Source organism: Cricetulus griseus, chromosome 2 (genome assembly GCF_003668045.3).
Source record: "Cricetulus griseus strain 17A/GY chromosome 2, alternate assembly CriGri-PICRH-1.0, whole genome shotgun sequence".
In the NCBI taxonomy this organism is placed as follows: Eukaryota; Metazoa; Chordata; class Mammalia; order Rodentia; family Cricetidae; genus Cricetulus; species Cricetulus griseus.
The window spans coordinates 83,279,076-83,408,269 of NC_048595.1; the positions used below are offsets into that span (position 1 = coordinate 83,279,076).

Sequence of the window (129,194 nt, forward strand, 5' to 3'; positions counted from 1 at the left end):
GCTAAGTTGTTTTTTTAATTTATTTCATGGAATTGTATAGCCAAGCTCTACATGTAGTGCATCATTTTTTAACACATTTCATGGGATTGTGTAGCAAAGTATCTACTTAGAACGTTTTCCCCTCCTGGGAGAAATTCCAAACTCATTACCAATCACTCTCAGTGGCCCTCTTCCCCCAGGCCCTGTCAAACAACTATTCTCTTTCTATTTCAGTGGATTTGCCTATTCTGACAATTCATATAAATGGAATCTCATAACATATGTGCTTTTGTGACTGGTTTCTTTTCACTTACCATAATGTTTCCAAGATTTATATATGCTGTAATATGTATCAATACTTTATTCCTTTTTGTGGCCCAATAATATTCCACTGCATAGATATACCACATTTTCTTTATCTTTTCATTTTATGACAAGTATTTGGATTATTTCCATTTTGAAGTTACTGTAAGTATTGTTACTGTGAGCATTTATACAGTAGTTGTTTTGTGCCCAACATATGTGCTCACACATATGTTTGTAAGCACTTTTTTTTATTCCTCTTAGATATATACCTTGGAGCGAAATTGCTAGGTCAAATGTTAACTCTGTCTTTAACTTTTTTAAAAAACTGCCATCCTCTCTTCCCAAGTGGCCGAGATGTTTACATTCCTACTAACCATATACAGATACTCAGATCTCCCTTCATTGTCTCAACACTTATTATTTCTCTCCTTATTTACCTCTCTCATTGTGAGGGATTGTTCATTTGTTTGTTCCTTGTTTTATTTTTGTCCTATTGCTTTTTGCTAGCTCATTTTGACTGGTTTGGCTTTAGGGTTGGGGAAAATTTATTTCATTTAATTTTTGGTGTTAGAGATCAAACCTGGGAACACATACATGCTAGGCAAATGCTTGCCACTAGGCTACATCCCAATTCCTTTCACTTTTTATTTGGGAACAAGGTCTCATTCAATTGCCCTTGCTAGGTTTGAATTCATTATGTAGCTCAGATGGGTCTTGAGCTTGAAACTCTCCCAACTTCGACTCCTCAGTAGCTGGACTGTACCACCAGATATAGCTCTCCTTGTGTTTGATTGGCACTTCTCATGCTATTCACTGTTAGTGTATCAGCTTTGGGGAAATGCCTATTCAAATCCTTTGTTCATGATAACCAATTATATCTAGAATATACAAAGAATTGAAAAAAATACCAAAAAAAAAGCCGGGCGTTGGTGGCACAAGCCTTTAATCCCAGCACTCGGGAGGCAGAGGCAGGCAGATCTCTGTGAGTTCGAGGACAGCCTGGTCTCCAGAGCGAGTGTCAGGATAGGCTCCAAAGCTACACAGAGAAACCCTGTCTCGAAAAACCAAAAAAAAAAAAACCAAAAAAAAAAAAAAAAAAAAAAAAAACCCTGCCAAGCAATCAATGGGCTAATGAAATAAACTGAGAGTTCTCAAAAGAAGAAACACAAATGGCCCATATACATTTTTCAAAGTGTACAACATCCTCAGCCATCAGAGAAATGCAAATTAAAACTACTTTGAGATTCTACTTCACCCCAGACACAAAGGTTATCCAGAAAACAAAGGACCAGCCTTGAACAAGACCATTTCTAAGGATCACAGAACACTCGGGGAAGAGGGCAGAAGGAAAATAAGAGCCAGAAGACAGGGAGGAGGGCTGTGAGATGCCATCCTCTGGGGCATCCATGATCATTACAATCCTGAACTCTCATATCTGCAGATGCCTGCACCAGATCCACACACATGGGCCCCTCAACAGTCAGACATGAATGGGAGTGAGGCTTAGGGGACTCTAGCCCTCACTGAAAAACTATTTGTTACTGACAGATTCAGGGAGAGGGGAAGTCATTGCCTTCAGTTGTGCCCATTGGTGACCCCACCAGGTTCCAATGGACAGTTCCAATCCAGTAGTCACACAGAAGGCCCTGGTTAAACTAGGTGAGTCACAAACCCAAAAGTTTTGGACCTGGGAGAAGAACAGGGGTGGTAGAGTGGGATTGATAGGTGGGAGGGAGATTTTTAAAAACAAAAGCTAGGTGTCAGTGGCACACACACGCCTTTAATACCAGAACTTGGGAGACAGAGGCAGGCAGATCTCTGTGAGTTCAAAGCCAGCCTGATCTACAAAGCAAGTTCCAGGAGAGCCAGGACTGTTCCACAGAGAAACCTTGTCTTGAAAAAAAAAGGTGGGGTGGAAGAAAGAGTAATCAGATCCATTCTATACATTTATGAAATTAGCCAATAAGAAAAGTAATCAATAAAAAGGTGAAAAAAACAAAATAAAAAAGAACACAAGGGACAGCAAATGCTGACAGAGATGTGAAGACAGAGGAACGTTTATTCACTGCTGGTGGGAGTGAGAAGTAGTACACCCATTGTGGAGACCAGCATGGAGGTTTCTGACGTTAAAAACAGACCTACCAGATGCCCAGAATACCACTTCTAGGCCTACACCCAGAGGACTCTACTTCCTACCACAGAGACACTTACGTATCTGTTTTTGTTGCTCAATTCACAATAGCAAGGAAATGCAATCAGCCTAGATGCCCACCAAGAAAGGAATAGATAATGAACACCTGGTATGTGTACCCAATACAATTGTACTCAAACAGAAAGAAAAATGAATTTATGAAAATTGCAAGAAAATGGATGGCTCAGAAAATCATTCTACAGAGCAGTGAAACTAAAATTCAGAGGGACTTGCTCCTTCTCATATGCAGATCCTGGCTTTCGGTGTGTGTGTGTGTGTGTGTGTGTGTGTGTGTGTGTGTGTGTGCGCGTGTGTGTGTTTGCAAATGTGTGCATGTATGTGAGTACATGAGAGCACATGCATGTATGTGAACATATATGTGAGCATGTGTATGGATATAGGTCATGAAACTAGAACAAGAGCCATGAGAAAGGAAAAAAGATGAGGGGCAGGCAGGTAATAGAATACATGTGACTAGGGACACAGGGAGATGGGGAGCAGAAGGGAGGAAGATCAACAAAATTGTCTTCAAAAGTGTCACTTTAGAAAAAACATACAAATAAATAGTAAATAAATAGTAAATATGCCTATAAGATGGCCGTAAGCATGGTAAGCATGGCTCAGTCAATTCAACGGCTGTAAGCATGGCTTGCCAAGCAGACTAACCGTTTGATTTCGATCCCAGAACCCACAGTGAAAGGAGAGAGCCTGCTCCTGAAAATGTCCTCTGACTTGTACATATGCACTGTGGCATACAAATTCTCCCTCTCTCTCTCTCTCTCTCTCTCTCTCTCTCTCTCTCTCTCTCTCTCTCTCTCTCACACACACACACACACACACACACACACACATACACACACACACACACACTTCACACAATAATAATAATAATAAACAAAAAATTTTTAAATGTTTAAACTATCAAAAAATCCCGTGTCCATTTTAAATTGGTTCTCCTTTCTAGGGTTCTTTCTCTCTTTCACATTAGCATGGCTCACTCAGTAAGAAGCCAGCTGCCAGTGGCCTGTGCAAAGCCAAACAGCTCTATGAAGAGGACAAAGTGATGAAAGACAGAAGTCTCCTAACAATGGGTAGCAGGGAATGGAGGCCTCCTGCCAGGAGTCACGTGAATAAACTCGTTCTGGGAGGGACCTCCAGCTGCTTAATACCTTTAGATAACAGAGTCCCTGGCTAACATCTTGGCTTCCCGCCCTTCGAGAAACCCTGAGAAAAACCATTCCTCTCAGCTACTTCCAAACTCCCAACTCATACAAACAGTGAGATTCAAGTTGTTCAGTTTAGCTAATAAACACTGGGATGAATTGCCTCCACAATTAGGGTAAGTAAGTCTGATCTCAATTCTGAGGCAATATTTTGGTTTTAAGAATTGAAGAAAAAATACAGTGTTAAAAGATACTATTACAACTAAAAATGGAAGACTTTTTGTATTTTAAAGTCTGTGATTTTCTTAATAAAAAGTGCTGATAAAGGGGCTGAGGAGACAGCTCTGAGGATAAAGCTCCAGTTGCCCAAGCATGAAAACCAGAGTGCAGATTCCCAGAGCCTACATAAAAAGCCAGGCAGGCTTGGTTGTGTTGCTGCCTGTCCCAGAACTTGGGAGGCAAAGACAGAAGATCCTCTGGCAAGACTAGCCAAGTTGTGTGAACATTCAGTTCAGCCAAAGACCCTGCTTCAATAAAGTGGAGAACAACAGAGGAAGACAACCAGTGTCAAATTTGGGCCTACAAACATGTACACACACTATACACATGCAAAAAGAAAAGTTGATCAATTGTAACTCTTCCTGCTTGAACTAGAATGCAGAACTGTCCACTCTAACCCGGAACAACACACATTTGCTCAATACTTCATCCTTGCAGCAAATGGTTTTCTACCAGGCTCATTTGTACACTCTGCTATTGTGTGTAGAAAAGTGTTATTTGCATTTTGTAATTTTTTCCTTTCATTTTTACTTTTTCTTTTTCATTTCCTTTCATAATTACTATAATTATTTCTTAATCATACACAAAAGTCATATAATTTTAGTCTGAAAATGTCTATTTACAACAGTTTGTGAACTACTCAGTACCCTTATCTGTCTCACACTCCAACCCTCCTGTCCATAGTTATTCTACAACAATAGGTATCTCTTCTATACATACTGACAGCTTTATGACACACAGGGAATTTATCATTTATTTTCATTCAGTTTCACACTTGCAGTATTTTTTTAAGTGATCGAATAACATTTTCCAGAAGAACGCATTTAGGGCAGAAAACACTAGCTAGGGAGCGTGGAACTAGGAACAAGCATGGATTTTGGAGTCTGTAAGGCCTGGAGTGACTCCTAGCTCCACCAGTCTACAGTGGGAATAATCATGGTAACACACTTCCAATTCATGTGTAAAGTACCCAGTATACAGTGACACCAGCACTGAAATGACAAAGGGGAGAGGGAAAAGAAAAAAGACAGAAAACATCTTGGGGGAGAGGACTGGAGGGACAGCTCGCAACTTCCTATAACTCTAATTCCAAGGGATCTCACGTGGTTATCTGGCCGCCACAAGCACCACGCATGCACATGGTACAAGTAAACACATGCAGGCACATACACATGCATAAAATAAACAAACAACACTTTAAAAAAAAAAATCTCTGAAGCCAGAAAGGTGGCTCAGTGGGTATGGCATTTGCTGCCAAGGCTGAGGACCTGAGTCTGACATGTGAGACCCTCACAGTAGGAGAGCTGACTCCCACAAGCTACCCTCTGACCTGTACACGCATGCCTGCATGCCATGGTACACAGCATGGGGTGGCAAACACGGGTCCGTGGAAGCCTGGTGTTTTCCCAGACTAACTTTCTACAGGGTGTCTCTGAATCCTGGTGATGAAGAGGTGTACAGGGTTTCTTAGGGCTCAGGGCTCAAGAAACAGGGTTGGAGATAAAAGATGAGGTTCTTTCGAACCCCTACTTATTTCACTGGGATCCCAAAGGGCTGCTCCTTTGGAACAGGATGAACTGCAACCAAGCACAGATCCTCAAAGAATGGCAGCCCAATTTCAAATAGCCACGAACCGGGCACGGGACATGCCCCTGTCATAAGTTCAAGCTCAGCCTGGGCTGAATAGCAAGTTGAGAGGCAACGTCGGCAACAGTGAGACACTGTCTATAAAAAGAAAGGCGGCCCTGGGCTGCCAGTGAGTCTAGCACCTGACAAGCAAAAGAAGAGACATTTTTGTAACCTCTGAATGATGAGGAAAGATAACACCTCCATGCCTGCCTTTTACAGTAGAACTCTGACACCTAAAGAATGAAGACACAGGATGGGAAGTCCAAGGATGGACAGGCCAGGCAAAGGCTGGGCCTGAGGAGCTATGTGAATGCCAAGAAATGTGAACTGTAGCTCTACTAGAAATAAAGAGAACATTTGTAACAACCAAAGGCTTCATAATAAAAGTTTCTACTCCCCAGAAAAGAAATAATTATAAACCTGTATGTTCTTAACATAACTTCAAAATGTATAAAGGAAAAGCTGACAATGATGATGACAAGAGACTGACAAGTTTATAACTACAGTAGGAATGCTAATATCCTTCTCTTGATAACTGACAGAATAAACAGCAAGAGAAAACAACAAAGATGCAGAATACTGGGACAACACAACAAGCAAGCCTGACCTGAGCTGACATACTAGGAGAATACTGCACCCACCAACTGCAAGATTCCCTTCGAGGACACCCAGGCTCTTATAATATAGGATGGTCTGCCGGCCAGCAAGCGAATCTCAGTGAATTGCAAAGAACTGAACGACTCAGAGGATGGTCTCTGAGCAGAACACAAAATAAACAATGAAAACATTGCCAAAGCTTGGCTCGGTGGCACCTGCCTGAAATCCCAGCAACTGGAAGGCAGGGACAGAATTGTAAATTTGAGACCTCTCTGAGATATATAATGTAGCAACAGCCTGTCTTAATAAAAACAGGACCTGGGATAGGTCTCAAGAAAGTAGCAGTGCTGGTCATGTGTGAGGACCAAAGATTGGTTTGGATCCCTGATACCCATGTGAAAGCTGTATGCTTCCTGAGTGTGTGTGTGTGTGTGTGTGTGTGTGTGTGTGTGTGTGTGTGTGTGTGTGTGTATGGAAGAACTGAAAAAGAACAAGGAGCTAGAAATGGACAACAATAACATTGAGGAATTTCTCAATATTCCCAAGCAGATGGACTACAAATGACGGGAAAACAAATGGCACTAAGGACTCTGCCCAGCAAATTATGAGCTCTGGAGAAACGGATGGGTTTCCTGAGCCAAGTGTAATGAGTCTGCCAGGCTCAGGGCAACAGGGCTAGAAACAAGGGCTGATGGCAGTTGGCAGAGATGCATCACTGGGCTCCAGTTCAGAGCCCTGACCTTGCTCTGCCCAACACAGGGAGCAGCTGGTGGGCATCTGTCCTGAGCATCATTCTCAGAACAAAAACAGATTCATTTTCTCTGTGGCTTCAAAGAGAGGAAGAACATGGGAAGGCAGGGCCCTAGTTAATACCACTACCACAACAAACATGGAAAAAGAGAGAACAGCCAGCAAATGTGTGCCATCCCCCAGTCCTTCGGAAGCATGCTTCCCTCTGCTGAGCAAGCCTACGTTGGGACTGTTCTCATAGCTGTCACCTTCCAGGTTCAGTGGGAATGACTTTTCTCAAGAGCGAGATGGGCAGTATCATCTATGCCCATAGCTTCCTTCAGCCTTCAGAACACATCTCCTGACTGCCCATCCTCTCCCAGCCCAGATACCCTGGAGAAGAGGTACTGTGTGCTCTCACCTGACTGCTTGCTATTTCTAGAATGCTAGAGACCCCAGGGAGGGCAATGATGTGGCTTATTGGACAAACTAAAAACTTAGTATCCTTTCAAGAAGACTTTCTGTAAGTTTCTACCAGTTTTATGAATTGGATTTTCCTATATAAAATAATTGTGCCTAAAAATCATACAGAAATCCCATGAACCCAGAACAACCAAAATAACACTGAAGAAGAAGAAAATTAAAGGATTTGTGCTTTGGGGTTTCAAAACTTACTACAAAGCAACTGTAATCAAGACAGTGTGGTATGTGGGTGGTGCCAAAGAAACAAATCAGAAGGTCCAAACTAAAACCACGAAGCTATGGTACTTGCAAACCAAACAAACAAACAAACAAAAACAAACAAACAAAAAAAACTAACCTTGCTTTAAAAAACATTTTTAAGCCGGGCGTTGGTGACACACGCCTTTAATCCCAGCACTTGGGAAGCAGAGGCAGGCAGATCTCTGTGAGTTCGAGGCCAGCCTGGTCTCCAGAGCGAGTGCCAGGATAGGCTCCAAAGCTACACAGAGAAACCTTGTCTCGAAAAACCAAAAAAAAAAAAAATTTTTTTTAAATGTTTATTATGAGTATGTGTGTAGTGTGTGTGTAGTGTGTGTGTGTGTGTGTGTGTGTGTGTGTGTGTGTGTGTGTGTGTGCCCTGTATGTGTATATATGCAAAGGCCAAAGGAGGATGTAAGCTGCTCTCCTTTATTGTTTCCTGTCTTGTTCCCTTGAGACAGAGTCTCTCTCACTGAACTGGAGCTTACAACTTTTGTTGTGGTTTTGTGTTGTGCTGTTGTGCTGTGTTTAAGATAGAGTCTTTCTGTATAGTCCTGGCTGTCTTGGAACTCAGTCTGTAGACCAGACTGGCCTCAAACTGACAGAGATCTGCCTGTCTCTGCCTCCAGAGTACTGGGACTAAAGATGTGCTGGCCATGTCAGTCTTGTTGGGGCTCTTTTTTGGCTAAGCTGACAACCAGCAAGGCCCAGTGATCTTCTTGCCTCCATGCCACACCCTCATCCCCCAATGCTGGGGTTATAGGTACACATAGTGTCGGGCCCAGGATGCACATGACGGAAAGAGGGAACCAACTTCTATAAGTTGTCCTCAGACCTCCACACTTGTGTTATGACACATGTGTACACATACAATAAATACATGAAGAAATATTTTTAAATGGAGTACTGCTATGTGCTACAACATGAGCATACCTCAAAAACACAAGTGAAAGGAGTCAGTCATAGAAAAAAACAGGATTCCTTTTACATAAAATCCCCCCAACACAGCATATCTATCAAGGCAGAAAATATAATAGTGATTGCTTGGGGTTGAAGATGAGGAAGATGTGGGGATTGGGAATAATAAGCTAAAGGGTACATGATTTCTAGGATAATGGGAATATTCAAAATTGATCACAGTAATAGCTGCATAACTCTGCAAATACACTCAAAACCATGAAGCTGTGTACATCCAATGAGTGAACTGTGTGCATATGAGTTATATCTCAGAAGAACTCTTACCAAAGAATTAATAAATACCCTAATCAAAATAAGAGGTATGATCCTGGAAGATACAACCACGACCACCTACAATGACTTCACACTACACCAAATTACAATAAAGAATTACTAGCTTCGTCCTGGCCTCAGCTTGGATATACCTTCCCTTGAAGTCAGTTAAATTCTCAGAAGCAATAAAGCAGTCAGTGAGTGTTACTTGACCTGCCCCTTCTTAGGGAACAGGGGTTGTACTCATGATACCTACTCTGTAGGGTGGGGAGGGGGAGAGACACTCTTCCTGTATGGAATTCTGACTGAAATATTTTTTCCCTTTGTGTTTCCAAAGATGCTTTCACCTCCTTTAAAATGTCTGCAGCAGCATCACCAGTTCCTCCAAGTAAAGCACACTGCTGAAGGCCAGTGGCTACCAGGTGCGTTGGGGAGAGGCCAAGAAACTAAGAAACTTAACAAAGAAACTTAACAAAGATATTTTGCTACCACATTAGCTACCAAAAGTGACCTGACATCCATAGCTTCCAAGTCTAGATCATGTTCAAAATACCCCTAGGATGTTTTTAAAGGTTAGATTCTCAGGATACAGGCATTGTTATTAAAGTCTACTCTCAGGGAGAGGATTCTGGGGATCTATGTGCTGAGGTGAGACATAGCCCAGTGGGGTAGAACATTTGCCTATTGTTGGAACCACCACAACCTTAAGTCCAAAAACTGTTTCTGGTCTTGTTTTGTAACCACTAACAGGAATCACCATGAACCCATCAGCAAAGATCATTCAGTGCTAGACAATTAGCAACCCAACAATAAGGTCACCATGGCAAATGGCACTCAGGAAACAGAACTATTACTGGAAACATTTTCCAAGCATTCAAATAAGTGTCCACTCGGGAGGCAGAGGCAGAGGCAGGTGGATCTCTGTGAGTTTGAGACCAGCCTGGTCTACAAGAGCTAGTTCCAGGACAGCCTCCAAAGCCACAGAGAAACCCTGTCTGGAAAAACCAAAAAAGAAAAAAAAAAAAAGAAAAAGAAAAAGAAAACAAATAAGTGTCCAAAAGACCGACCCAAGAAGAAACTGCATCAAAAAAGCAGGTGGCTCCCCTTTCTCCTGAGTTCCTGCCTGCCTCCTGCACACTCAGGTGACAGCCTCAGTTCCAAGCAGCCTATCCACTTGATAGCCATCATTCCTAACCCGGAAGCCAACCAAGCTGGAGGATCCACACCCTGCTGGAACTGGACCCTCCCCTGCCCCAGTCTGGAAGAGAGATTAGTTGAACAAAAGAACACAGAGTGAATACAGAGAAGTAGTCACAGCACACCAGCTGCGAAAGGGACTGTGTTTCAAAACTGTACACACAGAATGATGTCAATTTTGATAAAATTAGGAAGGAGCAGGTGGAGATACCTGGAGAATGTAAACTAAAGTGGTTATATTAACTTTTGAATGGGGACCTGGAAAGGGCTGTTGCTCCCTGACCCTCTGAGCTGGAACTCTCCCCTGGTCTTGGAGAGCTATATGTCCTATTGGAATCAATAGGGTTGGCTTGTAGGGTTTGGGAACATTAAATGAAACAATTCAGGTGACACACTGGGGACAAGCCATGCACCAAGTGAGTGCTCAACAAAGGCATGGCTAGTAAATTCCTCCAGCACCGGGACCAGTGAAGTGCAGGCAGCCAGACTGTAGCCCATCTCTAGGAGTTCAACCTGCTGCTTTTCCATTACCCTCTCTGTTCCCCTCCTGGGTTGTGGGGGGAGGGAGGAGAGAGGGGAGCAAACTGGAAGAGCCAAATGTGTTGTGCTGGAATAAGCTGGAGAGCAGGGAAGCCAAAAACCCTCTTGAGGGCCCAATTCCTTGTGTGCTCTGCCTCTCATCTTCGTAAAGTCTGCTTCTATTGCAGTAACCACTCCAGCTTCATAAAGACATTGTATACAAGTTAAAAGAGCATTGGTGGGAAGGCTTACACTCAGGTATCAAGCCCACCTTGGCTAGAGAAAGACCCTCCTCTCAGTTGTTCTGACTTTGCAGGGGAGGAACAAGCCCTCCCTAGCACGGAGGAAATGAAGAGTTCTGCAGGTCTGTGATCTAGGGAAGGCCAGGTTTGCACAGCTGCTGTCCAGCTGGGATTTGGAAGAACAGAAAGTCTGCAACTTTGGGACTTGTAGGGCCTACTGTTCCTATCTGTTCACCTCAGCACTGATGTGCTCCTAAGGTCTGCCTTGGAGAAGAGACGGCTCCTGTCTCCACCGACTGTGAGTTAGATATCCAATGGGGGAGAAGTTAGATTGCAGCCTCCAAAGTGGACCCACAGGACAGCAAGGCCACCTGAACTTAACTCTTCCCATCTAGTTCCTAAGCCAAAGGAAGCAGGTGATTGAGCCGACCAGACACAGTAACTAGACCCTGATTTAACCTGAGAGCTGGCTAAAGTGGAGATCCGTGGTTACAAGGCAGGCCTCTGAAAGATGAACTGGGGCATGATTATTCTAGCCAAGTGAGGCAGAACCAACTGCGGCTGGCAGCGGCGGCCTGCAGCAGGTGGTGTCCACTGACTTGCTGAGCCTGGAGGACGGGGCCAGAGAAGGTGTCCGAAGGGAAAGAGCACCTGCTCCTAGCCTCCCTGCCATGGTGGGCGCTTGCCTTTCTGGCTTGGATTGCCAAGAAACCAGTTCATTGGCAGCCCAGCCCAGAGGCACTTACCAAAGGTGGTGAGATAGAAGGACAAGTTCGGGTGGGCGCGCCGGCTCCCGAGGGAGACGCGGTGCAGGGAGCGCTCCATGGCGTCCCCGCTGCGGCCAGGGCAGGAGGGGCCTGTCCCCACGCGATGACTGTGCGGCTGCAGGTAACCCAGGCAGCAGTCTCAGCCGTCCCCCCTCGCGCCGGGCGGGATCCGGGGCCGGCTGCACGGCGCGTTGGAACGGCCGGGCGCGCCAGCCCCTGATTGGCCCGCGCTGGTTTGAATGGGGAGATTTCCACCTGACCTAGCTGACGCGGGCCAGCTCCGGGGAGGCGTGGGCTCTTGGAGAAGGGAGGACTGCCACTAGCTACCAAAGGTGGCTCCTTCCCGGGTGATCCCGCAGGAAACCTAGCTCCAGCACACGCATCTCAAACTGCAGGTGCCAATCCAAATATCGCCCCGCCGCCCTGCCGGCCCACTTGAGCAAGCTTGGCCTGCTCGCCCAGCTCCCCGAGGCTGCAATTAGTTAGGTTTGTAACCGGCTTTGAAGCCAGACCTGTAATCGCCAGACCAACCTAGAGCAAAGGAAGGAGTTCCTGCCCTCCAGAGTGGCCCGTAAGGGTATGGGATCAAGGAACATGAAACTGCACATAGACAGGCCGCCCGCACCAGGCTGCAGTCTGGATCACTCTCTTGAGCTTCTTTTTGCATGAGAGCAACATGGCACAGGTCCAGAGAGGAGCAGCTTGCTCCATCCAGCCTCGGGGCTTCCCATCTGCAGCCTGGCGACTTCAGACAGAAGAGCAAGCCTCGCCATCTGCAGACACAGTGCAGGGTAGGGCCTTTCAATCTTCCCAACCTAGCACAGGAAGGCAGATAGAAGGAAGGTCAACCCTTGCATGGATTTGTCTGCAAACATTTCATGAGACACCTCGAGGGATCAGTTTCACACCAAGACATCTGCTCTGCAAATCTCTGCTGCCACTGTGGGAAGAAAGCTGTTGGTCTCATGTAAACCTAAAAATGGGAAGTGTTAGAGTTTGTTGCTGGTCCCGACTTCATTGCCAGTGGATATTTGTAGTTCTGTGAGCTACTCAAGACAAGACGAGGGAAATGCAAGAAATAAATAAATACATACATACATATCTATATATCTATATATGTGTGTATATGTATGTATGTGTGTGTGTATATGTATGTATTGCCAGGAGCCAAACTGAGCAGTTCACATACATGTCATTTAGACTTCACAGTAAGCCTAAAAAGTATTAGCTCCAGTTTGCCAGGGAGAAATCTGAGCCTCAGGCAGAAAGGGGAGGCAGCTTGCCCAAGATTTGCAGAGCCAGAAACAGGCAGAGCTGAAATTTGAACTCAAGCCTGTCTGCCTCGAAAGACCATTAACCTTTGTTCTTCCATGGGCTCCACACGTGCTGTATGGTCAAGAGCAGGTATGGGCAACAGACCTGCATTTATGACAACAAGAAATTGGATGTCATAAGTTCAGCTGTCCATGGGGGTTGGGTGGGGTGAGGAGAGCAGAGCAGAAACTAGAGAAGCCTACCTGAGATTAGCAAATACATGGTCAAGTGCAAATGAGTCACATGCCATAAAGGCCAGTGGATTATTTGACCCCCTGGTATTTTCTGAAGCCCTGTCCTATTCTTCACCTCCACCCAATCTCCCTGAGCCATGAACACTACTACCTTTAGCAGGAACAGTCCACCCACCTAGTCCTAACCCACTGGCAGACAGATTTACCTGCACCCTGGACCTGGGCACGCCGGATCCTCCTCCTAGGTGGGTAGGTCTGGGTGCAGGCATCTTTTCTGGACAGGAAAGCATCCTGCTGTGGCCACTCCATCCAGCCAGAGAAAATGGACAGCTCTAGATTCAAACAATGGTTGTAAACAGGGAACTGAGTTCCAAAGTGCTGCAGACCTGCAGGATCGAGAGCAAAACAGAAGTTAAATGTGCCCCCTGCAAGGAGTGTTCTGTCCCAGTGAGAGCTATATATGATACATCATGTACACACATAAGTCATACAAATATGCGCACTCCATATGTGTGAACACACATGCACACATATATGCACACATACACCATACATGTTCCTTATGCACAGACACAAGAACACATATAAATACCATACAAGTACACGCAAAACACACTTCAATATACCACCTACATATACTGTATCCATAGAAACAGATTGATTATAGCCTGGCTTCATAAGAATCAGAAATGTTTGAGTTTAAAAAGGAGGGGCTAAAAAGACTAATTTGGTATTTGCTCAATACCAAAATATTTTTGAAAAATAATGGGATAAGATGCTTGGAATGCCATGATGGTTAATTTTAGCTGTAAACTTGACCATATTGGGATCACCTGGGAGAGGAGTCTCCATGAGAGGCTGTCTAGATTGGATTGTCCTAGGAGGGGTTTTCTTGGCAGGGTTCACTGAGGTGGGGAGCCCCACCCTGACAGTGAGCAGCACTGTTCTGTTGACCAGGTCCTAGACTGAGTGACAGGAGTGGGACCAAACACCAGTGAGCATTGATTTCTGCTTCCTGACTGTGAGAGTGATGTGGCCCACTGTCTCTGCACCTGCCAGCCACACTGTGACATCCTGCAATGATGGGCTGTCACCTGGAACTTGTGAGTAAAAGAAACCCTTTCTCCCCCACTTGACCTTGTCAGAGTATTCTATCACAGTAAGCGGGGGGGGGGGGGACTAAAATGGACTACCCAACATTAAATAGTATTTTAATAATGCCATTCCAAGAAGAAAAGACAAATCACCAAAATTCCAAGACAAAACACTTTAGAAAACAACAAAGGAGATTCATCCAAACAATTAGAAGGGTAAGTCTAAATTGGATGAAATTTTTAAAAGGAAGTAACAGATGAAGTTCAAAGGAAAAAAAATAGACTCAAACAATAAAACCAAAGTCTGTTTTTTTGTTGTTGTTGTTGCTTTTTAAGGATCAATAAAGCAGAAAACCCCTGCAGAACTACAAATAAACAAGAAAAAGATCCTAAGATATGACAGTAACTTTATATTTAAAAAACTGTCAGTCTAGGGATGTAGCTCAGTTAGTAGAGTACTCGCCTAACATGCACAAAGCCCTGAGCTCAGCCCTCATCATCATAGAACCTGGATGCCAAGATGACCATCTGTAATTCTAGCATCTGGAAGATGGAAGTAAGATAATGAGAAGTTCAAAGCTAGCTATCCCTAGCTACATAGTCATTTCAAGGCCAGCCTAGCCATGAGACCCTATCTCTTAAAAACAAAACAGTGAAACCCTTTTTTAAAAGATTTATTCATTTTTATTTTATGTGGATATGTGTTTGCCTGTGTGTGTGTATATGCTCCGTGAATATGCCTCATGCCCACAGAAGTCAGAGAAGGTACTGGATCCCCTAGAGTTAGTGTGACTGATGGTTGTGGTCCACCCAAACCCAGGTCCTCTAAGAGCAGTAAGAGCTCTTAATCACTGAACCATCTCTCCAACCCCGAGCATAACCTTTGTGTATAAATTTATACATTCAAAAGTCTGGGGAAATGGGTGGCTTTTAGGAAAGACAGAGTTTTTCTGTGTAGCTTTCTAGATCAGGCTGGCCTCGAACTCACAGAGATCTTCTGCCTCTGCCTCCCGAGTGCTGGGATTAAAGGCGTGTGCCACCAATGCCCAATGATGCTAATGCGATTTAAACTGTTTCAGAATCAAAAACAAAACAAAAAATGGAAGAAAAAAAACAAAACCACAAACAAACAAAAAGCTGGAAGGTTCCTCAGTGCCAAGTAAGACTCTAGACAAAGACAAAAGACAAATAATCTTAGCAGCAGAAAGCTATCAACCAAAGGTAAAGATAAAAATAGGGCCCGGATAGAGCAGCCGGCTCAGCAATGGCTGCTCTAAAATCCATAAAAGGGGGTAAAACTGAACCAAAATGCTCCCAGTTTTGATATATTCCTTAGAAAAAAAGGTCCATTTTAATGTATTATTTCCCACTTTATTTTTTTCCCCACTTTCTTAATATCAGCAACTCATAGAAAGAGGTTATCAGCCAAGTAGACTACATCTGTGCCACACCACTGGTTCAAATCTTTGCACAGACCAACATGATTTACAAATATGTAAATACAAAAATTCTAAATATTCACAAGCCAAAGCCAACAGTTTATTCATAGTCAAGCAGCATTTCTTCCAGGAATCCAAAGATGGTTTGAACTTAGTGAACATATTATTCAGGCTTTGGCAAACTATAGCCTAAGAAGCCAAATCTGGCAGGTAACCAGTCTGTGCACAACAGGTAAAGTCAGAATGGATTATACATTTGCAAATGTCTGGGTAAGAATAAAAGCAAATAAATAGCTTTTCTGGGTTGGTGGTACAAGCCTGGGATCTCTAACCTCAGGAGCCTGAGGCGGGAGGACTGCATATTTGAGACCTACCTGGGGCTACAGAGTGAGATGCAATATCTCAAGCAAATCAACAAATACTTTTCTCTCACCACCTAACTGAAAAAAAATAAATGAGTGAAGAACTAGGGTTGCTGCTCAGTGGCAGACCCCTTGCCTGGCATGTGTAGGCACAGGGCTCAATCCTAAATGAAAAAGAAAAAGTTAAAAAAAAATATGAAATGTATGGCAACTATTAACAACAACAAAAACTTACAAAGCAATAAAGACAAATGAGGCAAGGGCACCAAAGAATGTGAAATACCATTTTTATAAGAAATATAACTAATACATAAATACTAGGTTCTAAAAGAACGAAAGAAATCTCTGACCCTGCTATTTGCCTTTAAGAAGCCCAGGCATTTGTATTGGTATGGGCAGCAACTAAGGTGCAGAGTTGTTCCCTGAATCAGGTTGCTAAAGTGAACAGTGGAGTAAGTGAACAGTGGAGAAATAAGTCAGCTGCCAGTGAAAGATCTACTCAAAAAAGCCACTTTTTACACCAAGCTCTGTTGCTCAGCCAGAATAGACTAGTATGTTTGCAACCTCCACAGCTGCTAGCACAGTAGAATTCAATTCAAGGAGGTGGGAGCAGAAAGATTAGGAATTCAAAGCCATCCTCAGCCACATAGTTCAAGGCCCGCCTGGGCTACAGAAGGCTGTCTCAACAAACAATTTTTGAATGCCAGCAGCTGGGTGTGGTAGCTGTAATCCCTGTAATTCCAGCACTCAGGAGGCTAAGGCAGGAAGATCGCAAGGTCAAAAGCAGCCTGGCCTACATAGTGAAAATATATCTCAAAAAACAAAAACAAAAACAAACAAGCAAATAATTACTTAAAGACTTAATGCAACCAATGTTTGCTGCTCATCTTCAGGATTGAGCCTTACACTGGACATTTGGAATATAGAAAGTATAGGGTATCAAATGGGTGTTACCATAGAGAAAACAAGAGTGACATTTGGAAACACAGAATAATACCTTGCTTATTATTGTCTTTTAAAAAAGATTTATTTATTATGTATACAGTGTTCTGCCTGCATGTATGCCTGCATGCCAGAAGAGGGCACGAGATCTCATTACAGATGGTTGTGAGCCACTATGTGTTGGGGGGGGGGGGCAGAGACGACGTTGGAGGGATTAAACTCAGGACCTCTGGAAGAACAGCCAGTGCTCTCTTAACCACTGAGCCATCTCTCCAGCCCAGATACCTCACTTGTTCTTGGCAGACCACACTGATAAAAAATCAGAGAAGAATCCCAAAGGAAGTGACCTGCAAGGTGATTAATTCAAGCAAAAGTGGTGACAAAGGGGTTACAGGCAAAAAAGAACAAAACTTGTAAAGGCCATGAAATAACAGAAGCATCATAGATTAAGGGAGTAAACAATGGCAATAGGAGGCATAGAAGGGACTTTAGAATGGGAGGGAGGGGTGACACATACCAGGCTAAAACAGGGACCAGATCATATGGGTCTTCACACTTTACTATCACGAACACAGAGGGCTGGGGCTGTAGCCCTTACCTAGCATACATGCTGTGCTTTCCAGCTCCAAGAAATGAAACAAAAGGAGTAAGCACTTTATACCCTAAGAGCATAGGGTGGTCACTGAAAGATTTGAACAGGACCCTGCAAGCTTTTGTTCATCTTTCATAAAGGCTCGTCTGGCTGAAGTTGGCAGAAGGGAGCCATGAGAAGAGATGGCATAGGGAATAGAAACAGAAGGTGCTCTAAGGAAGCTTCTACCAGACTAACACAGCAGTGCTCCCCAAAAAAATGGAGGGAGTATCGTTGGCAGGGCTTGGCAACCAGAGGGAAGACTGATCACAAGGAATTCTGGCTCTAGAAACAAAATGGGCAGGTATATCCTTCACAGAGATGTAGAGCGTGGCAAGGAGACCTGAACCAAGGGGAATGGGCTTCCATGAGGCTTGTCCCTGTGGGGGTTTCTTTTGCTGTCATAAACACAAATGAACAAAAGCAATTGGGGAGGAAAGGGTTAACTTGGCTTACATGGCTTACACTTCCACATCAAAGTCCATCACTGCAGACCTGGAGGCAGAAGCTGTTGCAGAGGCCATGGAGAGGTGCTGCTCACTGGCCTACTCATGTCTTGCTCAACCTGCTTTCTTACAGAACCCAGGGCCACCAGCCTAGGGATGGCACCACCCATAATGGGCTGGGCTCTCCCCCATCAGTCAGTAACTGAGAAAATGTCCTGTAGGATCTTAGGGAAGCATGTTTTCAGTTGAGGTTCCCTCCTTTCACGTGACTCTAGATTACGCCAAGTTGACATAAAACTATCTAGGACGAGGCTGCTAAGGGTGGGTTAGCTCTGTAGGATCTAAGTGAAGACGGCACGTGAGCAACTGGACATTCCAGGGTGACGCTCAGAAGAAATATTTAGGCTAGAAATGTTAGTTTAAGAGTTCTCAGGAAAGCCACAGGCATGGATAAGAAAGCCCAAAGATAATGTTCCATGTGAGAGGAAGGCTCAAGATCTAACCAGGCAATGTACCAACTGAAAGGACAAAAATAGAAAGCCCAGGGAAAGGAGAGAAAAAGCCAGGGAATGTGCTAAAGAGAACTGTCCACATCAAATGCTGCTGAGAGGTCAAGTAGGTTAATAACTGAGAAGTGCCCGTTGGACTTAGCAACAAAGCAACCATTGTTGACCTCCTATCCCAGCATATAAAGCCGAGAGGCAACAGGTCCACATGAATGAAAATGTGCCCAAGTCACTCTAAAAGGAAAAATACCCCAGGCGCAATGCCAGAGAATATTCTGAACTCTTTTTTTTTTTTTCCCTCGTCCTAAATTTAACCAGCCGGAATGCTCGGTTAAGTGGCATTTTGTTTGCCCTTGAAATGGAGGACCTGCATTTTAAGAGTGTGTCTGCACTTCATCTTCAAAGTGGAACACAGTGTCTTTGGGGTACTGGCTCTCTACAAGAGCAGATGCTAGGTACTGTAAGTGCAATGGAGGAACTTTTGTTTGTTTCTAGTGGAGAATTTTTTGGTGACCTAAATACTTAAACAGCATCTAAGTGGAAACCAAGGCCACTCCCCACCCAAAAAAAAAAAAAAAAAAAAAAAAAAGATGATTCAAAAGTGAGCTAAGGAGGTACAGCTTCAATGTAAAAAAGACTAGACCTCTACCAATGGTTAGTGAAACAGCTAAACTGAAGTCAAAGTCTTGATACGATCCAGGAAGAAAGTAGAGTGTTCTATAGCTCCTCAAACTGCTGCATCCTTGTACTTGAGTTGGAAGCCCTTTTAGCCCTTGGAGAAGTACCCTTTTCCTGGCCTGATTAAAGAGCACTTGGCTTGCTATAGTCTTGCATTCCTGTGTGTTCCAAACTTAAAGAACAGTGTAGGCATCTGCTTCTAGCCAAAGTGGAATATCAGGGACTGGATTTTCCCTTTCATCTGAAGCAACTAAATGGCCAGGAAAAAAATATGAAACAATAGTTTTCAAGATACGAGATACTATAGTTTTCAAGATACAAGGCTTTTATGAGCCCTGAGAAACAGGATAGGGCGAGACCTTTGATCATCATCAGATCAGCCTGCTGCCACAGCAGGTTTTCCAAAAGGGAGAGAGGGCTAAGGGCAACTCTAAGTCCTAAGTTAAGACATTAGGAAGGCCACAGTAGCTAGAGTTTATGAGACAGTAACAGAGAGATGGCCACACAAAGAGAGAGAACACCAGAGAGAGATCTGTCAAGGGTCCTACCCCAACCTCTAATACTGATAACTCTTGGATGTGAAGAAAATACCCCAAAGATGACAAAGAACTACCTTGAGCTGGGATTGTGGCACATGCCTTTAATCCCAGCACTTGGGAGGAAAAGGCAGGTGGATCTTCATGAGTCTGAGGCCAGAATGGCCTACAAAGTGAATTTCAGGACATCCAGGGCTATTACACAGAGAAACCCTGTCTCAAAAATAAATGAATAAAGAGAAAGAAAGAAAGAAAGAAAGAAAGAAAGAAAGAAAGAAAGAAAGAAAGAAAGAGAAAGAAAAGGAAAGAAAGGAAAAGAAGAAAAGAAAAAAGAAAAGAAAAGGAAAGGAAAGGAAAGGAAAAGAACTATCTAAAAGGATTAGAGAAAGAACAGGCTTTGAAGCTTGCACAGAGCCAAAAACAGCCTTTCCTTACCTCAGGTAAAATGGGAAGGCTCCCCTCCCCCAGTCCATGAGGCATTGGATAACATACCCGGAAGGGTCTTGCTGTATTTGTGCCCTAGATTCAATGCAATTCTGTCCCCATCTAAAAATGCTCAACAGCAAGACCCAAAAAGATCAAACTGTTTCTTTGTAATTTAACAGCATCCCAGAACAGGCTCAAGATTATTTATAGGAATACAAAAATATCCAGGACCCAGCAAGGTACAAGTCATGTCTGAAGTCTAATAAAAAGCCTCCAGGCATGCAAAGAAGCGGGAAATATGACCCACAATAAGAAGGAACATCAATCAATAGAAATGAACCTGAGGAAGAACACAACTGATAGACTTTGTAGACAAAGACAATAAATAGTCCATATAGCTTCATTTGATTTGCTAGAGAAGCACTTTAACAGGGTAGGTGGATATAGAATGGCCCCAAAGGCTTATGTGTTGAAGGCATGGTGCTCAGATAGTGCTGCTATTGGAGGAGACTCGATCATGAAGGCTCAAACTCCAACAGTGGGTTGATCCATTGATGAGTGCATGATAAATGAGCTACTGAGAGGTGGGGCCTTGGTGGAAGAAACAGGCCACTGAGGAGGGCATACCTTTGAAGGGTATCTCTTGTTTTTGGCTTCTCTCTCCCTCTCTCTCTCTCTCTCTCTCTCTCTCTCTCTCTCTCTCTCTCTGTAAAATGATCACCTTTCCTCTGCCACTCCCTTCCACCATGACATACATTACTTCATCACACAAGCCCAGAAACACAGACCAAACAACCACAGACAGAAACTCTAAACATATGAGCCAAATAAATCTTTATTCCTTACAAGTTATTTCCTCAGGTATTTTGTGTCATCAACAAAAGACACAGGTAAGTGAAATATTGACTATCTAAAGGGGGAAAATGCTGTGTGATATTTTAATCGAATTTTGACAATAAAATTTGCTTTGAATCAGAGGGCAGAGCTAGCTGACCAAAATTAACCATAGAGGTTTTGGAGGACTGAGGATAGAGAGACAGGAAGTAGTAGGGTGGGGCTTCAAGGGGTCTCAGCCCCTTTTGGATGGAGGAACCAAAGAGATAGGTGGTCACTGGTTCGTTTTCTGCTGCTTCTCTGATCATTCAAGTTCTTATCTCGCTATCTGACTCCTGAGTTTTTATTGATAAAGAATAATTAGATAAACACTTTGGGAAAATATGATGTCTTCGATGAAAAAGAATCGCACAGTGCATTAGGCACTGAGGTTAGTGAACTTAAAAATTAAAACATAAACTCAAGGGCTGGGGAAATGGCTCAGTCAGTAATGTGCTTGCTGCAAGCATGAGGATTGAGTTCCATCCCAGGACCCCATATAAAACCAGACATGGTACCGTGCACTTGTAATCACTGTATGGGAGATGACTGGTGAATGCTGGAGCTCCAGGGTAACAGCCACTATAGCCTTCTGGGTAAATTCCCAGCCAACTGAGAGAGCCTGCCTTAAAATCAAAGGTGTCAGCCCCTGAGAAACTACACTAGAGGTGACCCCTGGCCTCCATATGAAGGCCTCCATATGTAAATGTACAGTTACACACACACACACACACACACACACACACACAAAGACTCAAAGACTTTAAAAAAAAAAAAAAAGGATGGATCATCAGGCAGCTTCAGGGAAATTTCATACAACCCCACAATTGTCATTGGAACCCTGAAGAAAGTTGGCAGCAGTGGATCTTATTTTTCCAAATTTGAAGGAACTGTAAGACACCACAAATCTAAGAATCTCAATGAACCCTAAACAAATATGAAGAGGCTTATGACACTGCATCATGCTGAGATTGCCTGAAGCCAGTGAGATGGGGGCATCTCAGAGCAGCCCTCTCGAGATATTGGCATCAGACAGACCAGAAGCGTGTGCCAAAGACAGGTAGGAACCTCCGAGTTTTGTTATTGTTCTTTGGGTTTTTTTGTTTTGTTTTGTTTTTTGTTTTGTTTTGAGACAGGGTCTTACTATATAGCCCTGGCTAGCCTAGAACTCACTATGTAGACCAGGCTGAGCTTGACCTCACAAACATCTACATGCTCCTGCCTCCCAAGAGCTGGGATTAAAGGCCTGTGCCACTACATCTTGGCTCTGGAGAGAACTTCTTTCAAGGCCTGAAAGAAATAAAATGTAAATCAGAATTCCCTGCACAGCAAAAATACCTTTCAAATAAATGAAGATGAAGTATTTTCTCAGATTTGCAAAAGCTGAGTGAATGCAACTTCTACATACACACTAAGGAGATATTAAGGGTCTTTTAGGCCAAGAGAAAATGACATACTGCCATCTGTATCTGCTCAAAAGAATGGAGAAAACACCGGAAATGCTAAGTGGGTGTGTATAAAAGAGGGTTTTCTTATTATTGGAATCGTTTTTTTTGTTTGTTTGTTTTTTTTTTTTAAAGAACACTGAAGCCAGGAAAAGGAACACTTTGCTGAAAACACCCAGGGCTCCCTGCATCCAGGAACAAGCTGCTGTATGCTGCCTTGTCTAGATTCTGATGAGGTCACCACAAGAGGCAAATTCACTGGAAGCTCTTAGCAGGTTAGTGTTTACAGCCATGTGGGAATCTGGCTGTATGTATGATAGGAAATACTGCAGATTTGATTAATAGAGAGTACAACCACCACTGCTTACATCTGTGGCTCAGCTGGACCCCACGCAAACTGGACCACAAGACTGAAGTAGAGCACAACTTCTGCCTCAGTGCAAGGAGATGGCGAGGTGCAGTTCCATGGGTGGCAGCAGGTCACAAAGGGAAGAGGCCGTGGCACCCAAGGAGCCCATTCTTCAAGGAAGCTGGTTTTACTGGCGCTGTAACAGAGAAGTGACATGTATTCCCTTTGCTCCTAGATGTTCATCAGCCACTTCTCTTGCTACCATCTCTCAGCTGAAGCTGTCCATCAGTTTGGCGGTCACCAGTAATTTCCTTATGAGAGCTGCTTTTTTCTATTCTTGGCTGCCTCCACCTTGCCTGAGTTTTCCCACTTCTCTAACACTTGCTTTCTGTTATGACTGACTCTTCTACCTTTTCAGGGAAAATGTGCTGCTCACTCTGCCCTCTCCCTCCCTCCTCCAGTTTCTTCTCCCCCCGAGATATTGAACACTCCTGCTATTCTACTGTCCTGATGACCCCACACTCCTCTCCAATCCCAGCACCCAGGCCACCTTGGCCTTGACATGCCTGTCACCAGTCTTCCTCTGTGTGCCCAGCTTTCTGACTGTTCACCGACACCAGAGCCCTACTTGTCTGCTTCCCCATCTTTCCATTCAAGAGTGTGAACTATGCCACAGTGTGATAACTGAGATGGTTTTCATAGCTGCTTACTGCCCGTTTAGCACCTGCCGGGTGCTGGGTGGGGGTGAGGTCTACATCTTGCCTGGAATTTCAATTCTATAATCAACATATAAGACATAGGTTGTGAATAGCCACAATTGCCCTCAAATAATCGCTTATGTCACTCATAAAATCACGTGGCTTTACAAATGAAAGGAGGAACAGTGACATTCCCTTCCCCATCTTGGCCTCCCTTTGGAAGTATCGTGTGGGGTGGGAAAGCTGGGACAGCTTCCATTAGCTAGTTTATCTCTGTTGCTGCCTCCTCCCACTTTGCTTTTTTTTTTTTTAACCCCACACATTGATTGAATTTCCACAAGTGAAATGCAGCCTTTACACCACCACATATAGGTTAGATGAATGAATTCTTTCCTTCAACTGGCTCTTCCGCTTTACTCTTACTTTCTGCCAGGGACAGCACCTTGGCAGAGGTGGAATGAGGCTGAAAACAGTGACCCTCCCGTCTCCTTCCCCATTTCTTTCCATGTTGTTGTTCACTCTTCTTCCCTTTGTACTCCCTACAGTCTGCCACCCACTACTCCAGGCCTTAACCCCCTCCCATCTTGACTTCTAGGAAAGCCTCCTAACCAGTCTCACTGGTCCTCAGCAGTTCATGTTTCACATGGGCACTGGGTCAACACTGTCTGAAACAGTCATTTAGTCTTATCATTGTCTACCTCGAGAGCCATCAGTGGTTCTCCATTGGTTAGCTACTAGCATCCAGGTCCTGCACAGTCTAGTCCCAGCCTCCCAGAATTCTACTCCTTGCCCAAATTTGTCCCATTTATATCACTACCTCAAATACCACCTACCACAAAATTGGAAACCCGGTTTCAAATGATAGCATCCCAACGGGCCCTTTCTTCTCACCACTGTGGCTCCACTTTTGTATGATATATCGCACACTGCTAGATCAAGCATATACTAAGGAAAAGAATCTATTAGGGGCTGGAGAGATGGCTCAGTAGTTAAGAGCACTTGCTGCTCCTTCCAGAGACCCAGCACCCACCTGGTAACTCAGAACCACACTTTGTCACTCCAGTCCCAGTGCTTCTTCTGGCCTCCTTGATCACCAGGAATGCATGTGGTACACAGATATACATGCAGGCAAAGCACCCAATTATATTAAATGCTGGGCATGGTGTCACATGCCTTTAATCCCAGCACTCAGGAGTCAGAGGCTGGCAGATTTCGGTGAGTACAAGACCAGCCTGGTCTACAGAATGAGTTCCAGGACAGCCATAGCTACATAGTGAGACTCTGTTTCAATAAAATCATTAATAATAATAATAGGAAGAATTGAAGGAAGAACAAAAGAAGGAATGAAGGAAGGAACAAAGGAAGGGTACATGTTACACATGCGTTTCATTCATTCACTCCTTCAGCAATTATTGGGCACTCACAATGTGGAGACATGCAGTGACACTCTCAGAACTCAGTCTGGCAGTAGAGGGTGGCAACAGACAAGTTCTCTCTCTCTCTCTCTCTCTCTCTCTCTCTCTCTCTCTCTCTCTCTCTCTCACACACACACACACACACACACACACACACACACACACACACACACACACACACACCAAGACCGTGGAAAGAGAAATAAAAGGGTAATCTTATCTTTACAGTGTTCAGGTGGGGACAGGGCTTGTTTCCAGACTGAGGAACATGTAAGCCAAGACCCAAAGAATGAATAGAAAATAGCCAAACAAGAAGGAAAAGAAAAAGAATGTTCCAGGTTGAATGGAAAGTACCAAAAAATTTTAAGACTGAAAATAGCACAGGACGTGGCTCATTAGAAGAACTCAAAATAAAAGCAATCATGGTAAGAGCACACAGGATAAAGTAGGAGCAGGCAAAGAGGGTAAGGCCAAGCCAAGTTATGGGCCTGCCCTGTGAGGTTTTCAAGCCCAGTGAAAGAGACCACATTAATTGCCTGTGGGGTTTTAGGGGAAGGTGTGATACAGAGAATATTGGCATCAAGCAGGGGGTGAGGCACTAACCAGGAGACACAGGTTAAGGATGATGAGACCAGAGATGCTCACACAGCCTGAACCACTGCTTTACCAATAGCAGCTGCTCAACTAATACTTGTGCCATTGGGGCTGGGAGGGCACTTGCTGTACAATTGTGAACACTCGAGTTCAGAGCACCCACAGAAAAAGCCAGGCTTCTTGCAGGTGCCTATAACTCCAGCTCCTGGGGATCCTACACCCTCTTCCAGCTTCCACATGTGCAATGGTATACACAAATGTGCATACACTCATCCACGCATGCGTGCACACACAGAGTAAATCTTTAAAAAAAGTATTTCTGTCATGAATGACTTTACAACAAACCAATGAATGAGAGGCAGAGAAAATTAATAGGTAACTTTTAGCAATCCCCTCCAAGTACTGTGTACTTTATACACAGCACAAACTCAAGAAAAAAGTCAGAATGTTTGTTTGTTTGTTTGGGGTTTATTGTTTTGTTTTGGGGGTGTTTTTTGTTTGTTTGGATTTTTGAGGCAGGGGTTTCTCTGTGTAGCTCTGGCTGTCCTGGAACTCACTCTGGAGACCAGGCTGACCTTGAACTCAGAGATCCACCTGCCTCTACTTCCCAAGTGCTGGGACTAAAGGCATGGAGCACTACTGCCAGGATGAAGAAAAATCAGAATGTTTTAAGATAGGATCTTGTTATGTAGCTCAGTCTGGCCTCAAACTAGCAATTGTCCTGTTTTCAACTTCTGGGTGCTGGGATTAAAGGTGTGCACCACACTACACTCTGTATTTATGTGTTAGATTTTTATTTTATGTGTATGAGTGTTTGGCCTGCAAGTGTGTGGACACACGCAGTGCATGGAGTCCAGAAGAGTGTGTCAGATCCCCTGAGACTGCAGTTACAGACAGTTGTGAGCACCATATAGGTGCCAGGTCCTCTGGAAGAGCAGCAAGTGCTTTTAACTCCTGTTCCATCTCTCCAACACACTCTCTCTGTATCTGTATTTCTATTTTGTCTCTATATAAGTAGACATCTCTCTCTCTCTCTCTCTCTCTCTCTCTCTCTCTCTCTCTCTCTCTCTGTGTGTGTGTGTGTGTGTGTGTGTGTGTGTGTGTGTGTGTGTGTGTGTGTGTGTAGGTCAGAAGATAATCCACAGAAATAAAGAAATAAATTCTCTGTTTCCATCATGTGGATGTGGATCCTGGGGATCAAACTCAAGCTATCAAGCTGACAGCATGTGCCTTTACCCACTGAGCCACCTCACCAGCCCGTTCCCTATATTTAAGCAAGTAAGACCTAGTCAAGATATACACGCCCCTGATAGAATTGCACACCTACAATCCTAGCCCTTGAGAAAAAGAGGCAAGAAGGATCTCAAATTAGAGACTGGGCTAAGCTATATGCAAAACAGTTTCAAGGGTTTCACACATTCACGTGGACTTGGTTCTTTCTTTTCCTTTCTTCTTTGTGGTGCTAGGACTTAACCCTGAACTTCATAAGTTTTAGGCAAACAACAACCCCAGACCATACACTCACACTGGGGTGGGGTGAGGTAGGGATGCAAAACAGTGTTAGTGCCTAGGTTGCCTTTGGTATTTTCATCTCCCTGAGTCTATCAAGCTGATGATGTCAGGTCATCAATAGCTCCCAACTTTCCCAAACCCAAGGCCTCTGGATTCCAGAATTCCACAACTCTTAAAACAGTGCTTTCAGTGATAATCTAAACTATTGAGACAAGTCCATTCATTTGTCAGCTATTTATCCACTGCCTCCTATTTGTCATTTGTAACCTGGGGTTATAACCATGACAACAGGCACAGCCTCAATGAGCTACCAGTCCCTCAAGCAATTAAATCAGACCCCATTTGTAAATTAGAAAACATATCTTTTCCTTGATTTGCTCCTGAAGAAATGTCTTTATTGTATAGACACTGGTTGCAAAGAGTATCATTTTCATAATATAATACTACCACCTAGTGGGCCCAACCAGTGACACAGAGCGATCAAGAGATTCTCCCTGTAGAGCTCTATTTTCCAGGAAATAACTTTCTACCACTTGAACCCTTCCTTTCTTTTTCTAGACAGTAAGAAAGCTGGGTCAGTTGTGTTTGTTGTTTTTTTTTTAACTTGACATAGCTAAAGTTATTTAGGAAGAGGCATTTCAGTTGAGAAAATGCCTTCATCAGACTGCCTGTAGACATTTTCTTGATGGATGATTGATGCGGAAGGGCCCAGCCTAGCCCACAGAGGAGTGGTCCTGAGTTGCATAAGAAAGTCAGCTGAGTAAGCCACCAGTAACCTACTGCATCCCCCGCCCCCCACAAGCCTTTGCTTCAGTTCCAGTCTCCAGGTTCCTGCCGACTTCCCTCAGTGATGGACTGCTACCTGCCAGTGTCTGTAATCCCAACAGTTGAGAGGCTGAGGCAGGAGAACTGTCATGATTTTGAAGCCATCCAGGGCTACAGAGGGAGACCCTGCTTCACAACAACAAACCATAATCTAGGAGTTAATTCTCTAACACAGTGGTTCTCAGCCTTCCTGAAGCTTCAACCCTTGTGTTGCGGTGACCACCAGCCATAAAATTATTTTCATTACTACTTCATAACTGTCATATGAATGTCTGTTTTCCAGTGGTCTTAGGCAACCCCTGTGGGCTTTTGACCACCCACCTCAAGGGGTCATGACCCACAGGTTGAAAACCACTGCTCTAACACATAACAGGTAAAAAAGCAATTGTTAATGCATAACAAAAGGACACATTAGTTTCATAATCTGGTACTTTATGGCAACAGAAAGAAAAAATAAACAAATTCTTTCAGATTCCTCTTGGCTCCAATGGGCCTCTAATCATTTCCATCTAAAGGCCAGAGATATTCCTGTCCCTAACCTAGCAAGAAATTCTTTTAGGCATATTTGAATAAACTGATTTTTTAAGGGTCACTGGTGAAACCCTGATCCTGTCCCACCAAACTCAGGGACTCTTCTATAATCCAAAAATGAAGAACAGATTCTGTGGCCCCTGCAGCCAGGACAACACCCAACCCAGACTCTGGCTCCGAGAGACAATGTGGACCTAGGATTCCAAGGGTACTTACAATGACTGCTTCTACACATAGATAAGCCTGGGCCACGTGTCCCAGGAAGCATGCTCAAGAAACAAAGTGAACCAAAGCAAGTGGCCTGTTGCCAGCAGGGATCATAAAGTGACACAGGACAAAAGAAGAGGACTGATGACTACTTTCTGGAAAATATTAGCCTCCCACGACAATATTTCAACAGACTAAACTTTAAGTTCCCCTGTCAAATTATGGAAAGCTAATCTCCAAGTCCGAGTCTTACTTCTGCTTCCCAAGGCCCCTGTGATGGCAAGTGGCAGTTAGCAACAGTTACCTGGGTGGTGCTTGGTCAGAACACTGCCAGGCTGAGGCAGAGGATCAAGGAGGGCTCATCCCCCTTGTCGTTTCTTATATAGATAGCCTTATCCTTCCTTTCTGCTTTACATTAAAGGGCCAGAGAGATGTCACTGGCACTATGGGGGGATCTACCAGTGATGTTTTGTAGAATAGACATTAAATCAGTTGCCTTCCACATAGAAATGTTTATACCCATGGACTAGTGAAGGTCTCAGCCTTGGTCAGAGAAGCCCCTTTTATCAGTGGGTGATGGTCAAAGTATGGCCCATAACTAGCCAAAGCTCTGCGAACAAGAGACTGCCAATGCTTGTCCCAAACAGGACATTTCTGGCACTCCCTCCAAGGTCCAGGGAACATGGAAGAAAGGATGAATGGACTGTGGGAACAAATAATAGAGGAGAGCGAGGGGGCCACTGCCTTCTTGATAAGATGTGGTCATCGCAATCATGATCACACAGCGGCTGTGACTGCCTGCATGGAACACAAGTCGTGCAATGTTGATGGGAAGAAAGGGGAGGTGGCAGGTTTGGCTTTCAACTTTAGTCTGTTTTGAGGCCATGTTTAATCTGCCCTTCCAATCAAACTATACTTAAGGAAATAATCAACAAGGAAGTTTCTCTTCAAAGATTTCTCAGGCCTAGTCCAGAGTTCTGCTATGACATTGATGAGAGGAAGTAAGGGGAAAGGTAGGAAGAAATCCAGTTTGTCACAGTGTCTTATACACAGATATGAAATTGTCAGTTTTTGAAAAAAGTTGAAAGGGAGTCCAGAACTGGAGAGATGGCTCAATGGTTAAGGACACTTGCTGCTCTTGCAGAGGGCCTGGGCTCAGTTCCCAGGACTCGCATGGTGATTCACAACCATGTCTGACTCCAGTTCCAGGAAATAGATGTGCTCTTCTGGCCTCTATAGGTGCCAAGCATGCACGTGATATACATACATGCAGGCAAACATCCATACTTAAAATAGTAGGTCTTTTAAAATATATATTTTTATAGAAGAGGGAGTCCAAGAAGGGCCCAGATATAGAGGACAAGGACACAGAGTTCAGAGCTAAACCCCACTCTCCTTTTCTTATTGGCCTTTGATTTTAAGCAGCTTCCTTCACCTCTCACCGACCTCTCACCAGCCCTGCATTCTGAGTCTTATCTATAAAATGAAGACAACCCACATCTATTTATTGGCCATAGAACCACCCAAAACAGAGTATAGGGTGTTAACCCACCATTAAAGCAAGCAGGCTACATGGGTTATATTTCCCAAGATCCTCTTTGTGATTATCCAACTTTGAGGACTTGATATGAAAGGAGAGGAACAAGTTGCAGCCTGCAAACACATTTTCCCTGTTGAAAAGAAAAGGCCAGTGCTCAGACAATGAGCTTCTCCTCACTCAAATGTCACGATTCCAAAGGTAACTTTGCACTCATCAACAGGACTGAAAGGAACATTCTAGAGCCAGGACATGGCTCAGCAGATAAAAAGCACTCGCTGTACAGCGTGATGATCTGAGTCCATTCCCTAGAACTCCTGGGATAAGCACATGGTAGCAATTGTCTATGCTCCAGGCACTCTGACTGGGAGGCAGGAAGACACAGAATCTGGAGGGTCAGCTAGTCTGAAGTTCTCAAAAGTGAGAGAAACAAGAGAGACCTTGACTCCACAGGGTGAAGGGCAAGAACCAACTCCCACAGGCTGATCTCTGAACTCCAGATGTCCACAGTGGCATTCAGATGTCTGAATTCTAACACACACACACACACATACACACACACACATACACACACATACACACACACACACACACATACACACACACAGTAAAAGAATATAAAGACTATTGTAGTTTCTGAGAGTTGTTTCACTAAGTAGTTGGGTTAATTGAAAAATAATTAGACATTCTTAGCCAAGCATGGTGGTGCACATCTTTAACCCCAGCACTTGGGAGTCAGAGGCCGGGGAATCTCTGTGAATTTGAGGCCAGCTAGGAGTTCCAGGTTAGCTAGGAGTACACAGAGAAACCCTTTCTCAAAAAAAATTTTTTACCTCTTCTGGGTCTGAATCTTACGTAAAATAAAGTCAAAATGGGCCCCATCCCACTCCATCCCCCGCTTCTCACCCTCTGGAAAGTGGGTTGCAGCTGATAATAGGTCTTGCGGTAGGCTATGTGGAAACAGTTATAAATTTTAAAGTCAAACCACAAAAGTCATCCTACAATATACATTCAAAAACTAACTATTTTCAGGAAAGCAGTCCATGTAACACCTCTTTGATTTCTCTTGCTGTGCAAGTTCAGCTAAATATAGCTCAGGCTAGTACCACAAGTGACGTCATGCACTGTGGATGGGAAGAGTGGGGAAGCAGCAGGCCTGCCTTTCTACTTTGGTCCATTTTGAGACCATGTTTAATCTGCTCTTCCAATCAAACCATACTTAGGATAATGAATAACTGATGAGGGAAACTCTCTCTTCAAAAGTCTCAGACTCGGCCAAAGGAGCTCCATTGTTCTCCAGTCAGTCTGATGAAAAATACTTAAAACAAGAAAGCACTTAGACTTGGCTCTATAGGAGCAGTCATAAAGGTATACAGCCAAGAAACATTTATTCAACAGGCTAGAGAGATGGCTCAATGATTAAGGACACTTGTTTCTCTTATTTAAAAAAAAAAAGCAAAAAAATTCAGTTTTGGCACCCACATGGTGGATCCTTTTCCACAGGAACTGATTCCCACGTGGTACACATACACACTTGTAGGCAAAACAGTCATAGTCATGAAATTAAGTAAATCTTTTAGAAAAAGATGGGGTGAAAACTTTTTTTCTAAGAAAATATACAAAAACAGGCAGGCAAGATGGCTCAGTGGGTAGAGGCACTTGCTACCAAGTCTGACATCCAAGTTTGATCCCAGGGACACTCATGGTGAAAGAAGAGAACCAAATCCCACAAAATGTCCACACACACACCCACACACACACACACACACACCCACACACACACACACACACACACACAAATACACACAACATATTTTAAAGTTAATTCTTTTTAAAAATAATTTGTTTTGCTGGGTGTGGCACATGCCTTTAATCCCTGCACTCGGGAGGCAGAGGCAGGTGGATCTCTGTGAGTTCGAGGCCAGCCTGGTCTCCAGAGGGAGTGCCAGGATAGGCTCCAAAGCTACACAGAGAAACCCTGTCTTGAAAAACAAAAGAAAAATTATTTTTATTTTATATGTTTAGTGTTTTGCCTGCATATATGTCTGTATGAGGGTGTTGGATCTCCTGAACTAGAGTTACGACAGTACTGAGCTTCCACGTAGGTGCTGGGAATTGAACCCAGATCCTCTGGAAGATCAGCATATTTATGCTCTTAGCCACTGAGCCATCTCTACAGCCCTATTTCCAGAGAGAGGGGGGGGGAGAAAGAAAGGAGGGAGGGAGGGAGGGAGGGAGGGAGGAGGGAGGGAGGGAGGAAAAAGAAAAAGAAAAAGAAAAAAATTTTACAAAAACTTGGAACTCTCAGGTTTTATGGTATGTATGCACTTTCTGAGAGACAGAAACTCTGGTCTACTAAAAACAAAAATGCATGGCTGCCTCACCTCCAGCAACGAATCAGGGGGCTATTTCCCAGGAGCGACCAGCTATCAACCCCCTACTCCTGTTTCCCAGACTAAGTTCCAGCTTAGCACATTAGCTAATTTAGGTGAGGACTCTCTTCTTCAACCAGGCCCATTATGGAAGGGGGCTCTACTCAGGGCATGGTACCGCTAAGAACACTGGGGCCCTGGGTGACCTTGTTATGGCTATGAAGCAGGGTTCCATACTGACAGAGGTAGACAAAGTCTCATGACCTGCAACTAGTGTGCTCCATCATGTCTACCAATCACTCTGCTCTTAACACAGAGAGCACACAGCACTGTCGTTATCCTACCATCAGAAACATCCCCAAACACATGCATATATAGGTAGGAAAATGAAAATCTGGGAAAGTCACACATATGTAGAAATCAAGTAACATGTACCCTTAAATAACTGAGAAGTAAAAGAAATTATCAGAAATATAAGCAATATGCTTGAGATCAATGAAAATTAAGATAGATAATAATATATAGGTTATTTCTAAAATAGTACTTGGAAACTTACAGCCCTCTACCTTTTAAAAGAAGCCCACCAGGCCAGGGGGGCTATAATCCCAGATACCACACTTGCAAGTTCAACAACAACCTTGGCTACAAGAATATGAGTTCTAGGCCAACACGGGAAAGTTTTTTGTTTGTTTGTTTGGTTTTGTTGTTGTTATTTGGGGGTTTTTGTTGTTTTGGTTTGGTATGTTTTTTTTTTTTCATTTTGGGTTTGTTTGGGGTTTTTTGTTTGTTTTTTTGTTTTTGATTTGTTTTGTTTTTTGGTTTGGTTTGGCCTGGTTTGGGTTTTTGAGACAGTGTTTCTCTGTGTATCCCTGGCTGTCTTGGAACTTACTCTGCAGACCAGGCAGGCCTTGGACTCAGAGATCCACCTGCCTCTACCTCCCAAATTCTGGGATTAAAGGCATGTGCCCACCACCACCCAGCTCCAACATGGGAAACTGAATGAGACTATCTCAACAAATGAGACCCAGGCCCCGCCCCTGACCAATCTGGCAGTGGCCTGGGCTGACTAACTCAGCTACCACCCAGGTTCAGATCCACCACAAACAGCATCTACTCCACTTATGAGCTACTGGAGCACGTGAAGATGCTGGTCCTGAAGTACCAGAGGCATAGGATCTCCAAGACTCTGGAAAACAGCAGAATATTCAAGAGGAGTCTCAGCGAGGGTCCAGAATTGATGGTGTGGCAGAAGCCAGAGACCTTGAACTAGACCAATGACTCACTGCAATGAACATTTGCATGCAAAGCTTTTAGACAAAAGTGTATATATTGTGTGACACACTGCAGCTTCCAGTACCACCACAAGGAACAAATATATGATGGCAAGGCAGGAAAAATGGAGGAGCAAAGCCGTGCATGGGAGTTGGAACTGGAGACAGCTGTGACAGGTGTGAGAAGGCTGTAGTTGATGAAGGAACAAGTCGTTACCCAGTAGGGTCAGCAGAGTGGTGTGCAGCAGCCTGGAGTTTGGGCAGACTCAACCACAAAACAAGCAGCCCAGCCCCAAGATCACCCTGGCTCTGAACAGTAACAGGATGCTCAAGATTACAATTGGCCCATTCACTGGATTGGACCTCCTGAAAGTCCGTACTTCTCCCTGAGGCAATGCTGGTCAGTGGCCCATGTTTGGGCAGAGGGCCATGTTGATGTCCTCAGGCTGTACTACCACTGGAGAACAAGTGGAGGTCCTTGGCAAGTGAAACCATATAGATGTTCGGGGTCCATGCTGTTGCCAAAAACCATATAGAAGCCCAGGATCCAAGTTCCCAATGACCCCAAAAGGCAAGGAAGCTGCTCTTGCAGTGGTGCTGACAACTGCAGATATGCAGTTGAGAAAGAGACAAGCCCCATCCACCCCAAAAGTATCAGCCTAAAAAGGAAGCTGTCAAAGAGAACTCTTAAAAAGTATCATAGGGATACTGAAGTGCAGTTCTCCACAGGTGATGGCTTCTGGTGGGGTGCAGATGGAGAAGAACTCAGCTGGCCACTGGGAGTTTGAACATGATCCACTAAGTACATGGGCAACACAAAGTGGATTTTTCTCCCTTCCTTCCTTTGTTTTCCTTTTGCAGGGAGGTCACAAGGGACGGGAAATGGACATGGGAGAACTGGGAAGTGAGCATGATCAGGATGCGTGATGTAAAATTCCCAAATAATCAAAAAAATATGTTTTTAAAAAGGAATAGAAAAAAACTAGGATGAAAATCATTAGTTCTATTAAAATGGAAATGTCTATTTTAAGAGAATTGTAACCAAATAAAATTTAAAATTTAAGGTAAAAAAATGAGACCCGGGGCTGGAGATATGACTCAGGAGTTAAGAGCACTGACTGTTTTTCCAGAGGTTCTGAGTTCAATTCCCAACAACCACATGGTGGCTCACAACCATCTGTAATGTGATCTGGTGCCCTCTTCTGGCACACATTGTATACATGATAAATAAATAAATAAATCGAAGAAGAAGAAGAAGAAGAAGAAGAAGAAGAAGAAGAAGAAGAAGAAGAAGAAGAAGAAGAAGAACTGCCTGTTTTGGAAACTCGGGGCTGTTCTCGTCTTTGGGAACGACCGTCGGAATAAAATTCTTAAAAAAAAAAAAAATGAGACCCATGTTCAAAAGGTAAAGAGAGAAGTGGAGATATATAGGTCAGTGGTAGAGCATTTGCCCAGTAGATACAATTCCCACTACTGAAAAACAAACATATTAAATAAACAACTTATCTTAAGTATTTATCTTACCTTAAGACACTGGGGAAAGAACAGCCAAAGCAAACAGAAAGAAGAAAAAAAAAACAAAGAAAATCAACAAGATGAACAAACAAAAAACCAAAAACAAAAAAGGGAGACTCAATTCTGATTCTACTAATCAGGAATAATAGGGGAATGAGAGCCAGGAAGCAAATGACTATACTCTGAGCACACAGGAGGGACAGGCAGAGGATCAGGACTTCAAGGTTATCTTCAGCTCACAGTTAAGTTACAAGTCAGTTAACGCACACAGGGAGGGGCAGGCATAAGAACATGGAGACCTTACTGCCAACCTTACAGAAATAAACGGGATCATTATAACACACACACACACACACACACACACACACACACACACACACACACACACACACACATCCAGGCAGTGGCGGTGCATGCCTTTAATCCCAACACTTGGGGCAGGGGCAGGTGGATTTCTTTGAGTTCAGACCAGCCTGGTCTACAGAATGAGTTCCAGGACAGCTAGGACTACACAGAGAAACCTTGTCTCAACACCCCAACTCTCCCCCCAAAAAAAGTGGTTACAAAGAAATAACATATGTAACTGTATACTAAGAAATGACAATTTAGATGTAACAGACAGATTTTTAGAAACTACAGAAACAGACTAAAAAACAAACAGGGCTGGAAAGATGGCTCCGCAGTTAAGAGCACTGGATGTTCTTTCAGAGGGCCTGGATTCAATTCCCATCACTCACGATGGCAGCTCATAACCAGGGCCTCCAGAGGCACCAGGCATGAACATGGTGCATAGACATACATGCAGATAAAACTCACAAACACATAAAAATAAATAAATAAATAAATAAATAAATAAATAAATAGGTATTCTAAAGATTTACAACAATGGGTTGAGCTCATAGTTAAAAAAAAAAAAAAAAAGCACTGAGCCAAACTCCTGGAATCCAGCTGAAGAGGAGGAATGATGAGCAAAGGGGTCAAGACCACGCTGGGGAAACCACAGAAACAACTGATCTGAGCAAGTGGAAGTTCAAGTTCAAGGACCCCAGTCTGACAACTGGGGAACCAGCATAGGACCAAACCAGGCCCCCTGAACATGGGCGTCAGTTGGGAGGCCTGGGCAGTGTTATTGTTTTGTTGAAAAAGAAGAAAAGAGAAATTCTGAGACATGAGACATAAGACTATAAGTTTATTATAAGGCCCGGCAGAATGGGGAGACTAAGAGGAGGAACAGGGTAAATGGCTGACCGCCACGGCCGGTCGCCATAGAGAGACAGAGCGGGGAACATAGGTGGGAGAGTAGAGCGGGGGAACAGAGAGAGGGGACAGAGGAAGGGAACCGAGAGCACAGAGGAAACAGAGAAACAGAGAGCGTAAGTGGGCAGGGGCCTATCTTTTAAAGGGGTCCTCTGCACCTGCGTGCACACTTCTTTCCCATGGAACCTTGGGCTGACCAGGGTATTGCCTGAGTGGATTCCACCAGGTAACAGGGGCAGGCCAGCATAATGCCTGAACCTTTCAGGCAGTCTACGGGGCCTCTGGCAGTGGAACCAGTATTTATCCCTAGTGCACAAATGTACTTTGGTAACCCATTCCCCATGGAGGGATACTCTCTCAGCCTAGATACACGGGGAAGGGCTTAGGACCTGCCCTAAATGATGTGACGGATTTTGATGATTCCTCATGGGAGGCCTCACCCTCCCTGGGGAGTGGTTGTGGGGTGGGATGGGGGATTGGTATTGTAAAATAAGGATGTTTTTAATTCAAATAAAAATGTATTTAAAAAATAAAAATAGCCGGGCCGTGGTGGTGCACACCTTTAATCCCAGCACTTGGGAGGCAGGGACAGGCAGATCTCTGTGAGTTCGAGACCAGCCTGATCTACAAGAGCTAGTTCCAGGACAGCCTCCAAAGCCACAGAGAAACCCTGCCTCAAAAAACCCAAAATAAAATACAATAAAAAATAAAAAAAATTACCCTCAAAAGCCCAGCTCCATTGCTTCATTGGCACATTCTACCAAAAGTTAAAGAATTAAACATCTTCACCAACTCTCCCCCAAAAAAACAAAGAATACATCAGATAAATATATAAACTTCCCAAGTTATTATGAATCTTTGATATCAAAACTAGGAACATCACAAGAAAGTTACAGCCAATAGGACTATAGAGCATGGTGGTGCAAGCCTTTAATCCAACTGCTCAGGAGGCTGAGGCAGGAGGATTGTAGGTTTGAGGGCCAGCCTTAGCTACATAATAACTAGCCCAAGCTACACAGTAAAGTCAGCAAGTTGAATCCAGAGATATATAATCACCAAAGGAACTAGGAAACAAGAAGGACTCTAAGAGAAAAATGCATGGTCCCCGGAGAATGGGAAGGGCCAGGATCTCCTAAGCTAATTTGGAGCATGAGGGTAGGGGAGAGGGAGCTGGCAGAATGTGAGGAGGAGAAGAGGAGGGGAGAGGAGGAAATGGAGGAGCAGAAAGGTTGAGTTGGGGGAAGAATAGAGGAGAGCAGGATGAGAGATATCATAACAGAGGGAGCCATTATACGTCCGAGGAGAAATCTGGCACTAGGGAGATTTCTACAAGGATGATACCAACTGACAATCTAGGCAATGGTGGAGAGGCTACCCTAAATGCCCTTTCCCCATAATGAGACTGATGACTACTTTATATGCCATCCTAGAGCCCTCATCCAGTGGCTGATGGAAGCAGAGGCAGACGCCCACAGCTATACACTGAACGGAACTCTGGAACCCAGTTGCAGAGAGGGAGAAATGAAGATCAAGAGGGTCGGGACCATATTGGTGAATCCCACAGAAACAGCTGACCTGAACAAGGGGGAGCACATGGACCCAGGACTGCAGCTGGGAGGCCATCACGGGACTGATCCAGACCCCTGAAAGTGGATGTCAACAAGGAGGCCTCTGCACCCTATGGGGCCTCTGGTAGTGGATCAGTATTTTTCCCTGGTGTAAGAAGGGACTTCAAGAGCCCATCCCACGTGAAGGGATGCTCTCTTGGCCTGGACACATTCAGGAGGGCCTAGGCCTGGCCCAGGATGATGTTGTGGAATTTGAGGAGCCCCCACAGAGGGCCCTACCCTCCATGGGGAGCGGAGGGGGAAGGGAGAGGGGGCTGGTGGGAGGTTGGGGGGAGGGGGAGAGGGAGAAGGGATTGACATGTGAAATTATAATTTTGTAAAAATTAAATTAAAAAAGCAGAAAAAAGTAATATGCCACAATCAAGTAAAATTTATCCAGGAATGCAGGTTGGTTTAATAGCTAAATAAATAAATGTGATATACTAATAGAATAACAACCAAAAATATATACCCATTACAATAGGAAAAAAATTTACAAACCCTAATGTCTTTTCACAGCTAAAGAACAAAACAATTCTCAACAAGCTAAGGATAGAAGAAAAATTAACCTAATGAAGACTTCTACGAAAAGATCCTTAGCTAAGAACAGACTTTGTGGTAAAAGACTGCATTTTCATTCTCCTAAGATCAACAATAAGACAAGGATATCTGCTTTCACCACTTCTGTTAACACTCTACTAGAGGGTACAGTTAGACAAAGAAAACCAAGGGGCTGGCAAGGTGGCTCAGTGGTTAAGGGTGCATACTGTTCTCTTGTGGAGGAGCCAAGTTCAGTTCCGAGCACCCATGTCAGACAGCTCATGACTTCACAGCCACTGAGGTAGCTGCACAAGACATGCACAATGCTACCCCAACTTTTTCTTAAATTTTATTTAATTTATTGTGTTATTTGTGGCTTGTAGATATGAGTGCAGGCAGACATGAGCCCTGTCATATTAATGAAAGCCAAAGGACAACCTTCAGAAATTAGAACTGCTTCCACTGTGGGATTGAAGGGCCAAGCTTGGGTCTTCAGTCTTACACAGCAAGTGCTTTCACACACTGAGCCATCTCACCTGCCCCAAATCCTAACAGGATCCAGAAGAAGAGTATAAAACCAGTTCTACTAAGCATGTTTGAGCATGTAAGAACTGTAAATCAAGATACCACATACTCTCCTCCTACTTGATCAGTTGTGGTGTCTTGAATGAGAAGGGTCCCCATAGGCTCATACAGTTGAATATTTGGTCCCCAATTGGTGGAACTATTTGGGAACGAGTAGGAGGTGAGTCTTGATGGAGGAGATGTGTCACTGGGGACTGGCTTCAAAGGACTTGCACAATACCCAGTGCTCTCTCCCTCTCTGCCTCATACTCTCAGATCAAGATATAAGCTCTCAGTGGTTCTTGCTGCCCAGACTTCATTCCATCATCATGGACTCCAAGCCCGTGAAACTGTGAGAGTGAACTAAACACTTTGTTTTATGAATTGCCTTGGTCACTGTGCCTTATCACAGCAATAGAAACATAGCTAAGAATCAGTCTATTCTCATGAACTAGAAGCCCATCATCATAGATGCCACACCTGACATCCAATGCAATATAAGAACCAGCCTAAGTCTGAGACCCATTCTTCGTGTCTCTATCTCCCATTCTGATCAGCTACACCTGCAGATGCCCCAGGCCCCATGCCCCATGCCAAAGCTCTGACTGCATGCCCTCTAACCAGCCATCTTGTAACCACCTCAAACCCAGCAGCACCATAGATGACAGGCTCAGGAGAGAACCTTGCAGAGGCCAAGGAAGCAAATGTGAGACCATTTAGTTAGGGAATTCTGGGGGTCCAGACACCAGTGGCCAAAAACAAAAGAAACAAGACTTCAAGAATGTATGCTTGGGAGACGCAGGGGTCAATACAATCAAAATACATGGTATGCATTATGATGTCATCAAACAATGTTAAGAGTTGCATTTTAAAAAGAAGATATGCTTGTCATTGGCCTTACAGACTCCTCCTTCCATGACAAACAACATTAGGTAGAAAATCAAAACAAAGCAACAGCAGGTCTTTCTAAAGTATGTAGTCCAACCCAACCAAGGGTTTTTCTTTCTTTCTTTCTTTCTTTCTTTCTTTCTTTCTTTCCTTTCTTTCTTTCTTTCTTTCTTTCTTATTAATTTTTATTTACCAAGAGCCTTTTTTAACAATGCCCTAGGTACTGAACTTAGAGTTTTGCTATATTATAGTCCCTTTACTTTTATGCAATTTTCAAATTTTACAGGTTAAAAGACTTTGGGGATTTTTTTTTAATAGTAAAAGTTTTTTTTTTTTTAAGGACTAAACACAATGAAAAATACATACAAAAACCAAGTTAGAAGGCTCCTGAGACTTTGGAATTCTGGGTCTTTGTGAACACTGACATTTCTCTGAAGACTAGATTTCTTAGAAACTAGAAAGCTAAGCTCTTCAAAGATGGAATGAATTCTAGGAAAAGAGAAAGAAAAAAGGAGGGGGATGTCCAAATTACAAGAGACTAATCCATACTAAGAAAATGCAACTTATGGACTTTGTTTGAATTCTAATATAAGTCAACTGTAAAAAATAAAAATAAAAATAAATAAAAAACCTTAATAAGACATGGAAATTTGAATGTGCTTGGATATGTGAAAACGAGCAATCAATAATAATTCTGTGAAATAAGATAATTTTTAGGTTTTAGTGCTTTTTTTTTAGAGACACACTGAATTATTTGTAGGTAAGATCAACTCTAAGGTGGGAGTACCACTCAGTGACTACCACCTGATAATGGTGCAGACCCCATCACCAAAGGAAGCCACCTCCAGGGAACGGGAGGAGCAGTTAGGTATAATGTAGATGTTCCCATAGCTGAATCCAACTTCCTACCACTACAAAGTAGATTTCAGAAGAGAGATAAAGGGGACCAAGAAAATAGACACAAAGAACCGCTACCTCCTGATAGAAGGAATTGTGTTTAATCGTGGAAATACTCGGCCCTGGAAAACTTTCCTATATTTGGTGGGATTGGGGGTTTTTTCTCACTCATTTTGGAGGTAAGAAGCAAATGAAAGCAGGGCCTTTAATCCCTGGTCCTGCTGGAGGAATCCAGGGAACAAAAGTCTCTCTTTTCTATCCAACATCCGAGGTCATTGTCCTCCAAATACCAAGAACAGCTCTGGCTAAGGCCGCCCCATGTGACATCTCCAGCCTAATCATCCAGAGACACCTCACTCTGTGCCCTGGAAAGACGGTTCTCCTCATCTTCCTCAACACTGGCCTGAAGAATCCTCAGCAGTTTGAGCTCAGGGTTCCAGCCAGTTGTATCAAAATTTCCGGACCGGCTACTGCCTTTGCTGGAAGTCATTTCCACCATTCTCTCGTCCAAGTCACTGTAAATGGACTCATATATTTCAGGACCTAAAAGAAGATCCAACCATTAATACCATGGCATATTTCTCCCAAATAACTGTGACAAGAGGCATTTTAGAAAAGAGCAGCTCTCTTTAGGACCTCTCCAAAGCATAGGGCTGTGCTCACACACATACCCCTCCACCCCCGGGCCCCTCCCCAGAAAGTCAGCCATGCACAGGGTCAGCTCTCCCCATTTGCACGCACTTAGTAAAATTCCTCCACTTACTCTCTTCATAGATGTAGTCTGTGTAGTAGCTGTCGTAGTCATATAGGTCTGAGTAGTCGTCTATGGAAACCTAAAACTCATCAAGGTAAGCAGAAGAAACATGAGTCTGCACCTTAGCAAACTAAAAGAACCTTCTAAAAGACACTCTTCTTGGGAAAATTAACATCCAAGACAAAATAAAAGAAAGAAAGCCTATATCACACATTCTTTGCTTTCAGGCCACCCAGATAAAGCTAGAACCCACTTCTCCCCATTTCCAGAAATCAACCAAGGGAAGCCTGCCTCCAGAGATGGATGCCCACTGCTCTCATCAAGAGATGTGGTCTATTTTCACTCCTGGAAATTTGAGTAAAATCATGACTTTTTTAGCCAATCAATGGTGCAAGAAGTAACACTGTTTTAGCTCTAAGTTCATAACTTAAGGAGTGAATAGAAAAAATAATAATTAAAAAAGGAAAAAAAAAAAAACCCTGAGAGATGGCTCAGCAGTTAAAAGCAACTGTTGCTCTTGCAGAAATGTTTAGTTCCCAGCCTCCATATCAGGAAGCAAGTAACTACCCACAATTCCAATTCCAGTTCCCAGTGATCTGATGCCCTCTTGTGGCCCCTGCAAGGCACTGCACATACATAATAAACTCCCTCTGTCAAGTAATAACATACACGTAAAATAAATGTATTTCTTAAAAGATAGAAAGTGACTAGTCTGTCAATAAGCACCAATAAATCACATACAGAGAAATCATAGACAAGAACACAGCCAACTTAGCTAATAGCTCCCTCCCAGTGGAACTCAAGTAAGAGAAGAATGACTGTCCAGTCAAACAAGACTTATTAGAAACAACACATCATGGGCTAGGCATGGTAGCGTGAGCTTGTGTTCATAATCCTCTTGAGGTTGAAGGAGGAAGATCAAGTCTGATAACATCCTGGGCTACATAACAAGTTCTAGGCTAGCCTGGGTTACATAACAAGATCCTGTCTCAAGGGGGAAAAAAAAAACTAACTAAATAGCTAGATCATCTCAGCTTGTACTTTGGGATAGTTTGCTACACAGTAAGAGATTATGGAGACTGCCCCAGCAGATACCTCGGTGCACACTCACATGTTTCACAGAGGTTTTTTCCTCCTCCTCTTCCTGCTGCTTCTCCTTTGTCTCACTTTGCTCTTCTGATGGGATTCTTTGACCTGGTAACACAAAGTAGGTTCAATCCTCTTCTTACTGGCATTTCAGGTCCCATTGTTGGGCTTCCAGTTTATCCCTAGAGGAACCCCCTATTCAGAACAAGATAAGGCCTTGGGGGCAGGTGAATTCCATTTTTGTCAAGGAGTATCTTTTTTGTTTTTATAACTGATGAATAAAAATATTGTACCTATTTATGAGTTTCCATGTGATGTTTCAAAATATGCATACCCCATGTAAAGCCTTCTGAGATGTTTGTGAGCTGTTTTCCTAGGTTGTAACCATGTCTGCTAGAGACTAAAAGTGAGAGTAGAGCACATGCTAAGAGACCCAATGCCAGCAGTGGTGGGGCACACAGCACTCAGAGGCAGAGGCAGGTGGATCCCTGTGCGTTCCAGGCCAGCCTGATCTACAAATCGAGTTCCAACACAGCTGGGACAACACAGTGAGACCCTGCCTCAAAAAAAGCGGGAAGAGGGCTGGAGAGATGGCTCAGTGGTTAAGAGGACCGGCTGCTCTTCCAGAGGACCCAGGTTCACATCCCAGAATACACAATGAAGCTCACAACCATCAAAAACTCTAGTCCCAGGGGATCAGAAGTCTTCTTCTGGCTTCCTTGGGCACCAAATGCATATGGTCCACAGATACACATGCAAAACACCCATAAACATAAAACAAAATTCAAATATAAAAAGAGAACCCCAGGCCTCTTTGTGGTCATTGCTGGAGAGGCAGGCACCAAATGAAGCCCAGTCCCTTATGACTTCTGACTGAAGAAGGAACCATAAAAGGCATTTCAATGCACCTTTGCATACTCAGGGGAATGTCACGTCTTCCCCTCTTTCCAAAGAGCTATCTGGACAATATGCCCATTAAAGGACAATAAAGTTCATGTTGTAGGAGAGCATCTCAAACGTCATCAAAGTGGCAAAGCAGTCCAGGTTTTCAAGAAGAATTGTGTCCTCTATGTTGAATAAGTAGAGCAGATAAAAGCTAATGGCACAATTGTTCATGTGGACACTTGTCCCAGCAAGGTATCATTACCAGGCTAAAGCTGATCAAAGAAACATCTAAAACAAAAAACCAAGTCTCACCACATAGGAAAGGAAAGAGCAAACACCAGTGATGGGGAATGTACTGTGTATGTTTATCTTATTGATTGTTGAATAAAATACTTTTGGCCAATGAGACAGGAAGTTAGCAAGGACTAAGAGTCAAAGAGGATTCTGGGAAATGTAGTAGAGAAGTGATGATCCAGGCAGGAAGTGACATGACAAGGAGACTCATATCTAAGCGAGGAAACAGGAAGTGTGTCTCTTTTCCCCTCCGCTCTTGCTCCAGCGGCACAATGTGATCCACCGGCAAGGAGGGACGCCAATAAGGCGTCTGATAAGATAAGTCTTATAAAATATATAGGTTTATGATAGTTAAGACTGAGCTAGCAGATGAGAAGTCCTAGTCATTGGCCAAGCAGCTTTGAACCTAATACAAGTTTTTGTGTATTCATTTGGGCCCTAACTCAGGCAGGCAACTGGCGTAAAGCTCACACGTGGCGGTGGGGCTCAGTTGGCTTTTGGTGGAAAGATTTATCGTAACACACCAGGGAGGAACAATTGAAAAATGCAGGAAGAAAGCAATAGTATATGTAACTTGCATTCAAAACTGGTCACTGAAAGAGACAGACAGAAAGACAGACAGAAAGACAGACAGACAGACAGACAGACAGACAGACACAGAGCAACGCAGGATTCCTCAAAGAGGTACAAAGTGGATCCCTGAAATTATCAGCAGCAAAAGAAACTGGATCTCTAAGATGGGCATGGCAGTGCACTCCTGTCATCCCAGTACACAAAAGTAAAGAAAGAAGGATCAAGAGTCTGAGGTCAACCTGAGTTCCAGGCCAGCTTGGGCTACACAGTGAGAACTTGTCTCAAAAAGGAATCAGGAAGCTGCTAACTTTGTCTCCATCCATTACTACCCCTGTTTGAGAATGTCACTTGTCCTCCTCTGGTGATACCTCCAACAGACCCATGGTAGTTTCTGAATACAGGCCCTAGGGTGTGTCTTTTACACACGATGTTTTCCCACCCACATCCTTAATGCACCCATCCTCTCTTTCTCAGCCCTCTCTAGTCAAACAGCTTCCAAGTACTCTGCTAAAATAGAGCACTTCTGTTGTTTTCATGAGCACTGCTTCTCTCACCCAAGCTTCACACTAGCAACACTAGACAGTTTTAACAGACATTGGTCCCTGATTCCAGAAATACTGATCTAAAACATGCGGGGTTCAGGCTGGGTGTTAAGTTTTAAAAGCTTCTCAGTTGGCTTCAGTGTGCAGTCAGGATGGACCTACTGACCTGGGACATAAAGGGCAAACAAACATAGGTTTAGAGAGTCTATGTAGGCCCCTCTCTCCATGCTCTCCCTTAAACCCTCTCAGCCACACTAAGCTGTTACACTAAGCAAGATGCCTTTTCACAGGCCACTCCCAATTCCAGAAACTCTATTCCCACATCAGGAACCCCACACATGTTTGAGATCCAATTCACCAATCATCTTTTCTGTAAAGCCCATCTCAACTCAGGGAGGACAGGCCACTGCTCTGAGACCATAACTCAGAGAGGCATTCCAGTCACCCAAGCAAAGAAGCTCTTGTTGGGAGAGCATCAGGAAGAAGCACAGAAGGTACCAGAGATACTTGTGGGAGTGATCATCCTGGATATGAACTCACCTGGGACAAATCTCCTCCTACCCTGGGCCTCAGCCTCCTCTACTACCTACATAAAGTCGAGACCCTTTGTAGACCTTCAGGCTAATGGATAATGCCGATACCAGAGAACAGTGGGATGTGAAGCAAAGCAAGAGGACAGCATCCTTCTCAGGGACATCTCACCTGAGCCCTCTCAGGACCCCAGATTGCAAAATGAATTCTCAGAATTTGTTGTTTACAGAGTAAAACCAGCAATACACAGTCTGAGCAATGCAGCACACACAATCTTGCAAGATTCTGGAAGAGTCTTCCTTGGACTTTCCTACTTTGCATTCAGCTGACAAATGTCAGCCAGGAAGCGTTCCATGTTTCCCTCAATCGTATGAGATCAGAGCTCCAAAAAGAGAGGTACTGTTCTGCATTTCAACATGAATACCAGTCAAAAAAGGCTGCCTGTTGAGTACTGGCTACTGTTGATACAATGTGTGACTGCCCGCTGAGCCCAGATTTTGGTGGGGAAACCAGAGGACTCTTGAGAGACAGGATCTGTCTATGAAACCCTCAAACTTCCAACCATCCCACCTCAGCCTGTGATGTACTGGTAGAGGCATGTATCACTACACCTGCTTCTCACTCTAAGCTTTTTAAAGGAAGACCTGAAGAAAATACAGCTATGAATCAGTTGTCTCTCAAATGCCTGTGGGCAGCAGACATGTAGCCTAACCTGCTTGGTCAGTAACTATTTAGTTCAAGAATGACTTCAGGGTAGACCAGCCAGCCAGACTGAGCATTTCCAGAACAATTCTAAATGCTTGACAAAGGCACGTTCTAAAATGACAAGAGCAAGTTTGACTACTGCCCTTAGCTACATCCTGGGATGCCATCACTTGACTAATCGTGTGTGTGTGTGTGTGTGTGTGTGTGTGTGTGTGTGTGTGTGTGTGTGTGTGTGTGTGATAAATGTCGACTTATACATACTTAACTGGCCCTGCACATAACTCTGCACATAAATCTTCTCTTTCTTCTGCACCTCCTGAAACTACATAAGAAGGAACTGAATTAGGACTTATGGAAACAAAGAAAACTTTTACAAAAAGAAAGAACTTAAAATGGCAGCCAGATAGTAATGTCATAACCACAACCAACAGACATGGGGAACCCATCTTCTCAGCTACCCCTTCCCAGCCCTCACTGTACCCATACCCAAGAGGCTGCCCTCACTACCTGTTTCGGAATAGAGGTTTTCACCTTCCTCTGCTGCTCCTGCTGCTCCTGCTGCTCCTGCTGCTGCTGCTTCCTGAAACCTGGTAACCAGAGAGGCCAGCTCAGTTCTCTCCCCCACCAGGAGTCCATACCTTCTGCTAGGCTACCTACTGTGACCTGCCCCACTATGGTGACTCTCCTTCCCTGGACAGGACTAAGCAAGAAGCTGCTCTGAAACTGGAGTCTCCTAAGTTCTCCATGTGACTGTGGCAAGAAATACACCTGAACAGGGACCATGAGAGAACTATGTGGTGGCAGAGGGGAGGATGGTACCTAAAGGTCCAGGCCCAGCTCCTTCGCCTCTCTTCAGGTCGCGCCTGGTACGTAAAGGTCCAGGCCCAGATCCTTCACCTCTCTTCAGGTCGTGCCTGGTACGTAAAGGTCCAGGCCCAGATCCTTCACCTCTCTTCAGGTCGTGCCTGGTACGTAAAGGTCCAGGCCCAGATCCTTCGTCTCTCTTCAGGTCGTGCTGCAGCTTCCTCAGATGTTCAGGGAACCGCAATGATGGTCTCTGCCAGAAAAAAAAAATTAACAAAAAGCTCATGTGTGGGTCTTTCTTTACCCCAAGCACATGTATTCACCTAGTCTATAAACACTATAAACACATTTTGAGAAGCACATTTGTCAGTGGCTTGTACCAAGGTCCAAGGAAGAAGGGAAAGGAGTTGCAACCAGAGTCCAGAAAACCCAGAGGTGTTCCTCCCCTTGCCCCTTCCCCTATACTGGCTTTTACATCCATACAATCCAGCCCTCGGCTTGCAAGGCCTGGATTCAGAGTGTCAGGCAGAATAAAGAATGGACAAATAACTAATTCTTCCTGTCTGGATGACAGATGGGGTTGACCTCCTTGTAGGCCTTCTCTGAGGCACCATGGTTCTTACTTGCAGGGTGAGGCGGTGTACAGTTAGATACATCTTAGAAGAAAGAGCGCTGTCGGGTCGGGTCTTTCTCAGGGGACGATTCTGTGTCAACTCTATCTTCACCTTAGGATAAGTCATGGCTTTCTCATGTGCCAAAATGCTAACAGGGACAGAGACACCCAAATAGTCAGCAAACTTTCCAGTCAGCTCCCCCCAGAGAGTGGGACTCAAAAGAAAGAAGAAAGGGGCTCAAATCTAGAGAAATTTCCACTTTAGCTCTGGAAAGGCTTGCTTGAGCCTTTCCCACCCAACTATAATGACCACAACTGAGTCTATTAAGGGCTAACTCTATGCCAGACTCCTATGCTTTAGACCACTAAAATTTACAGCACCCCAAGGTGAGATATTATCATCCTCCTCATTTTTGCAGATGAGAAAAACTAGGCAGAAATGAGCTATGTAAGTTACCAATAATTCACAAAGCCAGTTTCAATATGCAATTCAAAGGTGGTCACACTGCAAACCACATGCACTGTTCTGCCTCCCAAATAGACAAATGTCCATAATTAATCTATGGGGGAGAAAAAGGAGAACAGGAGTTCAAATGAGAGTCTACACAATATGCTTAACCGGGAGCCTAGTAGCAGGTCAGTGCTTGATGAATGATGGTGATGATGACTGTCACCCTGCCTGTTAGTAATCCAAACAAGTGGGGTCTCAGCTTGCTCCCTGTCACCTTTTTCAATTCCAGTAAAAAGCAGGGCTCTGGCTGTCCCCACTGACTTCATGATACTCACCACTCCTTCAAGAGATCCTGGGGAAGCATGCTGAATTGGGCCCATAAAGGTATGGCGTCAGAACCTAACTGGTCAAGTAAGTGCACCGGGGAAGGAGGAGGTACAATCACCCCTGGACTTCTCGAGTGTGTCACTGCATACTGTCTTCCAGAGAAATATAGAGATGGCTTGGTTTTCTGGAAGAAAAACAGTGCAAGGGACTCTCTGAAGCATTCTCATCAAGTCTGCTTCTTCCCACCAATATTCCACCCCGATGAGTGAAGCCCCTTGTTTCCAGACTGTGAGTGTCAATTTGATTGAATTAAAAACAAAAACAAAAAAACCACTGAGGTGAGGTAGGAGAGATGGCTCAGGGGTTATGACCATTGGCTGCTCTTCCAGATGTCCTAAGCTCAATTTCCAGCAAGCACATGGTGGCTCACAACCATCTATAATAAGATCTTATGCCCTCTTCAGGAATGCAGTTATACATGCAGAGAACTCATCCATAAAATATAAGTAAATAAAATTAAAAAAAAAAAAACCACTAGTGCAGCAGGTGACAGGGCTCAGTGGGTAAAGACACTTGCTGCACAATCTGGAACCCATGATAGAAGGAGGGAATCAACTCTCAAGCATTATCCTCTGATCACTAAATCCATACCATGATACATATGTTTACACACATGTGCACGCAGGCACACAGAAACACACACACACACACACACACACACACACACACACACACACACACACACACACACACACACAGTAACAACTGGTGGTTTGAAAGACAATGGCCCCCAAAAGAATGGCACTATTAGGAGGTATGGCCTTGTTGGAGGAAGTGTATCACTGTGGGGGCGGGCTTTGAGGTCTCTTTTGATCAAGCTTCCCTCAGTGTGACTGTCAGTCGACTTCCTCTTGCCTGCAAGATCTAGGTGTTAGTATTCAGGCATCTGTACTGGCCTGCCCTTAGGGTTGACAGGGTATGTCCTCAGCTGTAGTCACTAAGAGCACCACCTGTGCACATTTACTACATTCCCTTTTAAAAGAGCCCTGCCCCCATCTCTGTCTGTCTGTCTGTCTGTCTCTCTCTCTCTCTCTCTCTCTCTCTCTCTCTCTCTCTCTCCCTCTCTCTCTCCCCCTCTTCCTCTCTCCCTCCCTCCCCCCTCTCTCTCCTTCTCTGCCTGTCTCTCTGCCTCCCCTTGCTACCTCTCTTTTCTCTTCAGCTGCTACTGTCACCAGAGGTGGGTCTCCTCTCCTCCTCCCCTTTTTCCAATTCCCTTTCCCTAGTAAAAAAAACTCCTCCACGTGAGCTCTGTCATATGAAGTCTTTCTCTCTGGTGCTGCTTTTTACATTATAACAGTAGGACTCTCAGGTACTCCAGTATCACGTCTGCCTGCATGCCATCATTCTCCCTGCCATGATGATAATGGACTGAACCTCTAAAACTGTAAGCAGGCCACCTCAATTAAATGTTTCCTTTATAAGAGTTGTCGTGGTCATGGTGTCTCTTCACAGCAATAAAAGCCCCAACTAAGACAGTGGCACAATCTGGAACCCATGATGGAAGAAGAGAATCAACTCTCAAGAGTTATCCTCTGCTCACTACATCTATACCATGGTACATATGTTTACACACACACACACACACACACACACACACACACCACCACCACCACCAACAACAACAACAACAACAACTAATAAAAATGTTAAAGAGATTAGCAAAGCACCCTCTGGGTGTGTCTGTAGGGACTCCAGAAATAATCAGACCATGAGGCCACTAGATGTAATGAATGGATTAATCCCTTGATGGGTTCCTAATATGATGGCTTAATTGGGACACAGTAAAGGGGAGGTGGAGCCTGACTGGCAGCAGTAGGCAACTGGAAACATGGTCCTAGAGACTACATCTTTCCCTAGCCTCTTCCTGCACTCCTTCTCCTTGCATCCAGTCTGCCAAGAATAGAACATGCCACATGCTCCTACCATCCCAATATTCTGCCAAGCAACTACGTCGTGTGAACCCTTTAAAACTTGAGCCAGCATAAATCTTTCCACCTGTGAAGTTGCTCTCTCAGATATTTTGGTGACAGCAATAACAACAAAGAATAACACATAGACCCACTTCAACTTTTCCCACCTTCTCCTCCATGAAGGACACCCAGTTTCTCCCTTGTTGGGCTTCTAATATGCTGTTCCAATGAGATCAAGTCAGGATCAATTTGCTTTTCTGGAGAAGCCATTCACTTATCCCCTGAACAAACTAACAATTACCATCCAATTAGGTGCCAGACAGAAAGTGAGAGTTGGTCAAGGAAGGAAATGGAGCAGGAACTACTTCCAGAAACACAAGATCACATTTACCAGAAAGGCAGGCTTGGGGTTGGGAGCCCAGATCTTAATAACTCCTGGTCCACTGGAAAACTATCCCATCACACTGGGGATTTGCTTTTAACTGACAGAAGTCCCCCGTGATAGCCACTACTTCCTTCTGTCCTCTCTTCAAAGAGTTTCTTACCTTCCCACAGAACATAGACAGGGAAGGGGTCTGAAGATGTCTGTAGCTATTACTAAAGAAAGGGTTTTGTGGGCTGGAGAGATGGCTCAGAGGTTAAGAGCACCAACTGTTCTTCCAGAGGTCCTGAGTTCAATTCCCAGCAACCACATGGTGGCTCACAACCATCTGTGATGGGATCTGATGCCCTCTTCTGGTGTGCAGATATGCATGGAAGCAGAGTGTTGTATACATAGTGAATGAAATCTTTAAAAAAAAAAAAAGAAAGAAAGAAAAGAAAGGGTTTCGTTCACAGATTTTGTTCATAGATGAAAAGGGGTGAGACAGGGTGGGGAAAACCTAAAAGAAAAAACCATCAACCCTACAGAATCATTTCATAAGGGACAGAGCATAGAACTCACCTCTCCCAGTTTCTTTCTCTTCTCAGGCGATCTGGAAAAAGCAGACTTCTTTCCAACTGAGCTTGAAATAAGAAAAACTAGAACTCATTCCCAGACATTTTAAATAGAAGCACTAAGGATATTTGTGAAAGATGGTGGGAAGCTGCACATTTCATTTCTTTCATACAACCACCATTCTATCCCTGGCCCACCTACCTCCATGATTTCTTTACATAAAAGAAAATGAACTTCTATAGCTCTTGTTGGTGACAGCACACACACACACACACACACACACACACACAAAGACGGACAATTTGGGCACAAAGAGAAAGTGGAAAAGAAATAAGATTGATATAAATGAGAAGGCTGTTTTATTGTTGTTATAATTCAGTCACTTAACAAGAATTGAAAAGCCAAACACCTTTCCTACAGTTGTCAATGTTAGCAAGCTTTGGGCTTTCTCTCTGCTTATGCACAAGGTGCCCTAGGCCTCAGTAATGAGATCAAAATTTCATATGTTTCACTGAGGGCTCTTCTACTCATTTTTGAAGAAAAACAAAATTTAAAAAAAAAAGCCCAAAATGTGTTTCTTTTAAGTGAAAGGGTTTTGTTTTGTTTTGTTTATGTATTTCAGGGGCTGGGGCTACACATGCCACAGTGCTCTTGTGGTGATCAGAGGACAACTTGTAGGACACAATTTTCACCTAACATGTGGGTACCAGGGATCAAACTCAGGTCATTGGGCTTGGTGGAAAGTGTCCTTACCTGCTAAGTAATCTCATGGACCCAGCACTTATTTCTGAAACCTTACAAACAAATTTAGCTTTGGGAGGAGGACTGCAAGATGGCTCAGCAGGTAAAGATTCCTGTCACCAAGCCAGATGACCTGAGTTTGATCCCTGGGACCCAAAAGGTGAAAGGAAAGGAGAGAACCAATTACTACAAGTTGTCCTCTGATTTTTGTAAGTCATCCTCTGACTTCTACAAGGGCACCTTGGCATGCTGCCCCCACCCCCAATTAATAAATCATTTTTAAAAAATGGAAAGTCATGCCCCCAAGCCCAACTACTACAGCAAGTTGTCTTCTGACCCCTACACCTGTGCTGTGGCACACACATGCACACAAGTACAAATACAACAAATGTAAATAAGCTGGACTCTGTCTTATATGCTCTTTACGTCCCTGTAGAATCTGAAGTACAGAATTCCCACAGCAGGCATCTCACAGTAACATTACAATAGAGCTCCGGGGCCTTAAGAGGCAGAAGCAAGCCTGGACCACCTTCTGTGTTTGGCCTGTGGCTGCTCACAGTGAGGGAGTGAAAAAGGAGACCACAAAAGGGGTCTGCGGAAGACCACAGGGAATTTAAAGAGGATGGGTATCAAAGCCTCTAAGTTCTAGACAGGATGCTCACCTCACAATCTTCTCCGAATCTTCTGGAACCCAGGTTACAACCATGTTTCTGACATCTTCTGGGAAAGGAAGTTTTGCCTCATTCAAATTCAACACTGAAAGCTAGAAAAGGTGTCAATGGTCTGGTACTGAGCACCAGCAGGAGGTTGGGGCCTCAGACCTAATACAGTGTTGTTATAGCCACCAAAAACCATTTGGTGATTCAGAAAAGTATTTATTTAAAGATTTATTTATTATGTATACAGTGTTCTGTCTGCATATTTTGCCTACAGGCCAGAAGAGGGCACCAGATCTCATTACAGATGGTTGTGAGCTACCATGTGGTTACTGGGAATTGAACTCAGGACCTCTGGAAGAACAGTCACTGTTCTTAACTGCTGAGCCATCTCTCCAGCCCGAAAATTATTTAAAAACAAACAAACAAACAAACAAAAAAACCTTCCAGCTGGGCATTTCTTTAGTTTCACCCTGTCTGTAATTATAGAAATCCATATGTGCTAACATGTTAATTTCCCCCACCCCTGAGATCAATCACACAGCACGAGGGCTCAAGGAAATCCTATGAATCATCTAGTTCATATTCTGTTTAAGATTTTTTCAAACTTATTTTTTCAAAGTTATCAAAAATACAGTCTTGCCCACTGATCAGACTTGGGAATGTAGAGGCAGGGGGATTTCTGTGAGTTCCAGGACAGCCTAATATACATAACAAGTTCCAAGTCATGTCTCAAAAAAGCAAGAAAGGGGAGAGGAGAAAAGAAAAAGACATAGAGAAACAGGACAGAAAATATCAGAATACTTCCCCTAGGATGAAGGTAAAGATTATTTTATGCTCTTTGTATGTTCTTTTTGACTACAAAATCTAACATTGTTAGCTGGCATATAAAGTAATGGGTTCCATTATAACAGTTTCATACATGTATATAAAATCCATGTCTAACCATGGATCACAGTTTTTAGTTGGAGTCATCAGACTAATGTAATGACCTTAAGACCCATTTTAAGCCTGTCATTTCGGCAATCTAAGTTCTCTGTTTATGAAATGAGAATTTTTACTTTAAAACTGAATATGTTCTATATAAGAACAGAAAGAAATCCTTACCTATTCCAAACATTCACAAATCACTCCCATGTGTCTAAAGACAATTTGTGGAGCTATTAGCACAGAGACAGTCTAGCATACAGAAAGGACGGCTATTATCTTCCTCATTTGATGATGCTGGGGCTGGAGAGATGGCTCAAAGAAAAAGACCCAGATCCAATTCCCAGCACTCAGATGGTGGTGGCTCACAACCATCTGTAACTCCAGCTCCAGGGGATCCAATGCCCTCTTCTGGCTTTGGAGTACCAGGCACACACATGGTACATAGACATACATACAGGCAAAACAACCATACACAGAGAATAAAAATTTTTAAGAAAGAATAATGTCAAAGGCAAAACATTCCCACTAACAAAAAGAAAAAGGTAGAGGAAGCAATTTTTAAAACTGTGACTTACTTTGGGAGGTCTAGAATGGCTGGTCACATCTTTGTCAAGTAAAGCCTTCTGAGACCTGGAAATAAGTTCCAAGCATGAAACAGAGTTAAAGGAAAAAACAAACGAATGGAATAACAAAGCTCATGCTCTGAAAACCTAAATACTTACTCTGAAAACCCATATACTAATCAAATAAACACAGGTACTCCTACACAGACATTGTACACTGCACTTCATACCTAGGTATCTCAACCAATTTAATCCATAGCCTATGCTTCTGTTTCTAACTATAGAGAAAGAAGTACAGCACCTTAAACAACAGTGGATTAAGGGCCAGTGAGATGGCTCAAGGGTAAAAGCACTTACTGTGCAAACCTGGCAACCTAACCTTGATCCCTGACACCCACACTGGAAAGACAGAACTGACTCCCCACAGTGTGTCTGTGCTGTTTTTTTGAGACAGAATCTTACTATGCAGCCCTGACCTCTACACATGCAGTGTCACGCTCACATGCTTGTACACATACACACACACACACACACACACACACACACACACACACACACACGGGGTGGGGGGAGGGGGATCAAGTAAATACAATTTTTTTAGGTTTGTTAAGGCTGGGCACAGAAGTCCATGCCTTTTATCTTACCACTTGGGAGGCAGAAGCAGGCAGATCTCTGTGATTCAAGGCTATTCAGGGCTGCATAGTAAGACCCTGTCTCAAAAAAACAGCACACACACACACACACACACACACACACACACACACACACAGGAGAGAGAGAGAGAGAGAACCTGAGAGAGAACCTGTAATGTTTTCATATCATTTGTTCCTCATTTTAAGACATCTTAGGCCGGGCGTTGGTGGCGCACGCCTTTAAACCCAGCACTCGGGAGCAGAGGCAGGCGGATCAAGACCAGCCTAGTCTACAAGAGCTAGTTCAGGACAGCCTCCAAAGCCACAGAGAAACCCTATCTCGAAAAACCAAAACAAAATAAAAAGAGTAATACAGAGGTATGCAAACAAAGAGTCCACTCATCCTGACTTATGAAGGCTCATGTGATGGAGACATTACTTTCACTGGTATTTTCTACAGCTCAGCCTTACCTCTGAGCACACATCATTTCTGCTCTGTGTTCCAAACTCTTGAAGAATGAATGTCCTCTCACTTGCAGACCCCTGCATATGTTAGTCCTATAGTTTGGAATTTCCTCCCTGCCAGCTTCCCACATGCAAGCCTCCCCCTTCAATATGCTGCTACAATTTCAGGGCTGGGTATCAATGCTCCCTGTGCAGATGACAGTGTCCTAGATTAGGAAATCTTTCCTGTGCTCCCATAACCCCAGGCAGCAGTCCTTTTAGGACACTCCACACTGGATATGCACCCCCCAACCCTGACCCTGAGGTGTCTTTACCTCCCCAGCTAGGATGAAAGACTTTGTGGATAGACACTGTCTTATTTCTGTGAGATAAACAAAACCCTGTTGTATCCCCAACACCCAGTCTGGTGACCCCCACTAAAAACATATCTGTGAGCTTCATATGTGACTAACTGTGTTGATCTATTGTTTGTACAAATAAAGCCTGTCTGAAGATCAGAGGGTGGAGCTTGCCACTAGCTAACCATAGAAGTCTGGAGGTCCGTACAGACAGACAGGAAGTGAGATGACTGGGCGGAGAAAGGAATGTAGGCAGGAGGAAACAGGAACTCAGTCTCTTTTCTGATGGGAAACTAGTGAGGTAAAGGTGGCTTTGGCTTGCTCCTCCTTTTCTCTGATCTCTCAGCATTTCCCCCTATATCTAACTCGGGGCTTTTATTATTAAGCCCTATTAGAACTCGTGTTACAGCTAACAAATGATGCTATGACTCCTGCTATCAAAAGGGCTTACATCCAGGGGAGCAAAGAGGATATAGGGTGGGAACACATTCATAAACATGGCAGGAACCATCACTGCTGGAAGAACCAGCACTCAGGGAGAAAGGTAAGAGGTAAAACTCAACCTTGACAGTGGAGGAGGTCATATTCACTCATTCATCAGAAACCTGAGCTTCCACTCTGTGCCACACACTGATGGAGACACAGGAAGAATTGGAACACTAGGCATCTATCCTGGGCCCTCTGGAAGGGCGGCACCATTAAGCCCATCTCTCCAGCCCCAGCACTGACATTTTAATGCAGGGAGACTGTGAACTGATGTCCCCACTCTCACTCCCAAAGTCATATCAATATTAAAGAGTCTGTAAAGCTGAGTGACTGACTGTGATCGTGGAGAGTTAAGATGTTACAGATCCAGAACCAAATTCTCTCAGCTGTCTTTCATTCCTTGTATAACCATTTGTTGTCCAACTCTGTGTCTGACCTAACATGCTGTAATGTTCAGGTGAAACCTTTTGAGATGTATTAGCATATCATTCATTAGCTGTCAGCCACCTAACAGCTAAGTAAGAATGTCATCATGTAGCATCTGAGACCTATAATAGAGATCTCTCCTGCTTTGTAGCAAGTAACCTCTGTGTTTCAGGCCATGATCATTCCTATTTGGCTAAAGAATGAATGATCTTATATTCCTTTTTGCTATTGTTTTTTTTTTCAGGATTTCTCTGTGTAACCCTGGCTGTCCTGGAACTCACTCTATAGACCAGGCTGGCTTCAAACTCACAGAGATCTACCTGCCTCTGCCTCCTTAGTGCTGGGATTAAAACATGGTCCACCATGCCCAGCTTGCATTCCCTTTTACCTGAGAGCTGTGTTTTGTGGCAATAAGGCAAACAAATCAATAAAAGGCTTCTCAGATCAGGATTCAAAGCAAAAGAGGACAAATCAAATGATGGTCAAGGTGTATATTTTAAATAACGTGCTCACCTCTGTGAAGAAGAGATTCTTAAGTTCAAACTAGATGACAAGGAAGAATTAGCTGCAGGAAGATCTGAGGCAATTTTCTCAAATGGGCAACTCTGCCCCCAAGGGACATCTGGCAACATATGGTATATTTTAGGTTGTCACAGTATCAGATGAGGTAGTGTCGGCTTGCAATGGGTACAGACAGGAATGAAGCTCAATGACCAATGACACACAGCACAGACCCCAGTAATAACTATCTGACCCAAAGTGTCAGTAATGGTGGGTTGCAAAACACCAGTCTAGGGAGCAAACTGTAGGTGCATGAACTGTGGGTGGGAAGTGTGGAATATGTGACAGACAGAAAGGACAATATGGTTGGAACCTACTGAACAAGGAAAACTGACATTTAAGGTAAGGTCCATCAGGAATGCAGGACCTCTTGTGGCAGCATAAGCCTACAGGGATTTAATGAAGAAGAGCAGAGGGAAGAGAAACTATAAAGGTTGAGAAAATTGCATGGGTAAAGTGTTAGAGACAGCAAGTCACCAACAGAAAAGCCAACTGGGCTCCAAGAAAAAGTTGACATCAGAGAGCAAGGACCATGACTAGGGAGGAGTACAGCAGTATGAAGTCTATAACTCTAGAATGAGCAGATTGGAAGGAATGAATGTGTGATGAGATGGGCAAAGCATTATTACTAGACGCTTAATCTGTTGTCCCTAATGGAAAACTGTTAGTGAAGAGGCAGGAGAGCACACTGGAGGTCATTCAGGAATAGTCTGGGACAGAGAACACAGAAGGGACAGATGGAACAGGAGCTGGCTAGTGAGGGGGCTCTCTGCAGCACTGGCACATAGGACCTGGCAGAGCAGAAGTGTGCCTATGTGCAAATGTGGGGCCCAGCCCAGGTACCTGGCTGGATGTTGATGCTGTTTTCTCAGGGCTCAGGTCCTAGAGAATCAGAGAGTAGTCCTAGTCTCTCCTATACTACCTTCAGCCTAAGAAAAAGAACCAGATTGCTTACATGGACTGGAGAAAAGAAACCACTTCAAGGGCAGTGCTTGGACTCTGGGCAGCAAGGTCTTTGAATTTTAAAAGCTGAGGTTTCCACAGAACTGCAATTTCATGTTTCAGTAAAACTGGGTGGCCAGGCTTTGCAAGGGATTAAAGAAAAAAAGCCACTAGGAGCTTACAAGTAGTTTCATATCTAAAAATAAAAAATAAAAAGACAGCATGAGCCAGGCATTTGGGAAGCAGAGACAGATAAATCTCTGTGAGCCCAAGGCTAGCCTGGTTTATTTAGTGAGTTCCAGGACAGCCGAGATTATGAAGAGACATTGTCAAAAAAAAAAAGAAAAAAAGAAAAGAAAAGAAGAAAGAAAGAAAGAAGAAAAGGTGAATAAGGAAAGAAGGAAGAAAGAAAAGAAAGAGAAAATGAAGGAAGAAAGGAAAGAAGGAAGGCAGACTGCATGTGTTCTCTGATGATCCTCAGAAACTGATAAGGTCACCCCATTATTGGCTAAGTTGTGCCCCAACACCTAAAATTTACTCGCTGAGTTCCTAATCCCAGTACTTGAGAATGTGACTATATTTAGAGACAGACTCCTTAAAGAGATAACTAAAATGAGATGAAGTCCTGTGGGTGTGTCCTTATCCAGTAGGGCTAGTATGTTTATGAGATTAGGGTAAGACACATAAGAAGACTGAAGAACAGAATGTCATTCTCTAGGAGAGGGGCCTAGGGAAAAATAACTAACTCCTTGATCTCAGACTTCTCACCTCCAGGATTCTGTGACAATGAATTTTGTTAGTTCTACTACCCAGGCAATGGTACTTCACATGGGCAAACCAATACCGACCTAAATTACCCTGCTTCTGGAATACACATGTGGCTGTTTCCTTCAGACTCTCCTCTCCCTGTTTAATACTTAACTTTGAGTATGTTCCACTTTGCTGTTTTGTTTTTGGTAACACTGGGGGTCAAACTCAAAGCCTCTTAGGTACTGAGCAAAGGTGTCTTATCACTGAGCTACATCCCCAGCCTCAGTATTTCCTTTTAAATCCATCCTTCTCAGAGTCATTATATGAATAAGAGAAACGCACACCTGGGACTTTGAGACAGTTTGCTAAGGAAAGATTCCATGATCACTTACCTGCGGTGACACCTGGTGGCTGGTTTCGACAATAAAGACCTCTCCTTAGGGAAATGTGATGGTTGTGGCTGAACCACCCTCTTCGGGGTCCACAAGCAGGTATCCATGATATTTACAATGGTGAGTCTCGGGAGTTTATCTGAAGAAGCGGACCAGAACAAACCGTTTAACCTACTGCCTGGAGAAGGGAATCAAACGAAAACATTATAAGGACTTTGTGAAGAAGACAACAGAGGCTAGCCAACGCACCTTCCACTTCCCGGGGAAATTTGCTGGATGAGTCCAGAATCCTAGGGTGGCCCCTCTCAATCCGTCGGAGAGTTGACCAGCATTGTGGATGCTGACAAACTGCCGAGTTGCAGATGGTTTCATCCCACTGATCCTCATTTGGCAAGTTCATGTCTATAAATGGTTTAAGACAAAACCCAATCTTACCATGTTTTAGCCCTCTGGAAAATTAGCAGACACACACTTTAGGGTTATTTTTTTAATGATTTATTTTTATTTAATGTTCATTGGTATTTTGCGTGCATGTATGTCTGTGTAAGGATGCCAGAAGCCCTGAACCTGGAGTTAGAGACAAGTGTGAGCTGCCATGTGGGTGCTGGGAACTGAACCCAGGTCCTTCAGAAGTGCTCTTAACCGCTGAGCCATCTCTCAGCCCCAGGGGTAATTATTTTTATACATTATACAGCCATGCAGTCCAGATCTCAATTTGAAACAAAACAATAAACTGCCTATTGAACCCATATAAGTAAATGTTGGTCACACCCAAAAATAGAGTATTGAAAAACAAGCAAGTATGAAGACAGTATGAGGTCAAAAGGCAAGTTTGGGAGACTATCTTCAAAAGCTTTTTTAATTGGCCATTTACAGCTGAGTGACTTGAGACTTTCCCATTCTGCCTCACTCTCCTCGTCTGTAAAATGACAAGTCTATTTCAGGAACTACCATTAATTTACAGACATCAAAAAACTTGCTTAAGACTGACCATGGTGTTGCACACCTTAAATCCTAGTGCTCAGTAAGCAAAAGAAGGCAAATCTTTGGGAGTTTGGGGTCAGCCTGGTCTACATAGTGAGACCCTGTCATCTCAAAGAACAAAAAACAAAAACAAAAAAATTGCTCAAATAATTCAAAAATAAATATCAGAGCCAAATGCCCATGCATGTAATCCCAGCAGTTTAGGAGGCTGAGGTAGGAGGATTAATAGGAATTTGAAGTCAGCCTAGGCTACATAATGCATTATGAGTCATCCTCAGCTAGTGTGGGAACTTTGTCTCAAAAAACAAAAGTAGGGTCTCTTTCCCAATGTTCCTCTGAAGAGACAGGCAGGTCTTTGTCCCCCATCTCTTTTTCTCTCCCTGTCTGCCTCTCTTTCTCTCTCCCTTCCCTTCCCCTACTACTTTTCCTTTCCCCAAAACTTCCCACATTAAAAAAAAAAAATGTAGGGCCAGGGAAATGGCTCAGTGAGTAAAAGTATTTGACAACAAACCTAACAATATGAGTTTGATGATCCCCAAAACCCACGTGGAAGGAGAGAACTGACTCCTGCAAGTTGTCCTCTGGCCTCTCTCTATACACACACAGATTATGCATGCAATAGAAAGCCTGGGAAAAACCAGGACTGGGAGCTGACTTGATGGCTGTGGAAGTGCAAGCCTGAGGACCTGAGTTCAGCTCAGCAGCAGCCACACAACATCCAGTCATGGCACTGTACTTCTATAACCTCAGTTCTGGGAAAGCATAGGACTTGTTGGTCAGTTAATCTAACTGCCCTGGCCATCTCCAAGTTCAGTGAGAGACCCTGTTTCAAGAAATAAGGTGGAGAAGGAAGACACTGGGTGTCAACTTTTGGCATATATATATATATATATATATATATATATATATATATATGTATATGTATTCTGTATGTTCAATACATACCTGCACACACACATGAATTACACATACACACACACTGAAAAATATATTATCAACATCTTTTCCTTTCCCTCTTCATTTATCATTACAAAAATTCCACCATCTTTGAAAATTACAACCAGTTGAGACAGGAATACAGCTTTAATCCCAGCATTCTAGCAGGAAGAGGCAGGTGCAGCTATGAATTCAAGGCCAGCATAATCGACATAGCAAGTTTCAGGCCAGGCAAGGCTATACAGTGAGACTCCCATCTCAAAAAGAAACCAACAATAAAAATTCAAAGCAATGAGGTCACAGAAGTGCTATTTATCTGGCTCAAGCCTTTAGAAGGCATTCTTCACTTTTCAAAATGCTATAATAAAAACAAAACAAACAAACAAAAAGCTGGGTGGTGGTAGTGCACGCCTTTAATCCCAGCACTTGGGAGGCAGAGGCAGGCAGATCTCTGTGAGTTCGAGGTCAGCCTGGTCTACAGTTAGTTCCAGGACAGCCAGGGCTATTCAAACCCTGTCTTGAAAAAACAAATGCTATAATAATCACTACTGGTGAATGGCTTTGCTCAGACTGCAAATTACATGGCCTGTTGTCAATTCAGAGACCACTAACTTTTCATCTACTGCCTGTGTGGTCTTGACCAAGTAACTTTACCTGTCTCAGGCCATTTCCTCCTAAAGATAGTGGGGGTCCTACATAAGATTGTAAGAGGGCTGGAGGCCTGGCTCAGCAGTTAAGAGAACTGGCTGCTCTTTCAGGAAACTTGGGTTTAATTCCTAGCACCCACACGATGGCTCACAACCTTCTGTAAAACCAGTTCCAAAGGATTACATACTCCACAGATACTATAATGCATGTACGTGGTACACACATTCAAACTAGCATCACTACACATAAAATAAATTTTAAAAATTTCATCGTAGGAACATACATACCCACACACATACCAAGAATTAAAGAAAAGGAGAGGGGACTAACAGGGCACAAGAGATCTGAATGAAGAAATGGGGAAAATGAGGGGCTCTGACTAGGAAAGGGGGAGATAAATAGAAGGAGGAAGGATGATAAAATAACAGTAGAATGTCTGAAAAAGTCAAAAGGAATCATTCCTTTTTCCAGACAAGGTTTCTCTGTGTATCTCTAGCTTTCCTGGATCTCACTCTGTAGACCACGCTGGTCTTGAACTCACAGAGATCTGTCTGCCTTTGCCTCCTGAGTGCTGGGATTAAAGGTGCACGCCACCATGCCCAGAAGGAATACTTTTAACTATCTACCTAAAAATAGCTATATTTCATGTAAGTCAGTATATAAATAGACAAAGAATTTAAGTGAAATTTACCCATCTGGGCTAAGAGTACTCCCTCTAAGATCCATAGACCATCAACCAAAAAACCACACTAGGTATGAGAATCCCTCTTTTTAGTTGTTGGTCAGGGTTGTCCACGCGACTCCCAAAGCATTATAGGCTATTGCTATTGTCCTTGGTTGCCCCCAAAGGTGGAAGGTAAGTCTCTATTACTGAAGACATAATACACTTCAAACACATGGCTCAGATTAACCTGAAAACTTCCTCCCTAAGGATTATCAGAGAAACCATCAGTGATGCCCATGAGCACATCCATGATCATCATGGCACCACGACTCTAAGGGTGAAATAGAGGCATGCAGACCTTGGTGGTAACCAACAGCTCTCTAATGAGACTTAAGACCTGCTTAGCAAGTGGGAAAACATGCCTGGTACTGGAAGCCTTGTCAAGTCCTTAGGTCTAGGAAAGTTATGAATCGTGGAGGAAAACCTACAACTACCAATTTACTAAACCAGCATAATCCCTAATTTATACTCTAAATATATGTCCTTATACCCACAGGTAAGTGTGGTTCTCACCCCCTCATTAAGGAAACTTCTCTTTGCATTACTGAAAACCAAATCCAATCAAAATGAGGAGTTATAGAGCCCTGGTACATCTACAACACAATCCCTATACAACAAAGTGAGTTCTAGGACAGCCAGAGCTGTTACACAGAGAAACCCTGTCTCCAAAACAAACAAACAAGAAGAAATGTCAGAAGTGTTGTGAAATATTATTTTAACTGGGCAAAGATGTGTTACATGTGTTTATTCTACAGAATATTACTTTAACTGTGTAAAGGTGTGTTACACTTGTTTGTGCTGCCTTTGTTTAATTATGTAAAGATGTATTGCATTTATTTCACCTTGCCTGCCTAAAGCACCTGATTGGTAATAAAAAACTGAATGGCCGATAGTTAGACAGTAGAGGAATAGGTGGGGCTGGTGGGCAGAGAGAATAAATAGAAAGAGAAATCTAAAGAGGAGAAGAAGAATGAGGGAGAAAGAGAGGGACATGCCCAGGGCCAAAAGCCAGGCAGCCACCAGATAGGAGAAGCAGTGAAAGTAAGATATACAGAAGGAAGAAAGGTTAAAAAAAAAAAAAAGCCCCAAGGCAAAAGGTAAAAGAAACAGGTTAAGTTAAAAGAGCTAGCTAGAGGACAGGACAGGCAGTGGTGGTACAAGCCTTTAATCCCAGAACTTGGGAGGCAGAGGCAGACTGGTCTTTGTGAGTTCAAGACCAGCCTGATCTACAAGAGCTAGTTCCAGGACAGGCTCCAAAGCTATACAGAGAAACCCTGTCTCGAAATGAGCCTAAGGAGGCCAAGCATAACTAATAAGGAGTCTCTGTGTCATGACTTGGGAGTTGGTTGGTGGCCCAAAAAAGAAAACCTGATACACAGAAGCTATACTCATGAAGTCCCACCAACATGACTGCCTAAACATGAGCTGAACAAGAACACCACCAATAGGCATGCTAACAGAGAAGAAGGAAAACTCATGAGGCCTCAGCCCTTGACAGTGAACCACAGGCAACTAAGGAATGATGAAATCTGAAGAAATAGTCTACCCAGGGAAGATCATACCAATTGGTTATTCAATACCAAATGGTTAGCCCTGAAAACATACAAATAAATTATTCAGACTGAGCAGATGGTATTTATGTGTGTATAAGGGGTTGTGTGTATGCATATATATATATATATATATTATATATATATATATATATATACACACACACACACACACACAAACACACACATGTGTGTAGCAACAAAGAAAAAGAGAAGGGGAACTTGCATGAAAGGGTATGGAGAAAGGAAAAGGAAGGAGAAAATGATTTTATGATTTTATGATCTCAAAAAATAAAATTATTTTTTACATTGTAAAAGCATACATACACATATTTGTATAGACATAAAACAAAGGAAAGAAGGTCATGAATTTAAAACAGAAAGGGGGCTACATGGGAAGTTTTGAGAGAGGAAACGGAAGGGGGAATGATGTAATTATATTATGATTTCAGAACTTTTTTATTTTTGTAAAAATTGTAGAAGCATCGCCAGGCATGGTGGCACACGCCTTTAATCCCAAAACCGGAAGACAGAGACAGGTGGATCTCTGTGAGTTTGAAGACAGAATGGTCTACAGAGCGAGTTCCAGGACAGCCAGAGATACACAGAGAAACCCTGTCTTAAATAAAGCCGGGCGGTGGTGGCACACACCTTTAAGGCAGGCGGATCTCTATGAGTTGGAGGCCAGCCTGTTCTACAGATCGAGTGTCAGGATAGGCTCCAAAGCCATAGAAAGTCTTGAAAAACCGAAAAGAAAGAAAGAAAAGAAAAATGGTAAAAGCATCAAATAAGGCATAAGTTTTTGACATATAACAAGTCATTGATGAATGTTATCAGGCTAGGGAGATGCCTCAGTAGCTAAAACTCTTGAAGGACAAAGCATGAGGACCTGAGTTCCTGAGTTCAAATGCCCAGAACCCATACAGAGCCAGGCACAGTAGCACATCTGTAATCCCATTGCTCCTACTGTAAAATAGAAAGCAGAGACTAGGGCTGGAGAGATGGCTCAGAGGTTAAGAGTACTGGCTGCTCTTCCAGAGGACCTGAGTTCAATTCCAGCATCCATATGGTGGCTCACAACCATCCCTTACGAGATCTGGTGCCCTCTTCTGGTGTACAGATAAACATGGAAGCAGAATGTTATATACATAATAAATAAAATCTTTAAAAAAAAAAAAAGAAAGAAAGCAGAGACTAGAGAATCCCTTGAAGCTTATATGCTAACTAGCCTGGCATATGATGGTGTAAACAGCAAAAAAGAGATCCTGTCTTAAGGTAGAAAGCAAAGACCAACACTCAAGGTAGTCTTCTGACCTCCATTCCAGCAGAGCATGTGAATATCCATTATATGCACATATAAGTACATACATTATGCACACACAAATAAAATTATCCCCAAAATAAATATTATCAATCCGCCTTTTAAAAATGTTACATAGTCCCTACAACTACCTTATTCCTTTTAACATATAATTGCATTTTAGTCGTCTATTTTGTGGCCACAGGTGCCATGGTACACATGTGAGGGTCAACAGGAGCTCATTCTTTCCTAAGTCCAAAGACTGCTCAGGTCCTCAGTCTTGGTACAAAGTGTCTTTTCCCACTGAGCCATCTCTGATCCCTGTTCTAAACAGCTTATAGTTTAAATCAGAAATAGGAAACTATTGGCCTGGGTTGCACCTGGCCTATGACTTATTTAGCTTGGCAGGCATTTTGAACATCTTGAAAATGAAATGGTCCATAATGTTCAGATTTTTGGCTTTTCTCCTACATCAAAATTTCTGACAGCACCAGTTCCAGCTAAGTAGTGGCTGGAACTAAGGCTTATGACTTCTTTAAACCAGGCCTGTTTTAAGTGTAGAGTTCTTTCCACCAAGACCATTCATCATTCTACCTGCCTTGGTAGGTTGAGGTTTTTGTTTGTTTGGTTTTTTTTTTTTCTCCCAATAGAGAAATATGTCTTTGTAATTACGTCTCCATGAAAAGTAGGAAAACAAGTCTTGGAACATGTTGTAAGAAAAAAGAGAGGAAGACACACATACACACACACACACACTCACAGAGGGGGGGGCGAGAGAAAACATTAGTTTCTCATGAAGAATTTTTTCTGTACTTGATATGAAAATTATATACCTTAAAACACTATTGAAAATGTAAAATCCTGTAATGACTTTAATGGGGAATATGTACGAAGAATCACTTAATGAATTAAAAAATACAACTTTAACATGGGTTGTTTTTTTTTTAATGAGAACGAGAATATGATGCATTCTTACAATCCGATGCTTCTCGCCCTTTCAGTACCGGAGCATTCCAAACTGAGCCCCGAAGTTTCATCAGGCGTCTCTCGATATCGGCAGCATTGCAGCTGTCCTAATAAAATAGTTGGCATTAAAAAAAAAGATTTAGATAAAGTTTATCTTTAATACGATTATCTCAAGTTGTGAGGGGAATAAGATTAAAGATGGACATCGGTAAATTTACATGCAGCAAAACTGGAAGAAAATCTCCACTGAGTTCCGAGCCAAAAAGAAAAAAAAAAAAAAAAGTGAAGGATTCAAGTGTCAGTCCGAGATTCCGCGGGATACAAGCAGATTCCAAATAGTGCTCTGTTCTGCACCTCTAGGGACAATGCAGAGAGAGAGAAAATGCTCCGAGGCTTTGGCCACGCCCACCTTTGCCCAAGGGGTCACGCCCACCTAGCCCAAGGGGTCACGCCCACCTAGCCCAAGGGTCACGCCCACCTCCTCCGGCGAGGCCACGCCCATCTCGGCCGTCGGAGTGTGGTCCCACAGGCTCAGTCTATGCCTTCACCTTCCATGCTAGGCACCATGCCCCCCCGTTGCCTAGCAGCGGCGCAGGGCACGATGGGAGAATAGACGGAAACCTCAGAGAGCCAAATTTAGTTTCGAAGGAAAGCTCCAGCGATACTGACAGTGCGTGGTAAAGAAACGAGCCTGGAGAGGAATGTCGAGGATACCGTGGAGGCTAACGGAAACCTCAGTGAGCCGAAACCATTGCGACTTGGAAAACTTGGCTACGCCGGCGACTTGAGGCGGGGTCTTGTGCAGAAGGGAAGCTGTGGTGCGCAAAGCACTGTGGGACACCCGGCAACGTGGGGTGGGAAGGAAGCCTCCGAGGGTCAGATCTTAGCGACGCGGGAAGTCCAGACACCAGAACTGTCTGAAGAGGAGGCCTGAGGCGGAGAAGGCTCGGGCTCCAGCGGAGGCAATGGCGGAGAGGCCCGAGGACCTAAATCTGCCCAACGCCGTCATTACTAGGATCATCAAGGAAGCGGTGAGCTGCTCGGGCTGGCGAATGGGTCGAGGGCGGACGAGTGGGCAGAAGGTTAACTAGATCCGCGTGTGTGTTTATCTCCACTCTCGCAGCTCCCGGACGGCGTCAACATCTCCAAGGAGGCCCGGAGCGCCATCTCCCGCGCCGCCAGCGTCTTCGTTCTGTATGCCACATCCTGGTGAGCCGAGCAGGGAGGGAGGCCCTGCGAGATCCTGACCCCGAGTTCATGGCCCCATTAATTGTTCCCCGACTCAGTAGATAGAGCGACTCACAGCTCCCCTCCAGTCCTCGCAAATTCTGAAGCAGGTGAAACAAGAAGGTTGCCGTATCCCTTTGTACGGAGAAGGAATGGACTGAGTCGTGTTACAAAAACCTATGACTCTAAGATAGATGTGGGTTTTCCCACCCCGCCTCTTTGGTGTCTCTTTTCCCCACCCACTCTGACAGCTCCTGAAGGGCTTTGCTTTTTCTTCCAGTGCGAACAACTTCGCAATGAAAGGGAAGCGAAAGACTCTGAATGCCAGTGATGTGCTGTCAGCCATGGAAGAGATGGAGTTCCAGCGGTTCATTTCACCATTGAAAGAAGCCCTAGAAGGTATTCACTCGCTCTTCAGTTTCTTAAGCCACACGGAAGCTGGTCATCCTTCGTTCCCTGATCACCTGATCTTAGTAATCCAATATTGGTCATGATTCAGCTCTGTTTAGTTGGTACCATCTCAGATACATGATGTGGGCCTGGTTGTTCTTCCTGTGGCTCAGTTTGTCTAATTAAACAATAATCTCCTTCTTTACAGCTTACAGGCGGGAGCAGAAAGGCAAGAAGGAAGCTTCCGAGCAAAAGAAGAAGGACAAAGACAAAAAGACAGATTCCGAAGAGCAGGACAAGAGCAGGGAGGAAGATGATGAAGATGAAGAAAGACTAGAAGAGGAAGAGCAGAATGAAGAGGAGGAAGTAGACAACTGAGTCGAGAGAATGGGCACTCTGCGGCACCATGGGAGTGACCAACCTCCCTGAGATGTTTTTATGCGAAGCCTTTCCCTGCAAGGCAGAGCCATCTTCGGCACAGGTGCCTAAGATCAGAATAAAAACTGACCAGAATGATCAAAACCAGCTCTTGCCAGGCTGAGGGCATCAGAGTAACAGAAACCTGTTTTGCTGAATCAGTCTGGAGGTTGTGACTTTTTAGTATAAGGGATTCTGACTGACTAAATAGTTTGATGTCATTTGTTTACTTAAGTATGTGGCTAGCTAGTTTTTGATCCCATTTCCCTGACCCTCCAAAAAAGTAATAACTTCCATGTTGCTTGCCTGCTGTGTTCTGGATCACAGAAGCACTCAAGGCTCAGGGGGAGGAAATGGGGCTTTGATCATGGTCACCCTGTTTGATTGTACAGTATCTGGCAATAGGTATTAATGGTCAGAATGGTTGCGCTTTAGGAAATGACTAAAAGGCTGTGAGAGAATAAGGTAATCTCTTCACTGGATGGTAGCATTACTTGTTTGTTTTGTTTTCTAGACTTAATTAGCCTGTAGCCCTTCTTTGTTGACTATAGATGTTCAGTCTTCTGGGGTGGCTGCACTCCTACACATACACTCTTAAATTCTCAGTGTTGATTAAATTCTGTCCAAAAAGGGTGTCAATTCTTAAAAACAGGTGACTTAATCTTAGGGTAACTCAGTGCCTGCCACTGTAGGATTTAGTGCTACCTCCTGGAAGGTATAAAATCCCAGGTTTTCTCTTGCTTAGTCCATCTCCCTGACTTGCAGCTGCTGCTTTTCATTCCTTGAACTCTTGACAAGTTCCAGATGTTATTTCCTCTAGGCATAGCCTTTTCCCTCTCCATCTCCTGCCTCTGCTTCCCAGCCCCTCTTTCTCCTTTTCTTAATTCATCTTCCAGTCTAGGAACTTTGGTAACCCATGTAGTGTCGCACAGTGCCAGTTCCTCAGATTCCTTAGTCCTACTCTCCTGAAACGCCTCTGAACCTTAAGGTAAATGTAACGGTGCTCAGGAATCTAGCAGCACAGCCACCACTGCTGTGGCTTTTGAAGTGTCTGTTGGCCTTTCCTTTCTCCCCATTTAGTGCTCCAAGCACCCTTTTTTTTTTTTTTTTTTTTTTTTTTTTTTTTGGTCTTAGTTGAGCACTTGAGGTTGAAAAGTAATGTAATATAGTTGGATACTGTTAGCTAGTTGAGTGAATACAATGAAGAGTTTATTGAAAGTGATGAGACTGTTGAGAAGATTTTAATGCTTTTTACAAATAAAGAACATTCTTGTTTAAAATGGTGACTCATAACAGTGTACTTTCAGAAAGAACCTCTCTCTCTCTCTCTCTCTCTCTCTCTCTCTCTCTCTCTCACACACACACACACACACACACACACACACTCAATCTGCATCTCCTTGGCTCACCAGCAGGTGAGTGAGCATTCACAACTAACGACACTGCTCTTAACCACAGCCAACATTTTCTGAAATTCTCTTGGTTACTGTGTATATCTCACTGGCTCTCACTTCTTAAGCTCTTCCTGTGTCTAGCATTGTTCTAAGTGCTTTCAGGTGTTATTCTTAACTCCTATCAAGCAGCATTGCTGTTACCTCGGTTAGCTCCTAACCACAGCTCTATATTTACTCTCTAAAAGACATTGTTAAGTCATAAGTCAAATTTATAAATCAGATTTCACAAAGAACCCCAATGGTCATTTGATATCCTTTCTTAATTCGCATGAGCACCATGCTAGACCTAGCCTTCAAGTACCATTTGGACTCCCATGACTTCCTTTGAGCTCAGTATCACATGTACACTACTTAGCAAATAGATCTTCCTGGAACATAGCTTTGTTTTCTGAGATCAAATCCATAGTTAAACCTGTTATTCAAGGTCTGAGTAAGGGGCTCAGTAACAGTGTACTTGGCTAGCATGTTCAAACAAAACAAACACTCTTCCTTATGCCTTTAGTTCATCCTGCCCAAACCCTTAACTGAACTTTAACTGTCTAGGAGAAACCTTTTCTAAGAGTGGAGATTTGGATTTAAAAGTAAAGAATTCAACATCTGGAAAGAATCTTGAGTTCATCCTTAAGCTTTTTCTCAGTCATATGTACACCATCTCATAATGGCATCTGGATTTTGAAGGTTTCTCAAAGCAGGCTAAGGTAAGTTTCTCCTCTCTTAAAGCAGAGTGTTTCATGCACAGAGACTGAGCTGAATCTGGGCAGTGGAAGAGTTCTTGTTCTAATTCATTTAAAACTACTTTGAGGGTTTGAAGAGCTGTCTCAGCAGTTAATAGCCACTATGCTTTTCCAGAAGACCAGGGTTCAGTTCCCAGGACCCACATGGCAGCTAACAACTTCTGTAGCTACGGTTCAAGGGGATCCTATGCCCTTTTCTGGCCTCCTGTCACTACAGACGTGTGGTACGTAGCCATGTATGCAGGCAAGACATTCACACATAAAAATCCTTTAAAAAATGGTTTGGTGCCCTAGACCCCTATTTTTATTTATGGGAAGTTGAAGCTCTTTTGAGAGAAATTATTTAGGGTCTTATAGTTAATTTATGATTACTGAGATTATGAGCCAGTGGCCTTTGACCTTACTTCTGTTTTTATTTTAGTAAACTTTGTAATTGGTTAGGATAATTTTAAACTTATAGGAAAATTACCAAGGAGTGCAGTTCTCATATACCCATTATCCAACTTCTCATATTACAACTTTAAGTCCAAATTTTCTAATGAACTTTTAATAACCAAAATGAGACTCACAGTCATAAAATTAACCATTTTTAAATGAAGATTTGGTGGTGCTTAGGACATTTACAGTATTACACAACTACCCATTTCTACTATCAAAATAATTTCATTACCTCCTCCCTAATAAGCAGTCACTCCCTCCACTCAGGTCCTTACCACCAACCACCAGTCTTTGTCAAGTTTCTAGCCCCATCAACCTCCCAAAACCCCATGCTCTCATCCTCCACAGACCTTTGGTTAATTTTTTGTTGTTTTTTTGTTTGTTTGTTTGTGTTATTTTGTTTTTCTGAGATGGGTTTCTCTATTTAACACCCCTGGCTGTCCTGGAACTCGCTTTTGTAGACCATGCTGGCCTTGAACTCACAGAGATCCACCTGCATCTGACTCCCAAATGCTGGGATTCGTGCACCACCAGACCGCCCAGCTAAATTTTTTTTTAATTAATTGTGCTGTTTGGTTTGTTTTTGTTTGTCAAGACAACATATCACTATGTGATAGCTGGCCTGGAACTCTACCTCCAATTCATGGGATTAAAGGTGTATACCACCAAGTTCGCTTTGGTCAGATTTTAATGTACTCGTTGTAGATAAACTTGATGCCCCTATCACATTTGGTTAGTTTTCTTTTTTGCTTTTTTTTTTTTTTCAGTGTCCACATCTTTCACATCTCTCAACCCATAACAGATCATGGGCTGGATAATTAATTACACTGGAATAAATTTGTCTGAAATGGGCAGTCAGTCCGCTGCTGAACTCAACAACTTTAAAGCGCTCAGTCCGCCAAAACGGATTTATCCGCTGTGTTAGGCATTATGTGGTGTTTTAATGTTCTTGACATCCAATTGTTCTTTTTTTTTTTTTTTTTTTTTAAACCAATGAGCAACTGACAGTGGGTTTTGCTCCAGGCTGAGAAAAGACCTTCAAGTGAACTCCCGGGATGAGTTCGGAATCTCAAACCAGGGCCCCGCCCAGAGGCTCAGGACTCCCCACATGGAACCTCTAGGGCCTTCCCCACCTCAAGTGAGGCCCGAAGGACGGAAGGGGGTGGGCGGGCTCTCGGGCTCCCAGATTGGCCAAGGTTCCAATCCTCCAAGCGCGGGCCAGGCCGAGCGAGCAGACCCGGCATCCTGGGGCTGCCCCGCTGGGAGCTCCGGCTGCACTCCCATGGGGGCGGGCAATAGGAGAGCCGCTTCCGGGTGAGCCGCCCCGCCCCCACGTAGGCTTGCGCTTTTAGAGCGGGAGACCGCAGAGTCGGGAGCAGCGGTTCGGGGCGGCGGGGAGCAGCATCCTTGGTAGGTGAGCGGGCCCCGGCCTCTGGGAAGTGGCGGTTTGGGAGGATAACTCCAGTACGAGGCTAGGTGCATTCCCCGATGGTACTGTGCTCCCGAAGCTTCAGCGGAGACGCGGCCCCTGTGCACCCTCTAGAGTGGGCAGAATCTTGCCGCTACATAGCTGCGTCCAGGCTTGGGGATTCAAAGCTGGGCTCCATTCGCCTCCTTTTCCGAGGCCGCAGGGGTAGTGTCTGGCAGGCTGGAGAACTGGGGCGGGAAACAATGAGAGTCGCTTGTCCTGGGTGTCGACAGCTTCTGCTCCTTCAGTAATTACAACAACCCATTGAGCTCAGTTCAAGCCCTAATTTACCACATGAGAAGACAAGAGGTAAAGCATTTGAAAACAAGAGTTTGTCTCCAAAGTCACACACACAACCCTCCTGCTACCAGCAGTAGCCAGGTCTATGTCTCTTCTCTCCCCTACTCTCTCACCTGGAGCTCTCAGTAGGCTCATCTCTGCTGGGAATATAATGTGTGAACTCTGTTCTTCTAGTGTCAAAGGTCGTGGTGAGAATTGAGGGCAGTTGGACCCCCGAATTTTAGACCAGATTTACAGCTGACCTGCTGCATGACCTGTCCTTCTCAGAGTTCAGTTTTACCATTGTTTGATGTAGAAGCTCTCAGCCAGAATTTTCTAGCAATCTGGGAAAGGCAACTCCTAGCTTGAAATGGCTAAACCAAGGCAGGGGAGATTAAGCCAGCAGACTGGATAAGGTCTAGCTACTTCTTTGTCTAATTCTTCCTTCTAACACTGTGGCAGGTGGTAGCAAGAGTATTCAGGAAATGCAAATGGGCCTCTGGGCAATTCCGTTTCAGAACTGCCCATAGCTGCCTTTCCTGGGCCTTTTTGAAAATTGCTTCAGATATCCCAGCCTTGGACCTTCCACCTAGCTGGCCCCTCCTGATGGGTCTCCTCCCCAGCCTGCCAGAGTTGGCACCAGCTCGCCACTATCTGTGCCAAGAGAACAGCCTCTGGAATCCTCCATGAGGCACAGCCTGGGAGCCCAGGCCCTGAAGCTCTTTCTCAGTCACTCCTGGTTGGTGGCAGTGTCACTCCTAGGTTAGGGGATCTGCCTCTTAACAAAGGTGAGACCTTTGTAGTCTTTCAAAAAAGCTATCCAGCAATGTCTCCATGAAACTACCCTTGACTCTTTTCAGTGGTCATTTTCCTTCTTGTCTAGTAATATATTACTGGAGGGCTCATGTGTTCTCTTACCTCATGCACTGGGTAGAATGTATGTCCTTCCTCAGGTACAGTGCAGGGTCACAAAGTACTGTTTACTCATCCCAGCTCAGCATTAGCCACGTATTTAGCATTACTGTGCTGCTGGTGTGGTGGCTACACACCTCACCATTATCTGATCTTCTCCACAGTTTACTGGCTTGATAATATCAGCACATTTTAGATTTTGAAAAAAGGGATCTAAGAGGCCTTGCCCAAAGTTATAGAGACAACTCTGGGGCTGTTTGACACAGAAACATTATTTCCTGTACCACTTTGTCCAGCTTGCTAGCAAAGTGAAGCTGTTTTGAAATGGAGAAGCTGAGCTGAGCTGAGCCTCTGTGGTCATGTATTCCTGTTAGTATGAGACATGGAATTTAAGCGAAGTTTGCAAACTCCCTTAATATGGGAAAAGTGCCTGCCCTTGTTTGAGAATCTTCCAGACGATGAAGGATTTCTCTCAAGGCAAAACCCTGAACTAGAATTAGTTCTATAAAGTAGAAGCAGGCAGCCTTCCACTCTGGACTTTTCCTTGAGTACCTGCTGCAATAAACTGTGTGGTATAGGAAATCAGGACCTCACCCACTGTGAACTCAAGTCCTGTGACCTTCCTTTAATCCCTTTTTCCTATCAAAATGTGAAGGATTGACTAGAACTTTCTTTTATTATTACTTGCACTGACCTCTCTCAGTTTTGTTTGGTGAACAAAATGAAAACCTAAACCTGGGCAAGAGATGTCTCAGTGATTAAGAGCCACTTGGGTTCAGTTCCTTGCCCTCATGTAGTGGCTCAACAACCATAAGTAATTCTAGTTCCAGGGGATCCCACAACTCCTTCTGTTAGGAGATACTTGATTATACTGTGTAAAGATATGTCACTGTAATTGGTTTAATAAAAAGCTAAATAGCCGGTAGCTAGGCAGGGGGTGTAATGGAGACTTATGGGAAGAGATAAAGCGTAGTCACCAGCCAGACACAGAGGGAGCAAGACATGAAGGAGGAGAGGTAAAAGCCACTAGTCACATGGCAATACATAGATGAATAGAAATGTTATAGGCTATAAGCCAAGCTTTTATAATTAATAATAAGTCTCCATTTCATTTTTTTTTTTTTTGTGCGTGAGGTAAGAGAACACATGAACCCTCCAGAAAAATCCATCTACACCCTTCTGAACTCTGTGGGCACTGCAGACATGTGATGGGTATACATGCACATATGCAAAATACTCCTACGCATAAGATCTTCAACTGTTTCAAAAAAATCTATAAAAATATCTACATCAAAACTGAACTGTTCTGGCTGGGGATGTAGCTCAGTGGTGGAGCACAGGGGTCCATGAGTTCAGTCCCACAAGAAGAAAACAAGAGCTGCTATAGTGCCCCCTCACCCAAACACACACACACACACACACACACACACACACTTCCACTGTTCCCCTCCCATCTCTCCCAGCTACCAGCTACCTTGACACAGAATTTGGATGTCCTCCAGGTTTTACTTTTAGGCAGATGGCCTATCATTTGGCTTATAAGCTTTTAAAGAGGTGAGTGAAAGCCAGGGAATGCAGGTGTGGATTCCAGAAGCCAGGTCCTGCTTCTTGAGCAGGTAAATATGCACCTGGTTTCAAAATTTGATTCCAGTCCAAAATGGCATTGAGTGAGTTCCCTAATTTCCCTGAGCCTCCCTGTTTCCTAGCTAAAAGTTATGCCATGTTTTGCAATTAAATGAGCTAAAGTACTACCTTCTGTGCTCTGTACCTGATAGACTCAGTATATCAGAAAAAGTATCAGTAGGGGAGGACCAACTGGAGTCCAGAACAAGGTCAGATTCTGGTTTTATCACTAACTAGCTATATGGTTTTAAGCAAATAATTTTACATCTCTGGGGTAATTCTGGCAGATGTGAGAGTCAAATTTCGCACAAAGTGGGTTGATAAACCCTTACATGTGCTGAGTGTGTTCTATCTCTCAAGAGGCCTGGCCTCCCCCGTGTCCTGTGATGAGGCTGGCCCACCCAGGGGTGTGGTGGTAGGGTTGGTCCTTGTGTGGTTCCTGATAACCTCAACTCTACCAAGGAGGAAAGTGGGATAAGATGGGCCCCTGAGCTGGTTGGGAGGAAACTGAAGGGGACTGAGAAACAGAAACACAGAAGGGCACACTGAAGGATCCTAGTGTTCTGGACGTGTTTCCATTTTTAATTTGCTGTAGGACTTTGGGTAAGTACCTGCTCCTCTGGTCCTCAACATCCCCTTTGTTTGCAGAGCAGAGATTCAAGCCTACCAGCCTCCACTTTCTGTGGTTTTTGTTTTTGTTTTTTAACTTGGCTGCTTAGTAGCCAAAAGGTATCTCCAGAAGGAAATGTCTAAAATGGAGCTAGCTGTCCAACCCTTCATCCCACCACCCTCTTCCTGGCTTGTCCCTGTCTCTCTTGTCCCCTGGGTCAGAGCATCCGCCCTAAGAGACAGCCTCTTGGCTGCCTCAAGATGGCCTTTCCTTCTCCGCCTCCTGGCCTCTGACTGCTTCTCTGCTTCCTGTCTGCTCTCCTCAGCCACAAGAGTTCTCTTAAAGCCAGGCTCAGGCCAGGCCAGGCCAGTGCCCTGCTTGCTGCTCAGAACTCGACCCAGTCTCTATTCCTCCATCTCTTTCACATGGCTTCTGATACATCCTCGAGGCTTCAGAACAGTCCACAGTCATCGTCTCTCACCACCTTGAGGGAACACTGTCTCTTTCCCCCTGCCAGATTCACACACTACAGGAGAGCTCTTCTTCCCTCCTCTGTGGGTCCATGGATCGTGTAGACATGGTCTGCCTGGCTCTGCAGTGCACTCATCAGCCCTGCCTCCCAGGACTAGTCTGTGACTTCCAGAAGGCACCTGTGAGGGTGCTGCTGTGGGCTAGCACACAGTAGGTGCTCCTGAAACAATGTGGCAGCCAGGCTTCCTTCAGTCATACATCACTTTTTTGGCATGCAGTTTTGTCTAGTGCTCAGTGTGATGACATATTTGCTCTGTGCTAGAGCCCGTGTGAGGAGAGAGCGTGGTGTGGGAGGCAGAAGTGAATTCATCACAGCCCCTGCCCTGTAGAAGCTAGCACAAGATAAGCCAGTGCCACAAAGAACTGTTGTATATAAGAGGCATTGTGAAGTGGGCAAGAAGGAAGCCATGGCAGGAGAGGGAGAAGCTGGTGGCATGCTTACTTGGGGGGCAGGGGTTGGGGGGGAGCTGTGCAGAGTGTAGGCCTAGAGAAGGAGAACAGCGTGCCATGACAAAACAAGCAGTTGGGCTGGTAGAATGCTTGCCTAGCAAGCACAAAAGCCTAGGGTTTCTGTCTGAGTATCACATAATCCTAACCCTTGGGTGATAGATGCGGGAGGATCAGGCATCCATGGTTGGCTGGCACAGAGGGCTCCCTGGTTGCAAGAGCTCTTGAGAGCTGTACAGGGAAAGTACATGTGTGTGTTCCTGTCAGCCAAGCTGGCAGTACTTGATCTTGGTATACATTGTGCCTAGTGCCACAGCCCACATACCAAGCAAGGTATTAGCAATGCTTTGCACTAGCAGCAGAATTCCAGGGCATTTTTCTTTCTGCTTATCTAAAATACTTGCCAAACAAGTTTGAGGCCAGCCTGAATTACAGAGTCCCTGGGTTTGATCCATGGCACCACATACACACACACAAAAAAGTAACCTCTCAATCTGCCATAATCATGGGCATTTTTCATGGAATAAATGAAGTTTAAATGTTGCAAAGATCAGTGCTTCTCAAAATACACACAAGGAAGAATTGTTTCTGTTTCTCTTTAATTTCTAATTTTCTGATTCTTTGGTAAGATATGATTTAAAGTTACCAGTAAACTACTTTTTATTTAAATTTTTTTATGTGCATTGGTGTTTTGTCTGAATTCATGTCTACGTGAAGGTATCAGATCCCCTGGAACTGGAGCAAAAAGACAGTTGTGAGCTGCCACATGGGTGCTGGGAATTGAACTGAACCCCAGGTTCTCTATGCAGCCAGTGCTCTCCACCATTGAGCCATCTCTCCAGCCCCGGAAAACTGTTTGTTTGTTTTTAAGTAGCAGTCCTGTGAACTACAGCCTAAGTGCTGTCATTAGAATGAAATTGCTCTGAAGCTTCTACAGGTGTCCCTGCCTTAGCTTGTCCAGGAGGGGCAGAGGTTGGTAAAACCACACCATGAATTGCAGAGGCTGGAGAGAGGGGGGCGGGAACCTGAAAGAGCTGTCTTCTGGATGGCACCATGGGCACAGCCATGTCTTATGCTTCCTGTTGATCCCCTACAGAGCTGAGTCTACAGCAGACACCCCTGGAGCCTGGATTCCATCTAGCAGACAGCCCTGCTAGCCCACACCATGCATCACCAGTCCATTCTGCACAGTGGCTACTTCCACCCACTGCTTCGGACCTGGCAAACCTCTGCCTCCACCATCAGTGCCTCCAACCTCATCTATCCCATCTTTGTCACGTGAGTCCCCAAAAATGTGCCTGCCTAGGGTTGGAGGACATAAGTGACTGGAGCAGGCAGTATTGTTGGGAGGAGGGAGACTTAAAGTGGGCCATCAGCTGAAACAAAAGGTTTTGCAAGTGACCTATAAGGTAAAGGAGCCATACAAGCCCTGAAAAGAACTAAGTCACTCCATTTGTAAAGTCAAGATTACCCTTGCCATTCAGAGCTTTGGTGGTTAAAATGAGGAGGAAGTAGCTAGGTCAAATGCTGTGTCTGCATAAGAGGTGATTGTTACAAACAGTCGAGCAGTTCTGATTGTTAGCAACCACAGAAGGTATTTGTGGAGTGCTTATTGTGTAGCAGGTGCTATGATAGGCACCTGCATCCACTATCCCATTCAGTCCTGGCCTCTACACAAGGAATAGACATCCTCATGGGTCTCAACTCTGGGTGGCAGGGATTATTGCGTTTGGCTCACTGTTCTTATCAGTGCCTAGAACACTACCTAGCATGTAAGAACTATTCGACAAATCTTCAGTGAGTAAAGAAAATAATCCAGACAGGATCTGGGTGAAGAGCCTGAGGCTGAAGAAGGTGCTACATCTTGGCCAAGGTCAAGAACATAGTCAAAATAAGAACACTTAGTCAGAGCATACCTAGGCTTAGACACAAGGACCCTCTGACCTCAGAGTTCAAGTCCTTCCTGTGACTGTTGTTCTTTTGGTACAGTTGCTCTTACTGTCATGCTGTTGTTGTTCCTGTTATTTCAGGCCCTGGGCTTGGCCAGGAAGGGGAGCCAGACATAGGATCCCACCTCCTCCCTCCATCTCTACTCCCTTGTCCTAGCCCAGCTTCCCATCCATCCTTTCCAGTCACACTCACTACTGGCCCTTCCCACAGCCACCAGTCCATAGCCCTCCTCCACTCTTTTTTTTTTTTTCCCCTCAAGACAGGGTTTCTCTGTATTGTTTTGGAGGCTGTCCTGGAACTTGCTCTGTAGACCAGGCTGGCCTTGAACTCACACAGATCCGCCTGCCTCTGCCTCCCGAGTGCTGGGATTAAAGACGTGCGCCACCAACACCCAGCTCTCCCTCCTCCACTCTTGCAGGGATGTTCCTGATGACATCCAGCCCATTGCCAGCCTCCCAGGAATAGCCAGGTAGGAGTCATGATGGGTAGCAGTGGGGTGGTGGAAGGAGAGATTTCATAGGTGCAAGTGTCAAGAAATAGAAGCATATCCAGCAGGTAGCAGAGCTGGAAAGACACCATGGAAAGAAGGATTTCTTGGAGACTAAACTGTTAGCTAGTATGGGCGGCAGCCTCATAAAGTGACAAGCATCCCACCATGGGGGACATTGTGGCAGAGGCTGCTGCAGGCAGGAACTGAGCTTGAGTTGGGACTTGAGTAAAGCCATGGAGAAGTCTTCTACAGCTAACCCCATAGCTCTGCTGTTTGTGGCCCAGTTCGCCTCCTCCATGGTGGGTGTGTGACTACTGGGTCCTGGACTGTGGGGCTTGCACCCTCCTGGCACCTATATAGCTTGGCTCTTCACACATGTGCTAGCATGTGTGTTAACACCGAGCTGCATCCCCAGCCTGCAGCTTGGCTTGCTTTTAACAGAAGCACTATTCAAAGGGATGGAGGCCTGGGCCCGGGATCTGTTCTCTCAGCACTTCCTGCCTCCTTGACCTCCCCCAGGTATGGCGTAAACCAGCTAGAGGACATGCTGAGACCTCTGGTAGAAGCAGGCCTGCGCTGTGTCCTGATTTTTGGTGTCCCCAGCAGAATTCCCAAGGTAAAAAATGGAAGAGTTGAGAAGGGAAGATGAGGGCTGGCTGGGCAGGTTGCTCAACCGGTTAAAAAGCTTTGTTGCTCCAGCTTGAGGACCTAAGTTCAATCTGAAGGCCCATGTTGAAAAGCTGAGCAGGCAATGCATGAATAGTCCCAGTGCTGAGGAGGCAGAAACACAAGGATCCCTGGGGTTTGCTAGCCAGGCAGTCTGCCTGAATTGGGGAGCTCCGGGTTCAGTGAGGACCTGTGGCATGGTGGTGCACACCTTTAATCCCAGCATAAGACTAGTGGGACAGACAGCCTCTCTTGAGTTCAAAGCCAGCATGGTCTATATAGCTAGTTCTAGGCCAGCCAGAGCTACACAGTGAGACCCTGTTTCCAAAACAAAAAAATTAAAATAAGGTGGAGCGTGATTGAGAAAGACACCAGTTTTTACCTATCATCTCCACATGCATGTACACAGACATACACACACACACACTCTCCACATGCATGTACACAGACACACACACACACACACACACAAACACACACACAAGAAGGAAGGAAAATTAAAGAATACAGAGTGAGGAAGGATTGAAGTGCCACACTCATTATGTCCTTGCTCTGTTCTGTCCAGGCTTTGTGGGTCATAATTGCTTTGCTGTATTCTTTGCCTTTGACTCCAGTTCAGGGAGCTCATAAATAGGACTGTGACACCCAAACTGGGTGATTCGAGCCCCCTCTAATCCAGGCTTCTGCTGTACCCTGTGCAAATGGAGCCCTGTGCAAATGGAGCCAGGCTAGTGTGAGGACACAGTCTTCGATGGCATAGAAGGAGAGGACTGGGTTTGTGTTCTTCAGTGGCAACCACATGCCTTCTGAAAAACATCTGTAATAAACACACCTCCTGTACTTCCCCTGCCTCTAGGATGAACAGGGTTCTGCAGCTGACTCTGAGGACTCTCCAGCTATTGAGGCTATCCGTCTGTTGAGAAAGACCTTCCCTGACCTTCTGGTCGCCTGTGATGTCTGCTTGTGCCCCTACACCTCCCATGGGCACTGTGGTGAGCTCCTGCATACCCTGTTATCCAAGCCCAGCTTCCACCACCCCCTTCTCTAGGGTGGGCACAAGCAAGGACCCAAGGTGTAATCCCATATCCATCTTTGTCTCCCAGGCCTCTTGAGTGAGAATGGAGCATTTCTAGCTGAGGAAAGCCGGCAGCGGTTGGCAGAGGTGGCACTGGCCTATGCCAAGGCAGGTGAGTGAGCCTCCTAATAGCAGGGACAGGGAGGTAGCATATGGGCAAGAGAGATCCAGAATTCTGAAGGCCACCCTCTATCCCTCAGGATGTCAGGTTGTAGCACCATCAGACATGATGGATGGACGTGTTGAGGCCATCAAGACTGCCCTGCTAAAACATGGACTTGGCAACAGGGTATGAACTGAGGGCAGGGATGGGTATGAGGATGGATGGAAGGAGAGGGCCTGGGCCAGCCCTAGGAATATGGCTTACTCAGTAAAGCACTTGCTTGCAACTGTGAGGACCTGAGTTTGGATCTCCCAACCCATGTAAAAAGCAGGAATGGTGGTGTATGCTTGTAATCCCAGTGATGGTGAGGTGGAGCTTGCTGGCCAGTTAGCCCACCCTTGATAAAGTTCTAGGGTGGAACCTAAGGAATAATGCTGAAGTTGTTCTCTGAGCTCACACGTGCACCCACACATGAACCCACATAGACACAGTGAATCACACAATTGAGAGCAATGCTGGAAGAGACCTCTGAGTTTCCATCTCAGCCTCAGAGAAATTAAGGCCTAGTGTTTAGCAATACAAGATTATAGGTCCTTTAATTCTTGTTTGGGGACCTTTCCTTGTCACTTCACCCCTGGGGTTTGGGAAGAGCTGACTCAGCCTAGATCCCATTGTCTTCTCTGTAGGTCTCTGTGATGAGCTATAGTGCCAAATTTGCCTCATGTTTCTATGGCCCTTTCCGGTGAGTGGCACCAGCAATGGTCTGTTAAATTTCTGGCCCAGTCGCCTGAAGCTGGAACCCAGCATTGTGATACTCTTTTGCAGGGATGCAGCTCAGTCAAGCCCAGCTTTTGGAGACCGCCGCTGTTACCAGCTGCCTCCTGGTGCCCGTGGCCTGGCCCTCCGTGCAGTGGTGAGTGGTCAGAACTTAAGCCCCAAACCCACCTGCCCTGTCCTGTCCTTTCCTGTCCCTGTCTCAGGCACTGCCCACACTTAACCCTTATCCCTAGGCCCGGGACATTCGGGAAGGAGCTGACATGCTCATGGTGAAGCCAGGATTACCCTACCTGGATGTGGTTCGGGAGGTGAAGGACAAGGTGAGCACAGAATGCAGGGCAGGGTCCCCTATGGTGGACCCTAAGTGGAGGGGCTCTAGAATCAGTCTCTGAGCCGAAACAGTATGCCCCTAAACAGGAGCTCTCTCCCACCCCTGCTTAGGTATTGGCTTGTTTCATCTGCCATGGCTCATGGGTACCTTTAGGCCACCCTGGCTGGATAGTTTCTGAATGAGCTGGGCCCTCAGCAGCAGTGATTCAGACGGGGCAGGGAGGAAGGGACAGTCACTTTAATACTTTTGCTGTTCTCCACAGCACCCTGAGCTCCCCCTCGCAGTATACCAGGTATCAGGAGAGTTTGCCATGTTGTGGCATGGAGCCAAGGCTGGGGCCTTTGATCTCAGGACTGCTGTACTGGAGACCATGACGGCCTTCCGCAGAGCCGGTAAGCAGGGGTGGGGTTTGTGACCTGTGCCACTGGGCTGGATGGGCATTTTGCCCAAGTAGGAAAGCAAAGGTCTGAGAAGCTTGGATTCTTTGCCCAGAAACTGATTACTAGGTGCAAGTAGAAAAGAATATGAGGAAGGGCAGAGCAAATGTGTGGTGGTGACAGAAATAGGACCCCTGTATAGCTTTTTAGTTATGAGAACTTGGGCAAGCCACTTTTGTCGATCTTAGGGACCTTGTCCCTAGACTGGAATAAGATACCTGGTACATATTTGCCCTAAGGAGTGCCTGAGATAGTATGCAGTGTGTGCTTATTCCCCTATAAATGGGAGCAGGTTTGTTAATATCATACACCATCCTGGTTATCGGGGTGGGTTCAGATGTGTCCAGGGGTTTAACAGCAGATGCCTGTTATCCTCACTCACTAGGAAGGTCCATAGAAACAAGAAAATTGAGCACTGTAGCTCATCACTGACCCCATGGGGAGACAGTGGGATCTAATTTAAGTCAGCCTTGGCTTGATCTCAGAGAGACATGGCAGGAGGAGAAATGACCTCATCAAGTAATGTATATAGTCTGGTCTCTGTGCTGCACTGGCCTTGGTTTCCCCAGACCATCAGGCCATTCAGGCTTGTGCTTGCCTGCTTCTTCTGCATACATCACACATCAGCAAACTGAGGCCCAGAACAAGAGAATGACTTGTTTAGAGCTGACTGCAGCCAGTCTCCTTCTTAGGCTAAGACACCAGGCTGTGCCTCTCCATAGTGACCTTTCCCTGCCTGGCTTTCCTTCCCCAAGTGTGCAGGGAGCTGATGTCACATCCCTCTCATTTTTGTTTCCCACGTAGGTGCCGATGTTATCATCACCTACTTTACACCCCAGCTGTTGAAGTGGCTGAAGGAAGAGTGATGGGAGAGTGTGCAGGACTTGATCTTGACAAAGCTCCCTTGGGCCTTGAGAAGTGAAAACCAAAGTAAATGCTGCTGTTAGAACTGTGCCCTGTGCCCTCTTTCTGCCCATGTTTCTGGCAGGGTGCAGCACCATGGGTGGTTTCTGCCAGCATGCTAAACTCCCACTCGCAGCTGTGTCTTCAGGCCCTCCAAGTGCTCAGGCCAGAGACCCACCTCCCTGCTCTTCTGAGGTGTGGCTGCAACTTGGCAGGAGCCAAGAGCCCTAGGCACAGGCTTGGGGCTTTGGGAGGAGAGGAGAGCAGCTGGTTCTTGAACCCCAAAGAAGACTTATTAATGAAGATCAAAACCCAGAAGCAGCAGAAATTCTTGGGTTCTGGAGATGCCAGCCAGCATCAAAAAGTCTTTATACAGAATTCCTGAGAACCTCTGCCCAAGGCAATTTGGACACTGCAGGACAGGCAGCAGCTTGTCTCTCTAGAATTTGACAGAGAAAGGGGAGTCAGATAAGATGTAACAAAGCAGCTGAATTGATAACACGCTTAGAAGGAAAGGTCCAAGACAGAAAATCTGCCCGAATTGAGACATCAGAAGGACAAAGAAGAGACATGGTCAGAGACCCCTTTAGTAGGAGGAGTGTGGCAGGACTGGAGGGCAGTCCAGAAGGAAGGTGGATAACAGCCTGGAACTTAGAATGGTTACTTGTACACCTGGCGGGGACCTTAGGTTTTATTTGGCATCTGATGGCAGCCATCTTAAAGATGTTAGCATGGTTTGGTTTGATTTGCTCCACTAAGGACTGAATCCTGACCTCACCTATCTAAGCAAGCACTCTGCCACTAACCTATGCCTCTAACCCTTCAAGAGACTACCTGGAAACTAGAGATTTTGCTAGAGGGGAATAAGGGACAAGAGGGAGTAAGGGTGTCTATGGATTTCTGAAGCTGCCCAGCTGGTTTCAGTTCACATGACATTTGACACACATAGCTGCCACTAATGAAAGTTAGGGTCAGTCTGAAGTGCGCCTGGCTTCAGAGTCCCTACTCTAGCACCAAAGCAAGTTCAGTTCAGACTTAAAAGCAAAATCCTCCATTTTTAAAATGTAGAATTAATTACTTTCAAACTGGCAGCTCCTGTAGTCAGACTGGTCCCAAGTCTGGGTGGCTTTCATTTAGAACTGTGACTAACTCACCTTAAGAGCTGATCTTCCTGTTTCTGGTCTTCTGGAAGGTAGTCTCCAAAGTCAGATCTTAGAACCCTAAACATTCCATTCCTAGGAGCCTGAGCCTAGAGCCCAGATCCCTAATTTGAGACACATTAGCATTAGGCCAGAGGTATACCAGGCTAGAAATGAACTGTCTTAGCTTCTAGACCTGTTCAACTGCCTCTGAGCTCTTCTCTGGTTAAAATGGTTCATATGTTAGGTTTGGCTTCTTGGCCTTCCCAGAGCTGTCATCACCAAGTCAGTGTAGAGAGCCAGATGTGTTGCCCTGCAGGTACAACAGTCCTAAGGATGTAAACATGTATCCAGGAACATATGATAGACACTGAGCAGATACAGTGGCAAATATGAACCTCACCTGGTCCTGACCTTTGTAGGATTGATGTTTGGGTAAGCATCTAAGCGGAGACTTAATTGTGCAAGAGTGTTCCAGGGAAAGAACCACTGTGTGAAGTTCCTGGAACCAAAAAGGAGCTAAATGAACACAGGACTGTTAATAGCTGACATAACCAGGAAAGGTACAAGAACATCCTGAAGAGTGGAATTATAGGCCAAATCATACAGGGCTTTGATATCACATTTCCCTAACATTATTCCAAGAGCAAAGGGCATTTCAAGGATGTCAGCAGGAAAATGACCATATTGTATTTTCGCTTAGTAACACGATGGCATGGTGTAGATAATGATGTTTGAATCATGTGGATTGTAGTGTCCATAGGGATATGGAAAAGGAGATGTAATTAGGATATAATTAGGGGTATGTTAGACATGAGAGATGAACTTGCTTGTCTGGGTAGCAAATGGACCATTTAGTAGAGAAAGCAGGTTCAAGGAAAGTTTAGCTTGGGGTCCTTGGCAATGAGGAAGGTCTGTCTAGAGATTTGGTTGCACTCCACCAAGGCTGCTTACATTTGTGTCAAAACTGGGTTAGGCCACAGCTACAAAGAAAATCGCAAGTGGCAGTGACCCATCTCTAAAGCCTCTGCCTTTAAGCACTTCATAGTACCCCCTAGTAAGCAGCAGTAAAAGTGTGATCAATTTTGGCATGGTGGGAAGACCCAGAAGCCCCTTTTTCTTCAGGTGTCAGTCTGAGTGGTGTTCCCTAGAGTCAGGCCATGTCACCTAAAGTGTCCACCTGGTGGCAGCTACCAACAACTTTGCAAAGCAGTCACAGACAGACATGGGTTGTACCTAGGTGGTTAAAGGAGGATTGCCAGGACTTCAAGATGAACCTGAGCTGCTGAGTGAGGTCTTTTTGTTTGTTTGTTTGTTTGTTTTTTTAAGCAGGAAGGGCCTGAGAATCATCCAGAAAGGTTGGAATTGGCCTGTGGATATACACTCCATCCCTGGGTAGAGAATCAGATTTTCATAGTCTGGCGAGAGACATATTATCAGCCTTCCAGAAGTTGCTGGGTGGTAGGTATCCATAGCCTTCCCAATGAGATTTGGTTTTTCTCAAATGCGCCAGTTTAGGCTGTAGGTCGTTCCTTCTACACAGGAAGGACCTTTGATTTGTGGTGGGCCTTATTCTGGGTGCTCTTGGTTGCAGGGGCTAAAACCCAGTTAAGTAGAAAAAGCAGTTCAACTGGTTTTCATGCCAAGATCTTGATAAGGTCAGATGTGTCCCTGGGTCAAAGACTTACCTCTTGGCCTTACTTATTGCTAGGTAAGCCTTCCTAGTAAACAACATGGTCCTCATAACTGCTGAAACAACCCCCAAGGTTTGTAATCTCATAGAAAGACCCTTTCCGTCACACCCCTGACATAAGAGATCTGTGGTGGTTCTACTTGGGTCACATGCCTGCCATTTGGCTGACTATAAACTAAGAGATGGTGCAACTGAAGAATAAAGAAAATGTGGAACATTTACACATTGGAGTGCTACTCAGCAGAAAAAACAAAACAAAACAATGGAATCTTGAAATTCGCAGGAAAATGGATGGAACTAGAAGAAACCATCCTGAGTGAGGCAACCCAGTCACAAACATGATATGTACTCACTCATATATGGATTTTTGACACAGAGCATAGGATTACCAGCCTACAATCCACACTGCCAGAGAAACTAGAAAACAAGGACCCTAAGAGAGAGATACATGGTCCCCTGGAGAAGGGGAAAGGAACAAGATCTCTTGAGCTAATTGGGAGCATGGGGGGAGGGGAGAGGGAGTTAGGAGAAAGAGAAGGGGAGAAGAGGAGGAGAGAGGAGGACACGAGGGAGCAGGAAGATTGAGTAGGGAAGAATAGAGGAGAACAAGAAAAGAGATACCATAATAGAGGGAGCCATTATAGGTTTAAAGAGAATTCTGGCACTAGGGAAATGTTCAGAGTTCTACAAGAATAATCCCAACTAACAACTAAGCAATAGTGAAGAGGCTACCTTAAATGCCCTTCTCTGATAATGAGATTGGTGACTACCTTATATGCCATCCTAGAGCCTTCATCCAGTAGCTGATGGAAGCAGAAGCAGACACCTGCAGCTAAACACTGAGCCAAACTCCTGGAATCCAGTTGTAGAGAGGGATGAGTGATGAGCAAAGGGGTCAAGACCAGACTGGAGAAACCCACAGAAACAGCTGACCTGAACTAGGGATTGCCCCAGACTGATAGGTGGTAAACCAGCATAGGACTGACCCAGACCCCCTGAATGTGGGTGTCAGGAGGACTAGACAGTATATGGGGCCTCTGGCAGTGGATCAGTATTTATCCCTAGTACTTGAATGGATTTTGGGAGCCTGCTCCACATAGAGGGATACTCTGTCAGCCTAGACACACAGGGGAGGTTCTAGACCCTGTTCCAAATGGTATGACAGACTTTTGAAGATCCCCATAGGAGGCCTCACCCTCCCTGGGGAGCAGAAGGGGATGGGATAGGGGGTTGAGGGGAGGAGGGGAGGGAGAGGGAACTGGGATTGACATTGAAAAACAAGCTTGTTTCTAATTTAAATTTAAAAAAAAATTCCTGGAAGCACTAAGAAGAGAAAGGAACAAAACAAACAAACAAACAAAAAAAAACTAAGAGATGGATGACATGGTTGAGTGCCCCTGTTACGATAAATCTTTCTGCCAAATGTCGCCTGAGCCCCACCGCCACGTGCGTGCTTTACGCCAGCCGCCTGCCCGAGTTTGGCCCAAATGAATACACAGAAACTTGTATTAGGTTCAAAGCTGCTTGGCCAATGACTAGGATTCTCATCTGTTAGCTCAGTCTCAATTATTATAAATCTATATATTTTATAAGACTTATCGGACGCCTTATTGGCGTCCCTCCTTGCCGGTGGATTACATCCTGCCACTGGAGGAGGCGAACGGGAAAAAGGGGCCCTTCCTGTTTCTCCTTCGCTTAAATATGAGTCTCCTTGCTATGTCACTTCCTGCCTGGACCAGCACTTCTGTACTACATTTCCCAGAATCCTCTTTAACTCTTAGTTCCGGCTAACTTGCTGTCTCATTGGCCAAACAGTATTTTATGTAACAATCAATAAGATAAACATACACAGTAGTACATTCCCCATCATGCCCCCAATGGGCCTGACAGCTGGCATAGAGTATGTGCAGTAGATATCTCCTGACAGCCAGCCTGGGTCTGCTAGAGGGCCTTGACAACAGCAGCTGAGTCTGACAAGAGAGGATGACCTATGGACAGTGACCATGTCACCTCAGCAGATGCCGGCTCAGGGGATCTCCCCTGGGGCAGGGTTGAAAAGTATATAAGGCTTACCCCTTCCTGGAATAAACTGAGTTTGCTATTTCAACGTGTTCCCGATGCCTGTGTCTTTGGTGTTGTGTTTACTTCCCCTCACCCCCAAGGGAAAACCGTTGGGACCCAGCAAAATCTGGCAGCGTACAATGTGGGGTTCAACATGGGTAGTGAACCTGCATGGATTGTCATTGCCTCAGTATATTTTGGGCTACATATTTTGCTCTTTTCTGTCACTGATGAATAAGCTTGACTGACCCAATCTTGCATTCATTTTTGATGTCTCGGCCTGACAGATCCCTTCTCCTTGTTCTTGGTGCTGGATAGTGCCCCTTGATGGGTGTTTTTCATTAAGTAGTCCCCTCTGTGTTGAGTGTTACTTTGGTCCTGCTGTGGGACCCCGTCTCTTCTTCTCAGTGTTTTTCTTTGTCTTGTGAAAGTAATAGGCATATATCATTGGTCCTGGTTCACCTGGCACCTCTGAATGAGGATTGACCCCCATGAGGTGGAACCAAGGAGTAGCTCCCAAGAGCTGCTCCAGTCCAGAGACACTGCACACATTCCTTCACTCTGCTTGTTGCTTGCCTGCATTTTCACTATGGGAAATCTCCTTTCTCGTTGTAAGGAGGCTCATATTGGGCCCTCAAGTCCCTTTTAACCGGGCAAGGGTGTTGGGCAAGAACTGTGGACCTAGAAAAATTTTGGACAGAGGCCACTGTTTTAGCACCTTGTATCTCCCCATAGAATATATGGAACCCTGATCTCTGGATGCGGGTTTTGTTTCTGGCTACGAAGAAAGAGGTAGCCTCAGAAATGGCCCCTGTGTTATCCTTAACCCTATTTTGTTGACAATGATCACTAGTTTAAGATCCTCCTTGGCAGAGGTGATTAAGGCCCACAGTGAACACTGTCAGGAACTATCACCTCCATCCCACAGATGTCTGATATTCCTTCTAACTCTAATGATGAGGAAGAGGCCACAGGGAAAGAGAAAGGAAAGGAAAGGGGAAAAACGAGGAAAAATGAGGCAGAGGGAACAAAACAGAGAAAACAACACCCCCCAGGTCCATGTCAGTTTCCCCCTCTGCCCACCCTGCACCACAGGAGGCTACACCTCCCCTGTAGTACCCATGGGGGACCTCCCATGCTGTTTGCCCACTGCAGCAAACACTTTGCCAATCTTTCAACCTATCTCAACTGTGCTACCACAGGGTTTAAAACCATGGCCTTTCTGGTGAACATAGGCCCTAACACAGCCATTCAGCCATAGATACCCACTCTTTGGCGGCTCTCTCCCTCATTTGCAAAGCAGCCAATGTGTCTGGTCCCAATTCACCATACTTTACAGCAATGGGTGGTGCATTTACAAACCCATTATGATTGGTAGCCTCTAATGAAGGCTGTCTTAGAGCCTGTAGCCTTTCTGAACTGGCACTCTGCCTATGATGATCAGGCTGAATCACAGGCTCATATTAATACACAATATAACCTTCCGGGTAACTCATGACATGCTCACGGGTCATGGGCAGTATGTCAACTCCGTTACTCAGGCCCAAATTGGACTGTAAGCTTACTTTCAACAGGTCTCCAACCTGTCCTTTAAAGCCCTAAAGACATGCATCCCCGGGACCCATCTGCATATTTTCATAACCTCATCCAGCAGCCAGGGTAGCTGTTTACTGACTTTCTGGCCCGAGTTACTGAGGCAGTGGAGCAGAGGTACCAGTAATGCAGTGACAGCTGTTCGAAGTGAAGACATTCATAAATAGGTAATAACAACCAGAGACCTTGATCCCAGCAATGGCCCCATAGCTGCTCTGACAGCTTCCCTTAGTGCACTTCTCACTGGCAGACAAACGGAAAATGTTCTAGCAACACCAACTGAAAGAACGTGCTGGGGCTGTGGCAGGCCCAGCCACTTACAAAGGAATTGCCCACAGGCCAAACCAAAAACTAGGTGCCCAAGATGCCATAAGGGTTTCCATTGGGCCAATGACTGCTGTTCCCAGCCTGAGGAGGCTAAGGTTCCTTTAAGCTCCAGACATAGCACTCCTCAGCCCTGCAAGTAAAAGGAGGCCCTGCAAACCCAAAGATGTTTTTTAATACAGCCCACCTTCCCTCACTCCCCTGTGAAGACCAATTTCCTGGACGGGCAGCCTTTCAAGGGACTGGTGAGCATGGGTGTGGTTGACACTATACTGAGACTGAGAAACTCTGCTTCCCACATTGGAAGTTTAAACCTGGCTCTCCAGTTAGTGGAGTAGGGGGCCAGCAGGACTCTTAAGCTTTTATGTTCTGAGCTGGGCTGACCTGTCTCTTCAAACCTGACCCAACAATTTCTCTAAATTCACCATCCATATTTGGATTAGTAAATGTAACAAACACCAAAATAACACTAGTTTTTAAAGATTTACTTCTTGGAAATGGCAAGATGATGCAACAGGTCTGAATGTTTGCCTTACAAGCCTGACCTGACTGAATTCAACCTGTCCAACCCACTGTGAAAAAAGAATTAACATCCAAATCATGTCTCCTGACCACTACAAGCCCACTTTAGTACTGTGTGTGTGTGTGTGTGTGTGTGTGTGTGTGTGTGTGTGTGTGTGTGTGTTTCATGTAATTTACTTCCATAAGCAACCTGGGGCTGGTTTGTCAGTTTGTGCAGGCAGTGGGATTGATCTCGGCTCCTGTCTTGTTCTGTTTAATTCCATTTTTCATCTCATAATCAAAGATGGTAGCCTTAGTGGAGTGTGGTAACACTTTCTTTTTTTATTTTTTTATTTGAATTACAAACAAGATTGAATTACATGACAATCCCAGTTCCCTTCTCCCTCCCTTCCTCCCCTACCAACCCCCCCAACTAAAACCCTACCTGTCACATATCCTTTCTTCTAATCTACAGTGGTAACACATTCTTATAATTCCAGCACTGGATAGCTGGGGCAGGAGGATCATGAGTTCAAGGCCATCCTATGCAACAAAGCAACAATTCATAAAATAAATCACATGCATGAGCACCAGTGGGGTGGGGAACATTGAGATGTCATAATCCATGTTTTCTAATATTGAAAGGTAGGTACCTGTGGAGAATGGGGAACATGAGAACTCTAGTTACTAATACAGCCATTCAGAAAACTGGCTCTATCTACTGAAATAACGCATACTTAATGATGGTATCCTGATTGCCACATCTAGGCATCAAAAGTGTATACTGGAGGCTGGAGAGATGGTTCTGACATTAAGAGCACTGACTGCTCTTCCAAAGGACCTGGGTTCATTTCCCAGCACCCACATGGCAGCTCACTACTGTGTAACTTTAGTTCCAGGGGACCCGACATCCTCACACATACATACATGCAGACAAAACACTAATGTTCATAAAATTAAAAATTTTAAGTGTATACTGATGTTCTCTGAAATACATTTAAAAGGGTCACATGTGCCTGCTGTTCTCAGCTATTAAATAGGAGTATCGAAAGCCGAGGCTGGAGACCAACCCAAGAGAAAATTGGTTATAACAACACTTTCTGATATGTGTGTCCATCCCAAACTGGAACTAACCCAAATGTCCATCAACAGTGAGATGTGCTCTATTCAGATTATGGAATGTTACAGTTCTGAAAATGAACAAGGCAGCCACACAATGTGATGAGGATTAATAAAACTTAGAAGCAAAGGAATATACAAGAACATGCCTGCTGTATTGCTCATTTGCACAGCTCACAAACAAGTGAAATTACAATGAAAAACCAGGAGAAGGCCAGGGTATAGATCAGTGGTAGAAAGAATACTTGCCTGGCTCTGGTTCAATTCCACCACCACACACATAAAGAAGTAGGTCATGGTGGCTGAGGCTTGTATCTCAGCACTTAAGAGGCTGAGGCAGGAAGATTGCTGTCAATGAAATAGAGTAACCGCATAGTTCTGGGCTACCATATGAGATCCTATTTCAAAATGGGGCAAGATGGAGATTTTTGTTACCATTTGGGGGATAATCAATTGAAAGCAGACATGCTCTAGGCATCTAGATGGGAGGGGGTTCCGGGTAGCAGTTGCAAGGGTATACATACTGAGAAAATTCAAAAATATACCTTTAAAAATGTGGTCTTACTCTTGTTGTGCCCAAAGTCTGGGCCTGAAAACCACCAAGGGACCAGACCTGATGCAAAAGCAAAGAGTCTTTTTAATTTATAAGTTAACTTGGGTCCTATGTCAGTCCAACACAGCGGGTAGAATAGGAGGGACCTGGAGCAGTAGCAGGGCAGGGCATATATTGGGGGTAGTGCAAGGAGGGTGTCTGGGTGCCTGCTAGTTGCATAGCAACAATCTCAGGATTGGCACAACTCCTGGATGGGGAAACCTGTCCTGAGTTGATTGGTCAGCTGCAGCTGCAGAAAGGCTGTTATGCCTGGAGGCCATCCAAGGGCCATTGCTACCTACTGCATTCCACTATTATCAGTAAAGCACATCCAAAGCCCACCAGATAACTTCTGATTGGTTTCTTACCACACGGAGGGGAGCTGGAAGTTTCTTCCCAGTAATTAGGGCAAGGTTAGGCAATGCTGTGGGGCTCAGCACATCCTGTTGAGTCAGGGGCCTACATCTTGATGGTCTTTTCTGCAGCCTGTCATGGCTGCCAAAGCAGGGGGCTGGGTGAGGGTCTGGGCCCTTTACTATGTCTCTTTGGCTGTCCTAGAATTTGTTGTATAGACCAAGCTGGCCTCAAACTCATAGATATCAGCCTGCCATCTGCCTCTTGGGTACTAGGATTAAAGTTATATGCTACCACACCCAGCATGTACATTGTTTTCTGTTTTAACTGTAAAATTTTAAAGGTAAATGAAAAATTAAAAGTAATGAGATGTGTGCCTGGCAGGTATGCCACTGACTGGGTTTCCTTAGTGCCCTCAACAGGGGACTCAAGGAGGAAAAATGTTTCATAATAGAAACTTGTTTTCCCAAAGATAAAACATCCCAAGCTAGCATCCACATAGTAACCAGCCACGGGGCATAGGTTAGACTAAGAGATGAATCTGCAATCTAGTTATAGGATGAAAACATATCCATTAAATCATTCCAATGTGCCATTTGTCTGTTGGAAGGGATCTTGCTCCATAGCCAAGGCTGGCCTGACACTTAGAGTGACCCTTTTGCCTTGTCTTCCTAATTGGGCTTTCAGGTGTATATCACCTGGCCATTCAAAAGAAAGCTAGATCCACCTGATCTTATGGTTGAAGGAGTTCCCACAGAACTTAGAGCATTCCATGTACAAAGATATAAGGCTGTCTTCTTTGGTGTTAAATTGAGACTTTCTGGTATGCCTGTGTGGTGGTTTGATCAGGAATGGCCTCCACTGGCTCATATTTGACTGTTTGGTCATTAGAGAGGCACTACTAGGAGGTGTGGCCTTTTCAGAGTAGGTGGGGGCTTGTTGGACAAACTGTTACAAGAGTTGCCATAGGGGGAGGGCCTAGGCTGTGCCCTAAATGACTTGACAGATTTTGATGGGAGGGAGAAGGAAATTAGATCATTTCTAATTTAAATAAAATGTATAAAATCATTTCTATTTAAATAAAATGTACAAAATTGTTTCCAATTTAAATAAAATTTATGACGGAAAAAAAAGGAAGCTAGATTCAGAATATCAGAGACCACCACCATTTTTCCTGTGACATCCAAGGCTTATTATTATTATCATATATATACATATATGACATATATATACATATATATATATGACATATATATATATATATATATATACATATATATATATATATATATTTGGTTTTTCAAGATAGGGTTTCTCTGTGGCTTTAGAGGCTGTCCTGGAACTAGCTTTTTTAAAAATATTTTATTTATTTATTATGTATACAACATTCTGCTTCCATGTATATCTGCACACCAGAAGAGGGCACCAGATCTCATAACGGATGGTTGTTAGACACCATGTGGTTGCTGGGAATCGAACTCAGGACCTCTGGAAGAGCAGCCAGTGCTCTTAACATCTGAGCCATTTCTCCAGCCCGGAACTAGCTTTTGTAGACCAGGCTGGCCTTGAACTCACAGAGATCCTCTTGCCTCTGCCTCCCCAGTGCTGGGATTAAAGGCATGTGCCACCACCGCCCAACTATTTTTATTATTTATTATATTTGCTGCTGATGACCTAGCAAATCTATCAGATTCTAGAGGCCCAACAATTAAGTCAAGGTCATGACCCCAGGTGAACAGATACACAGTGGCAAACACTCTCCAGAGACGTGAAGTGTGGTAGCCCTGTGCCACGTGGTATAGGACGACCCCAAAACAAAATTCTTAAGCACCCAGCAGTCTGTTTTCTCGTAAAAAGAATTTTCATAAAGAGGTTTCTATGTGGACTGTATTGACACCATCTCCATGTGGAGAGACATATGGAAAGACAGGTAACATTAATTATCTTGGAAATCCACTTAAAGCTAGCCTGGATTCTGTCGGGAGTTCCTTTGTCTAGTCCCCAGGGTGGCAGAGTTGGGATCAGAAACTAAAGGGTTAGCTTTGAGGTGACCCTGAAAAGAGAAACAGTCAGGGATTCTCTAATTCTGTGAAAGACAGGTGGGCCTGTGATGTCCTGGCTACCTTTTCTACCTTCATTTCTGAGAATGAAGCTGACATAAAATCAGTCTGGGAGGTGATCGAGTTGAGTCCATCCAAAGTCCACAGAGCACTAGGAGATAAAATGTTTTAATAGGGTATTGGTGGGGGAGGAGAAGTAAAGAGCAGTGGGAAGTGCTCCTGCCCCCATCCCTGCTCCCCAGCCAAACTCTGGGCTGCACTTATGGTCCATTTCACATATTTACTTGATTTTTGTCTGTTCCTTCCATGTCCATGTAGGCAGGACACTGCCTTTGAAGGAACCAGCTTCCTTTTCGGCAGCCATAACAACCGAACATGTGCTTCTATGACCTTGACCTAGTCACTAGAAAGTCAGATGCCTGCCTTGTGACAAGGAACCAATCAGAAGTTAGCTGGTGGCACTATGCTTTACGACCCTGAGTGTGCTTTACGACAATGACGTAGAGAGCATAGCAACCACCCTGGGAGGGCCTATGGGCCATAACAACCAGTTGACCAATCAACACAGGGCAAGCCCTCCAAGCCTGGAGGCACACCAATCCTGAGCCTGTGCGTACCCCTAGACACTCCCCTTACGCTGCCCTATAAAGATCTGTACGCAGCAGGCTTCAAACCGTCTTTGCTAGCCGTCCGCCTTGGTGGGTGGGTGAAAGACCCGAGCTAACATGGGGTTAGCTCGTTAAATTACAATAAAGCCTCGTGCAATTTGCAGCAAGCTCTCGAATCCGCCTGGTGATTGGGGTGACCGCGAATGTGGCCTGGAACCCCGGATACTTGAGTTTTCGGGGGTCTAACACCTTTCTCCTGCTGTATCCTCAGTGAAGAATGAATGGGTCAGGCAGAGAATGCAAGCTTAGCACGTGGCAAATCACGAGTTTGAGGGTGCAGCTCTGCTTGTTTGCTTTGGACAGTAATTTTTTTAAAGATAAACGTGTGAAAGCACAACTCTTCCTTCCCCTTAAGACGATTTTTTAAAAAGTATCTAGGGTAGACAAACACGGTGTTGGCCTGCTTATAAACCCAGCACTTGGGAGGCTGAGGCAGGAAAATGCTCACGGCTAGCTTGACCTGCATGGTGGAACCCTATCTTAAAACAAAGTGTCTACATTACTGCAGAGGATCTTACCTCAACAACCTGTGTGGGTGTATCAAGCAATTCCCTTCTAGATCCAATTGAGGTCTCTCAGAGTCCTCACTGCATTAGTAGACACAGACTGTGCAAGCCTTAAGGTGGCTCAGGCGAGAAGGGATTCTGGCACTCTGGAGCCAAAGAACATTGAATGTTACAGCTCGGATGGAAAGGTATTCTGACACTTGGGAGCCAAAGAATACCACAGGTCACAGTAAGTGTAGCAGCTTACAACCCTGCTCCAGGGGTAGGTTTCCCCAATGCAACAGCTCTGCTCCGACAGGGCAGGGCTTCCCCAGCAAAGTTGTTACAGTTCGGCTCAGGTTCCTCAGAGTGTAGCTTCGCTAGGGGATTCAAGAGATTTATTGGGAGGGAAGAATCCAGGAGAGTGGCTGCCCTCTAAGGTGGCAGAGGACAGCCGGACAGTTGGGCAGCCACAAGTGGAACAGGCACAAGGTTTATATAGGTCTTCTTAGAAGTGGAGTTTTTCCAGGGAGATTTCCAGAGTGGGGATTGATCAAATTTCATTCAGTCCCTGAGCTCAGACTGGCTAGATCTCGTTCTCAGGGATTGGTTGGTTTTTTTGCTCAGGTTCAGGGTCAGATTTGGCTCTGGATTCAGGGCCAAAGTGTGTTTCTTTCACTGGTCCTTTTTAGCCTTTTGGCTCTATTTTTAGGGTCAGGGTGTATTTCTTTCACTGGCTCTGATTCCGGGGACAAAGTGTGTTTCTTTGGCACTGCTTTCAGGGTCACGGTACATTTCTTTGGTTCTGGTTGCAGGGCCAAAGTGTTTCTTTGGCTTTGCTCAGGGTGTGTTTCTTTGGCTGGCCTTTTTTCCCTACAGGCTGAGCCCCACATCCCCCCATCCTCAAATCAGTCTGGTACTTAACCAGGTGTCCCCATCCCCATCCCAGGGATGTGGGAAGCGGAGACATGAGGGAGACATGCGGCACCGAGTAGAAATGAGATACAGAATCACTGGAGTTGTGACAGTGATAGGGGAGGTCGGGAGGAGCGTAGTGGGAGGAGCTGAGATAGTGACCTTGAGAAGCTCGGTGGCGGCGGGAGGGCCGTGGGATAGGGAGCAAGGGGCTACGGGGTAAGGGAAGGGACAAACAGGCAGGAGAATAGTAAATAGGGAAGGAGATCGGCACGAGGGAGGAGCTCGGTGACGTCTAGAGCAAGGCGGGGCGAGAAGTCATGTCTAGTCCGAGGGTAGCGAGTATCTGCTCGTCTTTGCCAAGCCGGTGGAGCAGTCGCTGCTTCTCTGGTCGCTTTCCCTGAGCCAGGTGGGTAGGGAGTCCCGGGGTGGGGGCCTCTGAACCGTGGGGACGCAGTGCAGCAGAGCGGGAATGCGGGAGCCCGGCCAGCGGCGGACAGGGGCTTCAGAGACTCCCAGCCTGGGTCACACCGCTTTCAGGGTGGTCGGGCCTGCAACCGCAGCCCCCAACTCGGCCTTTGTCCTGGGGCATAGCTGAGTCAGACCTGTCCAGAGGTCTTTTAGATATAGTGGGGTTCCTGACTGGGCCTCGGCCTAGCCATTTGAGCAGTAAGAGCCCCTTTAAAATTGTCTCCCTATTTCAAGCTGACTTAAATACTCCACTTTGTCACAAATCTCTAAGCGCCCACACTTCCACCCCACCCCCTCACCTCTGTCTGCACCTGTTGGCTGCATTCTGAATGAATCGGGCCCCCTCAGATTCAAAGAGACGGCTTTGTATGTAGTCAGGTCTGTCTGGGGAAGAAACCTGGAATCCGTCTCTGACTCCAAGCAGAGAACTGACTTCTGGGCATTGAGTCAGTCACTCTCCTGGGCTTGCCCTCCCTGGCAGTTACTTCTAATTTCAGATAGGATGGAGAAGCTACAGCTCAGATCCAGGTAGGAACAGACTGTCTTCTGTCCCACCCTGTAACAGGCTCAGCATAATCCAATCTTTGGGTTCTAATCCAGGCTGTAGCAGGCTCACTGTGACCTTAGGCAAGTAACTGCCCGTCACTAGCTCCATCATCCCTCTACCAGCTATGTTGTTGGTCAGGGACTTTCCTCTCTTTTGACATTAGTGTTTTTTTTTTTTTTTTAATGAAGTTAAGTTGGAGATTTTATTAGTGATATGTTAATATAGGTTTAAGCATGAGGGTTAGGAGAGAGAAAGTCGGGCATACTCAAGTGTGGAGATGGGTTTCTCAAAGAAGGGTCATGTTAATTATTAATAATTGTAACAGGGTCATGGGTTGAGAGATGGCTCAGAGGTTAAGAGCACTGGCTGCTCTTCCAGAAGGCCTGGGTTCTGTTCCCAGCAATCACATGGCAGCTCAACTGTCTGTGACTCCTGTTCCAGGGGATCTGACACCTCTAGCTCCACAGGTACCAGACATGACTAAGGTGCACTACATGAAGGCAAAATACAACATACAGATAACAGCAGTCATAACTGCTTCCTGACTTTGACCTGAGCTCAGCTCCACCCAGAGCGCTAGACTTTGCCCAGCTTCAAGGCAGATTATATTCCCTGCATGTCCCCCCCCCCTCGGGTCGCTCCCAGAACTTCACTTGATAAGGTAATTCCCTGAGTTCAAAGACTGACTTGGTTTCTTGACTTATAGCCTCATGCCACACATTGATCTTATTATGCTTGTTTTGTAGTTCTTTGTCTGCAAAGAAACCCTTATTTAATACCTAGAAATGCCATAGTGGCTGGAAACCTGTCTTCTTCCCCAACATCCGGCTCATAAAATGCCCAGAAATTTGGTTTGAAACAAATGCATAAATCATTTACTCCAAAAATCTTGGTTGGGCTTTATTTTTTGAGACAGGTTCAGCCCAGGCTGGTCTCACACTTGCTATGTAGCCAAGGGTGACTTTGAACTTCTGATTATCCTGCCTCCTCCTCCCAGTCACTGGGATTATAGGTGTGTGCTGCAATGCCTACCTTACTCAGGACTGGGGATCAAACCCAGGCTTTCTGTATGCTAAGCAAGCACTCTACCAACTGAGCTACAACTCTAGCCTAGTCCCATGATCTTGTGAAGTTAGCACCCTCATGTCTCTCTTCCACATGAGATTCAACAGGTGTTGAGAGAGAGTAACTCCTCAGGTAACATCAGGGCCTCAGAGTTCATCTCACCTTCTTGATGTTTCATTCTAGGATCTTATGCTGAAAGACATTTCCAAAGTATCTTGTGTCAAACTACAACTCTGATCTCCACAGCCTGAAAAGGAGTCACTGTTAGCTTGTGGAGGGGTGACCTGAACCAGTTCAGTATCTCCTTTGGTCCTGTGAACTTGATCTCCATGGCACACCGGCTGCAGATGCGTCTGCTGACATGGGATATGAAGGATACCCTGATCAAGCTATGCCGTCCTGTTGGGGAGGAATACGCCAGCAAGGCCCGGGCCCATGGGCTGGTGGTTGAAGCCACAGCCCTGGAACAAGCCTTTGGGCAGGCATACAGGGTTCACAGCCACAACTTTCCCAACTATGGCCAGAGCTGCGGCCTTACCTCCCGTCAGTGGTGGGTGGACTTGATCCTAAACACCTTTCACCTAGCAGGGGTCCCAGATGCCCAGGCCATTATTCCCATTGCTGATCAGCTATACAATGACTACAGCAGCCCCTCCACCTGGCAGGTGTTGGAGGGGGCTGAGACTACCCTGAAGGGGTGTCGTAAGCGGGGTCTGAGGCTGGCTGTGATCTCCAATTTTGACCGACGACTAGAGGATATACTAGTAGGCCTTGGCCTTCGGGAACATTTTGATTTTGTTTTGACTTCTGAGGCTGCGGGCTGTCCTAAACCAGACCCACGAATTTTTCATAAGGCATTGCAACTTGCTTGTGTAGAACCTGCAGTAGCAGCTCATGTTGGGGATAGTTACCCCTGTGATTACCAGGGGGCTCGGGCTGTGGGCATGCACAGCTTCCTGGTGGTAGGCTCAGAGCCTTTAGACTCCTCAGTCAGAGACTCTGTACCCAAAGAACATATTCTGCCCTCCCTGTCCCATCTCCTGCCTGCCCTTGACCTTTTGGAGGCCTCAAGCCCTGTGTCATAAGTCTGATGAGGGAAGTAGCTGGGACCAAATAAACACTGGAAGCACAAAGTCCCTTCTTTCTCCCCCTCTCCTACAGAGGGAGGTGTCTTGGCCCTCCCTCTGCAGCCTCCATAAATTATTCTGATCATAGAACAGCGAAGGTTTAACAGTAGCCTAATCTCTGAAGTCATTCATTATTCATACCTGCATCCCTTTGTATTTATTATTATGATATGGAGTGTGGTGTGGCGGGGGGGGGGGGGGGGGGTCAGAGGATAATTTCAGACTCTGGTCTTTCCTTACATCTTTACATGGGTTCTGGGGATCGAACTGAGATCATAGAGTTGATCCAGCAAGTGCTGTGTGTACTTGGCTGTCTCACCAGTTCCCTCTGTCCTTTTCTATCATAACCCTTGCTCCATATCCATCGAGGGCCCATCTATTCACAAACATGTACTTTTTGAGGTAGGTTTTCACTCTAGCCCAGCCTGATGTGAACTTACTCTAGTCTACACTGGACTGGAACTCATGATCTTTCTCCATCAGCCTTCTGAATCCTAGGATCACAGGTGTGAGCCACTTTGAAGAGCTAGGGACATGGATCAATAGTAGAGCACTTGTCTAACTTGTAAGGCCCTGGGTTCAAACTGTAGGTATATTCTCTCTTTCTTCTCTTTCTCTTTCTTTACAGCAAGGGCTTGTTGTCACTGGAGATCTGAAACTCCACTGTGCAAAACACAAAATCAAAAAAGCCTGGAGAAGTTGAAATAGAAATCCCCTCCCCAACCAGAGTTAAGACGAATTTGAAAGTCAGAGTGCTGGGCTATCCACTAGCACTCTTGAGAAGAGGACACTATAATTGGTTCTAAAAAGGAACACTGCTGACTTGTGCCTGAAATGCATCAGATACCCTGGTACTGTTTTTTTGTTTGTTTGTTTGTTTGTTTTTGTTTTTTGAGACAGGGTTTCTCTGTGTAGCTCTGGACCCTGTCCTGGAACTCACTCTGTAGATCAGGCTGTCCTTCAACTCACAGAGATCCACCTGCCTCTACCTCCCAGAGTTCTGGGATTAAAGGGGTGCGCCTGCTAAATGCTTTACCTCAAAGCTATACAGGGACAGAGGTGGCATGATCCCCACTTTACATACGAAAAAAACTGAGAGGGTCTCCAAAGGGGGGATTGCACGTCTAAAGATGACATCTAAGGCTACCCAATTACACACATGAACACACACTGTTCTCCAAAGATCTCCCTCCCAGTCACCTTGGGACCACATTTCTATATGGCACCAAGGGACTGAAGCAGAACAGTGATTATTTGCCAACTGGACTTTGTGACCACCTGATTGGTTTTCAAACTGTTCTGTTTGCAGCGTTGAGGATTGAACTCAGGGCTTTTAGCATGCTAGCCATGTGCTCTACCACCGTGCTTTGTCCCTAGTCCTGGCAAGAAGACTATTGTTCTCAGATGAACTCCTCATGGAGGAAATGGCAACGAGACTTGGCCTTGGTTCAACATCTCCAGTAACATCTCTAGGCTCTTTCTGCTAGGTGGAGCCATGACCCACTTATTTCTAAGCAGGTAGCTAAAGCTGTCATGCAGCATGAAGCCAGTTACCAGCAAAACCATCACTAAGTCTTTGGAAACCTTTAATAACACTCAATTCATTCATTAAGGACAGCCCTCCTTTCCCCTCAGCTCTTCTGGCTTGAAGCTCTCCACCTGGGTCTCCACCCTAAGGAAAGAGTCATGATGTGGGGTGCTCATCAGCACGGTGATGGGGGATCACCTTATCACAGGCAGGTCCACATTAGAGCTCAGCCTCAGGGACCGGGACAGATGCCCACAGCTGTGCTGCAAGCACATTTCCTGGAGCTAGGATACTAGTGTCACGGGAGAATGTAGGAGGAGGCCATGACACTTGCAGGCTGGTTTTCTGGTCAAGAGCAGCCTGGCAGGTTGTCCTTTGTGTGCTAGAAAAATATTCTCTCTACTGTGTCATGAAAAAGACCAAGAAATACTGAACTGAGAGGCTAGGGGGACTTCACCACACACTTCTTTGCAGAGAGGCACCTCCAGGGACAGCAGTGCTCCTCCAGAAACTGTCACATCACTGGTCACCTGCCTGCCCAGCCATATACTCCCTTCACTGCACACTAGCCATGCACCAGGCACCATGCTTGATGCCAGAGGCACAGATTAATGAGACCCTTGGAAAGGCACAAGTATGGTGGGCTTGGGAGACTAAGGCCAAGAGAGAAACAGGTTACCCACAGATGACCAAAATCGAAAGGTTATGTCCGAGTAGGAAGCAGATCCCATTTCTGGAAGACCACACAAACCACTGGGGGAGAGGACACTAGCTGGAAGCATGGCCTGACCTACATGGGTGATGGGGAGGTGGTCAGTGAACGATGGAGATGACCTGGTCAGCCACGGCAAAGACTGGGAACAGCGGCAGAGGAAAGCACGTGCGGTGGATATGAAGCACTGTCCCCGAGGCAGGCTCATAGAAGAGCAGCTCTCCTACTTGGAGGTCCAGCACCACGCCCAGCTGTGTTGGGCACCGAAGCAACGCCAGAAGCTCATGCTGTCCATTGTGTGAGAATCGGAACTCTTGATCGTAGCGAGAGAAGACCCAGGAGAAGGCATTGTGGCCCAGACGGCAGTCACTACCAGAACCCTTTCGGGGCAGCTGGACTGAGGCCACACCCACTTTATAAGCACAACTGTGCTGAACATTCACTATCCAGGCATGGAGCCCAGCCTGGAAGCTGGTGGAAGCCAGGGCATTGGGCCAGTAGTCAAAGCGCTCTGGGTCATCTGTGCAAGCCTTGGACTTCTTGGCACTGAAGGTCAGGGTCCTTCGGTCTTCGGACAATTGCAATAAGGGGCTGACAGTCTTTTCATTGATAAGCACCTCCTCCATGCCTGCCAGAAAGAATTCTCAGGGTTGTCCAGGGTCCTACCCCAACTCTATCCTAATCTGGTCCTATCAGGTAGTCAGTGTTGTTCTTACCACTCACTGAGGCCTCACACAAGCCATTTACCCTCCCTAAGCCTCAGATTCTTCATCTTTAAAGTGGGAACCAAATAGGGCTTGTCACACAGGGTAGTCATGAGGACTAGATGAAATAATATGTGTTAAGTGTCTTGTATAGAACACGTGCTGAGTGACTGGAGCCAGAAGAACAGTAGTTATTGTTCTAAAATCTTCATGTGGAAATTCTGATAGAAAGAAGGGCCAGAAAGAAGAAGTGAGTTGCCCAAGTTCCCACATCAAGCTGGTGGTAGGGTCAAATGAAGACCCAGTGTTTTAGTATTCCCCTATCATACTGCTTTCAAGCTGATCCTATCTGTGGCTTCCAGAGCTGATATCATGAGAGCAGAGCCTAGAAACTGGGAAACATAGCAGTTCTTGGAAGTTAACTAAACCAGGCACCATCTGATAACCAGAAAGTAGAGCATACAAGATATGTATGCATGCATGCATGTATGTATGTATGTATGTATGTATGTATGTATGTATGTATGTATGTATGTAATCTATCTGCAGGGGACAGTTAAAATTGAGAAAGCTTCAGTCTATCACCATGGGGCATATGAGATTCCATCCAACCCAGGGGAATTACGGAGCTTCCCCTCTGATGCCCCAGTATGCAGTATAGGGCCAGGCCCACACTCAACACCAGTTAAAGTTTTGTGTTCTCTTGTTCTTGAGACAGAGTCTCTCAGATAGGGAGATAGGTAGCCAGACTGGCCTTGAACTCAGAATCTTCCTGCCTCAGCCACCCAAGTGCTGGGCTTATGGGTGTGCATCACCATTTAGGCCAATGTTTGTTAAATGAATGGGTGAGGCAAGTTCTGGCAGCTTCATTGTGGTCCCAGATGCTGTCCGTGTGGATGTCATTCTACTTTTAAAAAGAAATCTGAGGTTTCCAATAAATGATAAAGAGCTGCCCCAGAAAGGTAAAATGTAAGGAGGGTGGGACTTAAAGAACTTAATTAATCCTATACCTAACCACGGAGAAATGGGAAGGATCTGGTCAACTGCTCAGCCCCATCACAGCCTTGGCCCTATTGAGCAGCCTGCTTCCAACATTACTGGCTACCAGAGCTACCATCCCAGATGCACTAATGCCCAGTGTGACCCAGCAGCACCCCACCACCACCACCATACACACACGCACGCACGCACACACGCACACACACAGTGCTGAACTCTTGCAGCTCCTAACCTGAGAGAGACCCAAGAATCGATGTTGCCCAGAGTTGAGTCAGTAGTGGGCTCCAACCGCACTTCTTGTTAAAGCATAATTTGTCCGACTCCTGGGGATCCAAAATGCCCTCTGCTTCCTCAGCCCTTATACAGAAAGAAAAAGGAGAGACAGAGGTTCAGGAAGGTTCTGGAAATGCATCTGGATCTACAGGGTGAGGGGAGGAAGACAAAAGTAAAATCTTCCCTTTGTAGGGTGACACCTGATTGTTTTAGCCAGAAAGGACAGTAGCTTTTCCTGAATCCCCCTGGGGCCTTCATTCCAGCAAAGCAGACAGTTTATAAGGAAGTATATTCTCTCTCTGTCTCTCTTTCTGTTTGTCTCTCTCTCTTTTGGTTTTTCAAGACAGAGTTTCTCTGTGTAATTTTGTAGACCAGGCTAGCCTCGAACTCACAGAGATCTGCCTGTCTCTGCCTCTCAAGTGCTGGAATTAAAGGCGTGCACCACCACTGCACATCCAGGGAAGTATATTCTTAACTGGTATTAAAAGTAGGGGCAGGGGCTGGAGAGAGCCTAGCAGTTAAGAGTGCCTACTGCTTCTGTAGAGATTCCCAGCTCCAATACTCGTTCCAGATCAGAAAGCCTCTGTGAACACTTGCACCTGTATGTATTCACCAACAAGCACACACACAAGCATGCAAACAAAGATAAAAATAAGTAAATTTTGCCAGGCGTTGGTGGTGCACGCCTTTAATCCCAGCACTCGGGAAGCAGAGGCAGGTGAATCTCTGTGAGTTCAAGACCAGCCTGGTCTACAAGAGCTAGTTCCAGGACAGCCTCCAAAGCCACAGAGAAACCCTGCCTCGAAAAACCAAAAAAAAAAAAAAAAAAAGTAAATCTTGGGAGTAGGGCCTGGAGGCTGTGTGCTCTGGAGGTGTAAGTGACTCATGAGTGCCCTGGTTAGCTGACAGCAGAGATGGAATAGGCTCTGGGCCTCAGGACTTGCTGTATGATGACATTTCTTTATTATACTCTCCAGAAAATATCTCACCACTTCCAAAAACCACTGCAACAGTAAATGCTCCCCTGGTTTGGTCCCAGGCATTCGTCATCTTTTAAACACAAACCTGAGGAGCACACAGACCTGGGACATTCAGTCATCAAGACAGAGCGCCTGGAAGCTGGGGATGACTCAACAGGTAAAGCACTTGCAGTGCAAGATGAGGACAGGAGGCTGAATCACCAGAACCCATGGAAAACTTGGTGAGATAGCATGCACCTATGATCCCTGTGCTTCTAGGTGAAACAGGAAGCTCAACGGCCAGCTAGGCTGGTGTAGGCTACCAACAAAGAGACCCTATCCCAAACAAGACAGAAGGCAAGACCCAGCATCTGAGATTATTCTCTGACCTCCACATGCACCATGGTATTTGCACACATATACAGACGACACACACACAAAGAAAAAAAAAAAACCCAACTAGAGCTGGAAAGATGGTTTGGCAGTTATGAGGAGCTATTGCTCTTGTAGAAGACTCAGGTTCAATTCTCAGAACCCACAGGGCAGCTCACAACTTCTGTAACTCCAGTTGCAGGGGATCCAATGCCTTCTGATATCTTCAGGCTCCTACACATACACAGTGCACTTACATATACACTGGCATGCACGCACACACACGCGCCCGCTCACTCACACACACACACACACACACACACACACACACACAATAAATATTAAAAACTAACAAAAATTTAAAGAGGAAATGCCTTAGGGTAGGATGCCGTTTATCCAGATGTTTGGCCTCTGGGTTTATTGTTTTTATACATGATCACTTAAACTTTGCTGTAATGGGAAAGTAGTTTTCCCATCTGACACCAGAATGGAGCTTTATGGAAGACATTGAGCAGAAAATGGAAGCTGGATTCAAGTCCCCTTCCACATAAAAAAATAGAACAAACCAGGGTAGAGCCCAGGCACCACTCAAAACATTTTTCCCCTGACCTGAAATGAAATCTCAAAGGGACAAAAAGTGAAATGGGAACTTATCCAGCACTTTGTAGTCTTCCAACCTGGCTTCTCAGAAAGAACTTTCCTACCACCTCTAATTCTGAAGATAGCTTGGGGTTATTCAAGCAGCACTTCTCTGATGTATGTGGGGTCTCTGTGAGACTGTCACTGACTGGCCTGGCCTGGGAAGAATGAGATGAGCAGAGCCTTAGAAATGGGGAAGTACAAATGCTGACCACGGGCCCTAGCAACAAAGATTCCTTTGTGGTCAGAACAAGAGAGAGCCTGTGCTCTCAAAGCATGGCAGCTCTATGTGGAGAAGCCCTGGCTAACAGGTGGAGACAAGGAGGAACCAGTGTCAGCAAGCTGCCATTCTGGGACGGAGCTGAGACCACCCGTGGACTGAAGTCAACAGAGAGCCACTGGGTCCAGCTACTGCATGGTACAGAACACAAATTCATGGCTCCAAGGTACAGAAAGACTTGAATACAGCAAAGACAGTCTGGAATCAGAACATTCCATTTATGCAGTGGGGATTGTTGTCACTCTTAGGCAGGAGCTGAGCCCAGCCACCACGAATGTGAAATGCCAGAACCAACAAAGGCATTTCTCACAGATAGTGAGATTCCACCTAGATGGGCCTGACAACAGCTCTTGAAAGAGAATAACTTCAGTTAGAGCACAAAGCACTACATACAGATCTTCAACTCTACTAGTAGGTTTGCCAATGGAAGAAGTGTGGACTCAGCAATTCAACAATATGTATGCTGAAGGACTGAGAAAATGAATAAAGCTATATAGCCCTGGCTGTCCTGGAGCTATGTGGACCATGCTAGCCTTGAACTCACAGAAATCTGTCTGCTTCTGTCTCCCAAATGCTGAGATTAAAGGCATGGGCCACCAGGCCTAGCCTGGGTGCCAGGGTTCTTAATGTAAGATACAAGTATGGAATTGGGGGCAAGCAAAGGCAAAACACTGCAGTGTTAGACTGGAATTAGAAGTTATGATACAGATTCATGCATAAAAAGTTACACATATGCCCAACTTCTGATTAAAGGTCCAGTACAATGATAGGACAGTAGCAGTAAGAACACTTAATGACTCATTTTGGCTTTGAGATATCTCATTCTACTGAAAACTGAATGATAGTCTATAAAAGGGGCCTGAACTCCTAAAGACTAAAGGACTAAGAAGGCCAGATGAATCAGGAGAGAACAAAACAAAAAATCCCACTATTAAGAATGTTTTTGGCACAACTGGCAACCTTTGAATATGGACTATATGGACTATGTATTAGAGAATGGTGTTGTATCAATGATGAATTTCCTAAATTTTATGCTGGGGTTATATGGGAAACTATCTTTGATGCTAGGTGGTGTCAGTGCATGCCTTTAATCCCAGCACTTGGGAGGCAGAGGCAGGTGGATCTCTGTGAGTTTAAGGCCAGCCTGGTCTATAGACCAAGTTCTAGGACATCCAGGGCTACACAGAGAAACCCTGTTTCAAAAAACAAAACCTAAAGAAAAATGCTTTTGTTTTCAGGAGATATACTGGAAATATTCAGAGATAAACTTTCATGTTCTCTGCAGGATATCATAAGAGGCCAGAAAAAAAAAGTTTTTCTATATACACTGCATACAAGAAGACAAAGGATGGGTAATAGATGACAGCCATATGGAAAGGAAGAACAACAGTGTGAGAGCTACTGTGGCAGAATATGACTTCTATTAAAGCTTATTGTGCCACACTTTCCCACAAGCTTGAAATATTTCAAAATTTTAAAAATTAGAGATGGGATTTTATTAAAAAGTCAAGCTTGCTTTATACTAAGGATAAACTGTAGTAAAGAAAGACGATGACAGCGATGAACTGAATGAGAAGACCACCAAAAGTGTGGGAAACAGTATGAACAAATAGGTCAAACACACTGAATGGGTGGGTGGCTCAAGCCTATAATCTCAGCACTAGGGAGACAGAGAAACAAGGACCCAGAGTTCTAAGCTAGCCTGGGCTACGCTAGATTTTGCCTAAAAAACAAAAACAAAAGACAAAACTCTTGCCTGGCATGCATGAGGCTCTAAGTTGGCTCCTCAGCACCATAAACAAAACAAAACTCAGAGAAAGTGAGCTGGAGAGATGGCTTGGTGGTTAAGAACAGTTGTTGCTCTTGCAGAGGACCCAGATTTGATTCTAAGAACCCACATGGTGTTCAACCATCCCTAACTCCAGTTCCAGGGGATCTGATGCTGTCTTCTGACCTTCACGGGTACCAGGCACACATGTGGTACACAGAGAGCAAAACATTCATACACATAAAACAAATAAATCTAAAAGAATTTATTTTTTATCAGAAAGAGACAGAGACAAAGAGACAGACACAGAGAGAGAGGGAGGGAGAGCGATAGAGAGAGAGGGGAGAGGAGAGAAGAAGGGAGGGGAGGGGAGAGGAGAGGAGAGGAAGGAAATAAAGAAAGTAAATCTAAATGTATTGATGTGAACTTTTTCCCAAAGCAGCTAAGGAATAGAACAGGTAAAAAATGATCCCATCTGTATTTGTTTAAAAACATAGAGTGTTAAAAGGAGGTAAAAAACACACACACACATGAAGCCACATATATTCCAATTAAATAAGAAGTCCAAATCTCAAATCTAATAAAACAAAGAGTTTGGAATTCCACATGTAAGACTGGTGAGCTGACTCAGTGCATAAAGCGCTTGCCACAAAGCTTGGCAACCTGGGTTCAATCCCCAGTACCCACACCATAGGAGGAGAGAAGCCACTCCCACAAGTTGTTCCCTGACCTCCACACATGGCACCCCCCCCCACACACACACACAAAATAGTAATTAAGTAACTAAATTTTTTAAAATCCACATCTTTAAAACAACCCACATTTCTAGGGGAATGAGATTAGAAAGGGTTAATGAGGACTCACTTTTCATTTTCATTTTTTTTTTTTCTTTTTAGAGGGTTTGGAATTGAACCCAGGACCTTCTACAAACCAGGCAAAAGCACTCACTGTACCACCAAACAGCAACCTTGTAGAGCAGACATCAAGGAAACAGGTATCAGGTGAATCCAGGCCCCAGTTCTGTGTCTCCCCAAGCTCCCTTCAGCATTACCCAGGGTAACCATAGTTGAAGTAGGGTAAATTTTAGGAAAGCCCAGGGAAAGCCCCTGGCTAATAAGTATTTGTTTCAGTGCCTTTCCATATGGATATAAAGAAGACTTATGGGGTAAGGAGTCTTGACCTTGGAGCCAGGCTCTAGGAAGTTGCTCAGTTACATGCCTAGAATCAATGGCCTGGGAAGAAGGCCTGGGGTCTCAATGACTGAATGAGCAAATTATAGGGCCACACTCACCTCTCAAAAATCTCCTGCTCCTTCTGCTGCAAGAGAAAAAAAAAAAAAGGGTCAGGCTGGCAGCAGAAACCCATCACATGGACACGACCAGAACACATTTCCCTGCATACAACTGAGGATGGAGACTTCACAGCAAAGACCAAGCACAAGGCTTTCTGGGCTGTTCTCCCCCCACATACATACATGCTCCCCCACCCTCCCAACATACACAAAGAATAAATCAGCCATTGCCCCCTACCCTGTGACATCCTGGGCTCCCCTCAACTCTACTTCAAGACCATCTTCCACAAACCCAGCTCCCCACTGCCACCTGCCATGGAAACCAAATGCTCCTGGATGCCTGTGATTCTCTGAATCTTTTATTGTGACTGTCCCAGTGGCTGGGGCAGAATGTGCCACTGCCTGGAAGCTGGTGCTGAATGAATGTACAATCTAGGGCAGTCTCCATGACTGCCCTACTTGAAAGGCAGAGGCTGGCCTGGTGTTTCCTCATTCTCCCTCTGCTTGGTAGTTTTACTCGGGTGTCTAACTGTCCCTCAAAATTGCATATCTATAAAGTACTGTGAAAAGCAGAACACTGAATATTAATTGTGGCTATGTCTGGTAAACCCAAGAGTGTTTTCTATATTGGTGCCCTTGTCTGTGCCAAGCACTGCCTTCTCCCAGTGTACTTCTGAACTCTCTCCACCTCCCCAATTCCCTGTACCTGGGACTCTTCTTATTACCTCTAAGTCACTTCATCCAAGAAGGTATGATCTATTGCAACTGCCTTGGGGGTGTTCTGACCTCCAAGGGATTCCTCTACTACCATGACACAGTCTACTTGTCAGTTTATGTATTCATCTCTTGGGTAGGACTGGGATCAATATCAGCTGTGTCCCATAACTCTGCCCCATTACACAACATTTAGACACTCAATAAAGATTTGCTTTCTGTTCAAAGTATATTGTTATCGGGTGCCAAAATACTTAGATAATTTTATTCTCCTGTCTTTTGTTAAAACTGGGATTAGTCAATGATATTAAACATAGTAAAGAAGATAGCTATAGGGACCACTGTCAGGGAATCTTGCAATGGGTGAGAGAGAGATTGAGTTCAGCTTTGAATACAGCATGGAATTGATGGCCATGGAGCAGGGAGGGATCGTTGGATGGAAAATCACTAAGAGCTGTGGTTCTCAACCTTCCTAATGCTGCAACCCTTTAATACAATTCCTCATATTGTGGTGACCCCCAACCATAAGATTATTTTCAATGTTGCTTTATAACTGTAATTTTGCTACTGTTATGAACCATAATGTAAGTATCTGTGGTTTCTGATGGCCTTAGTGTAACCCCTGGGAAAGGTTTGTTCAACCCCCAAAAGAGCCAAAACCTACAGGTTGGGAACTGCTGGCTAAGAGGGAAGGGGATCCTAGCTAAAGAATCCTGACTAAGAGGATTCTTGCTAAAGACAGACCAGGGTGACCACAAACCCCTAGGAGACGGTGGAGATGTGGAATGTGGTAAGTGCCGAGGGCTACCAGATGTCAGTGGTGGGGCTTTTGGCCAAGCTGATTTAGCTGGGTTCTTTGCAAAGAAAGCACATAGATGGGCCTGGATAGAAACAGCGTCACAGTCTGGCAGAAATCACTGTCACTCATCCCTGTCCAAAAGTTCACTGCCATCCTTTTGGTGTTCTCAGATCTTCAAATCTGGGGGAATCTGCCAACCTCCTGTGTCCTCACCCTCTCCTGACTTACAATCAGCTGGAGGTTATCCAGGTGGGTAAGCATGCAAACCAGGCTGGTACGGAGGGTGTCCAGCTTCTTCAGTGCCTCAGCCCAATGTGCCTGCTGAGTCAGGATACTCTGGTGGGCCCGCTCCTCTTCACCATGCACCTTCTCCAGTAATCGCTGTTCCTCACTCTCACAAAGGCTCCTCACCAGACTCAATCTCTGGATAATCAGTTCCCTTGTTGCACTAGCCGTGTTCTGGCAAGGGATAAAATGAGGAATCAGATCCTGGCAAAGTCAAAGTCACAAGCAGGACAGTACATATGGGCTTAGCAGAAATGATGCTAGCAATGATTGACAATGTCTGCCATGGACAGAGTAAGGAGAATAAAGGTTTTCAAGCCATTTACTTTGACACCCTAGCTTTTAGAGTTCCAAAGTGTGGTTTAAGAGTAACCTGAGATCTAAACATCCAGGCCATGTCTCAGAAGGTCATGGTCACAGTACAAAAGGTGGGTGGGGCTTAGAGATGAACTAGATTTGCCTGCTTATTTCACAGTTGGAAACATGATGGCCATGGAACAAAAGTAAGGGAATCATAGTGATCACTGGACAGAATGACCTTAATGAGTTATTGCCATCAACCATAACAATAAGAATGAGGCTCCCGTTGAAGTTTCACTCTGCTCGAGGGCCAAAATCTTATCCTCTCCTAAGGCTTGCTCATTCCAACTGGTTCCAACACAAGCTTTTCATGTGTCATAGAGGAGCTTTGAAAAAATTCTTAGCTAAAAATGTTTCTTTTTGTATGTTCTTGTTTTTTGTTTGTCTGTTTCTCAACAGGGTTTCTCTGTGTAACCACCTTGGCTGTCCTGGAACTCTCTCTGTAGACCAGGCTGGCCTTGAACTTACAGATCCACCTGCCTCTGCCTCCCGAGTGCTGGGATTAAAGGCCACCACCACTGGCTCAGCTAAGGATGTTAACAAGCATCATCTTCTAACTCACAGTGGTCAGGGTCTGGCATGCAGTAGGTACCTCCAAATATAGACTTGTGACTGAGTGGTTATGCTGTCTTAGGGGAAATTTCTTGCTAGCTTGAACATCATGAGCCAGTGGCTGAGGTGGATCTAAAAGCCCATTCTCCCGACTGTCAGTCTAGCACTATTCTCCTATGCCAGATACCACCTGGTAACCAAGCCTCCTTTTGCTACATAAAGCACCTGCACTTGACTCTTGCCAGATGTGTCAGAATAGAGCTATCTTCTTGATGTCAGAGGGCCAGGAAGAGCTGGTTGCTTCTCTGGGTCCTGTCCCTGAAGACCTGGTTTGTACAGCATGGGGTGCAGTCACCCCTCTAAGAAACTGAGACCCACAATCTGCCCAGTGTGGAGGAGAAAACAATTTAATGAATATCAAGGAAACTCACTTGAGTCTGAACCACACTGATTTCACTGTATTATTATAACTGCCCCCCATTTGGTTGCCTGGCCTTTTCTTTTGCTGCCTGTGGTCACTCCTACTACAGTTGCACGGGGGTTTCTTTTTAAACTGAAGTCTCAATCTGTCTGCAACTCTGTGTGTGTGTGTGTGTGTGTGTGTGTGTGTGTGTGTGTGTGTGTGTGTGTGTGTGTGTGTCTGTGTCTGTGTGTGTGTGTGTGTGTGCCATATGCTTGGCTTTCAAGGAGCTGTAGTTAAGTATAGTTGTGAGCTGCCAAAAGTAGGTACTAGCAACTAAACTCAGGTTCTCTGGAAGACGTGGAAGTGTTCTTAACTACTAGTCACCCTTCTAAACCCTAAATTTAAAGCTTTTGCCTATATATTTTTTAAAGCTTTTCAGTGGCTTCTCTTTATATCTGAAATGAAGATGAGCCCCTCTGTGACCAAGAGGGTGGGATTCAACTTCTCCCTGAACCTTTTGCTCTCTGACCTAGTTTCTTCCTGGTTTCTCTGATTTTACTTCTTCTGCCATCTTACCTGCTCACACCGCTTCAGCCTTGAAGGACTCTTCTGCTCCAGCATGTCAGGAACCTTTCTGCCCAGAGCTTTTGCACTTGCTAACCTGTCTACACACTTTTCCCTCAAATGTGTGGCTAACCACTCCATTTCTTAGATTTCTGAGCAAATATAAACCTTCTTTTCTTCAAACTTTCATTTACCATTATTGTGTAGTGTGTGTGTGTGTATGCATCCTGGCACATACATGTGTGGAGGTAAGAAGACCACTTTATAGAATTAGTTCTCTCCTTCCATCTTTATGTGGGTTCCAGGGAACAAACTCAGGCTTTTACAAGAAACAATTTACCTTCCTTTTTTGTTTGTTTGTTTGTTTGTTTTCCAGACAGCATTTCTCTGTGTAACAGCTTTGGCTACCCTGGAACGGACTTTGTTCACCAGGCTAGCATGGGACTCACAAAGATCTGCCTACCTCTGCCTCCCAAGTGGTGGGATGATTAAAGGTGAGAGCTACCACCACCCAGCAATATCAACCTTTCTTAATGAGAGCATTTCTTATCATAGCACAAGTAACAACCCTGTCCTCAGGACATGCTGTCCCCTCTTCCTACTTACAACTCCCTCAAAGAATGTATTGCATTGCCTTCTGACATAACACTTATTTTATTCTTTATTGCCCATCTCTCCTGACAAGAATGTAGCATTCACAAAACAGAACTTTCCTATTTTGTTCACTGTAGGATGCCTGGCACACAGGCCAATGGTGCCTGGCATATGGAAGTGCTCACTAAAGATTTGTTAAATAAATAGTAAAATGTTGGAAGTTTCCCAGTTAAAGTCAGGATCTGCTACTATAGCTTCTAGTTTATATTGTACTAGAGGTTTAGCCAGTGCAATAGGACAAGAAAATACAAATAGTGATAGAGTCAAAGGCAGATCAATATCATCATGCAAACAGAAGTGAAGATGGATGAAGATTAGTTGGATTCCTAGCTGCTTTCTGGTTCCTAGTTCTAGTTCCTTTAGCTTCTGAGAAACCCCTGTGTCCTGCCATGAATTCTCTATTTTTGTTTATGGTAGTTCAGTTTATGCAATTAAAGAAACTTGGCTAAGGCAGTGCCAAACTTATTCTGTATGCTGTGTGTATAGGCAGGGGTGGGTGAGGTGGTATGCAAAAAGAAATTTACAGTCCAGCACTGCCTTGAAGGGCCTACTTAAGAGTGAAGACATAACAGTGATGTTGAATAAACGATATGCCTTGTGATATGGCAGAAACAGCAGTGGCCTGAGAATCAGAGAATCCAGGACATAAAACTGACCCTGCAATGAGGCACTGGGGCAAGTTAACTAATTTCTGTAAGATGTATTTCCATATCTTCATATAGGGATGTTTACTGCCACCTATTGCATAAAATTGTAGTAAGAGTACTTCAAAAATTCCTTCCATGGAGGTGCTTGCATCTAATCTCAGCACTCTGGAGATGGAAGCAGTAAGATCAGTAGTTCATGGTCAATCTTGTCTATACAGAAAGTTTGAGCCTAGGCTACACAAAACACTGTTTCAATAAACAAAACAAACAAAAGAATGTCTCAAAAGGACTGAAGATGTAGCTCAATGATAGAGCATTTGCCTAGCATGTACATGACCCTGGGTACATGCTTCAGACTGGTTAAAAAAGGAAAAAAAAAAAGGGAACCCAGGTAAAAGTGCCTAAAGAATTTCACAATTCTGAAGATGGGCACAAAATAATTCCATAGTGAAAGTCTTGAGGCTGGAGAGATAGCTCACCAGTCAAGAGCACTTGTTGCTCTTGCAGAGGATGTGGGTTCAGTTCCCAACACCCACATGGTGACTCACAACCATCTATAACTCCAATTCCAAGGGATCCAATGCCCATTTCTGATCTCTGTGGATGCCAGGCACACAGGTGATACACATACATACATACATGCAAGCAAAACAAACATACACACAAAATAAATGTCTAAAATTTGTGAGAAAAAAATTCTAGTCTTCTTGACTTTCTATGCCGGAGTCACCAAGAATTCTTTCTCTAGTCTGTAGTCTGTGTACTGAAGGAAACAGTCAGCCAGTAGCTCAATAAGGTTCTAAGTTTGGAAAGGGATTTTAGACTATTCTAGACCTGGGCTAAAGTCTTATCCTAGGAGGCAAAGGAAAGCAGAAGAATTACCACTACTTTCTGGTTCTTCCCTTGCAGGACCTCCGACACATACTTGGTGATGCCAGCACTCTGTAACTGCATCTTCTCACACTGGTCCACAATCTTGTTCTGCAACACAAATGACATTACAGTGTCTTTACGCATGCAGATGGGCAACTCACTCATTCAAGTGACTTTTCCCATTTACTCTACCCTTAGTTGCCCTCTCCTATGGTCTGAACCCAGAAACCATCATCATCAAAAACAGTAATGCACCCAAAACCTTAGGTCAAGGAACCCACATATGCCTATGATATCTTCCCTTCCAGCTCACTAGTACTGGACTCCCTATTCCAGTTACTCATTTAGGGCCATCAAGACATCTGGGTCTTGATGGGTCTGTCCTTAACCCTTCTCCTCCCTCTCCTCTCCTCACTTCACCACTGACTACTTCCACTTCTGTTATTCTATCCAGATGGTCATCGACTCAGAGGAACCCTGTTAGAACCCCCAAATTGGGTTTCCTTTGTTAATCTTCACACCTCCCCATTACCACAGCCACTTTTCCTAGGGGAACCAGTGCAGGCCCTGACCAGCTCAAAACCTCCCAGTGGTTTTCCAATACAGTCACAGAGAGAATAAGCCTCATATCTGAGCCCACAGGTCCTACCTGGAATAACTCTTTGTCTCCCATGCCACCTCCTACCTCACACTAACCTTTCTGCTCCTTAAAAACACCAGATTTACCCAGTCTGCCTTGGGGCCACTGGCTTGTTGTTCCTTCCTCCTTTAGCCTCAGCCTCCCCCGATTGTCTTGCTCCCTTGATGTACCCATATCCACTTCCTCAGAGAAGCCTACCCTGACTCACCCCCACTTTTGTCCTGTGTTATTTCTCTTACAACTCCTGACTACACAGTGTGTGTTTACTTTCGTATGTTTTCCTGTCTCCCTACTACTGGAGCATCAGCACCACACTCTGACCTCTGGCCTACCATCTAGAAGGGAGTCCCTGCATATAGCAGGTCTTAAATAAATGCTTATTGGTGATGAATGATCACTGCCTTGACCACAAGCGACCTGGCAGTTCTCTGTTCCCAAAGTCACTAGCATCAACCATCAAGGAACAGGGAAAGGTTTATAAACAAGGAAGCTGAGGCAGATGGTTAACTGGTTCACCATAGAGACATGGTTAGACATGGACTTTCCCACTCCTTCCTACCAGGTAACAGCTGGAGAGCTTCCAAGCAGCAGTCTCTCCATTACTACCCCAGACACTGGCACCAGTGCCATCTGCCACAAGGCAATCTGGCTACCTTTTCCAAGAAACTCTTCCTACCCTCTCTCCAATCAGTAAGAGTGAGTCGTGGAACTGTGGTTACCATGTACCCGGGGACTAAGAGAACTGAACTTAGCTTTTGTCCTTTTTTCTTAAAACAAAACAAAACAAAAAAACCCCAACTGTTTATTAATGTATACTAACTGTATAGAATGTTTGACTATGACTCTTCTATCACACCCACCCTTCATTCATTATTCTCTCTCCCCACCCTGATCTTCCTTAATGCTTCCCCTTCTATGTTTCATGTCCTAAGTGCTCAGAGTAAAGCTATCACAACTGGCTTTGATTTTTTTTTAAGACAAGACTTTATTATGAAATCCAAACTGGCCTCATACCTGTCATCGTCTTGCCTCACTAGTATAGGAGTGTGCTACCACACCCAGCTCATGTTGTCTTTTAATGGCTGCGTCTAGGTTCTATATATGAAACAAAACATGTGACAGTTGTCTTTCTGAGTCAGGCTTGTTTCACTTAACATGGTGATCTCCACTTTCCCCATCTTCCTGCCAATCACATAATTTTATGTGTATATATTAACAGTTCTCTTATCCATTCATCCAATAATGGGCACCTAGGCTGGTTCCTAACCTGAGCCTACCTTCTAACTAGCTTCCAGGCATGAATCCAGACACAAAGAGCAGTTGAACTGGTGCTATTTTGCCCAGGTCAGTAGTGTTTATGCTCCAGAGACCATTTCTCTCTAGGATGAAGGATAGGAGGAGTGTATTGAAAGCATTCTGTACTCTATGGCTAGAGATGTAGCTCAGTGGTAGAGTCTAATATGCTGCATGAGGCTCTGGTTAAACCAAAAAAGAAAAGCAAACAAACAAAAACATATTATCTAAGGTAGGAGAGACAAGACTCACTTTCCTTAAGCCAAGGCTATGCACCTGTGTAAGGTCTTAGGGTGGCCCAGAGAAGGCACCTGGGGAATAGTACCAAGCCTGTCATCCTGCCCCAGCTTTCACCCCTCCCACCACTCAGATAGGCATGATGGCTACTTTTCAAGGCTTTATGTCATTATTAGGTCATTTCCTCTTCCTAACCACGGAGGTCAAGCAGTGGTTTCCTCTTGCCCAGTCAATGAATCTCCCCTTCTAAGTCCTGAAGCTGTGGAGTCTGGGAGGAGTTACCATCCTGCTGTGGACCTCCCTTTCCCCATTTGAAAAACCGGAGTTAGAACCCATGCTTCAGAAGCCCGGTCTGGGTGAAATGAGATGATAAATATCTAAGTCCTTAGGAATTTGTAAAATCCTTACCCATGATGCAAGCTGATTGTATCAACTTTACTCAAGTTTATTTTCATCACCACTGAGTAACTGAACTCTGCTGGCCCCAGTTTCCAGTAAGGTATGCTTATTACAATCTGGTCTTAGTAGGTGATGTTCCTAGTGACAGACCTCAGTGCACAGCAGGGCTCAATGCCAGGGTGGGGTTGGGAGAAGTAAGCCATTTACCCAAATTGCAAGGAGTTCCCCAAGGGCTACAGCTAGAATAAAAGGAAGACAGCAGGACCAAGGTGACTTGGCCTCCAATCTCAGCAGCTCAGGGAAAAGGGTGGGGGTGTAATAGGAAGGTGACTAGCCACACTGAGCCAGGAGAAGAGGAGGCCTTCGGAGATAGATAGCGTCCTGCCATTCTTCCCACCCCATCCAGCAACTTCAAGTCCAGTCAAGGCCAGGTAGGAAGGGAACTAGATCCCTCACCAGGAAACCTGAGGGGAGAGGAGGGGAGGAGACTCTGACTCAAGGGGTGAGGGGGAATTGAGTTTCCGAGGTCAGCTATAACAAACACGTGGTATTACGAATGCCCCGAAACTACTGGTGAAATACAAAAAGCTAGTTTCCGTGACTCACAGGGAGGGGGAAAGGATTCAAACTCGGATCCAATTTAATACAGAGATCACACCTTTAACAACCTAGTTCTGAAAGGGAAGCCACAGAGAAGCCAGCCTCCGCCCCCCGGCTTCCTGGTCCCTTGCCAGTTCCCCGGCTCTGAGAAAACCACCCCAGCTCCCAGCCCCATGCCCGCTCACTCGCAGCAGCTCGGCGTGCTCCTCGGCCGGGCGGATGCGGTGCCGGTGACAGCGGCCGCCAACCTCGACGCAGGAGGCGCACACCGGCCGTCTCTCGGAGAGGCAGAACCAGCTCAGAGGCTCTTTGTGCTTGGGGCACAACTGGCCCGGGTCGGTCCTAGGCTGGGGTTCCCGCCCCAGCCCCGGCCCCTGCTGGGGTCCGGTCTCCGGCCCCAGCTGGGGTCCGGTCTCCGGCCCCAGCTGGGGTCCGGTCTCCGGCCCCAGCTGGGGTCCGGTCTCCCGCCTCAGCTGGGGTCCGGTCTCCGGCCCCAGCTGGGGTCCGGTCTCCCGCCTCAGCTGGGGTCCGGTCTCCCGCCTCAGCTGGGGTCCGGTCTCCGGCCCCACCTCGGGTCCGGTCTCCGGCCCCAGCTGGGGTCCGGTCTCCGGCCCCACCTCGGGTCCGGTCTCCGGCCCCACATCGGGTCCGGTCTCCGGCCCCAGCTCGGGCCCGGTCTCCGGCCCCAGCTCGGCCAGCTCGGGCCCGGTCTCCGGCCCCAGCTCGGGTCCGGTCTCCGGCCCCAGCTCGGCCGGTCTCCGGCCCCAGCTCGGGCCCGGTCTCCGGCCCCAGCTCGGGCTCGGTCTCCGGCCCCAGCTCGGGTCCGGTCTCCGGCCCCAGCTCGGGCCCGGTCTCCGGCCCCAGCTGGGGTCCGGTCTCCGACCCCAGCTCGGGTCCGGTCTCCGGTCCCGAGGCGTCCGCGGACATGGCAGAGTGCCGGGCGCCGCGCGCTCCACCTGTCGCAGGTGCTGGGGGCGTGGCTTCTTTTGTCACGCCCTTCCAGGCCCCGCCTTCTCCGGCCCCGCCCCCAGGCTGCGCCCGCGCGCTAATCCGCGCCAATCTGGTCCCACCTGCGTTAGCAGGCTTTGGTTCTTTGTACAGTTGTGTTGTGCCCGAGTTTTTAAAACAAACAACTAACAACCAATATCCTAGTGGCTGAAGGAAACTTTAGTGAGCACTTACGAAGTGTTGCGTTTTTGCTAATTGCTTTAACAGCCGGTAGAGAGGCAGCTTTAGGCAGATGTCTTAAAGCCAGGCTTCCCTCTCAGCCCCTCAGTGGTCTTGATTGCTAAAGGGATTTGAGACGATCTCTCTCTCACCTACTTGAGTTGAGGAGTAGATAAATGAGTCAGGTGTGGTGGCCCAAATCTGTAATGCCATTACTTGAGAGATGGAGGTGGGGGAAGAAGATCAGGAGTTCAAGGTCATTCTCAAACATTCGACGTTCGAGGTTAGCCTGGGCTACATAAGACCCTGTCTCAAAGACACACAAAATCAAAATACAAGCTGTAAGTGGCAGCACACGCCTTTAGTCCCAGTACTCAGGAGGCAGACCTGGAGGATTTCTGTGAGTTAGTGGCAGCCTAATTTACAGAGCAAGTTCCAGGCCAGCCAGAGCTACAGAATGAGACACTATCACAAAACAAAAGACTACAAGGAATCAAAAAGGCATGAAGAGTGTTGGACACACAGTAGCTGAGCAATGCTAACAATGGGGGGGGGACACTATTATGACACATTTGTTAATGTTGTTTGTTTTTATTTTCCAAGATAGGGTTTCTCTGTGTCACCTCGGGCTGTCCTGGAGCTCTTTCTATAGAACAGGCTGGCTTCAAACTCACAGAGATCTGCCTGCCTCTGCCTCTCAAGTGCTGGGATTAAAGGCGTGTGCCACCACTGCCTGGGTCCTTATGTGATGATGGGGGCCAATTACATTCGCTCTGTCTCTGTCTGTCTCTGTCTCTGTCTCTCTCTCTCTCTCTCTCTCTCTCTCTCTCTCTCTCTCTCTGTGTGTGTGTGTGTGTGTGTGTGTGTGTGTGTGTGTAAGTAAATACATGGAAGTGCAGGTAGCACAATGAACCCATAAGCCAGAGGAAAACCACCGCTGGAAGGGGATCACTCTTGGCACCATGTGGATCCTGGAAATTGAATTGAGGTTACCAGACTTGGCAGCTAGTGCCTTCATCTTCTGAGCTATCCCACTCATGATTACTATTTTATGGAAATCAAGTGACTTGTGAAGTTGCAATAACTGACTGATGGCAATGATACAAAAACCCAAGCACTGACACTTCAGGCTACCGGGATGAATAAGTTTTAAGTTACAATGATTGAGGCCCATTGAGAAGGCTGATTTTTCTAAGTGGTGTATTTGCACTCAAATTTTCTGAATTTGTTTATTTGGGTTTTTCTTTATTTTTTAATTTATTTATTACACATACAACATTCTGCTTCTATGTATATCTGCACACCAGAAGAAGGCATCAGATCTCATAACAGATGGTTGTAAGCCACCATGTGGTTGCTGGGAATTGAACCTAGGATCCCTGGAAGAGCAGTCGGTGCTCTTAACCTCTGAGCCATCTCTCCAGCCCAGGGTTTTTCTTTTTTTTTTTTTTTTTATTGAGGGGGAAAGTAATGTATATCAATTTTGAAGAAAATGGAGTATGCAAGTAAGCATGTAAAGGAGGGGGAAAAAAACACCCATTCCAAGAACAACTAACTGCTAAGGCATGCCCGAGACTCCCCCTGCCTCTCTTATGTATCAGACTGAACCCGAAGGAACCCTCTGCTTGGTATGCACCCCAGCATGCCTGGCATGTGGAGGAAACTGCTGCTAGCCCAAAGCTGGCCTCTTGGGGCTCAGGCTTCTCTGCTCTGAAAACCCTCTAGCCACTATGACATAAAGAGGATAAAAGCTTTCCTTTGCAGCTATGGCTTAGCCCCCAGATATGGATGCAGCTAAAAGCACTGAGGCCACTAAGAGTAGTATCGAATGGAGTCATCCTTCCAGGACGAACACAGGACCACTCAAATACACGCATATTATCTACCAAGTGACATGGAGAGAACATAGGGATGTAGGGTTATTGGTTATACCATCTGCACTTGTAGGTCCTTGGTCAGCTTGTCTGATTCTTCTGGTCCCCCTCTGCTAGTTGCTACAGTGGGGTAGTAGATCCCACTTAGAGGACTGCTTCAAGAATTGAATGCAGTCTTATCTGTGAAGTGCTTAATTTGGGGGTTTAGCTTGAAACAGGCATGAAAAATGCCTTTATTACCCATGATTTGGAATGTACTCATTGCAAGTGTCAGAATGCCAATTATGTGATCTTCTTGGAGGGGAGGGTTCTGTGGTCCTGGCATCAAAAAAAAAATGGCCTAGGGAGCTGGAGAGATGGTTCCATTGTTAAGAGTAAGTACTACTATTGCAGAGGATCTGAGTTCTGTTCCCAACACACAAGCACCTGTAACTCCAGCCCTAGGGAATCCAGTGACCTCCACACCTGTACTCATACCCACATGGAAACCCATAATTGAAAAATAAATCTTAAAATAAATAAAGTTCATTTTAAATCAAGATGGTCCAGTGCATTCCAGGTGGTTGCCTAACAACAACATCCATCCTCCTGTGAAGTAGATTGGAAACAGGCTATGGCGATTAGGAATTGTCGGTAGATTTTTGTTGTTGCTGTTGTTCAAAAGAAGACGCTGTGGGGACAGAAAAAGATGTTCCATGAGGTCCTTGAGGGAAGCTGGATGCCTTCATTGGGGTACCCCTCAGAAAGTCCCTACAGAGCCGCAGGCAAACCACCTGACATGCTTCCTGGCAGAGGGGCCAGCATATGCAGAGGGCTAAGTGATGAGTGGATTTATGTTTAGAAAGCAGGGTTCATGGGTCCTACTGTCAGCTCTAAGAGAACACACAAACCTCTGAGGTCGTGTTCAGCATATTACACTCTGGATGATGTTAGCCTGAACTAAAGTGGTGGCTAGAGAGTAATAGACAGGCTTTTATTTTTAGTATAAACAGGAAGCAGGTCTGAGAAAGCTTGGGTGTTCTTCAACAGGAAGAGAGGAAGAAGTTACAAATGACACTCCCCACCCCCTGGAAAGTGTGGCAGAGCCTGCATTGATACCAGGCACAGGCCTGCCACACTCACAAACTCCCAGGCTGTGGCTTGGACATGTTAGATGGCTTTAGAATCACTAGGAGATGGGAGATGGGGGTGGTGAGAAATAGATTTTCTAGTAAGAAATTTGTAGCAGGCTTTCTTTAAGGTACCAACCAGCTCCCAAATCATAACATGGAAACTTATTATTGGTTTTGAATACTTTGCCTTAGCTTGCTTAGCTCTTATTTTATCTTTTAAAAGGATTTATTTATGTATTTATGTAGTATTTATGCATTTATGCATTTATGCAATTATGCAATTATGTATTATGTATTGTGTATTATGTATTATGTATTATGTATTATGTATTATGTATTATATTCTGCCCGCATGTATGCCTGTAGGCCAGAAGAGGGCTCCAGATCTCATTACAGATGGCTGTGAGCCATCATGTGGTTGCTGGGAATTAAGCTTAGGACCTCTGGAAGAACAGCCAGTGCTCTTATCACTGAGCCATCTCTGCAGCCCCCGTAGCTCTTATTTTAATGTTTCTCTTTATCTCAGGGCTTTTTACCTTTCTTTCTGTATATCTTATTTTCCTGCTGTCTCCATGTCTGGCTGGCAGCTGCCTGGCTTCTGGCCCCAGGAGTCTCCCTCTCTTTCTCCCTTGTTCTCTCCTTCTCTCTCACCTAGATTTCTCCTCCTACTTATTCTCTCTGCCTGCCAGCCTGTCCCTCTACTGCCTAGCTATTGGCCATTCAGCTCTTTATTAGACTAATCAGATGCCTTAGGCAGGCAAAGTAAAACAGCAACACATCTTTACATAATTAAAAAATTCAGCACAAAGAAATTGTAACACACCTTTACACAGTTAAAGTAATATTCTGTAGCATAAACAAATGTATCACATCTTTGCCAAGTTAAAGTAATATTTTACAACAGATATTATTCACTAACTCTGTGGGAGAACCAAGAATCTGTGTTTTAAGCAGTCACCCCATGATTAGAACACAATTGAGCGAAAGGGTGCATTAAGCAGTGACAACTCTTTAATTAGGCAGGGCGACCAAGTCAAGGAAGGAGGAAAGAGGAAAGAGGAAGGGAAAGAATATGAGCATAGCAAGGTTTGTTGTTTCTCAGTAGTGCACTGTGAGAGATCATCGTTTTGGATTAGCTCCCATACAGGCTCCAACAGACCTGCATGGAAAACAAAATTGAGTCACTTAAATTCAAGTTCACTAGCAAGCTGAAGCTAACTCATCACAAACGTGCTTGTCTGGAACTTCCAAGAAAACAAGAGACAAGGATAAAAGAGAGATTATGTGACAAAAAGAAATTGATTATTAATCCACACAAGTCAGATTTAGCTCATTTAACTAGGAATCCCCCTCTGATTTTTGTTCTATAAAGAAAGTAACTTTGAAATGACTTTATTTCTGCTCTTTGTAGCCCTCAAAGCAAACCTCATCTATTCAGTCCATCCATTTTATAGAAAGAGATTTTTGTCCAGTTCTAGAATTGTTAATAAAAATCAATTAAATATTGTAAATAAATGTATAGTAATCTAATCTTTAGGCTATATACGGAAGAAGTGGGGACCATGAGTGTCTTTTTTCTGTGGGGGCTAATAAAAAATTGAAAACTGCTTAGTCACAGAGCTTTCCGGAGCCTTGGTAGGCTTGAGGTGGGCAGTACTTGAACTTGAGGACTTATAAAAGCAGGAAACCTTGCAGAAACAGAGAAGAAAGGATACCTTTGTCACATTATAGTCATTCAACAAATTTATAGGGTAATTGCCTGTGTACCTGCCCTGTTTAAGTCACTGGAGCTACAAGTTACAACAGTCAAAAGGGACAAAGTCATCCCCATTGACAAATAAAATATGTCAATAGTGATAAGAACTATGAGAAAAATTCAAAGTTGCTGGCCCTGGTGGTACAGGTCCATGATACCAGCTATTTAGAAGACTAACAGGAGGGTTCCAAGTTCACGGCTTGTCTGGGCCATAGGGTTCCAGTCCAGCATGAGCAACCAGCAAGACCTTATCTCAATTAATTAAATATTGTATAATGCAAAAAATGCCATAAATTTAATTCCAAGTGTTGGACAACAGGGGAGGAGAGCTGAAGATGTGAATTAGTTTACAAACTCTAGGTCAAGAACAAAAACTGCTCAATATATGTCTCCTATATATAGCCGATGTAGCTTGAATATAAACAACGTAGACCTTCTGTCTCCAAGTTTTCTCTTAACTACTATGTCCACCAGACTGCTTGTAACTGTCACCTTGTTCTGCTGTTTGTGATTGTGGGGGGCTTATCTCAGGGTCTGCTCCTTTGGAGGACTGGCGTCTGTAACTGCATAGTGAATCCTTATATTTCTGAGACCCCTTGGCTCAAGAGTGAGCTTGAATAAGAGAACATAAGCTTGTGGTGGTGCTGGCCTAGGAGGGGTGACCTAGGAAGACTAGGAAAAGCAAGCCGTGAGAACACCTGGGAGAAGCTGGCTTTGGGGCACAGGGACAATGAGTGAAAATTTTCCTGGTTTTTGTTGCTGTTTGTTTGTTTGTTTGTTGTTTTTGATTTCAGTACTAGAGACTGAACTCAGGGGCTTACACATGCTAGCCAAATGCTCTATTAATAAGTTTATTCTCTTTTTTTAAAAAAAAAAATGTCAGCCTAGCTTCACTAGCCAGACAGCACGGCCACAGGCCCAGCCACAGTGGGCCTGGCCTTCCCAGCAGTTGATGTCTTTGAAGCCCTGTGCATTGAGCCCTTCTCCAGCCCTTCAGAACTTCCAGATGTGATGAAGTCACAGGATTCTGGAGGCACTGCCAATGAACTAGCTGTGCAGTGAGGGATCCAGGCCCATCCCTCTAGATAGCCATTTCCCCAATAAAGATTTGGATGCTGAAGAAACAACAACAACAAAAAAGTCTGCCTGGGCTAGCCTTGAACTTGTGATCCTCCTGCCTCGGCGTCTAAGAATCTGGGATTATAGGTGTGCACCATCATGCCCAGTGCAAAATTTCTTTTTATGACATCTGCCTCCCCTTAGCAATGAATTTCATGCAATTTACAAGTAGAAAAGCTTACAAAAAAAGTACAGTGTGACAAGGAACTCTTAGCCCATTCTACATGATACAGGAAGGAGCAGTGCTTGTACAAACTGGGATTCTTTTGTACACCCTGCTCTGTAACCCACCCTTCACTTCTGTTCATGACTTTTCAGTGCTAAAGACTGAGCTCGGGTCTTGAGCATGTCAGGCTCATTCTGCCACTGAGCTTTCCCTGTGCCCATAAGCTTATTCTTAGCAAACATTTTAGAAAGTATTTTAGAGAAAATTCTCCTTCCCCAGCAGCCTCGGTGCTCCTCAATGGCAGAAGAGCCTTCACAATCAGCCTGGCAAGACTCTGCATGCATTCTTCCTCACTGTTCACACTCTGGTCCAGAGTTGCTGATGTCTGGATGAAACAACAACCAATTTCAGTCTGCTCAGATTCTGGGAGTGACATTATGGCTTCATTTTCACCTGTAATGTTTTCACAGAATAACCAGCTTCAACTGTCACCTTTAAGAGTGCTTGACAGCCTGCCAGTGCCAACAAACTCAGACTCCTAGGTCCCTGGTGACAAGGTCAAGGCCCTGGGGGAAAGAGGCCTCCTCTCCACTTGGAGCTAGATAGAATAAAACAGACTCATTCATATGTAGTGGGACTTTCTATAGACCAGCTCCTGAATAATGACAGAGACTTTTTATTAATTATGAAAACTTGGCCTCAGCTTAGGTTTGTTCTCAACTAGTTCTTAAAACTTAAATTAACCTGTTTATAGTAATCTATGTTCTTCCACATGGCTCATTACGTCTCCTAAGTACTTTATGTCTGACTTTGTGTCTGACTGGCGAGTTCTCCCACCTCAGATTCTTTCCCAGAGTTCCTATCTCTGCCCAGAAATCCCACTATCCTCTCCTGTCTAGCTATTGTCAGTGCAGCTCTTTATTAAGCAAATCAGAAGGTGCTTAGGTAGGTGAGGAAGGACAGACACATCTTCACACAGTGTGATCAAATATCTCACAATTCTCAGATGCTTGCTATTTAGTGTTAGCTGTTGGATGTGCTGTGTATTTCAGGTGAACTGGCTAGGATTTCTTCCTGTAATGGGAATGGTTCAAAAGGATGAGAGTAGAATCTGAAAGTCTTTTTGAATTTAAATCAGAAGTTCCACAATGTTACTTCTGCTATATTCAAATGGACAAAATAATTTACAAGGCTAACCATAATGGAAGAACAATGAATTTATTATTATTTTTAACCTATCACACCCTGGATGATGTTGGCCTGGACACAAAAGGTTGCTAGAGAGAAATGAAATACTTAGAAAGCAGAATTGGAAAAATCTTGGTGTGAGTATTGTTCTTGGGGAGAAGTTACAAATGACTCCTAGGTCTGTGGCTTGGGTGATTGATGGGCAGTATTGTCCAGCATTTATAGAAAGAACAGGCTTAGGTAGAAGATGTGTCTGAGTCATGGGAAGGAAGAGGTGTCTTTTGGATAGCCAGGCAGAGATGAGCAGGAAGTAGGTTGATTACTGGTGAGACTTAGGGACAGGTCTGACTACAGATACCAGTTTGGAAGTATCAGTTGCCAGAAGCCTAAGGCATTTCTCAAAGAGGTTGTATCCCAGAGCAGAGTGTTTTGGGGGTAGGACTCTAATAATAACTTAGTACTTAAACCTACTGGAATCTCCAACACAAATCAGGGCGTCTATCTTCTGTCAAGTGTATTGTCACAACAATATGAAAAGCAATTATTACTTATGATAACTCCAAAATTTATTTCACTTTGCTATTTATTGAAGTTACATATTTTGTCACTTGGTTAGGTGGCATTATTGCTCTGGTGCAAAATGAGGTGATGGAAAAAATGAATTAAATATACATGAATGAAATTCTCTCTCAACAACAGCCCACTAACTCTGAAAGTAATGAAGGAACATTAAGGGCTAGAAGAGCCCCAATCAGGAATGCTGCAGAGGAAATTCTCTCCCTAGATTGGAAGATAAACCTAGTGGCCAAAACTGATTCTTTGAGGGCAAACTTCTCTGGTTACACCCACAGACACTCACCTTTCAGAATATCCACAAATCCCCATGAATGGTAATTTTACTGGGATACCTGCTCCTCATAAAAAGCACTAACGAGGATATAAAAGACACATTGGTTAGGATCTCATCCACTCATTCATTTATTCATTCCTTTGTTCAATAAGCATCAGGAATACAGATAAACAGATGTTGGGTTGGGACTGGAAACCGTTTTTTGTAGCTGTTAATAGCTGTATCTTCCCATTTGGATCTCAAGAAGGTACCGAGAGGTCTTTTTGTTATAGTGCTGGCCTGTTTCGGTTTGATGAAAGACAAAGCGAAAAGTGTTTAATTTGGTAGCATATATATTAAAATTGAAACAACACAGGGACTAGAGAGAAGGCTCAGCGGTTAAGAGCACTTAGTGCTCCTGCAGAAGATCCAGCCAATTCCCAGTACTCACAAGGTAGCTCACAACCATCTGTTAACTTCAGTTCTATGGGATTAGACCTTGGCTCTCATCAAGCACACAAGTGATGCACATAGATACATGCAGGCAAAGAACTCACACACATAAACCAACTTGTTCTCAAACTGCTTTTTGTTGTTGTTGTTGGTTTGTTTATTTTATTTTGTTTCTTGAATGATACAGAGAAAATAACATGGTTCCTGCACAAGGACAGATTGGTTGGGTTTTCTTTTGTTTTTCTCTGTGTAACAACTCTGGCTGTCCTGGAACTCACTATGTAGACCAGGCTGGTCCTTAACTCAAGAGATCGGCCTGCCTCTGTCTAGAGAATGCTGGGATTAAAGGCGTGCAACACCACCAACCCGCTATAGTTCCATATTTTTGAAACTCATTACTTTATATATTTGAAACATTAATCAAAATAACTACATACACGCCAAATGAAAGGAATGGAGTAGGGTGTTGGGGGAAATGTCAAAAGGCGAACATCTCTGTCTGTATTCAGGGAAACTTCAAATAAATTATCTGGG

At 44.9% G+C, this 129,194-nt stretch overlaps 6 protein-coding genes across 10 annotated transcripts in view; 3 read left to right on the forward strand and 3 right to left on the reverse strand.

The window, feature by feature from the left end:
* The window catches only part of Rgs3 (regulator of G protein signaling 3), a 118,869-nt gene extending 105,495 nt beyond the window's left edge, over nt 1-13,374 (reverse strand). The window contains exon 1 of one of the 3 annotated variants that reach the window (XM_035439857.1): nt 13,263-13,374. In XM_035439857.1, the coding sequence (XP_035295748.1) occupies nt 13,263-13,365 (103 nt within the window). In that variant the 5' untranslated portion in view covers nt 13,366-13,374. Of the gene's footprint in view, nt 1-11,527; nt 11,607-13,262 lie in introns of those variants that run through there. The other 2 variants (XM_035439859.1, XM_027400308.2) reach the window with 2 other exon arrangements.
* Nucleotides 13,375-39,927: 26,553 nt separating this feature from the next.
* CUNH9orf43 (chromosome unknown C9orf43 homolog) lies at nt 39,928-67,096 on the reverse strand. Its single transcript, XM_027400312.2, has 15 exons — nt 66,954-67,096; nt 66,486-66,582; nt 59,617-59,769; nt 59,368-59,506; nt 54,388-54,442; nt 52,889-52,989; nt 51,492-51,552; nt 48,587-48,762; nt 47,811-47,949; nt 47,203-47,440; nt 46,891-46,970; nt 46,645-46,705; nt 42,879-42,961; nt 41,777-41,846; nt 39,928-41,556 (listed from the first exon to the last, which is right to left on the reverse strand). Exons 1-15 carry the CDS (start codon nt 66,975-66,977, stop codon nt 41,348-41,350), a joined length of 1,686 nt encoding a protein of 561 aa, XP_027256113.1. The 5' UTR covers nt 66,978-67,096; the 3' UTR covers nt 39,928-41,347.
* A 194-nt stretch (nt 67,097-67,290) lies between these two features.
* Pole3 (DNA polymerase epsilon 3, accessory subunit) lies at nt 67,291-69,793 on the forward strand. Its single transcript, XM_027400313.2, has 4 exons — nt 67,291-67,506; nt 67,599-67,684; nt 67,983-68,101; nt 68,301-69,793. Exons 1-4 carry the CDS (start codon nt 67,441-67,443, stop codon nt 68,468-68,470), a joined length of 441 nt encoding a protein of 146 aa, XP_027256114.1. The 5' UTR covers nt 67,291-67,440; the 3' UTR covers nt 68,471-69,793.
* Nucleotides 69,794-72,387: 2,594 nt separating this feature from the next.
* On the forward strand, nt 72,388-83,788 carry Alad (aminolevulinate dehydratase). 2 transcript variants are annotated; one of them, XM_027400316.2, is made up of 12 exons: nt 72,388-72,545; nt 78,102-78,283; nt 79,374-79,424; nt 79,965-80,061; nt 80,968-81,103; nt 81,215-81,298; nt 81,387-81,475; nt 81,976-82,031; nt 82,115-82,202; nt 82,300-82,386; nt 82,660-82,789; nt 83,639-83,788. In XM_027400316.2, the coding sequence occupies exons 2-12, from the start codon at nt 78,171-78,173 to the stop codon at nt 83,698-83,700; spliced, it is 993 nt and encodes a 330-aa protein (XP_027256117.1). In that variant the 5' UTR covers nt 72,388-72,545; nt 78,102-78,170; the 3' UTR covers nt 83,701-83,788. The 2 variants fall into 2 exon arrangements, with proteins under 2 accessions (XP_027256117.1, XP_027256115.1); XM_027400314.2 differs by having other exon boundaries at nt 72,452-72,549; nt 83,639-83,776.
* A 13,704-nt stretch (nt 83,789-97,492) lies between these two features.
* On the forward strand, nt 97,493-100,560 carry Hdhd3 (haloacid dehalogenase like hydrolase domain containing 3). Its single transcript, XM_027400317.2, has 2 exons — nt 97,493-97,650; nt 99,508-100,560. The coding sequence occupies exon 2, from the start codon at nt 99,654-99,656 to the stop codon at nt 100,407-100,409; it is 756 nt and encodes a 251-aa protein (XP_027256118.1). The 5' UTR covers nt 97,493-97,650; nt 99,508-99,653; the 3' UTR covers nt 100,410-100,560.
* A 2,183-nt stretch (nt 100,561-102,743) lies between these two features.
* Bspry (B-box and SPRY domain containing) lies at nt 102,744-119,923 on the reverse strand. Of its 2 annotated transcripts, none has more exons than XM_035438965.1 (7): nt 119,862-119,923; nt 119,182-119,512; nt 115,837-115,935; nt 111,718-111,948; nt 109,977-110,002; nt 104,627-104,751; nt 102,744-103,319 (listed from the first exon to the last, which is right to left on the reverse strand). In XM_035438965.1, exons 1-7 carry the CDS (start codon nt 119,921-119,923, stop codon nt 102,793-102,795), a joined length of 1,401 nt encoding a protein of 466 aa, XP_035294856.1. In that variant the 3' UTR covers nt 102,744-102,792. The 2 variants fall into 2 exon arrangements, with proteins under 2 accessions (XP_035294856.1, XP_035294857.1); XM_035438966.1 differs by having other exon boundaries at nt 119,182-119,370; nt 119,744-119,923.
* Between the last annotated feature and the right edge of the window lie 9,271 nt (nt 119,924-129,194).

Excerpts from the sequence above, each read along its gene's own strand:
- CUNH9orf43 (XM_027400312.2), bottom strand. The coding sequence starts at position 66,977 with ATGGGCGTGGCCTCGCCGGAGGAG. Across the intron at positions 54,443-59,367 it reads GCCACCAGGTGTCACCGCAG|GTCTCAGAAGGCTTTACTTG; the intron begins GTAAGTGATCAT and ends ACTTATTTCCAG. Across the intron at positions 46,971-47,202 it reads AGCTGGGCCTGGACCTTTAG|GTTTCAGGAAGCAGCAGCAG; the intron begins GTACCATCCTCC and ends TCTGGTTACCAG.
- Pole3 (XM_027400313.2), top strand. The coding sequence starts at position 67,441 with ATGGCGGAGAGGCCCGAGGACCTAAATCTGCCCAACGCCGTCATTACT. Across the intron at positions 67,507-67,598 it reads CTAGGATCATCAAGGAAGCG|CTCCCGGACGGCGTCAACAT; the intron begins GTGAGCTGCTCG and ends CCACTCTCGCAG. Across the intron at positions 67,685-67,982 it reads GTTCTGTATGCCACATCCTG|TGCGAACAACTTCGCAATGA; the intron begins GTGAGCCGAGCA and ends TTTTTCTTCCAG.
- Alad (XM_027400316.2), top strand. The coding sequence starts at position 78,171 with ATGCATCACCAGTCCATTCTGCACAGTGGCTACTTCCACCCACTGCTT. Across the intron at positions 82,032-82,114 it reads TGTTTCTATGGCCCTTTCCG|GGATGCAGCTCAGTCAAGCC; the intron begins GTGAGTGGCACC and ends ACTCTTTTGCAG. Across the intron at positions 82,203-82,299 it reads GCCTGGCCCTCCGTGCAGTG|GCCCGGGACATTCGGGAAGG; the intron begins GTGAGTGGTCAG and ends CCTTATCCCTAG.
- Hdhd3 (XM_027400317.2), top strand. The coding sequence starts at position 99,654 with ATGGCACACCGGCTGCAGATGCGTCTGCTGACATGGGATATGAAGGAT.
- Bspry (XM_035438965.1), bottom strand. The coding sequence starts at position 119,923 with ATGTCCGCGGACGCCTCGGGACCGGAGACCGGACCCGAGCTGGGGTCG. Across the intron at positions 111,949-115,836 it reads GGAAGAACCAGAAAGTAGTG|AACACGGCTAGTGCAACAAG; the intron begins GTAATTCTTCTG and ends ATCCCTTGCCAG. Across the intron at positions 104,752-109,976 it reads GAGCAGGAGATTTTTGAGAG|GGCTGAGGAAGCAGAGGGCA; the intron begins GTGAGTGTGGCC and ends TTTCTGTATAAG.